A 122,530-nucleotide genomic window follows, 5' to 3' on the forward strand; every position below is an offset into this window, starting at 1 on the left:
CTTTGAAGAATTTTTTTTTAAAAACAATTGTAAAGAACGCGGGAATCCCTGGTTAAGGAGGGGGAATATTCCGGATACATAACAATCCACTGTTATTATTATTATTTATAAAAAAATCCCGTAAGTGTTGAGGATCTTACCTCACATCCATTAAGAATAACTTCTAAGCTAATAAGAAAAATTTAAAGTAATACTTATATCTTAAGTTAGCGTTATGATATTAGAGTCAAACTTATACACAAGTGGGTGCATAATATTTTTTCAAGTGTCGAGGATAATATCTTATATAGATTGAGAGTAGTTACTGGACTAATAAATATAAACTTAAGGCAATAAATTAAATTTTGAGTATAAGTTAAACTCATAGGCTTTTAAACAATAAAATTTTACTTAGGCTGAAAAAAGCAGCTCTTGTAACTTGCACTCCATTTAAAAACATGCAAAAAAAAAGAAGGGAAAATGACATTCAACCCCCCAACGTTTAGGAAAATGGACAAAAAACTCATCAACGTTTCAAAAAAGACTTATAACCCCCTTTCCGTTAACAAACACCGTTTGTTTTAACAGTAAATTTATTTTTAATTTTTAATTACTATTATACCCTTATAATAAAAAAATTAATATATTAATTTGAGATATATGACAATTAATAATTTTTAAAAGCTTAAAATTGAGATACAATTATTTTTTTGCCAAAATTATTTACTATAAATTATACCTTTCTAACAATAATAATATCGTTTTGATTCCTCAAAGAAAAAGGGTTTAATCAAATTTCGTTTTATTAATAATAATCACATATGAAAGGTTTGATCATTAGAAAGGTATAATTTATAGCAAATAATTTGGGCAAAAATGTAATTGTAACTCAATTTTTAGTTTAAAAAAAATTATTAATTGTGACATGTCTCAAATCAATATATTAATTTATATTTATTATAAGGGTATAATAGTAATTAAAAATTAAAAATAAATTTACTATTAAAACAAACGGTGTTTATTAACGGAAATGGAGTTATAAGTCCTTTTTGAAACGTTGAGGGGTTTTTTGTCCCTTTTCCTAAACGTTGGGGGATTGAATGTCCTTTTTCTAAAAAAAAATAACAGGCAGTGGGGCCTATATGATTTTTGTATGGGGTGTAAGTTACAGCGGCTGTAACTTAACAAGACCTGTAGAAAAAATATGTTACATGTCAAATAATATTTTAAAGACCAATATTTTGTTTGCTGCGGAGATATAGTCTTTCTCTCTGGTGGGAAATTTGGCTTTTTATTTTTATTTTTCTCTTTTTTTTTTCTTTTTTGTTGAGTGAAGCTAGATTCTTTCTTAATGGGAATTTAATTTCGACCCATAAAAATCTTTCTCCGGTTCGTAAAGTTGTATAGACAAGCTGAAAATTGAAAATAAATAATTATAGAAACGCGACACGTGATTATCCATTGCATGGTTGCACTATGGGCCAGCGTTTCTGCAAAGCAATAGAACTTCAATGATTATTATTTTTCACTCGAAGCGTGACACTAAAAAAAAAAATAACTGTTAAGAAAAAGTGTATATAAGTTGTTTTATCAGAAAATAATTGAATCTAAAACGAATCGGCCAGCGTATGATGAATCCAAGTCTAGCTACATAGGCAATTTCGTGATTGATCAGTGATTTACAGCCCATCATGTTTTTCTTTCTTACATATATAACAGAGATTCTTACAATAATGTTACAATAATGAAGGCTTAATTATGACACATGATTAATATTTTTTTCTAGGGAGCCATGTGGACAACATAATCCGACCAAGTTGAGTACATTATACGTGGATCGTGAGTTCGCTTTTTGATGTTTTTGTATTGTTGATGTTGTCGATGATAACTCTTGCTGATCATCAGACTTAAAAAAACTTTTCTTTTATACCCAGAAGCAGCCAAGCAGGTCTTTATGTGAGCAAGCTTGAGAACGTGGTGAGGGCTGGGTTACGTTGGCTCATGATTCATCATACTGTAATATTAACTAACGACAATTGTCTATTAAATGATGGAGGAATTAATTTCAACTTTTATTCATAATGAATCTAACCATAAGTGCGTCTCGACTTGACTCGATTTGACTGAGTTATTTTAAAAAAGAATTTTTCAATTAGCCATTTGAATACAAATTTTAGGAAAGGTAGAGGTTAAACACATTTAGAAAATAAACACAAAATAACCCTGAAAAAGCATCATGAAATTTTTACTCTTCCTCGAAGTCATGAAAGCCTTCTCTCTATTAGAGACAAAATTCTGCTAAGAGGCAAACTCAAAAGGCTCAACGTTAATATTCTTTCATAACCGGGCCAGATAACAAACAGGAATCACCCAGAAATTCAAGCCCATGCATTAAGCCAAGGCCCATCATTACATGTTTCAAATCGGATAACGAAGATCCAGTTAAAACATTATTTATTATAATTTAGAAATTAATAGAATCATGATAAACATATATATTTCGTTTGTATATGTGTTATGATTATATTGGTTTGTTGTACATATATATACCTCAAATGTACGTAAGAATTTATAATTGTTTATAAATAAGATTGAAAACTCTCCAATCTTCTTGAAGATGATCTCGACAATAATCCAATTATGGTGTGTTTTCGTATTGGGAATGGGAATGAAAATTAAGGAATGAGAATGAATGATGTGTTTACTTGCTTAAATGAGAGGTGGAATGAGAATCAAAGTGGTAGGCCCCACCTAAAATTGAAAATGATTATTAGAGTTTCCATTCCTACGAAGGAGGTGAGAATGAGAATCTTATTCCCTACTAAAGCAACCATATTACCCCTACTTAAATTATGAAATTATTATTATTGTGAAAATTTTATTGTTAATAACAACAACAACAACTATTATTATTATTATTATTATTTATAATCATAATATAATGATTATAAATAATAATAATAATACTTATAATAATTATTAATCCCAATTTCTAAGTGATCTTATTACCCGCACTTAAATTTTGAAATTCTCATTTTATCCTTCCTTATATTATTATTATTATTATTATTATTATTATTATAAAATAATGACAATAATCAACTAAGGTCCGTTTAGTAACTTGTAGTAATTTATTTCGATTCCAAAATAAAGTAAACACATTAATGGTGTGTTTATTTATTGGAATAAGGAATGTGAATGGAGAAATGAGAATCAAAGGTATGTCTACTTAACAAAGGAATTTGAGAATGTCTCTAAAATTATGTCGATCCCCACACAATATGGGAATAAAGAATGGAAATCCCATTCCCATGGGGGGGTTGGGAATGGAAATGAAATATAAATTTACTTTTCTATCATTCTAATTTTTTCATATTTCCTAAATTACCTTTGTTCAAATCACAAATAATAATAATATTATTATTATTAAATTTTATTAACTTTATTATTTTAGTTATTATTAATTATTTTATTTTTATTTTTATTAATATTATCATTATTAACAATAAAAATAATGATTAAAATAATAATTAATAAAAATAATTAATTTATCATTATTAACAATATTACCATTATTATTATTGTTGTTGTTATTATTATTATATTTGCATTGGACTGATGGTGGAATTGATAAATGTGAGATTAATAAAGAAATTAATGAGTATGTGTGTTATTTAAAAAATTAAATTAAAATTATTATTTACGGGCTTGATTTTAGTTTTAAAAGCCCAGTTATTTTAATTTGTAGTTAAAATTCTTGAGGGTGAGAATTTAAGTGTAAATATATATTGGGGGCTGGAATATAATTTACTGGGGGCATGATGACAATGTATTGAAGACTTTTGGAAAAACACAATTAAATATTAAAGAAATTTTTTCATTTCAGTAGGGACTTGAGTCCACTCGTCCTTTAACAAATCAGCCCTATAAAGTTTAAAAACCCAAGTTTGCCCTTGTTATTATATTGAGTATACATTTATGAATGAAGATATAAATTTGTAGATATAAATGAAGATATAACATTTATTAATTATTTTCAAGAATTGGCCTCGTAGATTGTTGACTCGTTACATATTGATAAAAATTGAGTAACTCCATTAAGGTCGCATTTGATATTGAGATTGGACACTCTAACAGTTATAACCTGAAAGTCAAATTAATTTAATCAACTAATTTTATAATAAAAAAATTATAATATTTTATTTTTTTATCAAAATTATATTTACCATACACTGTTAATTTTTATTTAATAATTATAGATTTTTTTCCACGTACTGGCGCAAGCGCAGAGTCACCTTAACGGGTAGCGGTCGTACACCATTATTGACGACAATTGCCAATTGCCATGTTTGAGAAAGTCGAAAAAAAAAATAATATTCAAGTAAACAAATTATATTTTCTTAATTCATGGCTTTCAAAATTGGTGGCTGGCTTTTTAGTTCCTTCGTTGTCTATGGGCATGCAACATAATGAATGCATGAACTGCGGAGTCCGGTGATGACTTCTGTTCTTGAGTTGAAAGTAGACAAGAGTTTTCTAAACACCTGACGAACTCTTAAATTGTTGAGACTAGAATTAATGCGAGAGGACAGTCAAGTTATTTTGTATATGCTCCGCATTAACTGCAGATAATTAAGAATATAGAGTATTTGAGTAATGCTTTTGATAGGGATCCCTCAAGTCCGTCTAGTCTGAATTTGAATTTCATTGATGTAGTATAATTTTTCAAATCCACATTTACCCATAAAAAGTTGATGAAATGTTATTTTCAAAACAAAAAGAAAAAACTAAAAGGGTGGGACTCATTTTGAAAGGAAAACCCAGTCCCAGCCAGAGCTAATCCCTATTAAATTAATTCATCCTGATCCGTTTGGGTTTCGGAGATTCACTCTGGACAGTGGATGAGGATGATGAACGAGAAGCAGAAGAAGAAGAAGGAGGAGGAGGAGGAGAAGGAGAAGAAGGCTCCAGATGCCGACGCTTATTATTAGAGCCAATAAGATGAGGAAAATTAAGCTTGGCTTTGGTTCCATGAATCTTGAAAGCGGCTCTGTCATAAGCCAACGCAGCATCCTCAGGCGTGTTATGTGTCCCAAGCCAAATTCAAGCGCCATTCTTCTTACGATCCCTTATCTCCGCTGCAAACTTTCCCCACGGCCTCTTCCTCACACCTCGGTAATTATTTGTCTCCAGTGTCTGAGTTGGCGTAACTAGTACTGTTGCTTTTACATCTGTACTAATTTCATTAATCAAAGCCTTTGCCGTGTCATTGATATTAGGATTAGGTTTAGAGTTACCCTCTTGTGAATGAGAGTCATTCGAGACACAACAAAAGCTCGCATTAGTTGGGAAATAATATAAATTTTCATTAATATTGATGGTTGTTTCTGAAGGATAGTCGAATTCATCGCCGAGAAGATACTGGCGGATTGATTCTAAGAGAGCAAATTCTGAATCGGAGATATTTTCTCTGGACATTTTTTTTTTTTTTTTTTTTGGGTTCAAAGTAGAAGGGGAAATGGAAGATTTTAAAACGGTTTCTTGGATTCGTCAGTGATTTTGCGTTTGAAGATAGGAGAGCATCTCCATACAATTTATAAACCTACTGCAAGTGTTTATGCTTGGAGCTGCATACGCAAGATGGGGTTTACACTACTGTGCTAGTACCTCTTTTTCTATTCGTTTCTTAACACATGTATGCTTTATTTAATTAATTTTGAAAATATACATACACATGTGGCAACGATGACCAGATAAAGAGAAAGTATTTAAGAGAACCAAAGGCCTTCTCATTAATTATACTATATTATATATTAATTTATCAACATTTTTATTTTGATAAAAAAATGGGTTAAAAAGTTTCGGTGGAAGTTATAAGAAGAATTTATAAACAACTTACTTTTTATTAAAATATCTTAGTATTTTCATACTTTCTGTACAAATTTTATAATCTAATTTTTTAAAATAATATTTTCCTTTATGAAAATATCTATCGTTAATAAAAAAAAAACATGAAAGGTCAAATTTTATGCCCTGAGTAATGTTAAAGATTTAATTTTTTGAAGTAACATTTTCTTTTATCAAAATATCTATCGTTAATAACAAGAAAAATATGGAAGGTCGAATTCTATGCCTTTAGTAATTTTAAAAATCTCAACAATCAAGTCTCAGATAAAATAGTATTCACGCATTGGATGAAAGAATATTCATTTTAAAAATTAAAAAATTCACCATGCATACCTAAACAATACATAATAATTAAGATTTAAGTTATTAGTTAATAATTAGAAACCCTAATATTATTATATCTGATTAAGAATGACATTCAATTTGATACAGACGCTGTTGCCCATTTCTCGGAGAAACAATTGATCTGCTACGTAACATAACGTAACGCACAAAGACGGCTCTCAATCCGCGTGCTATAGGCGGCTCATCCTTAGCGTACTTTTGCGGTAGCCTAGGACCCACCGGCCCCCGCTAGGTCCTAATGTCTTATTACAGCTTAGTACCATGAAAAGTAATAAAAATTAGTCCAAATTAGTCCCCGGCTCCTCACTGACTCGTTGCAATTCCCAATTAGTCTTTATGTTTATAAAATTATCTAAAACATCTTTGTTGCATATTTGTTTTTAATAATTTGTGGTTTTTGTTCTGGGCTTCATTTATATTAATGATTTAATTTTTTTTTGTCTGATTGTAGTGACAATTCTTTCGCTTAAGTTCTGTTATCTTGTTGCTGTTGTTGTTAGTTTTCTTTTCTCTTTTTTATTGGGGTGTAAGGTGTATGCACGCATTGCACTTTATTTTATTTTTTAGACTTTTGATTATTTGAGAGGTACAGTTTCTTATGCTATCAGTTTGGTATTTTGGTACAGTTGCAACATTTAAAATAATTACTGTCAACTATACTGTAGAAATAACTTGTAAAGTATTGTGAATTTTATATATAATTATATGTTTAATAAATCTTATTGTTAAACTATTGTAAGAAATAATAATTAAATTAGACATAATGTTAAACAAATTTTATTTACACGTTTATAAAAATATATATATAGTTATTTTTTATTGTTTATATATGATAATTGACAAATAAATAAATAGTTATATCATTAATTTTTTTATTTTTTATCTCAAAATAATTGACAATAATAATAATAATAATCTCCTTAAATTTAATAAATTTATTTCTTACTTATTAAGGATAATTTTATATTTTATAATACATATGAGGATATATACGAAATTATATTAAGTATAACACTGAATTTTTAAACCAAATTATGTCTTCCTTGCCTTTAAAATTTATTATAGGATGGGATGATTTTTCAAAAATGATTTCTTAAAAACAGATAACTAGACAGCAAAATTAAATTTTAACTTTTTAAAACCACTTTTGAGCCTTTAAAAAACTATCCTAAATGGGCCCTAAATGAACCATTTGCTCCTGAATTAATAAAATACCCTCATAACCACTGATGTTTGAAAAAAAAAATTAATTGTTAGTTTTCATTTTCATTATTTTATTAATAAACCTCAAAGAGACAAATTTCAGGGAGCTATCTGATAATTGACGTGTAAAGCAAACAAAAATCCAATTGTTATAGTTAATTAGCTAAGCCCAGAAATTTTAGTACATAACCTGATTTCTGGGCTCAATTTACGCATCTCGTTTTATTTCAATTCGTTGTTAATTTCTCTAAGATTTGCTTCTTGGTTTAGCTTGACATTTCCTCTGTAATATTTGATGTTTTACCAAGTGTTTTCATCGATAGAAGTGTGCTTATTTTCCTTTAAAATCTGGTGTGATGTGAGTGCTTCAGTTTTGTTACAGTTGCTTATTATGTTTGTTTCATGAATTGATCTCAATCTTGGGTTCAAGATTAGGGCCGGTTTCATTGATATTTGAGGTCCTTGATATCTCTACATATATAAATGATATGATTAGGTATGGTTACCTTTTCTTTAATCAATTAAACACAAACTAACTCCATAAAATAATTTATTGTACCCAAACTTGTCTGATTTTCAAAATTGATCTCTTAAATTTTTTAAAGACTAATTACTTTAAAAGAAACTTTCAAAGATAATAAAATAAAGTCAAATTAAGTGGTCGAGAAATAACATGGAGGCGAATCTTAATTTTAAATTATAAGAAACACATGTTGTGCTACTCTGGTATGTATAAGAGGTAGTTGATAAGTAACATCTAATATACTTTACAGCAACCCAAAAGTAGTTATCCAATACGAAAAATGATAGTACGTGAAACAAGTGAAAGGTTATGGGGAACTATTTTTGAGTTTGATGTAAGTTACTTATGATGTAACTTAGCAAGACCCTATGTAAGAATGTATTTTAACTAAAGACATGACTTGTTTATTCGTATTTATATGTTCAAAGAATGTGCAAATAATTTAAGGATAAACTTTAACTTACCCTACTTTGAATAACAATCTTCAGTATATTTTAAAAGTGTAAAAATATCAATTTACCTTCATTTATTGCCAAGAAGATGATGATAACAACAACAATCAATGCGCCCTCCACTCACCTTCAACTTCTAAACGAAAATAAAGCTAAATTAAAGTTGCCACAATTTTAAAAATAAATTAAAAATTTTCCTCTTACCTGAGTTATGAATTAAAGTTTATCTTAATTTAATTTATCATTTCGGACAATTTTTATAGTTATAAAATGCTATCACCCACTACATCCATCAAATTGTGAAATCCAAATCCTAAAACCCCAAAATCAAATCTAATCCATGTGAAAAGGAATATATAAATGAAACAATTTGCATGCTAAACCTTGTGTCACCCATGCACACCATAGATTTGAAAAAAGAAAAAATCCTTTATAAAGAGAGGTTGGATACTTGGAGTTAGAGATGGCCAATGGTGGAGCGGCACAGTACGAGTACGTTTTGTTATGGCACACAATATGGTACACGTAGGCTAGATTTTAAGTTTTAGGCACACCAGCCTTAAAAGCAAGGGATAAAGCATGGTACGTGAAAAAATCTATAAAAAACACAATTCAAATTTTATAGCTAAATTTTATTTAGATTATAATGTTTCCTATTATTTAAAAAATAAAATTGAATTGAACAACATTAAATCTAATAGTTTTTTATTTAATTTAATTGAATTTTTATTATTAATTAATGTTGTATTATTTGAAGTTATAAATTAATTTTAAGTCATTAATTAAATTTGAATTGAATTTTTATTATCATTTAGTGTGGGTAACATTGTTTTATTAAGTTTTTTTTTATTATTGTTGGTTTATGTTAAGCAAATCTAATAAATTTTTTAACATATATATAATCAATTATTTTATGCAATTCTAAGAAAATTTACTGGAGATATAATTTATCTAATTAGTATTTTTTTTAAAGTAAAAGCAAAATAATTTTGAAAAACAAAAATGCGAGCCAGCACGGCTCGACGCAATCTATGTTCAGCTTAGGCTAACCTTTGAAACTTTGGGCAAGACAAAGGTACGATCAGCTAAACTCAGGGTGTCATTTCGTGCTGGCCCACATGTCCTTGTGAGCCTAGCCGCCACGGTCTTCTAGTAATCTCCAGTTGCAGTGAGACAAGGGCATAAGCGTAACTATGTTAAAACGCATTAGGTGTGAGAATATTTATGAAAAATTAGAGTTTTTACTGAAATTTATTCCTTTTATGTATTTTTTTCTTCTTCTTTTTTCTGTATTACAACCTTTGCCAAACCAAAATTTGGGTTTTGCGCTTTATCTAAGGAAAGTCAATCCCTTAACCGATTACTTTAATTAAATTAATTGAAGAAAACCAAACGAGTACTTAAAACTGTGTGTGTATAATTTTTCTTTAATAAGAACATCTTTATTTTCAAGTAAGGATGTTATTAAAATATAAAGAAATATAAATTTTAATAAAATTAGATATTATATTTTTTATTTGTTAGTGTAATAATTTTTTTTTTATTTCTAGTAACATCCTCATTTTATTAAAATAAAAAAATTTATTAGAGAATTATTATGTACATATATATATATATAAATCATGAGTTCGATATTAACTAGTACGACTTCGTTAATTTGCAGGAGAATAATTGTTTCTAAAACTGAAAAATGCAGAAATGTCCAGAAGACTTGCAAATAGGCTTCAAAAAGAAATAACACCTAATAAAAAATATTTTCATGGCTATTTTGGCCTTTGTACTAATATGCGCGCATGGTAAAATTTAGTTATTAAAAAGGAAATACCACCTAAGTTTTGACTTTTCATTCTTTCTTTTTTTGTGTTTCAAGGATAAAAGTAAAACCTCAACAACTTGTTATCTCTTAGATTTACTTTATCTTTTTCAAATAATTTTTCTTGGGCGGCGGTGATTGTTAGAAATAATAATTATAATAAACAACCTTACGATTATCACTTTTTTAAATTATTCTCACCTGCCCCATTTATGTTTGATGTAACATTTCTCGGCCTTATCAGTGTCATGGTCATTCTTTACAATAATATGGAAGCAAAATCAAAAGTTTTTTTTTTTGATATGAAACCGAATCTTTCATTTCTCAAAATCAGTGATTACAGACAAAATATTTTTTGGAATGTTTTCCAGCCATGAGAATACAGAATCTTGCTTTAAGGATAATTTGGCTAATGAGTGGGCTGCACTGTTACCACTTCTCAGAACATGCTGCAATTTGCTCTGCTGCATTCTCAATAAAATGGCTTGAATCTCGGAGATTAACCAAAATATCTCTTTCCGAGTGCCCTTTCTATTTAAAACCAAATCCACATCTCTTTCCAAAATTTTTTTATAATAAAATGAGAAAGGCAAGATATAATCATATAACTAATAAACAATGAAAGATAATCATGCCCCATTTTTTTTAACTAATAGATTTACACAGTTCCTTACACCTATTATTGAGCTTCAATAATCGAGGTTATTTGAACTTATTTAATTCTTTAAGTAATTCATTTAGGTTAATTTGATAATATTATAACTTTTAAAATAATTATTATTAGTTGTATTGTAAAAATAATCTGTTGTGAAGAGAATTAGTCAACTGTTTTAATAAAAAAAATTTAAAAGTGTTGTGATCTTTAAAAACAGTCGTATGTGTTTAGTAGATGCGACTCTTGAAATGATAAAAAAAATATAAATGATTGAATTAGAAATAATGTTGAATAAAATTATATTTATAAACATGTACTTAAAATATTTTTATTGTAAAGATATAATAATTGATAATTAAAAAATATTTTTATATTAATAATTATTATTTATTTTATTATCTCAATATATTTGGTAATGATAATAATCTCTTCAAATTTAATGATTTTCTTTTCTAACTAATAAGAATAATTTTTTATTTTTATACTATATATGAGAATATATAGAATTATATTAAGTATAAAACTGATTCTCTAAGCCAATTTTAAAAAGTTGCTCCTTCCCTTATTTTTCAAAATTTATCGGATGAGATAATTTTATCAAAAATAATTTCTTACAATAATCTAAGAAAAATTGAAACTAACTTTTAATTTTTCAAAAACACTTTTAAGCTTCCAAAAAATAATCTTAAACGGGCCCAATGCGCGTGTTATAAAAAATTAAAATCTGAACTTTTTATTTTATGAACCGACCAGAATCCTTATATTAACTTTTATACATATTAAATTTCTTTTCTTTTCTATCCTTCGATCCCCATCTTCCTCGCAACCATAAGACGTTTACTGCAGAAACCAAACTAAATCCTTCTCTTCTCTTTCATTATGCTTTTTACTTTTGTTAGTTCTTTTTGTAAATTCCATCTCTAATAAAATATTCAAGAACTTAAATATATTTAGTTGAGATGAGGAAACAGTGAAGATCCAGAACACCGATAGAAGAGATGAGGAGTGATTGTGGATGCAGAAAAAAAATTGCAGTGAAGGGATAAATAAATTATGACAAGGCTACAAATATTTAGCTGAGGTCATTTTGGATTATAGGGGATGTACAGGGTAAAAGTCAAAATTTTAAATTTTAACAAATAGGTATATTAGGGAAGTTAGTGTTTAGAGTTGGCGAAACGAGTCATTGTGTCGTGTTCGTATCGTATCAAATTTAGATTTATTAAAATACGATTTATTTAATAATTATATCAAAATATTGAGACCCCAACCCAACATAAAAAATAAATGCGTTACTTAATAATCTGCTTAATATCTATATATTTTATAAAATTTACATTAAACATTTATACTATTTAAGTTTTAATTTTATATATAATATTGATTTTATAAAATATACATGTCTACCAATATTTTACGCATTTATATTATTGAAGTTTTGAATCTAAATAAAATTTTATAAATGAAACATTGTGTATATGTTCCTCTTTACAAAAAAATAAATAAATAAAAAGAGAAAATCATGTCCAATATTTGAGTTTTGATGATAACAAATAAATTTAAAATAGAAAATATAATTGTGTCATTAATTGGGTAAATGAGTTAAGAACTTTAACTAGGGATGACAAATATCCAATTATGGATGGATATTATCCATCCAAATATAAATCCATAATTATCCTTAATGGATATATCCATATCCATATCCAATATTTAATATTGGACATGGATATAGATTTTATCCATATAGATATGGAGATCCATAGATATTATTATTTTTATTATATAAAAATAATAATATAAAATAGTTAAAATTCCAATATCAAATTTGGCTATTAAGCTATTTATATTAGTAATATATATATATATATAATAAAATGGCGGTCCGGTGACCGGTGGCGGAGGTCCGGAACTTTCCGGTGAAGTCGACGGTGGTCCAGCGGTGGTCCGGCGACTTTCCAATGGAGGTCCATTTATAATATTAAATCAATAAAATAAAATCATAATTATTAATGGCATTAAATAAGTTAAAAAATTGAAGGGTAATTTTGAAAATTTTAGTTTTTAATATAAGAGAAATTTAAATTCTTCACTAGTTAATATAAGAGGAAATTAAATTTTGTTGTTTTTTTTTTCATTTTAGTTTAACAATATAATTTTTTTTTAACTTTAAAAGGATAAATTAATTGGATTTTGGATATCCATTAAATATCCATACCCATCCAATATTTAATTGGATATTTTTAAAAATATCAATATCCATATCCAAGAAGATTTTGAATGGATATTATCCAATCCAATTAGATTGGATATATGTATATCCAATTTGGATGGACCAATTTGCCATCCTTAACTTTAACCCTAACATGATACAAAAAAAATCGTGTAAATCCGGACCCCGATCCATTTAACCATCATGTCAAATGTGACAGCTCATATCTATTTATTCCTATCATGTTCGTATTGGATAATCAGATTGTGTAAATTTTTGCCAGCTTTATTAGTGTTAAAAGAAAAAAATGCGGTATTAAAGAATAATTATGTTTTTACAAAGTTGGAATGTAAATAATCTGAGATGTCGTTCGGTTTTGTAATATATATACATATATATAAAAGAAATTCCGATAGTTTGACATAACATTTGTTCGAAAATGGAGTGCTACCAAAGACTGTTTTTGTTATTATTATTTAAATTTTATTATTATTACTGTTAAATAAGGAGAAAGGAATATATTAATTCTGTTGAGTATTTAACTAAATTTGTTGGCCTTAAGGTCCAGCAATCACTCTTAAGACCACAAGGAAGCGAAGTAAAATAATTTAATGTCTATTCTCTTATCATAAATTGGTTTGGTTCAACTTTTACTCTAAAATTCCTTACTATCACCAATTGGTTTTCATTTGAATAATATGATAACTTTTACTTCAAACTCCATAGTTAAGCATGTTAAACTCAGAGCATTCCAGTAATAGGTGACCTGTTGAAAAATTACGACAGACATTTTAATCCAATAAACCTAATCACATCACAATAACCACCTTGAATCCAACAAGAACGTTACAGTCATGGGTTTTAATATTGCTTGCCATTTACGACTACATGTAGTAATTTCAAGATTTTTTAGTACTGTCTACCAAATAGTCAAACACAGCAATATAATAATTCTGTGTCCTTTGAACGAAATATATCTAATTTTCACGCAAATCGTGCCAAGTTCATTCATAATCACGTCGCGTGATATGCAGCCTTCTTTGAAACATTTTTGCCTCGATTGCAAGAATATTTGCACTACGTAGGATTTTGGCATCTGGATTAATTTCTGATGATAAATAAATGAGCCAACGTTAGTTATTAGATTGCAATAATGTAGATTCGAGATCGCACTGCCGGCCTTGGTAAGAATTAAACGGAAACAAAAAAATAAACCATGTGGATGTTGTATGTATGTTTATTATTGAGTAAGAAAGATTGATTAATTTAATCTTTGTTAATTAATTATTATTCTTAAATTATATTATTTGTATTATTTTCTTTTCATATTTCGAATATTTGTATATTTCTCTTAAAAAAATTTTATATTTCAAATTTTTGTATCCTTTGTACTCATGATTAATTAGAGTGAAATTTACCTTCTTTATATACTGCTCTTCAAAAAGATTTAGGCCTAATACCAACATATTATTAATGTGTGTCGATTATCAATATCTTTTGTCTATTTTTTTAATAAAAATTCATATTAAAAATATGCCCATTTATTTTATTAAATTATTATAAAAGAAGGCATTTACAATTATTAGTTATATATGCGGAACATCTTTTTAAATCTAAATGAGAATTAGTCATTCGTTGAAATTGAAAATCTCGAATAAATTAAATTAGAAGCAATTATGAATACATGTTTGAAGATTCTGACTTCATGAAAGCACTCTACCTTTACCCTGTTTTAGCTTTGAAATTGTTCATATTTTCAAATAGAAAGAAAGCCACGCCAAGTAATTTCTACAAAACCCAAATTTGGCAGTGTTTATACATTAAGAAAACTAATATTCTAAATGCATTTAACTAATTCAAGACAAACTTTTTTTCTTTTTTTTTTTGTTGTCTCATATAATTTTGTGCTAATTTGTTATACTCTCTTCTGCACAAACATCATTATTCGATATTGAGGATTAAAAAAAAACAGTCTAAAAATGAAAATCTTTCTTTTCAACTTCTCTGTGATGCTTAAGTACGTGCTACTTGGAATTGTTTGATTTGTAATGTTCACATGTGAGTTGAGTAAATATGATATCAGAAGCAACAATTTTTTAATTTTTTTTAATGGGACTTGTTGAGTTCGTTTCATGTGTATTCCCTTTTGTTCGTATCTAATCTTTGGAAAACTCGTTACTATCATGAAAATATTATCACAATAAGAGCTGCAAAAGAAGTGGTTTTTTACTTTTTAACAGAACCAGTATTAATTAAGGGATTCCTTATTCTCAGAAAAAAAAAATTGTCTTTATGCAAGCTTTTACATATACCGCACCACGCCATTTATATTGTGGTTCCAGTGATCACGTCAATCTTAAAATATATCACGCGACAAATAAATAAGTGAAACAAATTGTTTATAAATTTTAGAAATAAAGAGAAAGACACTCTGCATGATCACTTATGGTGCGTTTACTAATCAGTAATTATAATGGGCTGAAATCGAAATGAGGAATGAGAATCAGAATAAGTTATTTACTTGAGTTGTAGTCGGAATCGGAATGAGATTCATTCTCATTGATATGTTTACCTTATCTTGGAATCAGAATGAAATATCATAATTGACTAAAATACCCTTTGTTAATAATATCAATTGGTGGTAGTAGTAGTAACAAAAAATAAAAATAAAAATAAAATTATAGTAGTAGTCGTAGTAGTAGTAGTAGTAGTAGTAGTAGTAATAATAATAATAATAATAAATTGTATTATAATAATATTTTAATAAATAATAATAATGACGTTAATATTAAATATAATTTATAATTATTACTATTTATTACTTTCATTATTTTATTATATTATTATTTATGAAAATATTATTGTAATTAAATTTTATAATAATAATAAGTTATTATTATTTATTAAAATATTTTTATAGTTATAATTTATTAATTTTATTATTGTTATTATTAATTTCATTATTTTTAATTTTTAATTATTATTTAGATTAAGGATAAAATGAGTATTAGAAAGTTTAGTTGGGGGTAAAAAGTCATTTTCGAGAATGAAGTTATGATTCCCAAGCCCTCTTGTGCATAAGAACTCTGGTAATATTTTCCAAATTTATGGGCCCAACACTATTTCAGTTTCGATTTAATTTTGTAAGTAAATACGTTATTTATTCTGATTCTAGAATTTTCATTCTCACAGCCAGTAAGTAAACGCACCATTAATTCATTAGAAAATCAGACAGCAAGTGTTGATCTCTGGACATGACCATCACAATTTTAAAATTAAACGATCAATTTAATCCCTAGAATGAATGAACGAGATACGAGATTAGATCACGATGGATCTAATCTGCAAGGATCTATAAGTAGCAACTATCTTTACTATCGTTTTTCAATAGAAATATTTGATAGCCAAATTCTCATATAATTCATTCTCTAACTTCATTCAGTTCTTTCTTTAGTTCCTTCTTTCAACCTATAACTTGATTGTCAGAATACATTGCAAGTACTTCACCAACGCTTACTTGAATTGTTCCGGAGTTGAAGAGCGTAATTGGAAAGGATTCAATTATCAGTTTACAGTGAGTGGAAATGAAAATTAAAAAGTAAAGTTAAAAAGTAGTATTATGTTTATGTGTCCATCCATCCACCATTTAACTAAATGGATCCAATAAATAAAAATTAAGTCACCTTTTTAAATCAAAATTTTAAGTTAAAAGAAACCTTCCGTCATTTAAATTTCTGTTTATTTGGGTTAAGGAAGCTCACGTTTGCAGCGTTGACAGCAAAGCAGAGGATAGTGGCAGCTGTAGCATATAGTTAAGAGTTGATGACATGGCATGCCAGCTGGCACCCGGTGTTTATGTAATCGCTTGTGCATGTGATGATCAGCTGAAGTTATTATAGTTAGTTATAATTAGCAGTAATTATTTGTGTACATATTTATTAAGATTCGGATGTAAATAAGAAAGAACGAGCTAGAAGTTTCTATCTCTCAAATTTTCTCTCAACTTTCTTATCTTCCAAACAGTTTAGATTCATTCTTAACTATGAAATGGAAAAGAGATGCGACTCCAGTTCCTTCGGAAATGGTAAGATCTTTGGCGCAAGAAAGAGGGGTTGATCCGTATTATTTTAAAAGTTTTTAACGCCTTAAATCAGCACACCAAGTAAAACAAAGAAAAGAGAAGCCCATGTCAGCTAAGCAATAATGCATAAAAATAATTACATAATTATGGGAACCGAAAAAATGCAAAGAAGACAATTATGTTATTTATTAAGAATTAATGGACTTTATATATATAGATAAAATTATGGTGTAATTGTAGTACTGTGTCACAGTTGTACCCAATCGTTAAATTTTTACTTATTTAAATGAACCCCACTTATTTAAATAGATCCAATTACTGATGTAACTGTGACACGGTATCACAATTATACTGTAGTCTGACCCTCTATATATATATATATATATATATATATATATATATATATTGAAGTTTGAAGTTGGAGCTATTCAAGATTGTGAGCGCCGCCGTAATAGAATCACTTTCGAGCCAGAGCAGAGAGAAGAAAATCCATCCCATTCTCAGAAGTCACTTCGATAGCCTAGCCGACATAATTGACTTTTGAAACGAAGGGAGTGGAGAGCCATGAATGATGCATGTGCATGTGTCTATACCTGCGCCAACGACTATTTGCTCCGAATAATTTCAGATAAGGGAGAACGATCGATGAATGAATCATTTTCGTCGTTACTGATTAGTCAAATTATACCTCACTCAATAGTAAAAATTAGTGGACAATAAAAAAAAGATAAAAAATAAGAAAAGGCTTAAAACAAACAAAAATCCAAGCATATAAAACGCGAAATTGAGAAATTTAAAATCTAGCGCGGTAACCCCACATGGAAATGCAGCAATGAAACTTCTTGGAAATGCATGCTAAGAGAAATAATTATATAGTAAAACGTTTATAAAATCTTCAGGCGCTGCAATTAATTGAAACATACACAGTACAGATCACTCTCAAATCCAAGAAAACACAGCAAAATCATAACATCATATTCCCCGGCAAATTAAATTCAAGCTTAACTTTTCGTTTACAGATTAAAGTTTCAGCTTCAGTGATACACATAAACTCTTGAACTCAAGCCCTAACTCTGATTCAATCCATTGAAATATGGAGGATTGCGAAGCTTTACACGACACTGTTAAGGAGGGGTGGATTTCGTTTGATCAGCTTGATGGAAAGTCGACGCCTCATGCTCCGCCTCAGGCTCAGGCTAGTGGATTTCGTTTACAGAAGGCAGCCACGATGACACGTGAGATTCACGTGCGTGTAAATTATCGAGGTGTGAGGAAGAGGCCGTGGGGAAAGTTTGCTGCGGAGATAAGGGATCGTAAAAAGAATGGCTCACGACTTTGGCTGGGGACCTATGATACGCCTGAGGGTGCTGCGTTGGCTTATGATAGAGCCGCTTTCAAGATGCGCGGCTCAAAAGCCAAGCTTAATTTTCCAAGCCTCATTGCCTCAAACGTTGAGCCTCAGCCTCACGGAATTACGAAAAAGAATATGGCTTCTTCTTCGTCATCCTCATCCATCACTGCAGATTAAATCTCCGAATTTGGGTTTAATTAGCTGAGAAATAATATTTCTACTTATTTTTGAAGTAATTGACATTAATTCGCCTTTTATTAATATTAATGTTGTGTGTATATATATGTATGTATGTATGATGTATCTGCCCTGCTTCATGTATCGTTTGGGTGATTTGATGATCCGTAATTGTAACAACCGGTGCAATTCATAACTTGACCCCAGTCCATCGATCAATGTACGTAACGATTTTCTTATGTTCTGTCAATTATTTGTGGCCACCAAGTACAACTTTCGTAAAGCATGGAAAATTTTTCTAATCAAAGATCTTTCGGATAGACAAGTCATTAAAACATGCTACTGCGAAGATAACATATATGTTTTTATTTTAACTTTGTTTTCTTCTAAACTATTCTTTCTTTTTTTCCTCAATTTTTTCTTCTTTTTCTTTGAAGAGCTTCTTCTACACCATTCTAGTGGCTGCGTTGGAGCTTCAATCAATATAGACGATTTCTTTTCTTTTCTAAAAATTGATTTTTGGTTCTACTGTAAGATACTTCCGTAGTATTATTTGATTTATTAATTTTGAATGAAATATTATTTTATTGACAGTAATTTTTCTATATAATAATTTTCTCTTGATTTATTGTTTTTAGTCGTAACATTTGATTACTTTGAGCTTCAGTTTTCTTTTTATTTTTTTGAAGTTGTCGGGAAAGAATCAAAGTTGTTAAAGAACACAACACGATTTCCGTAAGGCATTAGAAAATATTAAAATCAAACATTTATAAATTACTCGCACACGGTTCTGTATAATACATATAAATATGTAAATCTTTATAAACAAAAATCAAGATTCGCCGCCACGATTTTTGGGCAACAAATATATTGTTAACTGACCTCTCTCGCTATTTTGTCAACTTGATTATGGAGCATTATTCGATTATTTTATTGCCCTCATATAAAGTTCAATTAAACTACAATAATTAGTTTTCAAACAAAATCTTAAGAGATCAAGTTTGGAATCAAACAAGATCTTTGGTTTGAACTCCCATCAGCTGAGAATCTGTGGAGGAAAAAAATAATCCAGGATCCCACTTGCCAAGTCTGTAAAATGGGAACAGAAAATGTCTTTCATGCTCTAGTAGCCTGCAAATCGGCTGAGAAGGTGTGGAAGCTAATCCATTTTGATGATGACATTCGTGCAGCTCACAGTCAAGATATTCTAAGCATACTGCATGCTATGAAAAGGATGAGAAACAGAGATGACCTGGAGCTGTTGGTAACAATTTTCTGGGTTAAATGGAATGCTAGAAATCAGATGATCTTCAAAGGGAAAAGGGAAACCCCCCAGATCATGGTAGCTAAAGCTGAAGCTTTGATTGCTGCTTATAAGAGGGTGCATTCTCCAGATGAGGCCTGCAGTGGAACAGAGCAGAAAGCCCCCCCCCCCCCCCCCAGAAATGGAATCCCCCTCAAGCTGGTTTTGTAAAAGTAAACACTGATGCAGCCATTTGCTTTGAAAAGAACATTGTAGGGCTGGGGGCAGTAATCAGAAATGTTTTGGGGCATGTTACAGCAGCTGCTATCAAGGTTGCTAAGTTTCATGGAGATGTTTCTTATGCAGAAGCAGAAGCCATGGAATGGGGTATGTTAGTGGCGAGAGAGGCCAACATGAAAGCTGTCATCATGGAATCAGATTCTCAAGGTGTGGTCAATTTAGTTAACAACAAGCAGGGCAGCATATCAGAGATCTATTGGGTTGTGTCAGAAATTCAGAATCTAATGGAAAGCTTCGAACGTGTTAGCTTTAAATACACGACTAGATCTTGTAATGTTATTGCCCACTCTTTAGCTAAACTAGCTTTAGAGAAGTGCGAGAATGTTGTGTGGAAAGGGTCATACCCTTCACAAGTGATGTATCTCTTTTCTTCTTTAGTTTAATGGAAATCTCTTTTCAAAAAAAAAAAAAAAAAACAAGATCTTTGGTTTGGGTTCGACAAATAATTTTTCAGAGTGCTTCGGAACTTTTGTCCCCATTTTCTATTTAATACGAGAGTAGCGACCGATTTTAAACACATTTAGGTAACCTAACTATGTAAAGCATTCTTTTTTTTGGGGGGGGGGTGAGGAAAAATAAAAAACAAGAAAAAATGTGTAGAGCATCGGCATAACTTCTAAAGATCCCTAAGGTAAATGAGTGATTTAAGTACCTAGTCCAATCATACTTATAAGTAGGTACTCTAGTTTAGTTACCAGCTAAATGTATAAAAATCCAACAACTGCACACTGAATATATGAAAATCAAGGGTCTATCACTCCCTATACAATTGGAGATGGGAAAATTCTGATTCGGATATGAATATAGATATATTCCTTATATGCAGAATTATTAACAAGATATGCGCGTTCGAATATGAGTGATACCCAAATGAATTTTTCAGATATTCGGATCCAGAAACTATTGATTGACTTGCTCCTCCTCAACCATGTTGCAATAGAACAATTGATCCCAAAACCTAAACCAGTAAATAACAGACAAAACTTATCAAATCAGTAGCACAAGTTGCTTTTGACAAAATCAAAGCTTACAAGCATTGCACCATAATCGCCATAAATACAAAGAAAATAATCTCATCACACTCGACGAAACATTTTATAAGATTGAAGAAGCTGTGAGGAATGCTGCGGCAAGAACAATGGTGTGGCCTGAAGAATTAGTTGGGAATTTCATTCTTTTGTGTGTGTTTCTCTCTCTCTCTCTCTCTATATATATAGTCTGATAATTTTCAATTACCTTAATTTGTGCTTACTAATTGAGAAGGAGAATGAAAATGAGGGAATGAAATTTGTTAACTTCCAATATAAGGAGAGAGGATGAGAACAAAATTTGAGTAGGTCCCACAGATGTGAGAATGTGGAATGAGAATCACATTTCCTCAGAGAGGTGAGAATGAGAATAGGGAATGAGAAATGAGAAGTAATTGATATTTTTACCTCTAGTAAAAATTAAAAATTCATTTTTACGCCATTTAATTCTAATAATAATAATAATAATAATAATAATAATAATAGCAGCAGCAATAGTATTTATTATTATCAAAATAATTATTAATATAATAATAATATTAATAATAACAATAATTAATAATGGCAATAATCAACTAAGATCAACATATTAACTTGTAACAATTTACTTCAGTTTCAAGATAAAGTAAACAAGTGTAATGCAGCTAATTCTGATTCTAATTCTTATAGATAAAGTAAATAATTTATTTTAATTCTCATTTCACATTCGCATTTTACCACATTATGATTATCGATCGGTAAATGTACCATTAAAATTTGGTAGGCAATGACATAAAATCGACAAAAGGACAAAAAGTAAGGACCATAAGAAAGAAATCATTGACTAAAGTAGGTTATAATATAAAAACTAAGCGTTGGGGGTCAACATTAAATGTGCATATAAGGGAAAAAGAGCGAAACCCTCTTTTGTTTAGTTACTAAACTAATTAAAACTTCCATGATATTTTAAAACAAATCCAAATTCTCTGAATTGTAATCATTTTTGCTAATCTTGTCATTTCACTCTCGTTGGTTGTTTGATTTGGGAATATGAATACTTTTAATTATTTAATTGATTGAATAATTTTTAATCATAATTAATTAAAAACATAAATGCAAGAGTATTGGAAAAAGTAAGAGATTTTTCATAATTTTCCAATTAATTTTAAAAAATTCAGATTAATAAAAAAAATGTAAAATAAACATAAATATATTATTTTTTTTGGAGAAAAATGATTTGAGGGTATCTGAAATAATAAAAATTATATATATTGTTTCAAATTTTTTATAGTAAAAAAAAAGTATGTATGTATACACACACATATTTAGTTTCTAATAAATTCTGAAAAAAAAATTCAGAATTAATTAAAAATTATGACGATTCACTTGATTTTTCTCATATTTTAAATTTAATTTTTAAATTAATTATGATTAAAATACTTTAAGTAATTAAGTTATTAAAGATATTCATATTCTCAATATCAAACAACCATCAATGATAAAATGGCAAGATCAATAAAAAAATTCCACACTTAGAGAATCTAGATGTCTTTTGAAATAACAGGGGAGTTTTGATCAATTTAGTCAAACAATAGGGAGATCTCACTCTTTTTTATTTGATAAAATTTCAACTCAATCAGCTTTTATATATATATATATAGTTTAAATCCGTGTGACATGATACTTAGCTTCGCCCCTGGTCATGCAGCCAACTTTTTTGTTTGAAAGAACAGTTTTTCTAATTTTTTTCCCAAAAGAAATATATTATGACACATAGAGAGAATAATATTTCTATATCTTTAAAGAAATATAAGTTGTCATCAATTTTTAAATTACTTTTAATTCAATTTGTTGGAACTAAAATGATCTCCAATCCCGCATCATGCATGCTAGGATATTCACTAAATAATCCCTCAATATGTGGCTAGAGAGTGATGGTCAATTTTTAGCCACCAAAACACATTGCACTAGCCTCAAGCGAACACAGTAATTACTATTCCTGTGGATTCTTGCGATCGAGGCAATGAAAGTAATTAAAATAATAATTATTATTATATGTACTTCATGTGATTCTAAAATTCAAAGAGATCATCGCAGAGGTATAGAAAAATGTAAAAGGCATGCATTGGATTTTGAGGCACCGTTCTATAGGTGATATCACATGATCATGCATGTGCTTACCAGAGACAAACAGATTTTCCTATTCGAAAATCTTTTCATAATCTGAAGTGATGATCATCTACATTTTTAAACTATTAAAAAAATTAATAATTATTAACATGTGTAATCTATACCTGCATCTATTATTTTCGTATTTTTGTATGTCAACTACCATTTATAAATGTCCTGGTAAAAATAATTTTAATCTCGTTTATTTATCTTTCAATGAAGACTTTTGACGTATTTCTCTCAAGCACTTCGGAAATGAGACAAATAGCCCTTCAAGTTTGAAAGAGTTACAAAAGAAAAGAATGATAGTGATGAAGTACATTTCAAATTGTAAATTTATTACACTACATACGTACATACATACATATATATATGTATGTATGTACGTATGTAGTGCAATAAATTCAGTTAAAACCTGATAGAACAAATCATAGAAAATTTTTTAGTGCTCTTAAAGCATTATTTTTTTTTCCCCATCCGTTCCTTATTAATTACCACTTTTACGCTTCTCAAAAGTAATCACACGATATCGTCATTAATTATTTAAGGGTCGCCATTAATTATCAATTTAATGGGGAAAAAAATATGACGCTAAGGTAATGCAAAAATCTTATTAATATCTGTGAAGTCATCATACGGAAACATGCATGTTAGATTACAGATGGCCGCAAATATTCTGAATAAGCAAGGACAGCAATGTATGAATCATGCGATTTAGTGATTACTAATCAATCAAATTAATTAGAACTCACCCAAGATTAAAGAAAAATTTGAAAGAAACAAACAAACAAAAAGAGTGAAAATAAGCAAAAGTCTATCCACACAAAACATGCAATTGATTTGAACCAGTAGCCCTAAACGCACCTGCATGGATGCCAGTGCAGATACAATAGACAGCAGCGAATTTTCACAGAAACTTGCGTTAAGAGAAATAATTAAATAACATATTGGGGTGTCTGTAAATAAATTAGCCAAGGACCTCTCGATTAAATTGTCCACGGCCATTCAATTCGTTGAATTATATATAATACTTACAAAACACTCACTAATCCAGCAAGGAATCATTCTCAAAACTTAACTTTCACACACGAACACTCACATACAAAAAAAAAAAAATGTACACAGAAAATAGTGTCTCCGACTCAGAATTTGCTATATTGGAGTCCATCCGCCAGTATCTTCTCAACGATGATTTTGACAATGTTCCTTCCGAAACAAGCATCAGTGTAAATGATGACCCTTTAATCAACTCCCCTACTAATTCGAGCTTCAGTAATTTCTCTAACGAGATGGAGCTGAAAGCTTACGAAGCTCTAAACGATGCCGTTAACGGGGAGTGGATTTCCTTTGGTCAACGGCGCCAACTTGATGATGAAAGTGAAGGAACAAGAGGGGCGACGACACATGAGAGTCATGTGCGAGTGTTTTACCGAGGTGTTAGGAGGAGGCCGTGGGGTAAGTTTACGGCGGAGATAAGGGACCCGAATAAGAAGAATGGCGCTCGCGTTTGGCTGGGCACCTATGATACCCCCGAGGGTGATGCTTTGGCTTATGACAGAGCCGCCTTCAATATGCGGGGCTCAAAAGCCAAGCTTAATTTTCCTCACCTCATCGGCTCCAATGTTGCTCCGCCACTCAGAGTTACCAAAAAGCGTGGATCTTCTTCTTCATCGAATTATACATTGCACTTGCAGAGTGAATCTCCCAATTCTAAGCGGAGAAAAGATATTGACAGTAGCTCGGCGGCCAATAATGAAGCCGGCTCTCTTTGTTTCGCATCTGACGACGACGATTTTTGTATATGCTTCTATCAATAACCATTTATTTTTCACCAAAGTCCATAAACTTAAAAAATCGGATACCTTCCTCTAGTACGATGTAAGACTTTTTTTGTTCTTAGGATTTAATTGTTTTAGAACTTTTTGATATTTTTTATTTTAATTTGTGTCTTATTAAGTACACGTTTTAATTTTTAATTTTTAATTTAATTTAGTTTCTTTGTTTGAGTTAACTTAGCGAAATAAGTTTATCATATTATAAGTAAGGAAATCTTGTATTGTTTTAATATATATTTTTTTATTAATAAAAATCTTTCTTTTATAATTTCATTTGTGAATAGCTATAAAAATCTCTTTAAGTCTTTTGAGTTAGAATATTGTCTAATCACACCATATGATATTTCAATATACTCTGCGCCATTCCTAAAATAATATCTAATTTCATAACCACCAAATCAAATTTAGACCCTTGATTTGCGTCTTTATGCTAAGTGAGTGGACTTTATTTTGCAGTTATTTTACTTTCACTACCGTACTGCATCAGTTGGTATTAGAGAGGGTTCTATGTCAATTGCCTACCTTTCCTAACTACCCACCCCATCCCTGTCGAATCCACTACTTCAAAAAAAAAAAGAGAGAAAGTATCAAAACCCCAAAATTGTACAACCCTAGCCACTGCAACCGCAATTGCTGCCACCGCCTTCACCACTATAAAATAAAAACCATTAGCACTAGAGGCAACCGCCACCATTAGCCGGGCACCGAAACCCTGCATCATACCCCAATTTCTGCAACCAAAATTGCCATAAAAACAACCCAAACTTGCAAACTCTACCACTCCACCCACCGCCGTTCAACAACCTTTATCGTCGACCGACACCGCTATCAAACTCCACTCTAGTTGCGCATCAAATCCTAACCATCACCATCACCAATCATCACAGTAATCTCTACTGCAAAACGCCACCTCACAAGTAATCGCTACTCTTAAGTTAGTCTTTTGACAAAACCACCATGATTCTGATAAATGTATGATCCTTACCACTCTATTGTTAGCGACATAAACCTTGAAACTTAGGTTATCTATAGTTTTGCCATTAGCTGTACTTTAAGTTGAGAAAAAAAAAATAAAGATAGAGTATCATGGATTATATTATCTACTTGAGTTTGAAGGTATCCCATATTTTGATGATAATCTTGATGATATTTGTTATTGGATTTGCATGTTAGTTGATTTTTTTCAAATTGCTTCATCAAAAGTTGTTGTGCCTTCAAGCCATTCTTTTATTTTTTATGAGATTTACAACAATCAAGGATTCATTTTATTTATTGTGATGATGTTGAACCATCTTGGTTCATTCCCCTGAAAGCAGAAGCTAATGATTATGATGAGAATATTAATTTGTTTGAGATTTTTAAAGAAGAGATATAACCTCTTTGTGATTTCAGTATTGAGTCTAATAGTATGATCAAGTTTGTGCAGCAAAATGAAGTTGAAGATATCACAGCAATGATTGATATGATTATGCCTATCCACGTTGAAGACGATAAGGTTGTTCTTTAAGAAGATCTGACTCCAAAGATAAAGTTGATTAGTGAGAAAATTAAGCGAGATTTGGCAAAAAACTTGAGAGGCTTGGAAGTCATTTATTCGTACAAGATTTCATCTTCTCCGAGAGTTACTCATAAGTACTAGAAAAGGATGAAACATATAGAATTTCGAATTTCAAGAAAGATTGATGACAAAGGCTACAAGTTCAAAATAAAAAGATGCATTGCTTCTCCACTTCAAGTTTCATCCTCGAGATAAACTCGAGAAGAAGTTATTTTTTGAAAGGGGGAGAATGATGTTATTTTTTTAGAAGGGGAGAATGATGTTGGACCTTTTTAGGAAATTTTGAGATTTAATTGTTTTAGAACATTTTGATATTTTTCTATTTTAATTCATGTCTCATTAGACATATGTTTTAGTCTTTTATTTTTCGTTTAATTTAGTTTTTCTATTTAAGCTAACTTGGGAAAGTACGGGTACCCTATTTTAAATAGGGAAATTTTGTCATTATTTTATTATAAGATATTTTGATTAATAAAAATCCGTCTTTTATAATTTTTTAAAATTATGTATCAAAATTTCTTTTATAGAGTCATTTGAGTTAGAGCGTCTCTAATCGTATTGTCTTTCAATATGTCATTGATCAGTCCTAAAGCGATATCTAATTTCACGAGCTACGCATCAAACTTAGACCCGTCAATTCACATCTTTGTATCGGGTGAGTGAAATTTATTTTACAATTATTTCACTTCTGTTTCCCCATTGCGTCTTGGTAATTCTTGGATAGCATCAATGAGTAGAACTATCCAGTATGCGTCAACTATAGCTTCCATAAAGCATGTGCATATCTTTCATGTTACTGTGTGTGTGTGTGTGTATCCTTTTCTTCAAAAACATACGAGTGGCATTTACTTTTTAGAGCTTGATTAAAAAAAATGATGATTGTTTTCTTCTTGTAAGAAATAGAGTTGTGGGTTCATTTTCATTAATAAGTTTGTTCTACAAATATTATTTGATTTCTGTAAATTTCACAATAAATCTGACTTTAATCTATTTGATTTATTGTAGCTTCCCATTCTTTCATTGCAATACTTTTTTCTTGGATTGTCGTGGTTGTTGAAAAATAATAATAAAACCTTTTGATTATCGGTAAACAATCACAAATTTATTATTGTTAATTAAGTGTCAACAATGACAAATTTAGAGGTGAACATCTCCCGATGTTCTAATCTTTTCATAGATGTTGTTGGTGGGAATAAAATTTCTCTTAATTAATTAGAAAGTAGGCATTATAAAATAATAATAACTATTTTAAATTAGACATGTAACTTGCATTCAGGTCATGTCTGAAACCCGTACACAAAAGTTAGACAATACATTTATGAAGTGATTCGAATCTGATTAAGACAATAGAGCGAGAAGAAGTAATTAGTAAGTTGCCAATAATTTAACCCAATAATAATTGAAGCTAGGACGAGGGTTCCAATCCCTCCAAAAGAATTATGGGTGGTCGGGATTAAAATTCGAACTCAACCAAATCTAGACTCATCAAAGTAAAACCGTTGATTGTGTAAAAAGTTTACACTTAAAGAAATATTTGTAACAGTAAAGGTTTTTCAGGGTAAAACTTAATTTGGATCTATATTGACATAATAGTAATGTTGGAGATAAAAAAATTTTGTACAAACTTATATGGTATAACACAATATTTTAGATGAAAACATCACATGATTTTATAATTTCATTTATTAATTATTTTTATTTTCTTTCATTAAATATTGTTACACTACATCATCTTGTACAATGAATTTGTGTAAGTAGCATTACTCTTCACATAAATAATAACTAGCCAATCAATAATGCTAAAACTACAATCTTCGTAAAAGTTAAGGTTGAATAACAGTATTGGTTGGATGAAAATATTATTTTCAGTACTCTATGTTTTCGCGTAACCAATGATAGAAGATCACATCAATTTGTATAAAAAGTCTGTAGCTCTAGCAAACTCAAATATAAGAACATTTTTTTGTTATATATATATATAGAGAGAGAGAGAGAATAATTTGAATGTCTAGGCTAAAAAAAAATCAGGAAGGTCAACATGCTTTCCTTTTAATCTGCAAGGTCCTTTTATGTGAATATGAATCTGGTGTTAATCTTTTGCCGTGTGTGCATATATAAAAGTATAAAGACTTAATTACATATTATTATTTTATCCAATAACTATGGATCATAATATTACAAATAATGTTAGATATACCAAAATTTTATCCCAAAATTTCATCTTAAATAGCATTGCATTCATTAGGTGGATGGTGAGATTATGTAATTAATTCTCTTGGAACTTGTGAAAAATCATTAATCAATTTTCGAATGGTGCATCTCATGCCACATTATTTAAGATAAAATTTATCACAAAATTTTGAAATAGCTATCATTACACTAATATTATAAAAAGCTCAAGAAAAATTAAGTTCATTAGCATAACGCTAAATCCAGATTCCTTTTATTTAGTCAGGGATTCAACCAACAACCGCTTGATTGGATTGATCGATACCTTCTTCTCTTAACTCCTGAATGAAAGTTTCAAATCTCTGCAATGGTTATGGGAATGACTTGTTTTGCTGAGCTTCAATTGTATACTTCAGGTTTGGACTTTCAATGTTGGACTTTGATGGTACGTTTATAAATAATATTAAAAAAAATCAATGGCTCACAAGAATGCAAGATACCTGGGCTCTTAGGGCGAAATCACCAACTTGACCTTGGCCACATTGTTGAATTCAATGAAATAGAAATTGCTGAGGCTAGATCATTGTCACATGGCACATGCGAAATATAATTTCGTTTTAATGTAAAAAATATATTTGTTTCGGTAAAGCAATCAATCATCACATGGGCCCCAAACTTTAGGTATATATTAATTTTTTCCATTAAAAAAAGCTTGATTGTAACAACAAATTAATTGACTTAAAATATTAATTAATCAACCATGCATATGGAATAATGGAAACGATAAAAATAGTTAGAAACAATCAAGTAAAATAGAACCCACACACCCACACACACACAATCAATTGCCAACTTTGTACAACTATGCAGTGCGAGGAAACTATTACTCATCTTTTTTTCAATTGCCATTTTGCTAAACAACTTTGGGATTAGCTTTTATTATTATTTAACACATGCTTCCCACCACATGGTAATGTTTGCGATATCAGATGTGGTTGATATCTTCCTTTGTGATTTTGTACCATATTTAAAAGGCTAGAAATAAGTTAAAATTGAGAATATTTGATCTTCAATTACACATATTAAGCATCAGTGTTTGGGTTATATATCTCTTTCTTGAGTAAGTTATGTCTAAATTTTATAATATTAAGCATCAATAGTTGGGTTATATATCTCTCTCTTGAGTAAGTTATGTCTAGACTTTATAATTTTTATTGACCATTTTCGTATTTAAAACCTCTTTATGGCATTCTTCGATCATTTCTTGGGTTAAGTTAATATTGACAATCTCTCTAAAGGAAATTCAAGTCTATCTTCTTGTAGTGCTATTTATAGAGGTCCTCGTGGAACTTTTTTGGGGTGCTTTGCTATGCTAATTGAGAATCAAACTTCCATTTATTTAGAACTTTATGCTACCATTTGTGCTATTCAATTTGCCTGCTATTCATTGTGGTTAGAATGTGATTTGACAACTGCTTATTCTTACCTAAAAATTTACATTCTTTCTCCTCCTTGGCAACTCTGCATTAAATTACTCAATTGCCTAATTACGATAAAGTCTATGAGATTTCATTATTCTCATATCTACCGAGAAGGTAACGGTGTTGCAGACACTTAGCTAATATTAGTTTGAGTTTTTCCCACTTGACATGGTGAGATTTTCCTCCATCAAAAACTAAAAAGTCTCTAATTGATAACTCTTGGGGAATGCCTAAGTAACAATTTTCTTAATCCCATTATTGTTAGTCCATTAGGATTTGATTTGGTTTAATCATTTTTAACTGAACTCCTGAATCTTTTTTTCTTCATTTAATATATTATACCTCGCTCAAGGTTTATTTTAAAAGATAAATAAATAAAGGAGAAAAAAATTACATATCCCACGCATACGAAACACGTGATTAAGTTGAGATAAATGAAATTTCAGGGAAGCACCGAGAGAAATAATAAAATAAAACCCTAATGGCATGTGCACTATAAATAACAAGAACCAATTCTCCAATCTCCACAACAATTTTGGTGATCAATAGAAATTAAACAAGAAGCGCTTCTAAAATCTTCCCAGCTTGAACTGAAAAAAAATGTACAAAAAAAATATTTCTCCATCTGAGTTAGCTCTCTTGGAGTCAATCAGCCAGTATCTTCTCGATGATGATGCTACGTCTTTTCAAATTCCCATTTCGTCTCCTTCAGAAACAACCATTAATAGCAATGAAACTTTATCGTTTACAGAAAATTCAGATGTCTCCAATGACATGGAAACTTACAGAGCTTTACACGATGCCATTAACGTGGGGTGGATTTCGTTTGATCAAATTGATGATGAAACCGATGGCACTAGCACCAGCACCACCAAGAGTACTCCTGATCGGACGGAGGTGGCACGAGACACTCTCGTGGGAGCGCGTTACCGGGGTGTAAGGAGAAGGCCTTGGGGAAAATTTGTTGCTGAGATAAGGGATCCAAAGAAGAATGGGACTCGAATTTGGCTGGGGACTTACAATACGCCTGAGGATGCTGCATTGGCTTATGATAGAGCCGCTTTCAATATGCGCGGCTCAAAAGCCAAGCTTAATTTTCCTCACCTCATTGGCTCTAATGTTGAGCCTGTGCCGCTCGGCAGAGTTACGAAGAAGCGTGCATCTCCGGAGCCCTCTTCTCCTTCTTCTTCTTCTTCTTCTTCGTCGTCGTCGTCGTCGTTCACAGTGCTCAGTTACGATTCTCCCAAGCCTAAGCGGAGAAATTATGGGATAAGTTTCTGTACATCTGATGTGAACTGGGAAAATGTTCAATAATGTCCGTGTTATTTTGCAAAATGTCACTTCTAGAAGCAGGTTTCTTGGATTCATCACTTTATGTCCTTGATAAATGATATATGACAATTACTAATGTATCCCTTATATTTATCTAAAACTTCTTAACCAGCGTCGCAATCAGAATATGTCCAGTGAGAACCATATAACTTTAACGTTTTCTTGTATGGTCGTAATTTTTTTGAAAATAATAATAATTAAACCCAATGATTAGAATTTCTCCTTAATAAACTCACTATTCTCATCACCTGCCACATTGTGGGTAGATTCTCTGTAGTCAAACATCGAACTGGCAAATTTATCATCATCATTATTATTGTTTATTTAATTAATTAATTTATTTATTTATGCCACGAGAAAGCTCGATTTTAACAACATTTTCGTCGTCATTTGAAAGTGTCGGCAAACTTTTTAGGATTAGAAAATTCTGTCCTTGCAACTTGGAACATGGCTTTGTCTGACACCCGTGCACAAAAATTAGACAGTGAGCATATCAAAGTGATTCGGATCTATTAAATAAAAGAGATGGAGAGAGAGAGAGAGAAGAGGCAATGAGTCAAGTTGTCAATAAAATTTAAGTAATTAATTTACTTAATATTTATAAAAAATTATCAAACACTTTACATATCATATTATTTAACATAAAATTTAAGATAATTATCATTGTTCAATAATAATAGACCAAATATTTTACTTAAAGAAATTACTTCTAATAACACCAATAATATATCAGATATACAAAAAAATATTGAATTTATATGAACAAGTTCAAGTATTTTCATCGTTTTATAAAATTAAGATGATGTTTTAAAGTGAAGGTGATTCATTTTTTTATTTAAAAGGTTTAACCAAAAAAGGTCTAAAAATTTATGAGCACTGGGAATGCGTTTTTAGGGACTTATATCAAACAGACTCCCTTGCTCTACTTAAAGACAAAAAAGTCAAATCATCGGGGGTTTAATTGACGTTTTATTAAGGGCTCAAATGATATTTTACAGGGACTCTAAGGACAATTTCCTTGCCACCGGGGACTGCCCTTAGGTCAGTTAATGTTACTTGATGATTATTCGAAACTCTGGAGGGCTCCTTTAAAGATTTTTTTCTTTTTTTTTTCAAATAAAGGAGGTATCAAATAATTTATCGAGTTAAACTATTGGCACCCTTTAAAACTATTATGAAACCCCTCACACTCACATTTACAATTTTAACCTTAATCGAACGAAGAGACATTAATTTCAATTTTTTATTTATTTATTGTTAATATCTTGATATGAGGCTTTCATTTACAGATAAACATTAAGATTAACGTACGTGGGACTAATTCCACAAAAGAACCATTTGAATGAAATAAAAAAGGCTAATATGATACAACTTGTTCTTGGCGAATAAATAAAAGGTATTCGTCATTATTTTGTGCATGGGTTATTCAAACTGGGTTTGGATATTAAATGAAAATTGATTGTGGAAGAAGATGGATTTTTCAGTTTTTTTTTTTTGCTTATGTACTTTTTTTTGTTTTTATTCTTATGAGCTATTTATGTATTGTGATTGCAAGATAATCTCTCTCTCTCTCTTAAAAAATACCAATGATCTACTTATTAATAAAATAATGATAAACTGACGTGTTTATTTATTTGAGTTATTTTTAATAACAAGAAAAATTCTAATGCTACTTAGAAATTGAAAGAATAATTTTAAATTAAACGTCAAAAGTTCAGTAGATGAAGAGAGATGATCAAAATCTTACTGTGGCTTATTGAGAGAGATGAGAGCAAGGTCATTTGCGGAATTAGAATAAGTGCTTTTAGAATGAAAAATTGTTTAAACTATTTTTAGTGGGGTTCCTTAGAATCGGGGTTTTACGAACATATTTGAGGGGTGTCAATATCACCACTCTAATTTATCTAGACCAAAGGTGGTTTTGAAAATATTAATAATGGGATTACATCAGTTTATTTGACCAATTTATATCACTTGAGATTATATGAGATTTGTTTATTTAGATAAGTTATAAAATATTATATAGTCGTAATGCATAGTGTGTATCGTCAATCATTATTTAGATAAGTTATATAACATCATACTAATGCGTTAATCTCAAGACACGTCAAATTGCAACATTATTACATAGACTTCTTGTTCTCTTATTAATACTGTTATGAACACCGTTTCATTTTATATTGATAATAAAATTAAAAAACATGTTGAACGCATTAGATAGTGTCAGAATTTATTCAATTACTACTTTATAATTTAATTACATGTGTTGATTGATCATTAATTGTCTTCATGTTTAATCAGCGTCACATTAGATTGATAAGTGATGAATATAAATATACATACATACATACATAGTTGTCACACCCATGTGCCTCCTCATTCAAACAGAAAAAATTAAAGGGATATTATCATTCATATACCTTATAGATATTCTATTATCAAAAATACTACAATACTTTGAGGGTGTATCAATTGTCCACCCTAAATTGACAAAAGCTATTTGCCGACCACCAAACCGTTAGCTGCCGTTTGAAAGTTAACGGAATAATAGTGAATTGACGATTTTACCCTTAAAAATTATCACTTGTATACCCTTAAATTATTACTTGTATCATATGAAAAGACCAAATTACCCCTCTGACGTTATCCTATTTAAACGGCAAGTAACAGTTTGGTGGACGACAGATACATTTTGTCAATTTAAGATGGACGATTGATACACCATCAAAGTGTTGTAGTATTTTTGATAACAGAGCATGTGTAGGTTATATGAATGATAATTTCCCAAAATTAAATAACGCGATAATAGTACAGCTACTGAATAAAGAAACAAAAATAATATTCACAAATGATAAAATAAACACGTGAAAAGTATGCAAAGTTGAAGTAATTAATCATAGAAATGACGAAACTGCATAATCGAAGTTACAATTATATGATAATAATAAATAATTAAGGTGTTCATTGAGAGAAGCTGCATTTTTCTAAACCTAGCTAGCTACATAAACAATCAGAGTTACGAATGCAGCGAAAAACGAACAAACTCAGGTCGAGCAATCAATACACCAATATCTATCTATTACGAAGATAGGAGGTTATTAGAGAAAGATTTGTCATTTGGGTCTTATAGAGTCGATTTGCCAGAATCTTTTTTCACATGATTTTGATTCATCAGTAATTGATTTCAGCATTAATAAATATAATCATGCATCTTCATCATCACCATATCTATACTATAATGACACCTTTTCAAGAGGCTTATTGAGTGATTTTCATGTTCACGATCAACAGATACAGATCAGGGATCAAGAAAAGGAGAATGTGGGGGAAGAGTGATGCAGTGGAAGTTTAATGTTCAAAATATTCTGTTGATTATAGAGAATACTGGAATAAAAAGAAACAAACTAAATTCATATTGATTCAAAAGAATACCAAGAATTTAAAGAATTTAACACTCGTCGATTCCGTAGAATACCAAGAGTTAGCTAAAATCAAATACTCACACAGGGATTTGAAATCTGAAAATATTACTGAACTCGAATCTCGAGTTTATTCCAAGAAATAATCAATAACAAGAGAGAAGTTTCAAGGTCAATGGGTTCTTAATGTGGTTGAACCTTTCGTATGTGTTCAAACAAATAATACCACACGTAAAGTAATTAGTATCGGTATTGTAAATGTTAAGATGTTTGATGCGGTAGTTAAAGAACTAACTCAAGTTAAGCATGTTTCTAATTTCAAGAGGAACTTGATTTCTTTAGGAATCCTATATCAAATAGTGTTTGCGGTTAAGGGTGAAAAAGGGACATTAAAGATCATTAAAAGTTTGATGGTGATTATGGAAAGTAGTAAGAATAATGGCTAGCATTTCTTACACGATAATACGTTGTTAGTGAAGTAAGAGTCATTAATCTTAAAGAAAGTAGGAATAAGTTAAGGCACTTAAGACTAGGTCATATGAGTGAAGGAGATTTAAAAGAACTACTAAAGCAGGGGGTGTTTGGTAATGAAAAGATAATGTCTTTGGAATTATGTGAGAATGTACCCTAAGTAAGGCTTTTAGGATAAAGTTTGAAATGTAGTTCAAACTACCAAAGATAACTAGATTACTTACATTCTCAAAAAAAAAAAAAAAAAAACTAGATTACTTACACTCAAATCTGTGCTAGTATGCACAAAAGAATTCTCTAGGTGGTGTTAAATACTTTATGTCTTTTGTTAATGATTTTTCTAGAATGGTTTAGGTTTATGTGAAAGCAAAGATAAAGTGTTTAAGTTTAAAAACTAGAAAACTCTCTTTGAAACTTAGACTAATAGAAATATCAAAGTGCTTAGAACTAATAATGGACTTGAGTATTGTAATAAGTTGTTTAAGGATTTCTGTGCAAAAAAATGGCATTGTGAAGCACAAGACTACTACATACACATCTCAACAAAGATGAACAATACATTAATGGACAAAGTTAGGTGTATGTTGATATGTATAAAACTGCCAAACAAACTTTGAGTTGAAATTTTAAACATTATATGTTATTTGGTCGACAAAAGTCCTTCAACTACCTTAAACTATAAAACTCAAATGGAGTTGTGGACAGGAAGATTGTTGATTACTAAAAACTCAAAATTTTTGGTTGTCTAGTCTATTCTCATGTGAAACAAGGAAAACTTGATCCTATAGCTCAAAGAAGTAATTTCTAGGCTACTCTGATGGTGTTAAAGGTTATTGTTTATTGTTACAGATGTCAATGTGCAAGTGTACACAACAAGTAATATATTGATGAGTATATAGATCGTCTCCATAGGAATTGATGTTATAGGATTTGGTACAACAATCTTAATAGTGCATTTCAATCTAAATTAAAATAAAATAATTAATTAAACTAATGAGCTAGCTAAATTAAAAAAAGCAAATAAAAAAATGCAACAAGAAAAATCTCTTACTTTAATAAAGTATGAGATTAGAAAATATAAAAAATACATACTCCAATGTAGTTTATTTTCTGTTATAGTGTATTGAAATTTGTGTTTTCTACCATTTAACTTACCGGTTACTTTATAAAGTAAGGAATTCCCTTACTAGAGGGACTACGTCACTAGTATTAGAAAGTCACACAATGATATAATGACAATTAAAAATATTTTCATAATTTTACTGTTTATTTATTTCACAATCATACTTATTATTTTTCTTTCATTAAATCAAATTGTTCAAATATATCGCATTCTCTATCGCTAAAATAAAGAATAATTTCATATTGTACAATTTTAATAATTTATATTATAAACTTATTTATTCTCATTCTTTTATTAAATACATGTATTTTTACTAAGCGATTTAATGCATCGTTGCTCTGTGTGTGTGTGTTTGCACGCGTGTGTGTTGTTTACTCTTTTATATGAACTGTCATTCACACAAATATTTTATATTTATCATAAATTCATAAACTAATCTAAGATAACATTAACAACCTGATTTATGTTTAAATTTTAATTGCTTATATTCTTTTTAAATCAATTATCTTTTTTAGATTATTCGATTAATGTCCCCGTGCTTCGATGTATAAGACATTAAAATTAGTTGCGATCACTTGGAGTGAAGGCAGAGGCGGCACATGGTCCAGGTCATCACTCACATAAAATAACACAATCCGATAGAAGTAAATGTTAACGTTATGCTTAGCTTGATAGATAGATAAACAAATAGTAAACGAGATCGACAAACACGTGAATAATAAATAACACCATTATTAATTAATTAGTGAACTATTTGGATACCCAGTGGTTGCGACGAAGCAGCTTCTCTCGAGCTAGCTGTATAAAAATGAAGAGAAAAGAAAATTAACCCTGATCAGGTAGTTGAATCATTAATTGCTGTATTATACTTTATCCATCATCTGCCTACCAAAAATGCAGAACAAAATTATTCCAGAGGCGAGTGGGAGTGGGCAGCAGATTCATACTCAGTCGGACGATGGTTATGAAAAAACAATGCTCTGCTTTATAAAGGAAGCTGGGCATCGCGAAGGTACGGCGTCGCAAGATCAAAACGTGGTGGAGGCGCCTGATACCCAACCGCCGCCGGCGAAGAAGGACAGGCATTACAGGGGCGTGAGGAGGAGACAGTGGGGAACGTATGCGGCAGAGATAAGAGACTCTAATCCTAAGAAAAAGGGCGCAAGAGTTTGGCTTGGGACATACAAGACCCCTGAGGGTGCAGCGTTGGCTTATGATAGGGCCGCTTTCAAAATGCGCGGCTCAAAAGCTAAGCTTAATTTTCCCCACCTCCTTGAATCTGTGTGTAATGATGAGTCTTCTTCTTCGACAGAACGGTCCCGAGACCAAGCGGAGAAAGAGCTACAACGACACGTACTGAACACGGATGCTCTCATCTGATCTAGTTCTAGCTTGCGAGATTAATCAGTCATATACCATTTATGAACGATGGACCCTCTTTTTGTCTTATTCTTCTTAATGCGAGGGAAAAAAATAATAAAGAAATAAATAAATGAAAATGAAGTAGAAGAACCCAGATTCCAAATGAACAAATTGAAACTTGAAAAGGATCTTTCTTATTCTCGAAAAATAAGGGGCAATTTTAATTTTGTTTTATTTGAATATTATAAGTATGAATTTTAGTCCATATTACTACTCTTCAGAAGAAAAGAGGCAATCCCATTTTTTTTAAAAAAAAAAAATTACCGAGTAGTCCCAGTCGGGAACAAATTACGTAAGTTGATGTCACTTGAAAATTTTGTAAATAATACGTACTGTTCACAGATTATAATTTTATACGTATGCTTAAGAGAATCAAATCAGAAATCGCGTTGGAGACTGGAGATCCAATAAATAAATGGAAATTGCTTTCTGAACCACATATAATTATAAATACAAATAACCAACGATTAGGGCTCACTACATCTCATCTTATTGATAAGAGGTAATTGATTTCCTCATTTATGATGTTAAATAAAGAGATTTTGTTTTTTTTTTTTTTTCATGTTACAAAATCAAAAACCTTGCTAAGTTCATCATATAACCATATGAATTATTAGTCTTTTTCAATTTGTTAATATCTACAAACTGCTGTATAAAATTTTTTGTACAGTCCAAAGTGGTGACTTACCTAATATTTAAGCATTGGTTTACGTGTAATATATTAAATATTAGTTAATAAGTGAAAGCAGTTAATGAAAATAATTATGTAAATTCTTTGATGCTCTAACCAACCAATCCATTGATGATATGTAAGCTCAAATTGTTAAAAAAAAAAAAAAAGGTCGTACGATAATTTGTAATATATCTTATTGTTCACTAAGAAATAGATGGTTACATATTTAATTTGTTCAATATGAAATCAACCGTTACATATTTAATTCCTTTTAGTTCAATAACTTACTCTTGTCTGTTGAATCTTCCCATGTTTCAGAATCATAAATCGATAAAACTCAACAGCCACTTAATTAAAAAGCAACACATTATTATGCTTTCATAATTTGGGTTTAGGCCATCTATTTATCTTTTTATTTGAGGGGGTGGGATGGGAGTATGCTTCGATGGATTTTAAGAAATAAAAGTTAAATAATAAAAATAAGAAATAATGCTTATACCGTGCACGGTCGAAGCATGTGCGGTATAATAATAAAAAGGAAAATGATCAATCACTAACCCTAAGTTTTCTCAATGCTCGATGAAATTCTTAAAACTTTGAATTTTTTCACGCAGTCCCAGTTGAGGCACAGTTGCAGCAATTTCTCAAGGACATAATGAGTCAAGAGGAGTAATTGCAAAAATCTAGTTTAAGCAAACAAGAATAAATAAAGACAACCAATTGCAAATCAATTTAAATTCGGAATAGAACATGCTGAGAAAAATGAGATGCATTAATGCCTATAATGTTATAAAAACCATTCTCATCACAGCATCCACATCGACCACTTTAATAAAGAAAATTACAAAGTCGAGTACCTAAATCTACTAATGAAAATTTTTTTAGCCGCATGACAATATCGGTTCTTACTCTTGCTAACTCAATAGAAATAAAAATGGGTTCTAGAAAGGTCATCGACTCTCAGATATCAGCGTCAACAATGAAATTCACTATCAAAGAGGATAGCCTTGTCCCAAGAGCATAAACCATCTAGTTGTTGGATTTTGCCATGAGCAAAAATGTAGCAAGTCACCTAATACAATAAGTCCCACATTCTACATTTGTCTTCAGGATAACGGATGTCGCCTCCTGCATCTTCCCATTTGACAAGTCAAAAGCAACTTAAAAGGCAATAATTGATGTCCAAATGACTAACTACTAACAAGCCCAACTCCGTAACCATATAATATTGACCTCCAAGTTCCAACTTTTTGAGTTGGAAGCTCTCGATAAAACATAATTCTTAGAGACAAATTTGTAAAGCAAAGGCACATTAAATTACCTCTTGGGCCGGCCACGATCTTCCTCATAATCCATCACTCCACCAGGTTCAGAGTAGATCTCCTCGTGCCCTCGGCAGTCAACGTCGGCCTGCTTACAGTGTGTAACTTCTGCCACAATGTAAGTAAGACACATCGACCAACAGATCTCGGCATTTGAATAGTTCTAAGCCCAAATTTGTGAGTAAAATGTTCAAAATAAAAAGCTCTCCATCTCCTCCTCTCATTTGACCGGCACACAGGAAAGAGCACCTAACTGCCCTTCCCCCAACCACCACCCACTAACCCCCCACCCCCCCCCCCCCCGCGGCCGCCCCCAAAAATTAAAAAAAAATTCGAGAGGCTGAGAAGAGGAAAATAAAAGTTACAGTTGCAAAAGTATCATTCAGTATGCATAAAGTTCCCATCTGGTTCTTTACAAAAGCATTCAAAGAGGATAACCCATTGGTAAAGAGAAGCAACATACTATGTGTAATAAATCCTTGGCATAATATAGAAAAATAACTAGTGAATCCATCACCCCAACCTTTGAAAAATGAAAACAAAAACAAAAAAAAATTCCCTCCAACTCTCATCGCCAGGCAACGAGTCCTTTCTCAGAATCAACATTCACAATGACCCCACATTGCATCAAAGAACTAAAAATTGCACAATATGGAATTCTGCTACTAAAAGCTCATGTAGGATTGACAGACAAAATATAAATAAATAAATTATGACATATTTTGTTTCTGTCTAGCCAATCAATTTATATATATGTTATCACTGTTCAATAAACTGAATTCAACAGACCTTGTGCGAGAGGGACTTCTTTGCTTCTTCCACCTTTTCCTCAAGATCCTTCCGGTGTTTCTTGTCCATTTCATTCATACTATCTGCCCATTTTATCTTTTCTTGGATTGATATTAGAAGATTGTCAGATGTAGTCAGCCTAGATTTACATTATACAGAGATGTTAGATACAAAGATCCATCAGATTGTTCAAAAAGATACTGTATGATAACATTTTTTACATTTTGCAGAAGGAAAGCTGAATAAAAGTTATGCCTCAAAATCAAATGGAACATCACTTGAGTTCAACTTGCCAGTCAAATTAAGCAAATACTAAGCAGTTGCCTCAGAAATCATTAAAAAAATAATCATCAACAGAAATAAATTAAAAGCAATATGATACAAAATTATAGCATTATCTTTACATGCTAATAATATCAAGGTCAGAGGTGTAACAGGATTTTCTGTAATTGTTCACATGGTAAAATTCTTGGATGCAAATCAATAGTCATTTTTTAACAAAATAAAGCCAAGAACACAGAATTATTTTAAAGGCATTTGAATCAGAAACTTTACCAATTTGATAGGGTTTGAATCATACTCCCAAGCTGTCCAGGCCTCAGATCTCTTCCAGCTGCAAATTGGACCTACATCCAACAACAAGCAGTAGAGACTAGTCGAATCTGATACCAATTAGAAGAAGTCAAAGCCTAACGAGGACAGTGCATACCTCAAAGCATCTTCGCAACTGATCCAGCTTTCCTCTCACTATGCCCTAGCAGAAAGAAAGAAAATAAAAACTGGTCAGACCATCAGACCATCTGCCCATTCCTCATTTCTTCCATATTTCCAGCAATAGTAACCCGACTTTCCTCCCCCTCAAGACAGAAAAGCAGTGTATATATTTCCAGAATGAAGAACTTACTGAAAACAAAGAGCTCTAAATAACCATAATGTGGTTGAAGTCATTAATTAAATTACTCAGGAAAAAAAAAAAAGATTTCAAAGAAAATGATACATGAAATTTGAAACACCATTTGGATCATGCATCAAACATAACAAAAAATAGGACAATTCTTCCACATGTAAACAGAATACAAATGGCAAACCCTCTTTTCGATCAATGAAGATGCTTTTAACAAAATGAAAAATATGCTAAGACAAAGCTAATTGGGGCACAAATGCTCACAACAGAAGAATACTTACTGTATACATGCACTCATTAATAAGAAAATCTTCAAGTTCTCGTACATTTGTAACATCTAACTCTTCCATCAATTCATCATAGGGTAGCACCTAAAAGAGGAAATCCCCACCCCAAAAAAAAGGCATGTCAGTTAAGATATAAGAAAGAATAACTGCAAAAGAGAGATCAATATAGAAGTTAAAAAAATATACAAAATAGGTCAGGATGTGCTCAAAAGAGATATCAATATTATGATTGTAAGATAGGAATACGGTTAAAATCAGATAAGGTTTGACCTTCAAGTAAACAACATTGCGTATGCATATACATAAAAGTCTAAAATAACAGGAATGTTAACTTTCAAACCTTTGTGAATAAATACAATACAAGGGCTTAGAAGTATGAGCCATAAAATTCCTTAACGTCATAACTCCAACTCTATGCCATATAAAATATCCAGTATATCAACATAATGCAAATAAAATGATCCAGTCACATCCAATTTTCATTTTCACTCCAACTAGGACAGGAATCTGTAAAAATTATCAGGCGACTCAAAGAGACACAATATTGATTGTCATTTTGACAGCAAATACTAGAAAAAGACAATCTAAGACAGCCCAGAAATTGACAGCTCAAGTCGTGCTCAAGTGCGGATGCCCACATTAATTTTCATGCGGACTCGGGAATCTACAATGTTGTAAAAGATTTTTTACTTGTGACCGTATCAATTTAGGAAAGTAGGCTTAAGCTTGAGAGCTTGACCATATCAATTTACTTGGAGGAACAGTACCTTGTTCGTCTCAGCCAGTGTAAGCACAGTAAGCTGCTTCAGCTTGAGGACTTGATCAGGAACCAATTGTGGAAGATGGCCAGCATTATCTATAAATCAAACAGATTCAACTGTCAAAATCTCACCATAAAATGCCTTACAGAGCATAAAGGAAAAACATAAAAGTAAGACCAAGGATGCGACGACAAAAGTAACCCCTAAATTTATTTTCTCAAAAAAGTTAGTTAGAAACAAATTCTTAAGTCCTGTTGACTCTCCACGTCACATCTGATAAACGAATAAGCATTATGAACATATAACCGAATAACTGAAAAGTGTTAAGTAACAAAGAGAAATATAGATTGAACGAATGAAAATTAGAACGCTTACTTTTGTAATCACTCCAAGTCCCATGTGCAAACAATCGAAGCATGTCAAGGTATTTAGAGTTTTCAGTTCCCTCAAACTGCACAAGTTATGTAGTCAAAACCATAAAAAAAAAAACACTAAAATCATATTGTAATTAGTACCGAGTATAAACCATATAACGAATATTAATTTCATTTCCTAATCATTTCCTCTACTTTCTCAAAGACCAAAACAGAAGGTAAACTTCTTATAAAACCACATAATTTAATCTCTAACTCAATCAACACAAAGTTTATGTATGTGTGCGTGTAACATAATAAAGAAATTAATGAATCTATAAAACCCTAAAAGAGTTGCACATTTCATTTACTTCGGCAATATTGGGAACGGCGAGAATCTCAGAGAAAGCAAAGAGCGAGGGTTGTGAAGTGGCTTCGACGATAACGGAGCCGAGAGCCGCGCCCTTCTGATTCGAAGCTTGCTTTACAAAGTGATCGATTAGCTCTGCTTGTCTTTGTTCGATGTCCATCTTAAAATATGATTAAATCTACAGCGAGAATGAGTTTTTAGGTCATAAAGAAAACGCAAAAAAGGAGAGTTAGGGTTTCGAGTTTCTTCTTTATTAAACTGAACGGATCTTTAAGGTTTCGAATCTGTTTGTTTGCAAAAGTGAGATTAGATGAGAGATGGATGATGCCTGTGGAAAAAGTTTAATTCTGGTTGGCACCATCGTTTGTAGAGGCTTTTTACAGGGTATCAAGGTGTCAGTGCTACCAAGCGCGGTAACAAATGATGTGGCAAGATCTCACATCATCACCATCGATACCGCTTTTTTAAAACAATCAAACTATTGCAATTAATTAAAAACAAAATACATATTTGAAAATTGTCTTTATTATTGACTAAAAAATCGTTTACATTCATTGAACAAATCAAAGAACAACTCATTTTAGCGGTTGAATTTAAAATAAAAAGAATTCAGAATTCTCAAATACAGCCACTATGTGTCTAAACTTTTACCACTACTAATTATTGCAATTAATTAAAAACAAAGCACATATTTGAAAATTGTTTTTATTATTGACTAAAAATCCGTTTAAATTCATTGAACAAATCAAAGAACAACTCATTTTAGCGGTTGAATTTAAAATAAAAAGAATTCAGAATTCTCAAATACAACAACTATGTGTCTAAACTTTTACTACTAGTAATTTGTCTCGCTCAGTTTGAGAAATGGACTCTAGGAACTGGGCAAGTTTTGCTGATTATGGGCCTAATACTGGAGCGACGCGAGCGCCTTTCGACCCAAATTTATAGGCGCCAGCGTGCTTGTGACTCACGTTACCTGAGCTAAAATTCACCAACAGAAATGTGCCACGTCGACAACACTGCCTATGAGTGGTTGCTTTTGTATACGAGCATGTTGGTGCAAATACCACTTAGACTCCGTTTGGTACAACTTATTAAATAGAACTTATAACAATAGAGTTTATAGAAGTAGAGCTTATATTAATATTACTTTTGGACAAAAAGTCATTAGGTGTTTGGCTGTCAATTAAAAAGCTTTTTTTAACCATAAAACTGTTTGATTGTGTAAAACTAAAAGCGTTTTTGTGTAATTAAATTACCAAAAAAGATATGTATTCATAATTATATAACATGTAACAAAATGCATTATCCAAGCTATCAATTAATAAGAAAAAATCAGTTCAATCATTTCTATAATTTTCAAAATTAAAAATTGCATCATTGATGTATTCTCCCAAATAAATAAAATTATCAAAATTACATGGCATACTCCTCACCAAAAACGTTGGCTATGACTATGATTGCTCTCTCAAGTGTTGGGTATGTGTAGGGATTGCAAAATTAAAGTGTTGCCTATTTTTTTTTTTTAAAGAGAGAAAAAGTGAAGTGGCGGCAATAATTTTCGTTGGGTATGTGTTATACAAAATAGGGTACTATCTAATTAGTGAAATATGTCAAGGATATTTTAGATATTATATATTTTTTTGAAAAACTCTCTAACCTCTACTCTCAAAAACTCAAATTTTGGGTTTTTGTTAGTAGAGGTAAATTAGCTTATTTAAGTTTTAAAAAAAACTCTATTTAAAAAATAACCAAACACAATAAAAAATTTTAAAAAATGCGTATAAAATTAAATAAGCACTTATACCTCTTAAATAAGTCATACCAAACAAACACTTAGTGTCTCGCATAAATGACGACTTTTGGAGAGAGATCCTCTCCGTATTTGAGTTCTTATAAGTTTTTAAAGGTTATATATCATTCGTTTTTAGTTATAATGTATAAATAGAACCATAAATTATTTATAGTGATTGAAAATGGTATGCGGTTTGTTGATTTTTAAATAATAAATTAAAAAAGTAATATTTTAATAAAAATAATAATATAATATATTATAATACGATTGGATATTAAATTTAATATATTTTAATACAATACCATCATGTGTGACACTGATATCGTGCTTTACACGAAAAGCACTTAAAGTGAGCGAAATAATTGATTAAAATTCTCTAATATTATATTGTGGAAAACTTCAATTGGTGATTAGTAGTTAATAAGTAAAGTATATCAAATTATTTATTTATCAATACAACTAGGGGATACGATATCCTCATCGTGATGGTTAGTTGCAATTCCACTGGTGGATTAGATCCAAAGATGATAATTCCAATTTAAAATGAAGAGAGTTTTGTGTGATACAAATCTAGACTCGAAACTCAAACGTTTTAGTCGTTAAAGTAATAAAGTAACATAGCATTTGTGTTTTTTTTTTAATCTAAAATTTGAATTTGGTTGGAATATGAATTTGTCTGAATGCATATATTTGAGTGACATGTTTATTTTTATTTTTTAACATCTGAATATAAGTGTTAAGTTATTTTTTTTCTAAAAAAGATAATTGTTTCCTAAAAAGATAATGTCTAAATATGATAATGTATACCTTAATAAATCATAAAAAAATATTTGACACATATATTTTTTTTGACATTAATATATGATACTTATACTATCATGTTTAGTATATTAGATTATATTTTCTTGCTAATTACATTAAAAAAATATTTTATCTTTTGAATCGAAATTAATGCATTAAATAAAATTCATAATCTATTATAAAAATTGTAATTACAAATACAAATAGATGAACATATTATAAAATACATTCACCTAAAGTCTTATTTTGTTTAAAATTCTCATTAACAAAAAAATAATAATAGTTAAACAGTAATTACAAAGGAAAGGGATAATTAAAAAAATGATAAAAAGATAATCTATATGATAAGAAATATATACCTTCAATAAAAGTATTAAAAAGAGAGAATATAAAAGTTTTATTCAAATATTTTCATTCAGATAAAAGTTAATGTTTAACGTTTTTATTTAGACTTAAAAATTTTATAACCAGATATAAGTTATAGAAAATAAATAAATTAAGAACTTTATATGTCTGAAAATATTTAAAATTTAGACTTAAGAAAAAAAAAACCTAAGAAAAGTTGAGAATTGAAAAGGCTGAAGGATTGTTTCTGTAAATTTCCCTAATAGTATAATATTGCGAGGTCGTTTGGCGCGGATGATGGTACTCAACAAGGGTCGAGACAAACACGCCCTAATAAAGCCAACGGCGCCGTTTCGCAGTCTTACGTTTGAGCCTCAAAAATTCGAAAGAAGAATTTTGATCGCTGTCCTCTGAACACCTCGAATCGCCTCTCGCAAACGGTTGTTTGAATATGGCCTATCCCGTTGCTGATTCACAAAGTAATAAAGCTGCCGTTCAAGCCACAAACGACGACGCTTCTGCAAGTAAACTGTGCGTGCTCCTCCTCTCCCTTTCTTTCTTTATTTTTCTTTTGTTCCTTAACTTATTTCTTGTTAAGTTTCTTTATCCGTTGTTTGCTTGTCAGTAAAAGATTAGAAATATAATCTTTCGTTCTTTCGTTATGGAGAAACGGTATTAGTTGTATACCGAGACTCAACAGACTCAATGAGTTGAATAAGCTTGGTTGCTTCGAGATTCAGTGCACAAGCATATTCAACCGATTCTATATTCGTTCATGTGAAAGAATGATTTGCAAACGATCTCTTCGTATTTCTTCTAGTTGTACGATATTAGTGCTATATATTTGGAGATATTACCTATTAATTTTGGCGTATTGTATGTTTTGAAGATCATGTGTGAAGAAGGGATATATGAAAGATGATTACATCCATTTATTTGTAAGAAGACCTGTGAGGAGATCTCCCATAATCAACCGAGGTATGAGTTAGTTACCTAGAAAAATATCAGAGTTGAACATTTCAGCTTGCAAGGTATTCTTGGATTTGATTGTTCTTTCCCATGTTTAAAGGTTACTTTGCTCGTTGGGCTGCTCTTAGAAGGCTTCTCTATCAGTTTCTTGATTGTGGAAGTGACGGTGATAAAAAATGTCATACAAAGAAGCAAATATTATCACTCGGAGCTGGCTTTGATACCACATATTTTCAATTGCAGGTGCTTGACCCCTACCTCCCTTCCATATTTGTGTGGTTCTTGTAACAGTTCTCTGAAATTCTGTGGGAAATATTTCTCCAGTCCATTTACTGACTTAAAAAAAAAAAAAAATTCTGATCTACAACTTTTATTTTGACAGGCTGAGGGAAAAGCGCCGCATTTATATGTAGAACTGGATTTCATAGAGGTGTGAGTTTGAATATTTAGAGACTTTATTTTGGGTTCAGTTGGAAATTTGCTTATGTTTATTGTATGGCTATGTGTTGTCTGTTGGGTCAAGTCTTAAAAGTTATAGAGTGGGACTGAAACTTCCAAGCATCACTAGCTATCCAACAGCAACTTTGTTTTGTCTGCATGATGGTGTTTCTTACTTTTATAGCACACAAGAAATTTAAGTAATGTGTTATTTTTATTATCATGTAACTAATATGAACAAATGTCTGCAGGTAACTAGTAAAAAGGCAGCACTTATTGAAACTCATGGCGAATTGAAGGACAAAGTTGGTGTTACAGCATCAATCTCGCAAGGTAATTACCCTCGTCAACTGATGTCATGACCCTGGGGGAGTACTCTTTAACATTCTGGTAATCACAGAGTATTTGCTTTGGTGCATCATATTGGATATAAGGGTTGCAAGCAGCTAATGTCTGCCATTTGCTGATAACTCGATGGAATACCTCCTTGGCAATGCTTTTCCAACTCATTTGTTTGAACAGTCAAGAACGTGATTATGATTGAAGTTCTAACTGTTCTGTTTGCACTATATCCTATCTGTGATTTTGCAGCTAAAGGAGAAGTGCTTGGTGATAATTACAAGCTACTCCCTGTGGATTTGAGGGACATACAAATGTTAAATGAAGTCATAAATTTGGCTAATATGGATCCAAGGTTAGTTAACAGAATTCTCTCAGAAGTTATGTAAATTTCCTTAGTGTGTTTTCTGTCACCTTTGCTTTTTAGTCAATTGATCCTGTAGGATTATTCAATTACTGAAAATATATGGTATTGATTAGGAGTTCCTTTTTGGATAATGATTAGGATGCTTTCCAGCTGTATTTAGTCAGTTCATCCATATGTACTTGTTAAGAGGATTCGAATTGGATCTGGAGTATTTAGGTTATATCATAGTTTATTTTCTGAGTAAAACTATAATACTTTGGACTTTACCAAATTCTGTTCCTTGCCAACTTGCGCAATTTGATTTGTGAGACTTGGAAACTTTTTGATTGAGAGATGTTATTTAATCTTTATTTGTTGTCATATTTGTTTATATTTATATACTAATTTGCATTTTCTATATGGGTTCTAGTCATTAGTTTTCCTTTAATCCTAATGGAGTGATTAAGCTGCTTCATTCTGATGTTTTATCAGCCTGCCGACATTTATAATTGCAGAATGTGTTTTAATATACTTGGATCCAGATTCAAGCCGTGCTATAGTTGGTTGGGCTTCAAAAACATTTTCAACAGCTGTATTTTTCTTATATGAGCAGGTTCTATGCCTTCTCAGTCCTAAGATTTTTATCTGTTCACTGCAATTTCAATGGTTGGTTAAAAGTTATTATTAATATTTTTTTAACAGATCCATCCAGATGATGCTTTTGGACAGCAAATGATCAGAAATTTGGAGGTTTATTTTTCTCAGTTATCTTCTTTTGTTTTCAGTGTGGCTTAAAATTATAGGTTTACTTAACTTTCTCTTGAATAATTTATTTGGTTATAAGTAAAATTTTAAAGATGATTTTGAAAACTGAGAATAATTGTGAGCAAATTGTAGAAGACCGGTAATAAGTAGGGCAATATTGCTTTGGGCGTTTCATCATTCTATTGTCTGCATAGCAAATTAAATCAGTGCTCACAATTCTCAGTGTTTATGTTGATATTTGTTTCTTTGAATTTGTTATTCTGTTTCACAAATCTTCTACAGTTTGTGTTCTGGGAAGTCATTTGTATCTGTGTATGTATACATATATATATAATACCTCTTATGCATTTCTGTTTCAGAGTCGTGGATGTGCACTCTTGGGTATTAACGCTACACCAACATTACTTGCAAAGGAAAAACTGTTTCTTGACCAGGGTTGGCAGGTATATCTTATATATTAATGGTCTTTTGTTATAATTGCTACTCTTTTGTTTTTTTATTATTTTTATTTTATTTTTCCACAGTAAAAGGAAGTGCATAGATTGTAGATGAATGATGCTTTACTCATTTTTAATGGAGAATGACCCAAATGATAGTAGAGGAGTCATCTAGGATGGCAGAAGACAGAAACTAGATATGCCAGGCTGACAGTTTAGCATTCTAATGGATTTATTTTTCAAAATTGCATTCTACTGGATTTATTTTTCAATCTTGATTATCTTAAGAACACTGTAGACGGTGGATTTGCCATCTAGTGTTTGGGCTGCTATTGAGATACTTTAAATTTCATGTATATAAGAAATTTGCATAGACAAAATTTTCTGATAGTTTGCTTCTCTTCTTTACTTTCTGTTATTAGTTTTTAATTTCTCATAGTCATCTTTGGTGATACTTGCTATTTGAGGTACCAGCAAGCTGTTGCCTGGGACATGCTGAGAGTTTATAGTACTTTTATCAACCCTCAAGAGAGACGCAGGTATCTACTTGAATTTATCTTTGAAAGTGTTTCAGACAATTTGATCCAGAAGTTTAGTATGCTTGATGGGCGTTATGAGTTAATCATTGATTGTTTGGCAGTACCATATGAATCCAAGCTTAAATCCATTTTTGTTTTGGATGTAATTGCAAACTTCCAAGAAAATGGTGTCCCTATATATTCTCTAAGTCTAGAATGTGTTTTCTTCTTTGGCTAGACTCGATACACAAGCTTAACACATTCAATAATAAAGTATATATTTGCATTTGAATGAACCTGTTTCCTGACGTTTTGCTTGCTTGATATCTAGTTCTGGAAATACAAGGGTTTCTATATTTTTTGTTTCATGGAAACTGGCACAAAAACAATTGAAAAGTTATTTGGATTTTTTTATTTATTTTCTAACTAATGTGATGGATTCATATAAACTTAAAAATAAAAATAAATTGCTTGAATGTTATTATCTTGAATTAGTTATATTATCGTAATTTACATATTGCACATCATGCTCTGGTGCTCCCTACTGTGGTTTTAATCTGGTAATATCACTTCTGAGCCTGCTGTTTTAATTATTATATATGCAAATCATGGGGATATTCTCTGAATAATGTAGAAGCACGTATGCAATTATACACTCAGAAGGTGCACGTGCTTGTCAGTTGTAGTCGTGCCAATGGATCACTTGTTATGAGTTCAGCCGTGCAAGGCAGGGTGGCTTCTTTTTTATAATTTGAGTCAAGTCTAAGATTTCACTACTTAGGTAAAGAGATGTAAGTAAAAATGAAAAACTAAAGTTTGGTATCTTTTCTTTTCCTTTTTGGCTGTACCTCTGTGTGTGTGTGTGTCTCTGCTGCCTTTGGAGATGCTTCCTTTGCTAGGGTGGAGAATCCCTGGTGGTGCCTTTAAGAAGTTTTCTTTTCACAATTCTACTTGAATCACTTGTAGGACGTAAAGTAAATGCCTTTCCTTGTTTCTGTCCATCTCTATGCCTCTTTCACATAAACTTTGCCTTAGGAAGCTTACCTTTTAAACTGTGATTTTCTGGTGATTAGGATTGAACGGCTGGAACTGTTTGATGAATTTGAAGAATGGCACATGATGCAGGCAAGTAACGCCCTAATCCCTGCCATGAAAGACAGCAAATTGTTGCTCTTAATTAATAAGATGATATGGTTCAGATCTGCACGCCTGTACCAAATAGTCATTTCCTCTCACACACACACAAATACAGTAACACTAGTGGTGTGAGGCCATTCTGATCCACTTGTGTGGGGCTGCTAGTAACTAAAGGTCCCAATGTCGGTAATTGGGAGGCTGACTTACTCCTCACATGGTCCTGTGAATTGTGATGGTTGCATAACTATCAGTTTGTGCTTAAGTAATTGCTATTGTCATCGCTATTCTGTGACTTACTATATCATTTCTGTTAGTATTAACTTTGTCTCAAACTGCTGATTTTCAGGAGCACTATTGTGTTGCTCATGCAATCAATGATGCCATGGTATGTCTATCACGAACCTCAATTCTAATCATCTTTGTTTATTCCTTCATGTGTGTATTTTTGATATTATGAAATTACATTTTTGAGTACTAGTGCACAAATAATTGAGTCTATTGGAGCTTGATTATTTGTATCAGAATGACTGGACTGTTTCACAGACTCATTAATCCCTGTTATGTTTTTCATGATTCAGGGGTTGTTTGGGGATTTTGGCTTTCCAAAAGACTAAGAGCGCCTCCTCAACTCCTCTCTCAGTTGGATCGCCATGAAAGCTCGAGGCCTACTGCAGTCAAGATCTTGGTTGCCAAGTTTGGTGAAACGATTAATAGTATAGAAGCACGTGTGAATGGCACGTGCCGTTTAGCAGGAACAGGTCAGGTTAAAAAGGGTCTCCCCACCCAGTAGCTGGTCTTTAGCTAAAAAGTCCCAGAACGATTGATGACTTTGTGTGGATTCGTCTCTCAGTTTATTTATTGTTGTTTGTTTGTTTGCTTGAATCTGGAAAACAGATTTTCTTTTTTCTCCCTTTTTTTTTTTTTAAATAATAATAATTATGATTATGATTATAATTTTTTTTCCTGCTTAGCTGTTTGGCATAGAAACGTGGTGGGACCTGACCGAAAACCAAAAGTGTCTTACATGATGCATACACTTAGCCTTTTTGTAGGGTCATTGTCATGTGAACGTAATATATTTGCACGGTTGGTTGCTTTTAATAAATTTCTTCCCTCTCAATTCTCATCCCCTCTTTCGTTAGCCTTTGTGTCTCTTTTCTCTTGATGGCCAAAATGCCCTCGCGAGATTATGAGTGCTGTCTAGCAAATTTAGTGGCCCCACACTACAACCATACCGTTCTAAAGGAAAGAATATCTTCTCATTGTTTTTTGGTGATTTTGCCACAGTATTTAGATCAGTGGACTGTGCCATAAAGAGGGAAAGGGAAAAAGATATCTGAGTGAAAGAAATACGATGGTTCATTGTTGCGTTGATAGAAGTAACCACTAACTAGAAGTTGAATTTGTCGTTTCGTATTTCTTTGCCAACGTACAGAAGTAACTCGTACCACCAGATGGTACTAATTTCCGCATTGAGGATTGTCTGAAATTTATATTGTTAAATTTGTACTTAAATTGCCCATTCATAATTCTTGGTTCATTTATATTTTAGGCCAACTTCTCAGACTCACAAGGTATTTGCAGAAATTAGAACTTTTCCCGCCACCTCCTAGGAGGAAGAAAAGAAGAGGGAAGGTGGTGGAGAGTGGCCTTGGGGTGGATGGGCGAGGGGGCAGTGGAGATAACCAATTTCTGGATGGGACCCACGTTGTTGACCTTTTTAGGAATTAAAACGGTTGCATCGTTTTCGTTTGATGACTTAATCATTTCTCCTCTTTATTTTATTTTATTTTATTTATTTTTCTATACTTTAAGCGTCTGCTTGGAATTGGATGCTTATAACAACAATCGGAGTCCGGACGAGAAAATTAATAATTTAATTTTGGCAACTCCTTTGTTTACAGTTGGGTCTGCTTCTTTGAACTGATTTTACGATTTCTGAATCTCGATTTGGTTAATTTAACACCTCTTTGTCCTTCTGTTCTTCTCTCCGGGAACAAGTAGTGGTACTATTGCCGCCGTTGTTTAATTTTCAGTCTCTGATATTTTATGACAGAACTGTTTTTAATTAAAATTTACTCCCAAATTATAGTTGGGCAATCTAAATCTGGCTGGCTATCTTCAACGGTATAGCAGAACTATAAACAAGTTTGAATCATTTCCACAAAAAAAAATGTCTTTAAGATATATCTCTTAATAATCTTACTAATAATTATTTTATAAAAAATTAAGACATACTAAAAGAAAAACAATTACATGAAATTTTATATTACTTTCTAAGGTTAATTTGACAAATTAATATTTCTAAAAATATTATAGTATGGGTATTATTATTATTATTAAAAAAAAGAATAAGAAGTGTAATATATTTAACAATAAGGTATTTGATGTTTTTTTTTTTTTTTAATATATGGATTAAGCACACATTTAATTAAAAATATAGGGACTAAAAAAAATATTTACCTATTTCCAAGAAAAGATTAAAATGATTTTTGTGCAATCGAGTATCCTCGGTTTATTACCTAAGATCAAGTTCCCAATCTCAGAACTGGACAACAGATTAAAGGCGAAGGTGAGGAATAATTTGATAGGAGCCCATACCCATTTGTATAATTCAAGAAGAATCAGATACCAAACGAACAAAAAATTGTGGGTACTACTACTAATAAGAAAGTTGTAAGCAAGAAAGTCTCTTTCACCTCGTTAATTTTAACGGCAAGGTGAAAAGGTCAAAACTTTCAAAGAAAAAGAAATGGGCATAGATAATTTACAAACAAAAGAGGAGAAAGGGCGGTGCATGTGGAGTAGATGCTTGGGTCCAGTGAGGATCAAATTTGAATGGAATAGAAAGTGAAGGAAAAAACTTCCTTTCACCGTTTTCAATCTTTGCCTTTCACCATCTCCCTTTTCTTTTCTTTTCTTTTCTTTTCTTTTTATTATTATTATTTTATTTCTTTAAAAGAAAATTTTGAAAAGAATCCATTCATTGTTTGTGGAATATCTAAGCGCCTCTAGCTTTCTATGCTACACTGACTTGGGCTCCTCGTGGAATAAGCCTTTCCAAAACCCGGAAAAAAAAATTTAAAAAAAAATGAAAATCGAGTCTAGCAAAAGAAAAATTAAAGGAGTGTGCATTTTTGCTAAATGAGTTGGTCACAAATATATGTTGGGGAAGAATGAGTGTGTCAGCGAGTGTGGGTGACGGATAATATTTTCGTTTTTTTTTTTTAATTTTATTTTTTTACTGTTTTATTATTAAATTACTGGTGGGTGTGGTCACAACAGAAATTTTATGATCATGTTTTTTTTTTTTTTTTTACTTGTATAAAACTTTAAATGCAGAAGCCTACAATAATAAGACTGCCGAGATCGGGAGTGTATCCATCGTCAAAGTTGCTTTCCTGCTTTCCAGATAAATTAGTAATAACATTTGCTTGGTTCAAGAGCAAAAATTCCAACTAACAAGAAAAACAAAATCCAAACAGTACATTTGCCTATGGCCCTACCTACCTATCACCTATGGGCCTTAAAGACTTTAAAATTAATTAATCAACATCTGATCCGGGACCACAATGCTTTTTCCCACTATACATTACGGTCATGCCCATTTCCTAACAAAAACAAAAGGCAGCCTTCTTCTGCATTATCCCCCCCCCCCCCCCCCGGTAACAAACAATATTCAATTATTAATCAACCAACCAACCTCCCTCATTCAATCTTAATCAAATCCTATACTTTTTAATTACCCACTAAACAAGCTACGAGTGCGCTGCCATCAGTGAGCCTTTTTTTTAAAAAAATAAATAAAAAATAAATAAAAAATTAAAGATGAAAATGAAAACTTATATAATATTATTTGAGAGAAGTAATATTAAAGCTCCAAATCCTGTCACTGCACTGATTGTTCACTTTCTATAAACACACACAGAGGTGAAATCCGGCGCGGCGCCGAGACACAATGGGTTGTACGGCATCGAAGCTGGACAACGAGGACACGGTCAGGCGGTGCAAAGAACGGCGTCGTTTAATGAAAGAAGCCGTCTACGCTCGTCACCACATGGCTGCAGCTCACGCCGATTACTCCCGAACCCTCCGCCTCACCGGCTCGGCTCTCTGCGACTTCGCAGCCGGCGAACATCTCTCCATCTCCGACCAAACCCCCGCCGTCTTCCTCCACCCACCAAACCCCTCACCAATAAAAGCACCAACGACCAATCACATACCTCCACGTGTCAAACCATCACCCGTTCCCAGCCCCGGTCCCGGCCGTGGCCCCAGCCCCAGCCCCAGCCCCAGCCCCAGTCTGCATCATACACCGGCGCCACCTTCTCGACCGTTTTCCCATACACCCAACGTGACAGCACCTCCCAAACGACGTCGCAAGCCAGCGCCGAAACTCCCTCACATTCTATCAGACTCAAGCTTGGCTTCGACTCCAAGAAGCCAGATGACAAATAACTTTTACCCAACAGCTTTCCAATCGAACTCCACTTACTCGAGCACGCCTTCACAAGCTTCCTCTGTTTGGAACTGGGAAAACTTTTACCCGCCCTCTCCTCCCGACTCCGAATTCTTCAATCAAAAAAGCCGGCAGCGTCCAGAGCCCGACCCGGAATCTGAGTCCGAGCCCGAAACAGAGGCCGAGAGATCCGAGTACGATTTTTTCCAGCCACACCAACAACAACAGAAAGAAAGAGAAAGCCGCCCCTTCCCAAACAATTTCAATTACAACGGCAGCGTTGCTGATGAGGAGACGGAGAGGGAAGAGGTTCAGTGCAGCGAGTGGGGGGATCATTACAGCACGACGACATCGTCTGACGACGAGGAAGAGGAAATGGACAAGGAGTCGAGATCCGAGATGGGTGCCCGGTCGGACTTCGGGTCTTCGGGGAAGCAGCAAGAGCCGATAAAAAAATTCGACGATGCGGCGTCGTCTTCGGCTAGTTTCAGGAACAGGGAGATCTCAGATATGAAGCTGGTTATCAGACACAAGGATTTGAAAGAGATCGTTGAAGCTCTTAAAGACTATTTCGATAAAGCTGCTTCTGCCGGCGACCAGCTTTTCGAGATATTAGAAATCGGCCGAGCTCAACTTGATCGTAGCTTTAAACAATTGAAGAGTGGGTCGTTAAAAAAAAAAATTTCAAAATCATTTAACAATTTTATCATTCAATTTTAGTTAAATCATTAAAAAGTTATTTTTGGATGCTGCAGAGACTGTGTATCATTCGAGTAGTTTGTTCAGTAACCTGAGCTCGAGCTGGACTTCAAAACCGCCGTTGGCAGTTAAGTACCGGCTCGACATTGATTCTCTCAACGAACCGGGCGGTCCGAAGAGTCTTTTTTCCATCTTAGACCGGCTCTTGGCGTGGGAGAAGAAGCTGTACGGGGAAGTCAAGGTAGAAAATTTTAAGCAATTATTTCCCCCGTTTTTGTTTCAATCCTTTCAAAAATTCATATATATGAACAGTTTTAAGTTAATTATTAATTAATATTTAATAGGAAAATGTGGCAGGTAAACATAAACTTACACATTATTAATTTGTGTAAAAAAAAATAATAATAAAAAACACTAGGCAAAAAGTGGAGAGAAAGTGATGACTAGGATTTCCATCGTTGTTGGTAGCGTAAGTCGACCGCAGTATTTGACTCGTGGTGGACGATGTTAATTTTAAGTAATTTACCGTCCTAGCTAGCTGTCTTTTCCTTACTAAAATGCCCCTGGAAATTGTAACCCCACGTGATCGACCACACTCACAACTTCTTTGCGGTGGGATTAGGCTGTAGGCTGCATCTTGGGGGTATTGTCGTGATTTGGGCGGCTGTCGTTTGTCAAACTTTTTACATCATTGCTTCTTTTCATAATCCGCATCTGTCGACGTGCTTGTGGCTGTTGTGGGTCTACTAGATATGCATGCATAAATAATTAATGCCCAATTATATCATTTTTCTTGATAACAAGCCCTATTAATATTAAATCTGAATATGGTCATCAAATTGAATGATGTAATGTAATGAACAAGTGATTTAATAAAATTGATTAAGAAGATGGGGTGTAGTTTTTATCGGTTTTGGTGCCAGATTTGTGGAATGCATTTGTGATGTAGCATTTGATTTACGATGAGTCGACAAAATGCTTTGAATTTAGGCTAGAGAAGGTGCAAAGATTGAGCATGACAGAAAGCTATCAGCTTTGCAAAGTCAAGAGTACAAGGGGGAGGATGATAGCAAGCTAGACAAGACCAAGGCTTCAATTCAAAAGCTACAGTCACTAATTGCTGTTGCATCTCAAGGTGTCGATACCACCTCATCTGCCATCATCAGTCTCAGAGACAGTGACCTTGTTCCACGGCTTGTTGATCTTTGCCATGGGTATGTCCCTTTCTTTTCAATCTTATTCATTCTCGATCAGAGCAATGGTTTATTAAACTCAAATTGAATGATTTCTTTTACCCCACGAAGAGTCATAACTTTTTTGGGTTGGCTCATGTTGTAGCAAAATTCAGAAGTGCCTGCTGGCCTTTTTTCCCTCTGTCCAAGTTTTTATTAGTAATGGATTAATATATTAGTGTGTTTTAGTCTTGATTTGGTACAAGTTGTTTTCTCTGTTGAAACATAATGCTGTGGATCTCTCACGTTTTGCTTGGTTGGTAAATCATTATGAGACACTGCTCTGCTTTTGCCACTTGCTTTGTTCTGTATGCCAGCACACTTGTTCTCAACTGGGCAACTGCTAGCTACCTCTTATGTAGTGGCCCAGCACCGCACCATGCCTAATTGCCTACATTTCATTTTCTCAGATTCCAAAGTATTTTGTGGCCAAAATCAAATCATAGAGTGGAGTTAGGTAGATCAAATTAACTGATATGGTCCACCACCATTATCTATTTCTTAGGGGGGAAAAAAATGTACTAAGCCCCACAAGAGGAAAATATTCAAGGACTGGTTGCAGAATGTGTCAATCTAAGTCATTTTGTTATTATATTGTGCCAGTCTTGAAGGCAAAGTTATGTTTCATTGTGTTCTCATCATTCAACCACAAATGACTTAATAGTCATGCATGATAAGCATTGCCTCACTAGAATATGATTATCATAATTTTAGCTAACTTTGTAGCTTAATTGTCATTTAATGTTGCTTGCTGGTTGCCAATGCTTTCTTCACAATTATATGCTTTTGGGAAATCAAACTTATGGCTCAAGAAGCCTTAAAAGCTGAAATTGTTCCTAGAAAGTGACTACACTGTATATACAAGATAGTGGTTGTCTATGGCAATAAATCTTGGACCTGACAATCACCATTTTTTATCTTGTAACTTGTTCAAAGAAGTGATTGTTGCGATACAGTGACTTCTTGTCTTTGTTACATGTTCAGTGGATTTATCATGCTGCTTAACTGATGTGAACTTAAACCATGTATTTTAATATCTGATATATTGAGTGCAGATTCATGTACATGTGGAAAGCAATGCATCAGTACCATGAAGTTCAAAACAACATTGTACAGCAAGTCCGTGGACTCGTTAACCAAGCAGCCAAGGGTGAATCAACTTCTGATATGCATCGACAGGCCACTCGTAACCTTGAGTCTGCTATTACTGCCTGGCACTCCAGCTTCTGTCGCTTAATAAAATTTCAACGTGATTTTGTCCGGTCCCTCCATGGCTGGTTCAAGCTCACCCTTATCCCTGTCAGCAATGACAACATGAGTGGTAAAAGGGAACCTTCTGAGGTGTATGGTTTCTTCGATGAGTGGAAGCTTGCTCTTGAGCGTGTTCCGGACACAGTTGCTTCCGAGGCCATCAAGAGCTTCATAAATGTTGTTCATGTGATATCTGTAAAACAAACTGAAGAGCTGAAGATTAAAAAGCGAACTGAAACTGCATCAAAGGAACTTGAGAAGAAGGCTTCATCTCTTCGTAACATAGAAAGGAAATTCTACCATTCATACTCCATGGTAGGTATTGGGCTTCCTGATCCTGGGCCTGATAATGGACATGTATTAGATGCTCGAGACCCACTTGCTGAGAAAAAATTGGAGCTTGCCGCCTGTCAAAGGCGGGTGGAAGATGAGTTGCTGAGGCATTCCAGGGCAGTAGAGGTGACCAGAGCAAATACACTGAACAATCTTCAGACAGGATTGCCAGGGGTTTTTCAGGCATTGACCAGCTTCTCTACCTTATTTACTGAAGCACTTGAGATGGTATGCACTCGTTCCTATGCTATCAAATAGATATACCATAATTTTTCCACTTGAATTTTTTAAAGTTGAATTTCATAAGAGTTGGAATTTTTGCCTGTAGGCTCCTATAATTATTGCAGTTTTTGTTCTCTTTTTGGTGGGAAAGGGGGAGTTGATATGTAAATATGTGGATTCTTTTTTTGTGGTTTTATGATATCCTGTTTTTGGTCAGTGGAAGAAAATGTCTTTGTACAGGAAATTGCTTGGATTGTTATTGGTCAATGGAAGAAAATATCCAGACAACCCATTTTTTTTTCTTTTTTCTTTGTTAATTTTTAATTTTAAAAATGGGGGAGGAGTTGTTTTTCGTTCAAAGAACACAAGACATTGTGACACAGCAGGAAAATGTATCTTAAATTCTTAATGCCATTTGCTCTTTTTATCAAATGCAAGTGCACCCTGTGATTAAAATAAATAGTCAAAGATTGGTTTTGTCTTTTACGGTTTTGCTAAAGTTAGGATCCATACCTACATTGCCTATTATGAACTGTCAGTGGTTGGCGATGTAATCATTTAATTAGGAAAGTATATGCTTATGAGTTTCACAATGTCCGCTTGTTCATTATGTTTGTGTTATCATCACATCTGATCTTGGTTGCAAAGCTTCTAACCAAATTTATAAATCAACAAAAAGGTTGTAAACAAAAGGATGCATTGATGTCATTTTCCGGGTCTCAACTCTGAAAGCAATCTGAGTTCTAACTTGTTCCCACATTCTGGTTTGAATTAATGGTACACAGAACTAAAATAGAGACAAAACAAATAGAGTAGTGACAGCAAACAGTTCTTCTCTTGGTTCAATAATTTTGTCTTTTATTCTCTTGCCCTCAATTTTGTGCATTGACATCTTTTTCGTCATTTACAATGTATATTTATCTATGTGTGTGTGTGTGTGTATGGCGCCTGTCATATGATCAGCCAATGGTGAATTCGTGATTACCTTCTAGAACCCGTTACGCTACAAAATAGAAATACAATAGAAAAGGGATGATGAGTGAGTGATTGTCAATTTGTCATGGCACGGCAATGAAGAATGCATGTGAAAGATACGGAGTCCACACTTCGAGAAAGCCAAACTGACACTGTTTTGAAAATTTAAAATGAAAATGAAAAAATTAAAAAAAAAAGGTCCAAACGGCGCCGTTCGGCTCATAGTCACTGTTTGAGCTAAGTATCAATCCTGTCACCTGTAATTTTCGGAGAGTGGAAGTGGGGACCACCGAGTAACTAAATGAAATACTTAAGTTAAAAATTAAAAATCAAAGTTGGTTGGCGTGAGTGGTTAAGTGTTCTCACTCTTTAAGAGAGGTCAGGATTCAAATTCCGTTCTCGTATGAAGTCACCACTTTGGCCAGTACTTTACTTTTTATGGACCGACTCAGTGCGAGCAGGAATTAGTCTGAATTGTGGTACAAACTTAAAGGTGCCTCATACAGTTGGGGTCCACTCAAGACTACCTCGTGGTTCAGACAAAAAAAAAGTTAAAAATTAAAAATAAATAAATAAGAGCAAAGAAATAATGGTTGGCCTCAGTAATCAACGCTTTACTTATACGTAGGAATAAGATAACAACGTAAAGGCTGTTAATTCATCGGACATATTTTTTTTTTTTTTGGTTGGTGGAATTTACATAACTACATAAAAAAAATTTGAATTCTTCAAATTTAGCCCTTCTAATTTTTTTCTGTCCTCTCTAGTTAAATATATAATTTTTAACCAAAAAAAAAATCCTCACTACTCTCAACAAATCATCAAATTAATATATCTTAATAAATTACCAAATTTCACCACTCTCAACAAATCTCTAAAATTCACAATTCTCAACAAATTGACATGGATGTTGTAAATTTTTTTTTTATAATATGGATATAAAATACTTAGTTTGAGTTAATAGGTTAAAAAAACCTCAAAATAAACAAATTTTGAATAAAAACGAAGTGGAAGACGAACAGCGTCCGTCGCGATAGGTGTTCATCGCATATGAGCTTGTCCAATAAATAGCTGTCGCACTTGGGTTTCCTGTCGCATCCCGGAGCTTTTGTATTTTAGTGCAACATCAAAGCAGTGCTTTTGGTAACAGGTGCCTATTGTACCAAAACACAAACACAAATGCCCAAATTTTTACATGCTTCTTCCCTTGTCGCATAAGTTGTAAAGCCAACTTGGTCTTTAGTTTGCGCGACGGGCCCCATCTGACAAAGGTCTTTGTAATTAGGCTTCAGTGGCACCAGCATCCGACCGTCACACATGCTCGCTATCTCCCATACGGTATGGTTTAGGAATATGACATGCCGTGAGTCATTTAATTTGGGCAGTGGCCGGTGATGGTGCTGCCGCCCAACCCTTGTGCGCTTTTTTTTTAAGCCATGACCATTCAAACACCTTAGTTGAAATTCATGTCATTGCTCCCTTTGCTCAAATATCCAACACAACATACACCCGTTAATTATTTCAGCACAAATTCATAGCTACCAATATTTAAGGTGTCAAAAATTCACCCCAAAAAAAAAAGTAAAAAAATGTGTAAGAAACATTTCATCAAACACGTAATGTGCCATCTTCGTAATTGATCGTTTTAAGAAAGAAAATTATTTATTTTTTCAGCTAATACAACCCTATGAACAGATACAATCATCTACAAGCAAAACCCATTCAAGATTAAGAAATCAACTCGCCAAGTTTTATAAATTTCTCTCGCTCTCTCTCTCTCTCGCGAACTCGCTAACTTTCTCCCACTCTTTTCTCCCGTGCAAAACCGCTATTTCTCTCTCTCTCACTTTTGCCGCCGTTACCATATGATGCATGTGAAAGAGATGATGAGAAATATGGCTGAGTGTGTGGTGAGTTGTTGGAGGGTAATGGAGTTCCGTAGATTTGGTAACTTGTTGAGAGTGGTGAGGGTATTGTGGTCTGAAAAGTGCGTGTTTGGTTAATTATGATATTAAAAGTTAGAGGTGTTTATTTTGAAAATTATAAAAATTTTATGGTTAATTTTGTAAATTTTTTTTTTGGGTTTTCCATTATTATTGCTCTGTTATAAAATTTATTATTATTATTATTATGATGGTAATAATATTCATAGTAAAAAATAAAAATATTTATTCTTTATTATGTTGATGAACAAATATATAATTTAGGACATTTTAATAACTTATAACAGTCCATTCTAGTTAAAGGACAAAATAAACACGTTAGTATTAATACAATTTATTTCAATAACAATTCTTGTAATTTAAATAAATAACTCATTTTGATTTTTATTTCTCATTTAGATTTTAATTCATTCAAATTACAGTTAGCTTAAAGTAGTTTTTCGACTCTGTAGTTATTTGACAAGTTACACTTGAGTCATAAAAAAATAAAAAATTAATTTTGGGTTGATATAAATTACATATGATATGATGTAACTTTTGTAACTTCCTTTTAAATTTTTTAATTGATTGGGTAGATATAAATTACATATTATTTTCTTTTACAAATTTTATGTCCGCTTGCTTTGACATCGGAAAGTTAATATGGTTCCGATAATTGGTTAATATACAGATGATCTTAGAGCCACTACGGCTCTGGCGCTCTGCTAGGGAAGAGCAGTTCAAGCCCATATGCAACTGTCAAGTGTCAAGTAGTATATGATTTATGAAAGAGAAGCACAAGGGTAATTTAGAAAATAAATTGAAAAGCAGGGGCTGGTTGAAATGAATAGAGGTTTTCAAATATCATTACTCTTTCACATTTAAATCTATAAGAGATTTCAAGGAAGTTGGGACGTTAATCCCATATTTAGTTTGAAGAAATTAGAGAAGATGAGAGGAATGAAAATGAGAGAGGAGAAGAGAAAATGATAGAACTACTGCTGGATCAATCTCAATTTCGTTATTGGATTTAATTTAGAAATCATCTCTTTTTCTCTTTTTCTTTTTTTTTTCCCCTCTCATCTCTGAATTTCATCTCCTTTTCTTTTAAAAATGAGAGGAGATAAGAGGAATGAAAATGAGAGAAAAAGAGAACCAACCTCAATTTCATTATTTGATTTAACCTAGAATTCATCTCGTTTTCTCTTATTCTTTCTCCTCTCCTTTCATTTATCTGAGCTGCTCTCGGCTTAGTTCGACGGTGTAGCTCAGTTTTAAAGCTACTGTTGGAATAGTCCTACTTGAAGGTGTAACTGGAGTGAGTGATCCTCAAATTAAACAAGTCAAAGCTGGGTTGATCAAAATTTCTCCTTCTGCATCCTGGGGATCTGATCTTCTTAGCATGTTCAAAGAAAAGAGTTTCTAAAAGTTGGGTTTAGTTGGAATTATTTTGCTATAATCAACACGATGAGCTTGTATAGCCCAAAAACATATTTACAACTTAATTGTTATCAACTAATAATGATTATGTGCCAATTTAATTTTAACTTTCATTTCCTAATTAGTTATTACTGTGATGGAATCTTTTGTCACATTCATTACAATTTACGATCAAGTATAAACAATTTAAGCCTGCAATATCCGCAAACTTTGGGCTGACAGGAAACTAAAGAAGCTATTAACTCAACTGAATCCGAATGATATTTAAGAATTAGATTTTGGGTTATACAATGTCTGTTTGTCATGTCCGACCCACCCAAGTGAGCAGGTGAAGCCCAACATGCTTCGTAAATAAGCTATTAATTTTCAGTAGCCGTGAATTTTTTTTTCCCTTTTTCCTCCAGGTGATAGTGAGCTTAACTAAATTGTCAGCAAAGGCACATTCATCGCAGGATTAACAATTGATGTTACACATTCAAAAGGGCACAGCAATCCTTTAGCTCCAACTAAAAGAACTCAAAGTCCAGATATTTACCTCCCGACTTCATGTCTGTCCCTACGATCTTTTTACTACTGCTACTGCTGACCCCAACCGGATCAACTGCCCCAAATTTTCCGGGAAGCTCAGCTTCCATTGGTCTGGGAACCTCTGGTGGTGTACTGCACCGGATTAGAGCCCAATTCACACCTTCAAAGAATGGGTGCTGCTTGATCTCGGTTGCTCCTCTCTTCACCCCTAGCCGGTGCTGTGGTTCCTTCACCAGCAAGCCTCTTATCAAATCACGACTAGCATAACTTGTTGCTGGTGAGTCTGGAAATCTCAGCTGCTGCCCAACTACATTGAACAATGTAGCACGATTTCCTGAACCTTTGAAAGGGGTTTTACCATACAGTAGTTCATGCAAGAAAATACCGAACGTCCACCAATCAACTGCACTACCGTGGCCCTCTCCCTTGATAATTTCAGGGGCTAGATACTCGTGGGTTCCAACAAAAGACATAGAACGGGCTGCAGTAGGCTCTGCAACAAGCTCTGGAAGTGTACTTGATGGTAACCCAAGCTCAGATCGAGGTTTTCGTGTTTTCTTCTTGTTCTTCTGAGGGAATATTCGAGGAATAAAGCAGGCGGGCTGTATGCATACAGATGAGGGCTCAATACAGGCAGGCTGAACACAGAAAGAACCCCCCGGTCCCCGTCTTGAAGGGTCAGAATCCAATGATGAGGTTTTTATCAAGGTTGGGGAAACTGCACATCTTAAAGAAAGGTCAAAATCTGAGAGCATTATGTGGCCATCGTCACGGACCAGAACATTTTCAGGTTTCAAGTCCCTGTAGACAACACCAAGCATGTGGAGGTACTCAAGTGCCAACAGTACCTCTGCAGCATAAAATCTGCATACAGAAAGACAACACAACTTAGACAACAGTTCACAACTTGTCTGATAAAAATTAATTCAGTTTGAGTATAAACTTGTTTCAGCACATTGAGATGATAACACAACAGTATTGAGCCAGAAACAATGAATTGAAGACAAAAATGGTATCTCAGAAATCACAAAAACCATTACACCTAGATAAGATAAATCCATGGGTTTCTTAATATATGTAGCTCCAAAAACACAAGGGAACCCCAACCTAGAATTCTGTACAGGATTCCAGAAGTACTGCCATACCATGAAGTGGGAAAACGCATATAACATGCCTATTGTTCAATAATTGAGAAACAACAAAATCAGGGAAGGAAGAGGATTTTACTTCACCGAGCCCAGTAAGGTGCTTGTACTTTTGTCCGTCTCCCATTGGCATTCCTAAATTGTATCCAAATGCACTATCATCCTAAATCAAGAGAGAAATAGAAAAGGAAATAACAGCTAGCACTGTTTAAACACTTGTCTTTATTTTCTCCTCAGAATTTCCTAATCACTAAATGCATGCTGGCATTTTAAAGTCAAACCATCGCATTAACATATAATAAAATCCAACAAGTTACCAAAGCTCCATAGCCTCTCTCATTTTTTTTACTAATTATTATAACGTGCCTAGTTCGTAATGTGGACCTTAGCGAGATTAAAACCCAACAAGGATTTTATACAGCAAATATATATATATATATATATATATATATATATATATATAAAAGAGAGAACACCGAAGATTCCAGTCCAGACATGGTTCTTTCTCAAGAAGAAGCATTGGTTAGTGGCAGTAGGAATACCGAAGGCAATCCTTTCTGGTTAATGAGAACAAAGATTTGTTATATGTACATATCCGAACACACACAATGAATGGGTATGAGAACTCTCACAGGAAAATAAATCATACCTTGCAGCATATTCGGAGAAATGTTTCCCAGGTTGCCTTTGCCTTAAGGTATGCAAATCACCCCCTGGGCAATATTCCATGACCAAACAGGAGAATCTATCAGTCTCAAAATGGGTGTACAGAGTTGGCAGAAATGGATGGTCCAACAGCTGCAAAATCTCCCTTTCTGTCTGAGCCCTAGTCAATTTCTTCCGACTTGCAAGGGACGCCTTGTCCATTACTTTCATTGCAAAATAACAACGAGTACTGCTCAGCTCTGAGAGATACACACTGCCAATGTCACCACAACCAAGTCGTTTGAGTAATCTAAAATGACTCATGCCCAAGATTCCATCCCGAGCTCGAATGGCTAGAATAGCCTTCCACCGAGGATCATTTCCTTTGTGAGGTTTATTAGCACTCCCAGTAATATTGCTCCAATTACTATCATCACTAAGGCCACTACTATCACTTGCTCTGCTGATACTAGTCTTTGCACTCTCTAGTGAATCTCCTCTAACACTTCCTTTTGTACTCTCACAATTCCTCTCCATACTAAGCATGCCATCACTTGTTATCACATCACTTCGATATGTACTGGCACAACTATTGACAATGCTCATAGCAGTGACAACACCAGTACTGTCAATGCTACTATGTGGGCTTACATTGCCACTTGGAGGCAGAGAAGCATCCCACACACACTCTTTCTCCTCAGAATCTGGTGGAAGAAGCGAATTCTCTGTATTTTGAGATGCCCGAGGAACTGAAAATGGAGAAGACAATGCACCTAATTCACTAGGTTCTTCAACCAAACTTTCCGCTGGTGAAAGAACAGCCGAGATTTGTTTCTTTGGAGGAACCCTGATTGAAAGGTCTTCAAGGAAAGGTCCCTTCATAGACAAGCTCTTCATTAGACAGGCAGCATCAGATTTGTTTTGACTGATTGGTACGTAAACAGTTTTCATTAGATCTGTATCAATAGGTTCTGCAGGATGACTAACCCCAGAGAAAGAACTAGGGCCAGCCTCCTCAAAAAAATCATCACTACCTTTTAATATCAAAGTATCAGCCACAATTTCCTCTCTTTCAGGCAGAGAATCTTTTCCCTTCCATGTCCTCACAGATGCAGGGGTGTTTGAGACTTTGAAGTCTCTTACATTGTTCAATCGAACCACTTCTTCTCTCACCAAACCTCCATGCATATTTGATACCTGACCTACCTCTATCACTGAGCTGGCACATAAATGAGATACCTGGACCGCAGCAGGCAATTTTCCAGAAAGTGCCTTCGATTCTGGAACCTTTTCCATGTGTGATGACCTCATAACTTACATGGAAAAATCAATCAGACAAAAGCCCTGCAGAAGGAAAAGAGATAAGAGTTTAATGACTACTTTAATTTTGCTGGTTAGATCTTAATGGTATTCTAACTAGAAGCCTTATAAACCAGTCATTTAGAGAAATCATTCAATGAAATTATCCTTCTCAATCATCAACAGAAAATCAGCATATGAATTTCCCTTGTTGTATCACTTAAAGCAGAAGCGTCATCAATCAAATCAGAAATGATCAATCAGGGAGAAAAGGAAATGATAATTGTAGAACATCATCAAAGTTCAGGCACTCACAAACCCAGAAACTGACAAGCCTGCTTCAACTGGCATATAAAAAAAAAAAAAAAAAAATCATCACTAACCCTTTGCTATAGCCTCTGAGAGCTTGCAAAAGCATTAGCAAGTAGAAAAGGCGCTAATCTGAGTCAATGCTTAGAAAGCTCAGCAGATCAAGCAAATGAGTTGTCAAATCCTTATCTTCACTAACAATCAAGTAATAAACAAGGAAAAAAAAATACTCTTATTAAATCGAAGCCCATATTTAAGAAAATTGATAAAAAGCGGCAAAAGACTTGAAGTTCAAAAAAAGCGAAAAATACGATCTTCCCTTTTTAATTGAAAGCACATTCTCTACATACGCACTTGAATTCTACGCAAATCTTCAACAAAAGAAGAATAAAACAAGAAGAATCCGACGAATTCAAAGTCGGTAAATGTACAGAGAATGATCTTGAAGCCACAAAAAAGCTACACACACACACACAGAGCCATTTCATTTCACCCTAGCAGTAGCAGAGATTAAAAAGAACAGAAAACAAAACGCACCGGTTTATCAGTAACAAGAATCTGTACGGGCAAGTTCAAGAATCAAGCAAGCATTTCATTTAGGGTTTGTCCTCAGCTGAAATTGAAAATGGGAACCTTCACGTCCTCTCTCTCCCTCTCTCTCTACAATTTTCTTTCTCTCACTGAAATCTTTGAAAATAAAATTAAAGTGAAAATTATAAAGTTGTAGAGCCCGAGCGTTTAGAGCTCGAGCTCCTACTTTCTCTCTCTTCTTTTCTTTCACTAGACCGTGAACAGACTCTGCTACTGCAGCTAAAGCTCTTGTTGAAGGTTACTGTAATGTAGCTTTTGCTTTTCTTCTCTTTTCTTTTCTTTCAATTTTTTTTTTTAATTTAGTTGTTGAGTGAGACGAGAATCGGACAGAGGATATGTGATTGTGGAGGAGTTGGTGGGGCCCGTGGAGTGGGGCCGATGGCCCACATGTGTTTCTTCTTTAAGCTACACTTATTTTCAGGAGTGGGGACGAGCGCTCCTCCTCCCTCCGTGTCACAACCGCGATTCCATTTCACAGTATTTCGGGTTTGGATTCAGTTTAATGATGAATTGAACTGCAATTAACATCCGCTTCAACGGCGCGTGTAAATCATGACCAGGCTGTGATACTGCTGCTGTGACGTCGTCCGTGTGATAAATTCTTCAATTCACCGCCACCCACCATAACCATTCCATCTACTGGTAGGCTTGGCTGCTAATTGATTGGATCCTTTAATCTACCATTAGACCTTTTATTGATTCGTTCATCGACATTATAATTCTGTCGTGGGTTAGGTTATCTTCTTAGTGTTATTCACATGTTGATTTTCACTTCGTTACCTGTGACTGTGAGGGAAAAATAAATCAAAAAATATCAAAAAGAGAAATAATAAATATACAAGCTTATAAAAATATACGACAGATGGTATTTTTTGGAATTGGACATTATTTTATAAGTAGTTATTTGTTCGAAATGATGAGATTTAGATTTAATTTTAACCCTCTTTTAGTTATAAAAGATCAAGATTTATTTGTTGATTTAACTAGTACATGTATCCTTTTGGGGAGGTACATTGTTTTTGTTTTGTTAACAATCTTTAACTCCATCATTTAGTTTAATTGTTTATTTTGTTTTGATAAAGAATATTTGAACTCTTTGGCAAATTCTTAATTTGGCAGCAATGTGTAGTTTACAGTAATTCAAAAATATCAACCAACTTTTTCTTAGAAAAAAAAAAGAAAAAGAATGGTGATGTCAAATGTACTATGAATTTGACATTGGTATCATTATCATTGGTGAGATTATTGAATTTCGTAACATTTAGTTTAATAATTTTTTTTCAAAACTATATAATTTGAATATTGCAATTTTCTAACATTTATTACTCAGTGAATTGTATATGTACTGTGCTGCAAACAGTTTAGACGAAACTAGTGATTACCCAAATGCTAAGGATGCAAGTGCTCCGGTCGGGTTCTGCCGAAACAACAAATATAAATTTGGCTCATACTCAAGAATGTGTCTACTACGATTTACGCAGCATAGAAAAAGCGTTAAAAGGGCGGCTCTCCGTTAGAATTGACTTGACCCTCAGTATATGAAACTACCAAATTAAGATTAACAGTGCTAGAAAAGAAAACCGTTTGTAATAATGGAAAAAAGGTTTTTGGCGTTTTAGGAGTATTATTATTTTTATTTATTTACTGTTTATTATATTTGTGTATACTGTTAAAATTAATTAGAACATACGCGTAAAACAAAAAAAAAAAAAAAGCATAAACAAAATTTTTATTGATAATTTGATATAATATAAAATCTGGTCCACCACAGTCGGTCCCAAACTTGAATGCGCCCCACCGCATGCATGTCCCCATCTAATACTATTTACCTTGCACCTTTGCCGCCACCGAATCGTAATTTTCTATTTTGCCACAAAAAAGAAAATCAGCTTGAGGAGAAATGTTTGACCAATCAAATCTTCAAAAACCCATTATTAGCATAAGCAATTGGTCGCTTAATTTATGGCTAATTTATTAATAAACCTTTATTATTCAAAGCGACATTTGTTCTGGTAATAATTAACTACGGTCGTCTCATTGTTTGTTTGCACAGGACCCCAGTTACGTTGCCACTCAGAAAGACGAAGGTCCAGTCCCAGTCCAAATGTCCAAATTATGAACAGCGTTGATGAGTTGGCGCTAAGGATTAAAAGCGACGTGGTGTTGGGAGTACACTAGCACTTGGATATACTGCAGGAATTTTGGCTGAAGTTGAAAGGGCGTGCGCGTGCATGGTCAATCGATGTCTTTGCTTGCAATTGCATGGCAGTGCCGGTCAACAATAGACAAAAGAAAAATGTTACGCCCTGTTTGTGTTTGGGATTTTTTAACCAATGAAAACGAGTGAGCATTTAGCCAGGACAGCGATATGTCAGCTTCCTTGTAGTCGCTTCGGACAATTTTCACTCACACATCTTAATCTTATTATTTTTAATCTTTTTTTCTTTTCTTTTAAATTTCTGTCATTGGAAAAAAAAAAAAATTGGAGGTGATGTGGCAAGATGGTGGGCGGATCATGATTGGGGGACTCTTTTTTTTTTTTTTTTTTTTAATATTGAGTTAATAATAATGGTCCCGATGAGTTGGTGAAGATGTCATGTGAGAGACTCAAATCCCATGAAAGGTATAGTTAGTGATTAAAATGATTGGATCAAATATTTTACCACTCGTATATGCTAAAAACTCATACCCACATTTCCGAAAAAGAAGTGTTTTGTAATCTTTAGTGGGCCTTGTAAGTCTTAGTTGTTCCCCTTGCTTTTTGAAAAGAGGAAATTAGAGGTTTGAAAGTGTGGGCTTTGAGTATTGGAATTAGAAAAAGGGAAGCAATTCAAAGGTGGCTTCTTTCATAGTTCCTTTCTCACTTCGAGTTTGGCCCGCCATAAGCTTTTTCAGTGGCTATTCTTAGTGATTACCTGTAAATCCTGCACCAAATGAGGATCATAGGTGTCACTTTATCGATTCTTCTTGATGTAAGAGACAAAACTATATATATATATATATATATATATAGTTAGTGTCACTAGTAATTTTTAATCATGCATTATTACATGTAATTCTACAGATTCTAGAAGCCTCTGAGTTTCGGGCTTTGCTAATTAATCATAGTATTTGGGATCCAGATTTCTCGAAATGCATGTCAAATTGTTTTCAAGATTTCAGTCTTAATAAACTGTAAAGGCGGAATATGATGCTAGACTTAAAAAAAAAAAACAATTTTTTTGGGTTAGGCAGAATGGGTTGGGCCTAAAACCCTCTGCTGACGAACATTTAACGTGTCCAGGGCTGTACAAAGATTTTCTTTTGTCACCAGCATGGTCGCATTGTAATTTGGGTCACTTTATTTGCACATAGATAAAGCAGCACTGTGCGAGTTTTAACCAAGACAAAACACTAGGCAAAATTGTGCCCTTCTAGTCACTTCCCCTAACGGTGCACATTTTAAGATTTTGTTCTAAATAATGAGGTATAAATATTTCTTAATATTTTTTTTACAAATTTTAAATAATAATACTCAATTGATGAATGTCTAGTAATATTCTAAACATTTGCTACCTCTAGGTTATCTTTATATATATAGTCTCTAATTCATTAACACAAAATCCTATTTACGCAATAATGGTGCGCGGGAGACGAATAATTACAGTCTGTAATATTAACTTCTATTCTTCTATTTCACTTCTTCTTTAATGTCTGCGTAAAATACTCGGTAAATTGTGGTGCCATTGCCCATAATGAAATCAAATTCAATCTCTTTATTGGAATCTTAGGTAGCGTTTACTTTTTGGATTGGAGTGGGAAGCATGAGGAGTGGGAATCTTAGGATTGGGAGTGTGAAGTGGGAGTGGGAGTAGGTTGTTTACTTACACTGGAATGGAAGCATGGAATGGAGATCAGAATCCAATTTATGTGTTTACTTTATCTTGGATTGGGAGTAAATAGTTTCAAATTATAATTTTATCCTTATTTAAATAATTATAGTTTTTAATCACAAAGTTAATAAAAATATATATTTAATGAATAAAAATTTATTTTATTATATTTGTAAAATTATAATAATTATTAATATTCTTAATTATGTACATCACAAATTTTTATTAATTTTAATTTTAATTATTTAAATTAAAAATTATTGATAAGGGCAATATAAATGAAACAGTTTTACTATTAATATAGTACGAAATTAATATTTTCTTAAAATAAACTATTTATTAGTATTAATTATTGATATTAAATAAATATATTACTATTATTTTTAAATAAATATAATAATATTATATTTTCAAATAAAGATGGTATATAGTAATCTTATTAATTCTCTATTAATATAATAATATTATTTTTAAGTAATTTAAACTTAGAATCAAACCAAATTATTATTTAGGTAAATATAATAATATTATTTAAATAAATATAATATTATTTAAATATTTATTAAATATAATTATAGTAAATTTAATAAAAGGAGGGTAAAAAAGAAGGGTAAATATAAAATGAAAAATTATTTTATTTAATATAATATTATTTAGTACAAAATTAATATTTTCTTAGAATAAATTATTTATTATTAATAATTATTAATAAATAAATATAATACTATTAATTTTCAAATGAAGATAGCATATAGTAATATTTATTAATTCTCTATTAATATAATAATATTATTTTTAAGTAATTTTAACTTAGAATCAATGCAAATTATTATTTAGTTAAATATAATAATATTATTCAAATAAATATAATATTATTTATTTTATTTTATTAAATATAGAATATTAAATTAAATAAGAAAAATGGTAGAAATGGGAGAGGTGGGAGAGATGGGAGTGGATTCCCACTCCCACTCCTCACTCCAAAAATGAGTGGGGACTACGGAGTGAGATTCCTAATCCTTCTCCAAATTGATGAAGTAAACACTGGAGTGGGAGGAATCCACACTCCTCACTCCCACTCCAGCAAGTAAATGCAGCCTTAAGTCATGCAGACACTTTCCATCTTCGCCAATTCATTTGCTTATTTACCTCCCACGTAGATGTGGTTACCATAGACACCAATTTTGTCTTCTGTAAATTCTCGTCAAACTAAGCAAAAAGGGTCTTAATTCTTGCTTTAGAAATTTTGCGTTACAATGATGTCATTATTTCTGACATAGTGGGGATTCAAATAAATTATTATAATTATTTTATATTTTTATTGATTCATATGTAACTCATTTCGAATACTAAAATGTAATTTTAATAGACTTATTTATTAAACACATGTTGTCATATAACTTTGATATAAAGATTGTTTACCAGTATATATACTTGAAGGTCAGTAGGAGCAAGCGTATTATTTTAATGCTTTATTATATGGATGATATATTCCTCACAGCTAATGATAGTGAATTCTTATTTTAGACAAAATACATGCTATCATATAACTTCAATATGAAGAATCTTGGTGAAACCCATTGCATATTATGAATTGAGATTCTTGGTGACAAATCTATAGGTATTTTAGGATTGTCTTTAGAAGGCCTATGATCGTGTTTTAAAAAGATTTAATTTTCAGTCTTGTGCTCTTCGAAAGCGCCAATTATGAAAGACAATAAAATTTCTAAGTCTCAATATCTAAATAATGATGTAGATAAAGTTAAAAAACAAACAGTCCCATATGCTTCAGTTATGGATAGCTTGATGTATGCTCAATTTTGTACATGCCTTATTGCTTTTTGAATGCGTAAGAGATACTTGAGCAATCCGAGTTTTGAATACCGAGAGACTGTAAAGAAAGTGCTTAGATATTTAGTTACTTTTTTATGATAGAAAGAGAAGTTATGTTATGGAGAAGTGCCAAGCATACAATTACAACTTCTTCAACAATAAAGGCAAAATGCATAGCATGTTTTGAAGCTAAACGTCAAGCATTAAAGATGAAAAATTTTATTGCGAGGCTGGACTTTGTGATGTTTGTACTAAGGTTACTGAATATATATTATGATATTTCTACGACAATTTCTTTGTCTCATAATATTAGGAGTTCCTCATGCTCCAAGCACATTGATATTACATATTTATTTATAGGAGAGAAAATTACTCAATCTTACGTATCAGTTTGATATATACCTACTGAACTCATATTGGATGATCCACTTATTAAAGCCTACTCTAAAAGTTTCTTAGGAACATGTGACTTATATGGGATTTTAGAGTCCTCTTTTATATGCTAAGTTAGTGGAGTTCTTGATTTTATTATAAGTTGCAACATAAATGAGATGATGTATTATTAATATTTTATTAATATGCATGCATATTGTTATATGATATTGGATAAAAGAGCAGCAAGTGCTATACGATTATATCTAGCAAAGAATGTTATAGTGAATGTATGAAAAATTTCGTCGGCAAAAGAACTTTGGGAGAGGCTAGAAATTTATATCAGACAAAGAACATCTCTAATTGTTTGTACCTTAAGGAGCAATTTCCCTTTTGAAATTTGATTTATTCAAGGAGAAATACATTTAATAGAAGAAAATAAATATTTCTCTTACAAGAAATAATCACTATATATAAGGAGGTTAGGTTCACTTATTTGTATAATACATCTATTATCTTTAAGTAGACAATTTCTAGTGTGAGAGAAACGGTAAGTTTATTGAGAGATTGCGTGTTATTGGAATTTTAGGTGAGAGAAAAAATAATGGAATGATTATAATGACTTTTATATAATGAATTTTCTCTTGTTGTCCTTGACAGCCGTGGTTTTTCTCTAGTATATGAGTTTTTCACTTAAATTCTTGTATTGTGTGATTAGTTTTATTTTCCATCTGTTTTTTATTTATTATTTATTTGATATTTTTACTTACAAGATATTGGGTTTTAAAATTTCTTGACAAGTGGTTCTTGATTTACAAGGATATTTTAGTTTATTTAAATTTAAATTTATCTTTTATATAATTTCAGTGATAATAAAATTATAATTAAGAAAAAAGGGTGTTATATGAATATTAAAGGAGTGTGAAAAGCATTATTCAGTGAACTAAACCATTAGAATAATAGTGATTAGCGGAAACGATGAAAAAAATAAATAAATACTTGCACAGGCCATGGTCCAAAAGAGGGAAGTATGACCGTCGCCGAGAATCTAAAGATTCAATTGAAAATCTTTGGAATAGTCCGAGGCGTTCATGAACATAACCCAAGATCGGCCCAAAGTCGGACCTTGTTAGGTTCTGGAAAATCTGGGCCGTCCGTTTGGGAAAACCGACTTGACTTCACAACCAGAGCCAGACTAAGGTTGGGTCCCACACTCACACCAACAAACGCAGCGCAATGCGAAGGAAATACGCAAAAGTGACCCGTCGACCGTTGATAGTTTTATCCGCTCAGCAAAAAGGCCACGTGTAAAAAAGTCAACATTTCAGTTCCTTGGCAATGAATTGACTGAAACTGGACTCAAACCGACGGTGCCTCTATTTTGTCCGTTGCCGAAACCAACCAGTTCGTTTGTTCACGGCGTGTTGCTTTCTTCGGAGATCCCTTCCTGTCTCTTTCAACAAATCGTCCAAAATTCTGTATTCGGAAAGAAAAAAAGAGGGTCTAGATCTTTTTTCTCTCTCTGTTAAATTGCCGCCATGGCACTGGTGTCTGCGAGCACAGAGAGGATCAACTTATGTGGACCTACGGACCCGTCTTCCTCACGATCAACCTCTGAAGCGACGTCGTCTGCCAATGTCTCGTGCGCTGCCGACCCACCCGATCGCAATGTCCAGTTCAGTACTTCTCCAATCCCTAACGGGGACGTTGAAGTTCAGGTATAGTTAGCTTTGTGATTTAATTTGTTTGAATTATATTCTGTGTTACCTGCTGATATTCAAGAAAATGAAATTATCAACTCAGTTAAACTAGATGGTAGATCTCTCTCTTTCTTGAACAAGCCCTCTTTATTATCCTGAAAGTATTTTGATTATTCACTGACATTATGCATATCTTATATGCTGTTTTATTTTACAGTCTTCGGTGACGCTAAGAAGTGAAGAGTATCGGCAACTGTTTCGTCTCCCATCTGAGGAAGTGAGTGATAGTTTTTCCTGTCAACAGAAAAACATGCTCTCCTTACAGTTTAATTTCCTAAAACATGTTTAAATTTTTAACTTCTTTTTTTAAAATTTAGGTGCTTGTTCAAGATTTTAATTGTGCATTCCAGGAGAGTATCCTTCTTCAGGTAATGTTGTTATTTAAAATAGCTTCTGCGTCTGAATTTTTTTACATTTCTTCATAGTTACTTTACAGTGCTGTGATTTTTTAGGTGGTCATGCCACCTTCCTCCTCTTGTACAGAGATGGCATTTGGAATTCTTTCCCATCATTTTTGGCCTGTCACACTCTTTCATTTTTTTTTTTTTTTTAACTTGGTTGTAATGTCTAATTGGCCATCTTTCCTGATTCTTACAAATTATTATCTTTTTGTAGGGCCATATGTACCTGTTTGTCCATTTTATTTGCTTTTATTCCAACATATTTGGATTTGAGACAAAGGTAACTTCAAAGTTTCAGTGTTATGTTGCTAGTTGCAATTCAACGTTGCAGTATCAATCGTGTTTTGCAATTTCTAATGAGTTTATGCTTCAGAAAATTATCCCATTCTATGAAGTTACAGCCGTACGAAGAGCGAAGACAGCTGGCATCTTCCCTAATGCAATAGAAATTTTTGCTGCAGGGAAGAAGGTACTCTTACCATTACCTTTTGTGCTATATTGATTTCTTTCGGAAATGTCTTATAAGTTTCTGTCCTCAATATTGCTTGCTTACCTCCAAATTTCGCTAACAGCTGCAAAATCTAAACCCACTTATTGATCTGGCAGTACTTCTTTGCATCATTTCTGTCCCGGGATGAAGCATTCAAGCTCATTACTGATGGATGGTTACAGCATGGCAGTGGTTCCCTAGCAAGTGCAGAACAGCAGGTAGTTGACGGAATATAATTGGCTGTGTGAGTTTTGAAATTATTGGAGGTGTTCTTTGAGAGAAATCCTACCCCACACCAGCCTGTTGGTGATTCATACCATTTCCTTTTGTTATTGCTATAGTTTTCTGGCTGTTTTATGGTACACAATATGATGATAGGCAGTGAATAATGTATGTCACATCTAAAATGACATGCTCTGTTAAGTAAATCTTAGTATAGAAATTATATTGTGCAACTATATTAATGATCTTTGAAAATTCTGAGTTTGTGTTGTAATAAAGGAATAAGTATATATTTAATGTACTTCATGATTGATTCCAGGCAATGGATACATTTTGCACAGCACTTTTTGTTATATCATGTGCTGTAGAACATTGAGAATCACTATTCACTAAGTTGAATTTTCTTTTCTTGGTGATCATATTTCAGGATTCATCATCTGAAACTAGCAGCCCACAGAATGGACCTGTTGTAATTGAAAAGGTCAATTGCTGCTCTGCAGATCCCATCGCCAAATCAGATTCCATTATAAGGTACTTTTATAAGCTGAAATAAAGTTATTTATTTTGGTTTTGATGATCCTGTTAAATCTCCTCCTTATTGTATTGGAATTCTGATACAGGGAAGAGGATCTCTCAAGTGACTCTAAGCTTCCTGCTAATGTTGAAATGACGCCTGTGGAAATGCAAGATGATAATGTGGAACAGGATTTTGAACCGGTTTTAGATACTGACTCTTTGCATCCAATAAAGACTTCGTCATGGAACATAGAGAATTCTGATGCGCCTAAGAGTTAGTCAACTAACACTGCTATATCTTGTTTTGGTACCTTTGTTTTATTTTTAATTTTCAAAGTTTGTTTGTTTTATTTTTAATTTTCGAAGTTTGTGTTGCACCATGGTGTTAGCCAACTCTAGATTAAGTGGTGCAGGGTGTTAATATTAGGTCTTTTGGGTGTTGAAGTTTTAGTTGTAGTGGCTTCTGGAAACTTGTTGATGTACGCTAGAATTGACAAACTAGATGATGGGTGCAGGGTCCATTTTGATGGTTGTTTGGTAATTGGGGGTAGGCTAAATTGTTGGGATTTTAAGATGATCTTTTCTGTGAGAGCCTGTGTATTATTTGATTCAAACCTTGTTCACTACTGTTTAGCAGCTAATGTAGGAGCTTTGTTAGAAGATGGGTCATGTGAAGATCTTCATCGCTTTTTAGTTCCTATGTGATTGCCTATTGACATTGGACCATTACTGATCAGTTATCCAGCCTGCTTTTGGTTGAAATTATGAGAACTTATGAACTTTTAAGTCTTTAGAATTTTGAGCAAGACTTTTTAAGGTTTGTAAACTGATCACCATTCAATGGACTAAAATTGAATTAATAGAAGTTGTTTAGTACTTGAGATGAATTGCGGGAATCTGTTGATGAAGAAACTAGTAATGGGTGGTTAAAGGTGACACCTACACATGGAGTTTTTGAGTCTTCATAGATGCCAAAGTGAGATGTTTGATAACCCTTTACCCAAAATGGAGAAAAAAGGGCTCTTTATCATGGTTTCTCTGTGTTATGATTGACATTCTAATGTAGGAAAGGATTGGACATTGAAGGTGGCATTAACAAATTTGTAAAGCATACTGAAGTAGTTTCTGTTATGGGCTTGGAAATAATTGTATATATCATGCCATATGGTATAGGGTTTGGGTCCTGTTGAGTGTACTCATTGTATTGTATTGAATTAGCCGTATTGCATTATATTGTATTAAGCTGTAATGCAATACTATGTTTGGTGTAATATGGATTGTATTATATATATTTTTATTTTAATATTTATATTAAACTAATACTTTAAGATATATTTGAGTTTTTAATATTATATATTTGTATTTATATTCATTATTTTAATTAAAGAAATTTTTTTTTAAAAAAAAAAGCAAATGTAAACAGTGCCTATTACACAAATCCCACTCCCTCCCCCGGGTTTATTTAATGCGGAACTATTCACACTATGGTGTATCTTAATACACCATAATGTGAACAGGAAAACATGGGACTGCATTGCTAATGCAATGTAGTCCCATGTAATATGATGTGCCAAACAAACCCTCAAACATGCCAGTTTTAGTTGTTTTATCTTTCTTGCATTTATCACTCTGCACAAATTGCTTTAAGATGGCAGGCACTTCTATTACATCTTATTAATCTGAACTGGCTCTGTTTGACATGCAGTACCAGAATGTTACACAAAGGTTGCAGAAACCAATTTTCAGGTAGTGTCATGTTTTCCTATTATCATGCATGTAGCCATGTACTAAGTTTTACAGTATCCTATAATTTTAAATTAATATTGGAAGGTGGAGACTTGATTTTCTTTTCTTGAATGGACTGCAGATGAAGGTAGAGGATTTTTACAGTTTGTTTTTCTCAGATGACACTGTTAATTTTATCGAATCGTTTCATAGAAAATGTGGAGATAAAGGTAATCTGCTCTGAATTATTAAATTATTATTTCCTAAGGGCATATTTTAGGTTCGATCTTCATTGAATTTTTATATTAATTAAGGTTAATTTTATACTTTGCAATTCTTTTGCTCGCCTGTTTTTATCTCAGAATTTAAGTGCACCTCGTGGCACCGACATTATGAATTTGGGTATTCCCGTGACTTGTCATTTCAACATCCAATAAAAGTATATTTTGGTATGGATTTATATTTTCTTTAATTTTATCTCTTTATATTTTTATTATGAATGAAGGATTGGTAGATGGTCTATAGAGGTTACACTCTTTTTGCTTCCAGTATTGATTAGTACAGAGTTTTTGTGTTTCAATAAGGTGCTAAATTTGGTAGCTGCAAGGAGACTCAGAAATTTCGAGTCTACAGAAACAGGTATATTCATATGTGTGTTCTGACATTATTTTGCCTCAGCTATTTAAAACAATATTAATAATAAACTTTATATACTTGAAAGACATCAATTTTATGTCATTTTTGTATATTCGTATAGGGTGATGTTGTTTTTTTCCCTGTAGAGTACACTGAGGACTTGTCTCTCTCTGTGAAAAGCTTTTTTTCATAGTTGTTATTGTTTTCTATTTCCACTGGGAATCGCAATGAGATTCAACTCCCTTCTTTTGGGACGTAGAATCTCTTCCTGGTGTTCCCAAAATTGAAGACATGTTTCCTCATTATTGTATTGTTATCTGAATAAAGATAAACATAAATTGCTTCAGGATTGAAGAAATTATAATACACGGTCTTTGAACTCTCTGAAGCCTTGCTAAGTTTAAAGCTAAAGTTTCATACTCTCTCTTTCTCTTTCCACCAATTTTTCTTTTTCTGATCTGTTTGTTATTGTTTGTTGTGACCCCCTAATTATCTCTGATTTTCTTAAAATTTTCAAGAATAATTGATCCTAGATACTTTTTGTCATATACGATGGTGATTTGTTACTGGTTTTTTATTCTTTTGACATTCTGACTTTTTTCCCCAGTCATTTGGTTATTGAGACATCTCAAGAAGTCCATGACGTACCTTATGGAGATTATTTTCGCGTAGAGGTAATGTCTCAAATGAAACTTCAATTATTTCCATCATGCTTAAAATACATCGCAAGAAATCAATGTCGCACCATATGGAGATTATTTTCTCATAGAGGCATATCTAAAATGAACTTTAATTATTTCCAGCATGCTTAGAATATAATTTTGATGTTTATTTTGTAGATTATAGAACCAATGTCTCAAGAAATCAAAAGTATATTTGGGACTGAACATATCCACTAAGTTGAAGTTTGGTGTCAAACATCCGTGCATTTTTTGTATTGTTAGACTTTTTTGAATAGTTATTTTTTGTATTCAATTAATATATAATTATGCAAATAAAAATTATATATGGATTTCAGGGAAAGAAAGCTTGTGCTTTTTCAAATGGTATGCAGCATAAACGATATTTTATGCAGCTTAAATTTCTGACTAGCATCGTCTTTGTGACTCTCTGAAAGTGCCATCGTGATTGTTTTGTTTTGAAAATTCTCCTTTCAAGTTTAAGATCTCTGAATTCGACTAGATTTTGTCAATGAATGTGGCCTCATCTTCCATGTATTAGGGTCTTTGGGACGTAATGAGAGATGATGGTGGATCTAAAGAAGGTTGCATTCTGCGGGTATATGTAAATGTGGCATTTTCTAAGAAAACTGTCTGGAAAGGTTTGCCACTGCTTATTCATTTGTTAATATCACCTACTTGTCGTGTTCTGTTGCACGTGTGATGCTGTGCTCATCTGAATTACGTTGGAATGTTATGCTTCCTCCTTTTCTCACAGTGCACTGTGATTTGACTTGCAACTCTTGACACAGTGTACTTCCATAGAATTGCTTCCGTCTGATGAGTTAGATTCATTACAAGAAAGGCAACAGCTACTTTCATATCTGAAAGTAATGATTGTGAAATAGTTATGTTGATTTGTTTATTTTTCTAATGTGTATGACATAGTGTAAATAATTGAGCAAATTATTTAATAACTTGTTGAGATTTGCAATCAGGGAAATGTACTTTAGATTTTTTTTTTTTTTTTTTTTTTTTGGGGCGCCGGGAGGTAGCTGTGGCTTGCTGAATATTGGTTTGCCTGCTTGCTAAAATAGATGGTTCAGTGCATTTCCTTGAAGCTTGAAACTAGGATTTACTTCTAGTTGGTATTTGTGGTTACAGGAAAAATAGTGCAGTCTACTCTGGAAGAATGTCGAGATGTTTATGCAATGTGGATAGGCATGGTATTACTATCTTCTTCTTCTTCTTTTTTTTTTTTTTTGAATTTGCAGTTCATCTTTACTTGGACATTGTTAAACAATATCAATATTACCTCTTCTTTCAGGCCCATGATGTGTTGAAGCAGAAGAACCTTGAAAAGCCGGAAGGTTGGATTGTGGTAGATAGTGGTATTTAGACACTTTTTTTTTTTTGGGCGAACGAAATTTGTTACATGGGTAGTGTAGCGTATTTGTATTAAGGACTTTAATTAATTGTATTTCCACTGGCTTGAAGCAGAGGGAGGTCCTGCTTATAGTACAGTTCAGAACGATGATGTCCATTCTGAAAGGGTAGTGAATACTGGGGAAACTTCAGAAAGGTTATGCAATGCAGATCACCGAATAAGGACATTACCAATTACAGATTCATTGGATGCCAGCCAAAGTGTTGGCAATCTCTTGCAAGGAAATTTGGTCGACAGTGCAGCCATAGCATCTTTGCTAAGAGAATCCATGACAAAATGCTGTTCATTTGTGAAACGCCAGAGCGGGGTTTCATTGATCCTAGTAATTGCTTTTGCCGTGATCTTCCTGATGCAGGTATGTAATTTTGAATAAGAAAATTCCAAAAATGTTAATTATGAAAAATGAAATGGCAGTGAGATGAATGATGTCAATGATTGGCTTCCTTTTGTCGTGTAAGGCAGGAATTATACAGTAGAATTTGTTGTTTATTTATTTTATTTTTCAGGTGAGCATACTTGTGCTATTAAATAGACCCCAACATGTTCACATGGCTTCTCCACCGGATTACATGGGTGCTGGGGTAGGAGTAGGACTAGGACAAAGATCGGCTGAATCCATTCCTTGGTTGGAGAGGCGGATGCATTACCTTAAAGATGAGATGCTTATGGTTGAAGCTCGGCTGGAGAGGATGTGGCATGAGCATGCAGTGTTGAGAGCTCAACTGAAAGACATAGAGCAACTTCATAAGCGTGAATAATCTTTCCCCCTTTTATCCTTTGTGTAGATTGTATACCGATATAGTTTCTGATTGTAAATCTCTCTCTCACATTCTTCGTTTCCTTCTGTTTAGGGGTGAAGCTGTGTTTCATTTAGTGATATGTAATTAAAAGTTTGACTGAAAAAAAAAGGAATGAACAATAATAATAGTGATAATTAGCCGCAAGGTTAATTTGGTTATCGGTAGTTTTATGAATAATTTTAATGGGGATCTCAACTTGACATTCGAGAATGGTTAGTTACATTGCTTTAATTTTGAGTGAGATGGGAGAGCTTCAATTTCTTCAATCCAATTTTCAAAAATGAAAGGTAAAATTTCAAAGCCAACGAGTCAAATGGGTGCAAAAATCTTATCCATAGGCACGAGAATCAGTGGGCTTGAGTGGCTTCACGTAACCCAAACTTTTATGCTTCATTTATTTGTTAGTAATTGGAATAAGTTGGAATGGAAAATAAGAAATGAGAATAAGAATAAGTGGTTTTCTTGACTTAAAGGAATCGAAATTGAAATGGATTGGAATTCCATTGGTGTATTTATTTTATTTTGGAATCAGAATCGAAATGCGTTAGATTATAACAAATTACTAAAAAGTAATTAATGAATTATTATCATAATTATTATTTTATATTTTAATTATAGTAAATATTTATTTAAAATTTATTATTATTATTAATTATTGTCAATAATATATTAATTGTTAAAATTTTAATTAATTAATTATAATATACTAATTAATTATATTATTTATTATTGTAAAAATATATTAATTATTGTGATTATTTATTCAAAAACTATAATTATTGATATATTTTTAACAAATATATTAATTAATAGTAATGATTATATTAATAGTTATTATAATAGTATATTAACTAATTAATTATAATAATAATATATGAATTAATTAAAATAATATATTAAATAAATGAGGACAATATGGGTATTTTAATTTTTATGGAGGGTAAAATAGTTATTTTAGAAATTCCTTATTCCTAAATTGTGGTGGACCTACAATTTTGATTCTGATTTCCGGTTCTATTTTGCGAAGTAAACATTGTCAATGATTTCGATTCTGGATTTCGATTTCTTAATCCAGAAAGTAAACGCAACATTACAGTTTTCCTTGAATAATTGGCAGAATCCCGGTGTCCTAACGGAAACGGCAATTCGATGCAGTGTGTGTTCTAAGACCTATCGGCTATCGTTTTGATCAATTTGGGCTTTAATGCAGCGGCATTTTTTGGCACTTTGAAATGATTCTGAAAATGATTGAAGCAAAGAAGTGATAGTGGGACGGAGGGTCGTTTAAAGGTGCATTGACGAATTCGTAACCACGTTCTTCAAAATTCAAACAGGAGAGGTTACAGACTCACCGTCGCAGGACCATGTTATTATTTATTGTTGCATGTTTCACATTGTTTTAAATTCTGCATACTAAGACTTTAAGAGCCGCCTTCCGGTTTGTACTTGTGGTCGTAGTGGGCTGCGTGATCCATCAAAAGTGCTCTTTCTGCTCAACCTTAAAGAAGATCACGCACGTGCCTACGCGCTCCGAGTCCGAGGTCCTAGCCACGCCGTATGTCAGTCAAACAATTCCCTCTGTTTCTGCCGACTTTTATTAGCAAACTGCTCCGCACTACAAAGTCAAAAATTGAAGTATCATATTTTTATTGGATTATTTTTTCGCCTGCCCCCATATATTTCAACTTTCAAGAAACTTTGGCCCCAATCTTAATGTTTCAACAACTATCACTGCATACCCTAATTAGTAAATTTTATTGTTAACTTTGACGGAATTATCAGTTATTTGAGTAAAAGATTTATTTGTCTTTATTTCAATGTTGTTACTGAAATATGAAGGTACAGCTGAGAAGTGTGTGTCTGTTACAAGTTTTTCTTCTTTACTTGCAGCAAGTGAAAAGAAATTTTATTGGATTATTTGATTGGATTGGCCGCGTGTCTTTTATCTTCCAAGCCTTATGCACCAAACTAATTGTCCAATTTTCCAAACGAAATAGCTAATCAAATTCACCAAATCATTTTATCCATTATGCTGGAATGCCCAAAAACTAGCAAATCAGCTAATCAATTTTAAAATTAATTTATATTTCGCCATCAATTCCAATTACAACATTGACCAAGTAAAATTATACTCAAATCAATCAATCGGCTTTGTGTTGTGGTTGTTGCATGAGCAACTAGCGGTGTGGTGATGCTTTATGGCATGGGGGCATAGATGTTAGTAGTTGTACTCGGCGGTCACGAACTGACGATGGTGATGGTGGATGAAACTGAAACAAAAATAAATTTGATGAGGCATGGAATATGAGTTTTGGTAGATCTGGTGAGGTGAGTGTACTTGTCTGCATTTTGATTTGGATGAGCATAAAATGATAGCATTTCGTTATAAAATTGAAATTCTATTGTGGGCTTCAGGTTTCAGTTAGGGATCATGTGAGCAAACCATCATTTTCATTTTTACCCTTGTTCTGTCAAATTTAACTGCGAACTTTGTTGATTAGGATGTGCGCTGATAGTTGTTGAAATATTAGGGTATGAGCAAAAATTTGTTGAAACATACGAGGACAGGCAAAATATAACCCTGTTTTTTTATATATGTGGACATGCTGTTAACCATTTAATTATATAGTCATTTTAATCAATTACTAAACCATATAGTTTAAGACAATGTCCACACGAAATAAATGAGGGTGCTCGCTTCATAATAGGTGAAGCCAGAGGTTCCTTCTCAGCAGCTGCGATGTAAAACATTCCACTTCTTTGTTCTCTTTTCCTTCCTTTGATTCATTCTCCAAATCCGTCCATTAAAACACTATTGTGTTCCGGCACAAAAAAGAAAATGTGTTATTTAGGAACCAGCAAAACAAATGGAGCTAGTCCAATCAACTCTCTCTCTCTCTCTCTCTCTCTCTCTCTCTCTCTATATATATATATATATATGAAATAATTCTATTTAAAATTATTGTGATTATTATTATTTTTTCTTTATCATCTTACTATCCTATAGTCAGTGGCGGAACTATCATTTTAGTTTTGGAACTGACAAAATACATCATAAATTAGAAGTTTTGGTTACTTTTTTTTTTGAAAGAAGAATTTTTTGTAACTTAAAATTTGAAGTTCAAGTAAAAAATTATGAACATTAGAAGAAAAGAAATACAACAATATACTCTGAAAAGTTCCCCAAAACTGAAATTCTACATTAGAATAGGGTTGTCAAAGCTTCAAAAAGTTCAATGTTCATTTGAAAACATTTTACTTTTTTTACCTTTCTTTTTAAAAAGTTACAAAGCATTGTTCCGTCCCTACACATAACGTACAATATGAGAAGAGTGTGAATGTCTCATTAAACATAATTTCGTATATAATATTCCCGTCCAAGGGATTGCCTGAAATTTTAATGCATCGTTTCCTAAACACGTGTTGTTGAAAGAATCGAGATCCCAAATGATGAAAAATTTTCCAGAAAAATTAATCATGTTGATTTTGAGGGCGTATTAATGGAGATGCTAAAGTAACTAAAAGCCATTACTCTGCGGACCAACAGCCACTGAATGTTATATTAACTTTGAATGAGCCTTGTGCTGAGCATGTAAGGACACAAAAGCCCCATTATAAATAGATAAAAGTGTTATTATTGTTTCACTGGTTTAAAAATTATAAAATATTAAATAGGTATAAGAAATATTGTTTTTTATTATTTTTCTATTATAACTTAGTAAAAAACTTCAATTTTATATTTTTTAGTTAAAACAGTTAGTTGACTAGTAAAATATTAATTTTATGATCCGAATTAATCTGAACTATTCATCCGATCGAATATGTTTGGATTGGATTCCGATTGGTTTTGAGTTTGGATTGCATTTGGATAACTTTTTTACTAATTCGAACAATTCGAAGTCCAATTGGATTGATCCGAATCTTATATGTATCTGAATTTGTTCATCCCTAATTTTACCCTTTATAGTAAAATACACAAATAGAGATGTCAATAATAGAAAAAATTTTATATTACGCCTTAGCACTGGGTAAAAAAACCGAGGTATAGGAAAAACCGAACCGAACTAGTGGTTCCGTTCGGGTTTGGACTAGTTTTAAATCTTATAAATATATGAATATCTAATTTATAAGAAAAAAAACCAAAATATCAGTTCGATTTTCGGTTCACTCAATTGAACCGAATAACCAAGCTGAATAATCGAGATGTTTTTGTAATTTTACTAAAACATGAAATGCATTATATGTTCATTGGTTATGCAAAATGATTACAATGGACATGCTCACACACGGTTGTTATTTTTATTTGTCTTTACAACTTTATGTTTATTTAGATGGAGCATTGGAGTCTACATTTGTATTCTTAAATTTTAATATTTCATATTTTGTTAGTAGTAGTTAGTAAGATAGTAGTAATAAATGTGTTTTGAATACTTTATGTTTATTGTTAGTACTTATAATGAAATTATGATAAACTAATTGCTAAGAAAAATTATTCAATTAATGGGCCCAATGAGCTAAAAATTTAAAAATTCAAAATAAGCTTAATATACCCAAAACAGGAAAAAAAGAACGGAATTGAACGGATCGGTTCATGTTTGGTTATTTATTGTATTTGGTTCTTATTCGATTCTTTCTATAAAATAACCGATTTTAATAGATTCTGCTCAATCTCTATCTGAATCGAATCGAATCAAATCGTGCCCATCCTTATTATGCCCTTAAATTGTTAAATAATAGTTTCAATCATAAATTTAAGAATAACCCTGAATTTATTGTAACTACAAAAGTAACGAATTACAAAAATACTCCTGATTATTTTGTTAAAAAAACACAATTTATTTATAAAAAAAATTAAAGTTCATCTATAAAATCATCATTATTTAAGAGCAGAATAATAATTTTTATTTCTATTATTTGATACTTCTATTTGTTTATTTTACCAATTAACTAACTAGTCAACCAACAATATTAACGAAAAAGTAATTAAATGAAAGATTTTACAAAGTTATAGTAGCAAAATGATGGCAGTTATTTGATATTTTATAATTCTTAAAGTAGTTAAATGATCATAATTAATATTTTTTTATTGTAAAATGTAAAGATTTAAATCATAGTTATTTTTATAAAGTATTTTTTTAATGAAATATAATAATGTAATTCTTTTATCAGTTATAATTTAATAAATAATTATTTAAATTTCTTATAAAATAATTTATTTTATTATACCATTTTATAATATATTTTCTAATTAATTATTGTTATTATTATCAAACCAATAAAAATTAATTATTTGAGTTATCGTAAATCATTTACCCCATGGCCCTTCATGTGATCATTTGTTCATTTACTTTGAGACTAAATGGTGAGTCTCATGTGAGAACCAGGCTCTTTCTGTTCCAATCTTAAAGTGATCAAAACATGGGAATGGACTGAAAATAATCCAATATTATGTATTTATCCAGCCACTAAGCACTCATTGTGGAGAAATTTTAGAATATATCATAAGTACCATGTTAGTTATACAATAAGTAAATAATATTATAATATGTGTATATTTATTTTAAAAAATCATCATACATGTGGTGGTTATATTAAATTCAACTACACATATCATACATACATCAATTGGTTGTATATATCGTAGGTGTTGTAGAATTTCTCTTCCTTGTGATATTTACAATCCCAAAAGAAAAATAAAAAGGAAAATTCAGATGCTGCCCAGCTTCCTTGCGGTGGCTTTAAACGGACAGGTGGAACTCACAAAACCTTTAACCAAGTGGAGATACGTACTGAGATCGTGACACGTGGCGACATTCACCTTGCTGAGGAACGGGGAATCTCTACTGCTAAGTCTCAGCTCTTTTCCAACGTCAGCATAGACCCAATGCGTGTTCTGCACGCGCTTTTGCAGCCAGCTTGGAAGAGCTGCCACGTTAACTGCCTGCTTGTTCGCCACGTCATAGTCGTCGATCACGAAGCCAGGTACCTTAGTGATGAGGTCATCTGAGTTTACTATACGTAGAATTTTGGTCCCACTTTTCTCCAGCTGGCATCTAAAGCTTCTGTTTCCTACACGTGGCCCACCGAAGGAAATGACAGTCACCATTGGTGCATTGTTAAAGGTTGAGTTAATATCGTAAGCTGTTAAGGTAGCGAGAGCAGCCCCGAGGCTGTGACCTGTGATCGTAATACTGAGTGGCTCATCACCGTACAAATCGAGAACTCTCTTGATCTCCTCTCTCACCATTTCTTGTAGACTAGGACACGTGTCGGTGCTGGAAGTGTAGAGGCTGAAGAACCCAGTCTGCACCATGGGAGTACTGGGACGAAGATGGACACTCGTAGCAACGTCATCGGGAGGCCAACAAGCTGTCAAGGTAGCACGTAAATTCTCAAGCCACTCAAGGCAAGTAGCAGTCCCCCTGTAAGCAATGACCACGTCACGTCTCCCGAGTCTTGCAATCTCTTTCTTGTCCTGACAGACAGCCACGTAACCAATCCAGCTAGACTGAGTCGACATCCAGCTTGGGGCCCTATCAAGCCAACGTGGCAGGTGAACCCCGCAAGTGGCACGCAAATGCTTGGTCATCCGGTAACCAGTTTCCGCTATACCCGACCTCGTTAGGAAAGAGTTTCTGGGGTATTTACACGTGGCATAAGTTGGAGAAGATGGATCAAAATCGAAACAACGATAAGTCGCTTCAACGAACTGACCGTAACGTAGAAGCTCACTTCGTAAGTTTTGATCAAGCGGATCAAGTAAACCTTCCCAGTTGTTACTTCCTTGAATTTCCATCCAATTATTGCCGAGTTTCGCAGCTGAGTCATATGCGAGCGAGTTCCACGACAACTTAGAGTTGAGCTTCACAGAAGCACTGGTGGTGGCACTGGCACGGTACATTTGAGTGACTACAATTTCATTTTGCTTTAAACGATCAGTAGGTGAAGTGCAGAACCTAGCAAGCTTCATATTGATTATTGGAGAGCTAATTAGTGTTTGATAGTTTTATTTATTATGTGTGTAGAGTATAAATAAATAAATAAATACTAGGGGGTTTTTCTTTTTTCACTTCACTCGAATGAGACTGACTGCGACAACTAGCTGTGTGCATATTATTTATTTTATAGAGGAAGAGTGGACGGCAGCTCATGCAAAAAGATTATACGGCGGGGCGGGGGTGGGGTGGGTAAATATAACTAATGATGTGATGAATGATGATAGATACGGGTGAAAGAATAGAGAAACGGCTAGCGGACCCACAATGATTTTCCTTTTATGTATGATGATTAAATGAGTCAAAGCAAAATGACACTCAAATCAAAACTAGGTTGAGGAAAATTTTGAAAACATTCATCTTGTGAAAATGACAAACTTGTCTTTCCGACCAAGCAGCAACGCGTTTCTAGCACGTGAATTTCATGAGTTGGGTGGTACTGATTTCTAGTACTTTTTCGCAATTCGATCGTGGCCCAAGCCAAAAAGTTCACTTTCGAGAGGAGTCTCCGCTGCAAAGCCCTACTTCTCTGTCAGGAACTCGAAAAACAAATTAAGATTTATATATACGTACAGAATAATTTTTCAATCAAGATCTTGGAACCACATTGAAGTGGGAGACTGTTAATTTTCATCATACTCAATAATTTTTTTGCCAAAAGTTATTAGATATTATAAAAACAATAAAGGGTAAGTGGTCTATGATAATTCAAATAGTGAGAAATTAACTATCAATTTTTCTATTAAAATCAAGGACAAGTTAAAAATAAAAGGACGTAAATTTTAATATAAAATTTACAATCTTTTAACTTGTGTCTAATTTTAATATGATTAAATATTGCTAATTGAAAGCTCGCTCTATATATTAGTAGTTTTCTAGTATGAGATCTTAAAGTGAGGGAAAAATTAGGAAAAATTTTAAAACTGTGGGGTTTTAAAGGTTTAAAACTTAAAGCGCTTAAACTTAAAACTTTTAATTTATAGTGTAATAGTTTTTCTGATCTGGGATCTTAAAAGGCGGAAAAAGTCCGAGAAAACTTTAAAACTGTGGGGTTTTAAAGGTTTAAAACTTAAAACGCTTAAACTTAAAGCTTTTAAATCTATATATTAGTAGTTTTCTAGTCTGAGATCTTAAAGTGCGGGAAAAGTTCGAAAAAACTTTAAAAATGTAGGGTTTTAAATGGTTTAAACTTAAAGCGCTTAAATCGCACGGTTTATGCGTTTTTTCGTACTTTAAAATTTGGAATTTATAAATGTTTATTGCCTGTCACAGTGTTAATGATTAAGAACATAACGGATTAAGAATATAACAAGATAAGAAAATAAGCTATCAAGATTACATTGTTAATGATTAATCTAGGCGGGCGCTCTCATCACTGTGTTTTGGCGTATTCTTTTTTTCTATTTTTTTTCCATTAACAGTTTACATATCACTGCCCCAAGTTTTTCCTTTATTGGTTAATCGTTTTGTGGATATGGAATGTTCTTTTAAAAAAAAAATCTGAAGTTCTTAACCTCTCGGTGTTTACTATCTTATATGCAGAACTTTCCAAGTGTTCTTGATTAGTCAATGACTTTTAAAATCTTCTCAAGGGAGAATCTTGTATTCATATTTTCATCACACTCAAAAGTGTGTGGCAGAAAGGATTGGAGAAAAAGGCGTTTAGATAAAGTGTTAATTAAGATAAGAATTAACTAAACGTAATATGCCAAAGTAGAGATAACAGCATAAAGTGGATTTTAGTAGAAAGTCATATCCTGTCAATCGAATCGGATAAAGAAGATTGTAATTATTTATTAGTACTCTCATTTCAAGGCTTTGATAAGGATCCTTTCTTACTCAATACCAAATTCACTTTGCATATTCCGCAGCCATAAACCCAAATAGTTGATAAATGATAAGGATAATGATTAATATTTTATATTCCACACCCAGATCATCTGATAGGATGGGATTTGAGGGAATATTACTCGTATATGGTGTTCTTCTTTGGCCGAGAATTAAAATAGAATATACAGTCCTATTTTGTGACTGAATACAATATTAATTGAAATTCTTTCTCTAGAAATATTATTATTTTGAAGTTTGATTTTGCTATACCTAAATTAAGTTAGTTAAAATGTGTCATAATTGAGCTTCCAATTACTAAGAATGATATTATTATTCTTAGTAATTACTATTTAATAAATTAGTGATACACTTATGAAAGTTTGTTTTTAATTAATATATCGAACAATTAGGTTTTACCGGTATCAGTCATGTTGATGATATCGAAATAAAATGATTATTTATTTTATTTATTTTTATCTATTTGAATGGGTTTGGACTTCATATCTCATATAATCTCAATTACTTCTTGAAAAAAGCAACTGCAAACAAGGCACAAATCACCAATTTTCTAATACAATATTTGAAGTTTTTTGTATTTGTACCTAGGGATTTGGCCTAGAGATTTTCCTTTTTCACCACCTTCTTTGGCCGACTATCCATTTTCAAATTTTGAGAGTAAATAGAAACTGAAAAAAAATTAAATTTTGAGCTCGACCCACCCCGTTTCTTTTAAAGAAAAAATAATAATAAAGCTTTTGTCTAAATAAAACATACCATGGAGCTATTGTTGGATAAAAGCACAAAAGAAAATAATAAATATCCGAGGTCATTAATTTTGTGCCCAACTTAGGGGCTGAGGCCTCAACATGTGAGAAACATGGATACCAATATAGCCCCCACAATTAATATCACAAGACTGTCTTTACATGGTTGTTTTTGTGCTTTTGAGAGCCAAATATGTCTAGAGGTATAAGTACAATGTCTCTAATTTGTGAGGCTCTGTAATGTGTGACATTTGCAATATAACCATAATTCACAAACATCATATGAATTTGTGAGCAAAACTTTTTCCTTTCTTTCTCTTTTGTTTTTCGTCTTTTTTTTTCCCATCCCAAGAGAAGTCTCAACAAGATATAAGAATTATAGTCAATACAGCGTATAATTTTTTATTTAATTTTACAGATGTTAATTTGCACTTGAAAAAATGCGGATTTGAGGAAAAACTACATCATATTGTTAAAATTAATTCATACATTTAAGCTGCGAATGTTCATAAATGATCAATTAGGTATCCATAGACTTAATGGGGACTTTTTTCAGCCAATATTTTGAAAAGTTTAGTTCCTGTTGTTTTTGGGGGTTTGTCATCTTGGAAACTACATGAAGGCTAGCTCGTCATTTACTTTTGCCTAAAATTTTCAAGTACGTAAAAAGTAACCAATAGTTTCAGCTTTTTTGTATAGGTTTTATCAACGTTGTAATCGGACCCATTATGACATGTATCATTATAAGCTTCAAGTCTAAAGAGCAATCAATTGATCTGATCGTAAAAAACGGTTGCTTTCAATGAGGTGGAGAAAAAAAAAACATGCAAATATTTAAGATTCCGCACCAAATAGTTATGAGAAATTTGTGAGATCTATAATTAATTTATTGTATAAATCTTTATGGGACCTTGCGAAAAACAATTCAATCATCAGCAACACATTCCAATTTCTTTTTTTCTCTTTTTTTTCGGTGGGGGATTCTGGAAATAAAAATTTTTGATCGGGTCCATATTGACATCCATGTGGATCAAAGATCACTTTTCTTGGAGAGCTAAATGAAAGAAATCATTACTAGGCCTAAAGCTTTTGACAAAAATACTTTTTATCCTATGACTATTTGTTGGAGTGGGAGTAGAGAGTGATAATTCCTCTCATTTTAATGTTTATTTGCTCATTTAAGGAGAGTAGTGAGAATACTACTTTACGAGTCTCATTTTTTATTGGAATGAAGAGAAAGATTCCCAATTCTATGAAAAAAAAAAAAAGAGTGGGAATCCACTCTTATCTCTTCGTTTTTTTATCATTTATTTATTAAATATAACATAATTATATTTATTAAAATTAAATAATATTACATTATTAAATAATAATAATATCATTTTTATTTTAATAATATTATTATATTATTTAATAATATTGTATTCATTAAAATAATAATATTAAACATACCTAAATATAATATAACTATATTCATAAAGAATTGGTAATATTACGATGTGCTATATAATATTATTATATTTATTTGAAAATATAATATTATTATATTTATTTAATAATAATAGATAATTTGTTCTAAGAAAATATTAATTCTATACTACATTATTAATAATAATGTTTCATTTGTATTGCTCTTATCAATAATTTTTACTTTACATAATTAAAATTAAAATTAATAGAAAAATTATGATTTACATAATTAAGAATATTAATAGTTATTATTAATTTATATAATTAAAATTAATAATAAGATAAATAGTTTATTTTACAAATATATTCTTTTATTCACTTTGTAATTAAAAACTAAGATTCTTTATATAAGGTTAAAACTGTAATTTAAAAAAAAATGACTCACAATCCAAGATAAAATAAACACACAAATGAGATTTTGGGTGTATTTAGAGATAAAGTAAACACAAAAATGAGATTTTGGGTGTGTTTGTGAGTGAGGTGTTGTAACTTTTAAGTTGTAGCTGCTGTGGAGTAAAAGCTATAGCTATGGGTAAAAGTTGGGAAAAAAAAAATTGCTAAGATGCCAAAGTCTAGCTACAAGTGTTACCAAACACCTTAGTAGCTAGGCTTTGACAGCCCAGTTACCTCACCACACTCATAAACGGGCTCTTTAATTCTTATTTCATACTCTTATTTTAGTGTAAATAAACAATCTACTCATACTTCACACTCTTAATCCCGAGATCCTTACTCTTCAGGATTCCCACACTAATTCTAAAAGGAAGCACTACCTTATTTGCTATTGTTAAGATGCAATGGGAACGAGTGATCTTTTTATTTATTAAGTTAAGAATAACATCAATATGGTTTATTTAGTTATTGTGTTATCAAGGAAGTTAGACTAATTGAAAGTTAAAATTATTATGATTTAATTATTTAATTAATATAATTAAGGTTAAAATAATTAAAGATTAAATTGGATCGCCTCCAGTATAGTTCCCAGCCCAAGTTAAGTACCCAAGTCTATAAGGACCCGTCAATTTTACTCGTCGCCATCCGCGTTACTTAAAAAGCGTTGCACAAAATTGGAATCTTCACTGATGAAGCTAGCCTGAAAATGAAAATGAAGTTGGCGAAATCGGAGACGAAGCAATGCTATATTGGTTTTATTTGAGATTGAGGTGTTAGTAATTTTTTAAGATATAACTGTTATAAAAAAATTATAATTATATAATAAAAGTTAAAAATGTGTAGTAAATATGACTTTTAAATAATAATTTTAATAAAATAATAAAAATATTATAAGTTATTTCATCATACAAGTAATGGATCAAGTCAACTTTGATTAAAAGCAACAGTAAGTGTGTTTACCGAATACTCTAGTGTTGTAATTTTTAAGGTAATTCTTCATTAATGTCCGTCTTGTTTCGTCTTAATTTTCTCGTAATTCTTCATTGATGTCCCACCTGATCTATAAAGGGAATTAAATCTAATCTTTCTTGTTGAAGTACATTTTCATGATTTCATCATCAGAGAGAAGCAAATTATAATGATAAAAATGCACACGACTCTGTCATGTGCATATTATTCTAATTTTTACTTGAGAAATTAGTTAGAGTTTACTGAAAATTATACATGTATAAGTAAAGTTTGAGATGGGAAGATTAGGTCTTACAGCAACTGTGAACGCAGAAAGCCTGATTTCGTTCGGCTGGTCCTTTCAATTATATTTTTGTGCAATATTTAATCAATTTCTGCTTCTGACTTCTGTAGTGTTATCTAGTATTAGATTAGATTTGACTTAACCCCACAAGCCTCCAACTTCGCAGTCAAAATGAAGTTTGGTAACGATTCTAAAGATCGATTCAAAAGATCAAACAGAGATTTCAGAAGAACACCGCCATGACTAGGAATTCCCTCAATGTCTTTTCTCCGAGATTTCTTGAAGTTTTGCTTCATATTTAAGCGTAATCAGGGGCCACGAAGACAATCACAAGCATGCGTTAAATTTTCTCGTGATTGATGACTTTGATGGTGCTATTAGCGACTGATGAGTGGAAAAGCTGTTCACATATTACAACTGTTTAATCAAGTCAATTATTCCAAAAGTTTGCTTATAAAAACTTTTGACGAACAACTAAATAAGTAGTGCAAGTTCATGGTAAAGTAGCTAGAAAGGGAAAAAAAAAGCAAAATTAATTTAAAGAGCAATGAATCAATCTTTTCATCTTTGCCTTTGAAATTTTCTCACATTTTCTTATATAGTTGTAATAATTGCGCTATAAGTTGTTAGTTGATCTATTTAATAATGCAAACGAGGAAAAAAAGCGTGTGAGATTATTTTAATTAACATTATTATCTTATGTATACTCAAGATTTATGATTTAAATAAATTTTGTAATTATTACCAATTACCAATTTGAGTTTATTCGAGATGAAATATATTTCCATATCCTAACTGTAAATCATACATGGAATTGAACATGACTCAAAGCAAATCTATCTATGTTCACACACGCATGAAAGAAACTGAAAGGGGGATTGGAAAAATGAACTCCCATGCATTAATGTCTCTTTGACTAACAATCTAGATGATGAACTATTTTGTGATGCTTAAGAGAAGAAAAGAAGTGTAAAGAGTCATCCTGAGCTTCAAAATACAACGACCTATAATTTACCGCCGTCTTTGTGTCAGCTGCACATGTATGCCGATTGTCTTTTGTTCCATGTTGCGAGCTAGATAATACTCTTCCGTGTTCAATTTTTCATACATTTGTTAAACGTTTGTCTGGGACTATTATTTGAGCACACTTTATTTTCTCTATGTGATTTGCAGATGCATGAATCTCTGTTGGGATATATTTAGCTTACTCTAACCATTTCCAGAGAAGGCAAAGAAACAAACTACGCTTGAATTTATTTAAACTTTTTCTTCTGATATCTTGTGCTTTAGTGAGCTAAAGTTTTTCTAATATTAAATTAGTCTTCTAATTTTTTTATTCAATTCTCAATAATTCAGAAGGAAGATGAAGTGGCGTTCATTCTGTGTATTTATACCAAAGGAGAGATCATCTCATTGTAATGCAGTATCCTTACTCAACGGTCAACATCTAGGCCATTTGCTTGGTGGCAGCAGATCACACTTTCCTCCATCTTGGAAGGCAAGAGTTTGAATTCTCCTCGAGACTCATTCTTAATTTGTACATATTATTAGATGCGGGTTGGTCTTTCCTTTATTTTGCGAAGATTTTTTCCTAAGTAAACCCCTGGATTAAGCTATAATTTTACGGATTTAGACTACTAATAAATTTCTGTTTAAAGTATCTAGTGTAATATTAATGACTACATATCACTAATTAATAAATTGTCACATAATGTGCTGTTCATTAAAGAAACTCTTAATTTTGTTATCCTAATTTTTATTGCACTATTCTAGCTAGCTCTTACATGGTAAGCGTCGCTTCATTTAATGTGTAGCATATGGGATAATTTTCTTGACATGTGTACCTGCAGCTAGCACTACTCTTAATTCTAGTACTCGTTGAAAAGCACATCCGCAATATAATAAACATATGAACAATGAGTAACACCCTCGGCAAATTGTGTACGCCCAGCTTGGTGTTGCAAGATAGTAAACACATGGGGCTTTCTCCTGGTTTATTCTGTAGCATCAAGTTCAAGTCAAATTAATATGCATGCTTTTGTTTCTCCTACTAATCTTGCATATTTTTGGCTTTATTGCAGTTGGATTATATAGACAATTATATGAAAAGAACAATAAACTAAATAATTACAAATAATGAAGAACACTACTAAATAGGTATTATGTTCAAATTGTGTCATTCTTTTATATATCAACGAGTGTTTTTCAATTCAATGAATATTAACAAGTGAAATATAAAGGTATTTTTAGGAGACTGTTGATATGCCCTTATCTATATATAAGAAATTGTTAAGTTACATTTAATTTAAGGGCTCCCAAATATATATATATATATATATTGACATTTTAATAGGTCATGCTTAAAATTGACTTATTGTGAAATTACTGTTTTGTGAGTTATAATAATTCCATCAGAAGCTGTGAGAGAGTTTTAGGAAGTCTCGGCGTATCACACTCTTATCACTAGAATTTTATTATATGTTTCGTTTGTTGTGATTTAAAAATTATGGGATTGGAATGCAAAATGTTGTTACATGAAAAAAAAAAAAAAAAAAGGCCCGGGGTCCGGGGAGAATTAGGCAGCAGTGTGAACGCGGGAACGCCTCCGATTTGATGTCTCTTTTAATGGAGCCATCACCATCTCCTTGTCTACTTTCAGCTTTGATACTTACTTAACCCAATAAGACTTCAGGCTCCAGCTTAAGGTCCAAGTTTGGTAAATGATTAATTTTGAAGATTTAGACAGTAACCTGATATCTTTGAGGCCGCAATGTTTTCTTCCAGGAGGCAGATTTGGCTGCAAATAAAAAATATTAGCTTAGCCATCTGGTGGTCTGTGGATCCACCATAAGGAGCTGGGTAGATAGCAAAATTTTCACCTTCACACTATACCTCTGCGGATCCGATTTCCGCTTCGTATTTTATTGTACAATTATATACGAGACGATTTCACAATTAATTAAATTGGTGCTCAAATTTGACCCTTTTGTGCATTTTGCATTTTAAATGTAACAATGTAATCATAAATCACCATTGGTGTCAAGAACATTAGCAACACAAATTAAATAATTCTCTCACTTATTTTTGGTAGGATAGAGTTTCCTTATTATCTCAAGTAGGGATAGTAAATATATTGTTGTGCATGGATATTATCCATTTATAAATCTATAATTATTCAGGATGGATATGTATATATTTATATCCAAATTCTAAAAAGTTTTAGATGGATATTTTGTAGTTTAATTAGACTAGATGTATGAATATCCAACTTAAATAAATTAATTTACTATCCATATTTAGGCGTGGGAGCATATTAATTTTAAATATTAGATGAGATTGTATATTGCCTATTTTAATTGGGTAAATGTTTACTTCCCAAGGACAAAGATTTGGGTTTCTGTGTATGTAGTTAACCAACCCACTTGGTTTGTCTTCTAGACTGCTTTAAAAAAATATGTCCTAATGTTTCATTGTGAACGCAAGAGCGCCGGTTATTTGATGTCTTTTTCAATTGTGCCATCACTATCCTCCTATTGGATTAATGAAATTTGAATTAATCTTCATGGTCCACGTTTGGTGATGATTAAATTATGTGAAGATTTTGAAAATTACTTGATATCTTTGAAGCCGCAACTCACGTATGTTTTGGTCCAGGAGGCAGATTTAGCAGCATATCAAGCCTTAGCGATGTCGTGGAATGTGGCTTCTCCAAATGTAGCTTCCTAATTTGCGATATTTTCGCCCACGCGCTAGATCAGGTCAGTGCAAATGAACCTGTACAATTTTTCTAGCTATTTCAAAAGCTTTTGAATATATGTTACTATTACTTATTTAACGATAATAAATGCTTATATAATTCTATAATTTTTCAAAAAATCTTTTTGTTATTGTTTGTTATTTTTTTAATAAAATTTTTAAAAATTAAATGAGTTATTTTGTCTCAACTAATAAAAACTTAAAATTTGAGATTTTGAGAGGAGAGATTGAATTTTTTTTTAAAAAAATTAAAATATCTAAAATATTGTTTACTTATTTGACAATGTTATTTCATTGTTTCATAACATAATTTTAAAAAAATTTATAATTTTAAATAAAACCTCTCATTAATAACCAAATAACTAAGATTTTTTTTAATAGAAGCTTCATTTATAAAAATTCTAATAATAAAAAAAGCTAACTCTATTTAAGAAGTTATGCCAAAAATAAAAAAATAAAAAATCTTAAAGTTAGTCTAAGAAGCTTTTAGATGAACATTTGACCCAAATAGTTTTACAAATTTCAGCTATAATTCTGTTTGAATTTCATTGTCACACCGTCTTCTTTAGGCTTATGACTTTCATCAAGTTTTAAGAGGACCAAAGTCTGTTTAATTTCTGTTTAAGTGTCCACCGACTTAGGACCATTAGGATTAAGGACATGTATGACGACCAATTGAACACGTCGTAGAAGTAGAACAACACAACAAGTTACTGTCACCGTCATTGCCATAAACAAGATACCCGCAAAAGGCCGCCGCCGTACGTGGCCTCCTCTCGAATTATGTTGACAGTAGTAATGCAATTATGGAGCAGATCCCCAATTTAAGATGATTTATTATTATTATTATTATTATTATTTATATGTTATCAGTGTTCTTGGCCGTTGAGTCAAATTGAATAATAGTAAGGAGGGCGAATTTACGAATTCTATGATGTTGGTAATAATTATTTTTTTATTGTCAATTTACAATTATTTTTAAGAGGCTCAAAAGTAATTTTAAAAATTTTAAAAACTAACTTTTGGTGCTTGGCAAAAAATTTTTTAGAAATTATTTTTAACAAAATTATTCTATCTTACAATAAATTTTGAAAAGTAGAAAGAAGTAACTTTTTAAAATCTAATTTTGAAAATCAATTATGTTCAAATATATTATAAAAATCTAAATTTATCCTTATTAGTTAGGAAACAAAATCATTAACTTTAAGGAGATTATTATTTTTTTATTACTAAGTATATTAAGATAAAAATAAAAATATTTATTTTTTATAAATTATTATGAATACACAATAAAAAATATTTAACAAAATTATGTATAAATAAATTTTATTCAATATTACATCTAATTTATTATTTATATTCTTACAACAATTTAATAGTAAGATTTAGCAAACATATATGACTGTTTTTAAAATTCACAATATTTTTAGAAATAAATTTTACTAAACGTCTAACTAATTTTTCTCACAGCTGATTATTTCTACCACACGGCTAATAACAATTATTTTAAAAGTTACAATATTACCAAACTGGCACTTAGTACAATTTAGATCGGTGTTGTTTTGTTAGTGCTTAGTTGGAGTATGACCATTCACATATTGAGTTTTTCTAAGTTATATGTAATGAAACTTACAATTAAGTCTCCATTTAAAATACGTAACAATAAATGAATAGCAGCAGGTTTTAGGTACATTATCTTAAAATATGTAACAATAAATAAATAGCAGTAGGTTTTAGGTACATTAACTATAAATTAGTAAGATCCTGTGTATTTATTTTTAAAGGAAGACATTTTAGTTTCCTGTTACTCACTTCCACATTTTTCAGTGCATGATCGTCATTTGTCCGTACAATTTACCCAAAAAAGATCTCTACATTTAACAAAAATCACGCCAGTTTACAAGAAGCTAAATGCTCCTTTTGTGATGGTGGCGCCCTATAAAATGGAAGCCCCTGAATGTCGAGTGAATGCATAGAAATGTTTGGTGATAATATTTTTTAAAGAGCGATGATACAACCATAAATTTTTTTATAAATCTATTTTGCATAAATTAATTTGGCATCAATTCATTAGTTGAATGAAAATACATAATAATGAAAATAAATCGTGTGGGTTAAGAGATATTTAATTTAATCAATTTTATCATGGCACATCAGTTTGTACAAAATTTTGTGGCTGTATCATTACTTATTTTTTAAATTATTGGGTGGAGTAACTCTGTAAAGCCTTGCAAGAAGGAGGTGATGGATATCGAGGGATTGTAATTTGTGATTTTTTTTTGTCAAAAAAAATTATCGGGTGAAAATAACTTTGTTTTCAAAACAAAGCTGGGAGCGCGGCTTTACTTTTGATGCAATGGTGTCGGACAGCAATAACAAGCATAGCAATGCACATCTACTTTTCAGCATCACCGAGAGTGAGCAGAACATATTGACTAAAAATTCCCTTTTGCATGAAGTCAGCAGTTACGGCTAAGAATCGCAGAAGAATTTGATGAATAATCGTGATTATAATATATGCAATCTAAATAAATCATGTATAGTAGTAATTCTTATGTTATATTTTGGGTGCTGCAGTCGCCAGAATTTGAAAAAATATATATATATATATATATATATATATATATATATATAAAATTCAATTTAATTCATTGATAATCCGTCACCATTCAATACTACCTGTAATTAGATTATTAATTTGTCAACGGGTTTGTTCTTAAAACATGGAAAAAAAATAGTCATTCTCGTTCATCAGCTGCCTAGCTCATTTGTATGATGCATACGTTCTTCTTATCTCTTGGAGAGAAAAACCAATTGACATGTCTAGACACCATGAGATGAATCGCGTATTCTCGATCCTCAATTAGTAATTAAGTAGCTTTTCTCTTCTCATCATCCCAATGATCAGGGCAAACACACAGATAAAAAAAAAAAAAACAAATGTTGAGATTGACAAAAATAGAGAAATAATTTTTTTTGAAAAGTCTGAAATTTATTAGTAAGTCTGTCTAAGTAATAAAATTAGGATTTTGAGATTTTTTTAATGCTAATTTTAGATAATTAAAGCAAATTTACCAAAATAGATAAACTTGAATTATTATTATACAGAAAATTTCTACCAAGTGAAAGTAGAAAAAAAATAGGAAGAATAAATTAAAACATGTAAAATGAGATTCAAAGAAATGGAATTTTTATCAAAACCACGAGTCAATACGACATATTTTACTAGTTTATATTCGTCTCTTCATAAGTTTCGAACTTAAGTTATGAATCCATAAGTTTCGTACATATCCTGCTCATTCTACTTACGCACCCATTCTACATCACAAGTTTGTATGCATCTTGTACTACTTGCATACATATATTATCAAGTATTTGCAATTACAATGTGATAGTCCAACGAACAATAGAAAAAAAAAAGGTCATAAATAGTTTACTTCAAGATAAAAGGCAAAGAATTGGGTAGAAAATAAGAACTCGACGAAGAATACAAATTAATAGACAAACTCTGGCTTACGCGTGAAAACTGAAAAAGCTTGGTCAGAGAAAACATATTGCGGCACTTTTTGGCCTATACGCTTCTTGAAAAATGAAGAGGCAGCTGGGGTGCAGGGAGATGGTAGCTTTACCAATTTGTACCGTACTAATTAACGTGTCTCAAATTGACCCAAGAAATCGAAGTTCAGTACAACTAAAGACAGTGTGATATCTTCAGCATCCATATCAACAAGCAGATAGTCTTTGTTTGGTGTGGACGGCGCTTGATTAGTTAGGCATCATCATCAATCAGTGCACACAAAAGAGTTTCATTTCCCCAGTCGGTGCCACAACGCGTGCGATGGCACAATTGGCGAAGGTGCGGTCGGTACAGAGGGTGCTTTAGTATTTTTAACCCCCATGTCAAGTGATAGCGTTGATCCCCATACGTCCACATAAAACAATTCTGGCCTTTTTGAAGTATTTATTTATTATAATTTATTATATTACGAAAGTTGCCAAGTAATGGGTATGTACAGTTAACGTTAACACAGCTTCTGCCACAAAAGCAAACTAATATAATATATTCGGGTTTCGATTGCGGCGCATGATAGCGTCTGGTTAAAAAATTCAATGTGAATCGAATTTTTTCTTCCTCTCTTTCTAATTTGGTTACAAGTTAGTTTCAAAACTTGCTCCACTACACCACTTACTATTTATATGACAGGATTATAAGTTATATAATCATTCATTATTTATATAAAAAAATTATAAATTATATGAATGTAACTTAGCATTAGCTTTTATATATATATATATATATATATATATATATATAATTTACAAGGTTGATTAATTTTATCTTTTTCTGTGGTTTGGAAATTTTATGTCTTTTTAGCGTACTTTGTCTCTTTCTCTCTCTCTCTGGGTAGTTTCATTTTTAAGGACTCTCCTAGTCCTAGCAGAGGCAGTAGCTTTAAACGGGCATGTGGAGCTCACAAATCCTTCAACCAAGTGGAGATACGTCTTCAGGTCGTGACAGGTGGCCACGTTGGTACTGCTAAGGTGAGGGGAGTCCTTTGAGCTAAGTCTTAGCTCTCTCCCAACCTCAGCGTAAGCCCATTGTGCATCTTCAACGCACTTTTGGATCCACCCGGGCAAGCGATGAGCTGCCAAGTGGGCATCTGCCACGTCGTTGCCTTGATCCATCACGAAACCGGGCACTTTGGTTATAAGATCATCTGAGTTGACGATACGTAACACTTTTGTTCCTTGTACTTCCAGTTGTTGTCGGAAGCACTTGTTGCCTACACGTGGACCCCCGAAGGAGAAAACAGTCGCCATTGGGGAGCCGTTGAAGTGGGTTTTGATATCGTAAGCTGCGAGCGTAGCCAGAGCAGCGCCAAGGCTGTGTCCCGTGATCGTTAAACTGAGAGGCTCGTCGCCGTAAGTTTGGAGTAATCGTTTGATTTCTTCACGAAGCATTTCTTGTAAGCTCGGGCACGAAGCAGTCTTAGAAGTGTACAAGCTCAAAAACCCACTTTCAACCATGGGTCCAAACACTGACCCATCAGTTCCAGGTCCAGGAAGTCGAGTCAGTGTGGCACGGAGATTCTCGAGCCACTCGAGACACGTGGCCGTGCCTCTTAAAGCGATCACGACGTCTCGTCTTCCCAGCCGTGAGATCACTTCTTGATCTTGACAGACTGCCACGTAACCAATCCAGCTGGACTGTGTTGCGACCCAACTTGGTGCCTTTTCAATCCACCAGCGTGGAAGATTGGTACCTGACGTGGCACGTAAATTCTTCGTCAAACGGTAACCGGTTTGAGGAAGACCGGACCGGTCAAGCAATGTGTTTTTGGGGAAGCGGCATGTCGCGTATGAAGGAGACGAAGGGTCAAAGTCAAATGACTTATAAGCAGCTTCTACGAAATCACCATATCGAAGAATCTCGCCGCGCAAATTATCATCCAATGGATCAAGAAGCCCTTCCCAGTTTTGCATGCCCTGATACTCCATCCATCGGTCACCGAGTTTAACTGGCACTCTACTGCTAAACCGGAAGCAGTCCGAGTAGTTATAGTTAACTGGGTCAAGCAAGCGTTCCAAATCCCAGCAGTTCTTCATTACTGCAGGTTGGTTCTGCGTTAAGGGTTGGGTGATGGTGCAGCAACGAAAACGAAACGTTGCGCGCTTTGAAGGTGTAAGTGGAGATGAGAGTGTGCATGGGAGCACAGATTTCAAAGAGAGCTTCATTTTAATTTTGTGTTAGAGGAAATGCTGCTGCTGAAGCTGAAGCTACTGAATGAATGATGCTAGCTTTATAGATCGATGGGAATTGGCTGGACAGGGGGCTTTTTTTAATTTAGTACCACTAAAAAAAAAAATGAAAAAGGTGGGACGGAGAGAAAAGGTGATCAATGGATGTTGATGAAAAGAGCCGAAAAAATATAAATATTTTTATTAATATTATGCATTTTTTTGTGACTCTAGATTTGAAATAATTAATTATGTGTGTGTGTGAGAAACTGGAAAAGGTGGTGGTGGTATACGAATCGAGTTAGTAGAGAGTAGAGAGAGGGAGTGAAGATGAAAAAGAGAAAGGTGGGTACATACGGTTGGTGGGGAGAAGGATCGGGTTATATAACTGGAAAAACCGCAAAATGGGAATCCACCAATTTACTGATTGAGGATCAGATGATGAGAGAGAGAAGCAAATGGGATTTGTAGGGTAAAAGTCACATCGAACAGTCCACATTCAATCAAGCTGGATGCTTTGACTCTTGCCAAAATTTTCAAACAAAAAAAATAATGGCAAATTTTTTCACTTTCGGGAAGTATCGGGCATTATAGCATGCTAACTGTAGAGCCTTGAGACGGATTTCTCGATCGGCTTAGCTGGCAGACACACACACACACACAGAGACTAAAGTGTTAATTTTAATGCACACATATATATGCGAACTAGCTAGTTTGAGATTGAGAGAGTTTAGGTTATGTTTGCGGTTAAGTGGTTGTAGATTCAGTCTTATTGTAACCACATGTCTTGTTAGGACAAACGAGGTAGCCAGCAATAATACACGTTCTCTTATATGATCTTGTTTGTTAATTTACGTGATGAGGCATCGAGACTTCACAGTTTTACATGTTAATCTCACGTTTCAATTTTTGCATGTGCCTAGCTACAGCTCGATCTATCACGTTTGAATAATTTCCCCAAGTTTCTTTTCTTTTAAGAGTTAATTCGGCAGTAAGCTTCCTTTGTGAATGTGTTTTCATTCCCTTCTTTTGGTTGTTTCAATTCATACACATCTTTATCCATTTTGTCACATTGTGTTTTCATATTTCTTTTTACCTGTTTTTTCCCTCTTTTTCTTATCCTTTTTTTAATCTATGTAATCGATAAATGTCGTGTATTCGTTATTTCCGTATACGTTTAAGTATTTCCGCTCAACTCAGAAGCTCAAAATGATGTGGAATTTTCCTTACAAGAAGATTTCTTGGTAGCTTGCCAATAAATTGATGCATCAGTTTGTATGGTATAATTTAGAAGATGGTTTAACTTATACGTGTTGAGACCAAACACTTTGCATATTATATGCTTAGAAGTTGACACCATGTCAAAACTTCCCAATTTCTTATGGTCATAAAACTGCGATCTTGGAAGGAGCAAAATGAAAATAAATTTGTGCGAAATAATCTTGGCTTGTTTAACTAGTTTAGAATTTCTATAAGACATTTTAACTTGTCTGAGTCTCTTTGTTTCAATCTCTTTATTAGAGTCAAATAAGACCAAGCTAGCAGATCCCGATCTGCTTATAGATTCTATAATACTAATCTGTCATATAAGTGCTTAGATCTTCGCGCGAACATCTACGATTTGGATTTCAAGCTAGCAGCATCATAATGACTCAGGTCTCTTGTTTATTTGCAAACTTTATGACTTAATTAATTAGTTAGCTGCTACAAGATTTTTCTTGCATAAATTTTGATTAATACTTCATTCAAAAAAATTGGAAAGATCATATTATTTATTTCTTCCATGCATTCTGTCAACTTATTACATATATAGTGAATATATACTATTTCTCAAAATCTGATGTGATGTCATATAAATTAAAATATTGAAATAAGAATTGGAGAAATTAATTTTTCTTCAAAATTTTCTTGGCTGCAATGAAAGGGAAAAGGAGCCACAAGTTTATAAGATTGTGAGAGTGAAGGAGTCCACACACATACATGCAAGAAAACCTATTAATGGTTTGTCAAATATTTCCTTTTCGAATGCAATTTTTATGTTAATTTTTTGTTCTTGGAGAGAATTAAGCTATATTTAGGTACAAATATCTCCTGCGAAATTGATGAAGAAAGTTCACAAGAAGGCCCGTTATTTCTTACTCTTGGTTTGGTAGCATCAGAAACCGTTAAGGCTTGTGATTATTGAACTGTTACTATATAAAAATGTAGGTCATGTACTATAAATAAATTGTTTCTATTCTCAGGAGCAGATCCAAATTCCTATTTTCATGTCCCCTAAGAATAGCAAATAGCAATTGGCGAAGGGACGATGTAGTTACGGGATAGGTGAATTCAATAATTACAAGATGGGCAAAGTGGACCAATTCATGCTATAAATATTGGTTTGTGTTAAGCAATAATTTCATGGCCATGGAAGTAATGGAAAATTAATTAACTACATGAGACTTCAGAATATCTCCTAATATTTGTATGAGCATCCTCGATCTCTTAACTAATCCGAAGTCTCTACTTCTTAGCTTTTAGTTAAGGATCTTAATCTTCCTTAATAGAAAAATAAACTGAATTAAGAGCCTGGTGATGAGTAATATGAAGAATTTGAAAAAGGGATAAATGTGAAAGTTGTAAAGCACATTGGTAGAGATCGGCAGTGCCAGCTGGTCGCAAGAGTAATAACTGCTCAAGTTGATACTTCAAATTAAATATGTAGTTAGCAGGTCTTATTGTACCCTTATACTGTATTTATTGCACTGAGAAGTCCTATGTATAGTTTTTTTAGTGAGAATATTTACTTCGTTAAAATATGGAGCCACCAAAATATAATATATATATATATAAATATAATGGAGACTGTATTTTTTGTATGTTCATATATTGAAATTTGTGTTTTTTTAAATTTGTTAGTAACATCTTCACTTTGTTAAAATGAAAATGTTTTCTTTAAAAAATTATTAATTAAGCTATATGGTTTAATATAGTCGGTGCAGATAAACTATTAAATCATATGTCTTTATAACGTATCCATCAAAATTCTTTAGACCATTCTAATCTAAATAATTTGCAAAGGAAAAAAAAATTGAACTGTTGCAATTATTATTTACTTTCTTGTGCCTACCATACTACACAACTGCTTTATCCTGTTTTAGTTTCAGGGGTAAGGTTTATTACTTCCTCTCTCCTACTAAATGAACTTCTTTTTAGGGTTATTATATTTAATTACTTCAGAAATTAAAAAATTATAAATGGTTGAAATAAGTATTGGTGATATACTTTACTATTATGTCTTTATAGAATCATACATTCTATTATGTTTTTGTTACCACCATTAGTTGACTTGTTATACGCAAAAAAGTTTTTCTTTTTATAAATCAATTTATAATGGGTTAAAAACAATAATAGATTAATATTTGAAGTTAAAAAGAAGTTTTCTTGTTCAAATTCATCTTGTATTATAAGTTTTGATATATTTGAAAGTAAAGTCATTTTTTCCTTTGTGACGTCAGTATGACATCATAATTTCAATAACGATATTAAATAAAATATAACATTTTATATGTTACGCTTCAATATTTCTTGCGCCAGTTAATTGTTTTACGAATCTTGAAATAATCAAATAATTACAACTCTTATTTTTATATGATTCCAGCCTTTTTTTTTTTTTTTCCCTCCCTCTATCGTCAGTGCACTGTCAAAAAAAGATACGGAATATACAAAGTCCGAACAGTGCAAGAAGTCTTATTGGCAATTCCATGCACCCCTCGCTAGGTAACATTCCAAAGCCAATTCGTCTCCATTGTCTAATAGCCTCCACAATTTTAGCAAATATCAATAACAATAGAACATCAAGCCAACAATACATACCAAGCTAAGATTTTTTCATATTTACCTTATAAATCTTTTTATACATGCATTAATTAAAGATTAAAAGAGCAATTGTACATGTGAAGCGCTTGCTTACCAAGCTAAGATTTTTATATTTGCCATATAAATCTTTATATATATATGCATTAAAGATCAGATGAGTAACTGAATATATGATGCTATCTTGAAATACTTTGTGAATACAATCACTCATGAAATCATTATCTTATATATAGAAATTCTTAATTATTTTACTCTACTCTTTAGCTATTATTCCTTCTTTATACATAATAAGCTACCGAATAAATTCTCCTTTAGTTGATAAGGTTATGGCTATTCATATGTTTTTGCTTGATGATCTTCAATTATCACTTAATAGAATCAATATATTATAAGTTAGCTGTAATACATGTTGCCGCTTATAAGTTATAACGAAGGGAAACCATATTGCACAAACAACGCATACTCGTGAAAATCGTGGGGGAAAAGAGGAAAAAAAAAGAAAGAAAGAAAGAAAGAAAAGGAATTTATTAAAAGCGCATATGCATCTCATGCAACTTCTAATTCGGGCAGTCATTCAATATCCACTCTTGTCACTGCTTTTTGTGCCCTACAATTTTAGACCTTTTTCTCACGTTTTATTAGGTATGTGTGTGTGTGTGTGTGTGTGTAATTATTTGCGCTAACATATTTGCCAACCCATCTTTCTTTTAAACAAATATGGCATAATTAATGGGACCCAAAGTATTAACCATTAGATAGCAGGGGACTCACGTTGAATAATTTGAAGTAAATCCCGTTTGATTATTTATTCTAGCAAAAAAAAATTCTTTTGAAAAGGTCCAGACATACACAAGTGTGGGTGTGTGTATGTTCATATCTCACGAGGACGTAAAAATATAGATTTCATGTAGATTTGTTATTTTATTATATAAATAATAATATTTTCATTCATTTAATTATTATAGGCACAAAATCCACATTTAAACATCTCCACTGAATAAAAGTAAAAAAAAAAATAATTAATAATTAGAGACTGTACATGCGCGTACGCTCATATGCCTCATTCTTTTTCATTTTTAACCTAACAGATAGTTTAAATCTTTATTTATAGATGACCATATGTTATGATATATATTTACAATATATCATCACGAGGCATAAAAAATAATATGCATAAAAAGTTAGTAGACGAAAAATGCATGAGATGCCGTGACTTGCACATTATGCCAATATTCTTGGTACTTATAAAATTTGTGTATTTCTAAGATTTAATTATAAATTTATACATTCTTATCCATAAAATATGATTTTGTATTTTGCTCCGCGAAAAGTACCGTCGTCATGGAATCGAATTTCGCTCTACATGCATACATATATCATCTTCATCATCTCATAATTACCTTATAAATATACATATTTTTTTTCCATTTTCAGAATAAAACAATTCTTCTGGCTGCGGATGCATATTTTAAAATATAAATTTGAAGTTATATTACAACTAAATAATAAATTATTGTGATCTCCGCAAGTTGGTTTGTAGCCCTCAAAAAGTGTTACAAATTTGCAATGAATCACTACAATTCTTCGTCAAGTAATTTAGAAAGAATCTTAATAGATCATTCAATTATACAAACCTTTTAATAGATTAAAGAACATGAAATAATCAACTAATATCCTTGCTATGTAAATGAAAATGGATTGGTTGATACGACAAGGTAAAGGAAAGGCAGGTTAGCTAGATTTGTTATTTTGAAACTTTTACTTAGCCTTAATTTTGTTCCAATTTCTAAACAAGTTAATTATCTACAAGAAGTTTGTTAATTAGTGGAACAATCACTCGTCTATCAACTATATAATCCAATCGATCGGGGACCCAGAGGCCACGATTGAGACATATGATCAAAATTCATAAATCATGGCTTGACATGTGTACATATGATTGACTGGCGATTAAAAATTTAAAAGAAACTAATCTTGAAAGCCTTTAACACTGTTTTAGTAAAAGATATGCAATGTGCTGGCTTCTATTTTGCTCTTCCTGCGGACGGATCAGGTAATTTTTCTTGAGAGAAAATAATATTAGCTTCCTATTAAATACATGGAAACAACTTTCTTTTGAGCATTTTGGATGAAGTAGCTATCAAAGTATCAGTTAGAATGGAAGTAGCTATCAGCAAAATGGAATTTTCATTTGTGATAAAACAATTAGGCATCAGCCATTAGGTTTCATCTAAGGGTCATTTTAACATATAAATTAGTGGACCTGAAGAGATAAATTAATTAGGGTTAAATATCACCATCGCCCAAGATTTTTGTACTCATCAAATCCCTCATTAAACCCATTTACTCTCTACACCCACTAACGAAAATAATATTTTCACTTTTTACTCCTTTTATTTTCATAAATACTACGCTTAACCAAATTATCAAATGAAATCTCATAGGAATTTTAGAAAGAATTGTTTTCATGAATAAAAGTCCTACAATTGTGAAATTGATTCTTTATTTTTTGAATTTTAGTAAATCTAAAAGAACCACTTCTCCCACTAATTTCTTGCTTGGGTTCATCGGCACTTCCTTCCCTGAGCTATAGAATGGGATGGTTCAATTCTGCCAATGCCGAACTTAAATGGACTTCAATTTGTTAGTTTAAGTTGGGTATGTTGAACTTTGATTGGCTTTGGTCATATTGAATATAACATTAAAAAAAAAAAACTAGTTTTACTTTCTAGATATGTCTCTAAGAATTTATAAATATAAGGATTTTTTAAAAAATTTATGAGCACGGTTGATTTGGTTTTTAGATTTTTCAATTTTCCAGAAATATCCCAAGAATATTTTAATTTTCTCTTTCAAGTATGGATGATTCCATCTAGAGCTATAATAGAATATAGAAGAAACTGATTTTCAAGAGTATAGTCTTCAAACATGTATTGTATTTGATATTGCTTAAATTCCAAAGTTTTAGTTTGAATGAGCCACTAATTTTATTTAGATTTAAATATTTTCGATAATAAATAGATGGGAAAATTATCATTGCACCACCTCTGTTTTATCATATATTCATCCAACCACCACAAAATTCTAATACGTTCTCTGCACCACTTTTTTTTAAAATTTGTATTAATTAGCCACTTTTACATTAACACTATTAAATAATTTAAACGAAATAATAATTTTACCCCTAAATAAATTAAAAGACCATTTTATTTTATAAAAATTTAAAAAATAAAAAATTATAATTATAAAAATACCCCTAAATTTAATAAAAAATAAATCCCAAAATTAGAATTTTTATTTTTTTAATAAAAATTATTTTAATAAAAAATTATAATTATAAAAATAATTACAAAATTTTGGGATTTATTTTTTTAATAAGTAAATTTAGTTATTTTAATAGATTTTGCCAAATTATAGTTTTTAATAAATAAATTCAGTTATTTTTATTAGAATTTTACAAAATTACAAATTTTTAATTTAAAAAATTATTAAAATTTTACAAATCTAAATTTAATAAAAATAAGTTGAACACCTCTATTCGGGATTTTTTAAAATTAAATTTAGGGGTATTTTCATAATTATAATTTTCTTATTTTTCAAAATTTTTATAAGATAAAATGATCTTTTAATTTATTTAGGGGTAACATTATCATTTCATTTAAATTATTTAACGGTATTATTGCAAAAGTGACTAATTGATACAAATTTACAAAGAAATGTGGTGTAGAAAACATATTAGAATATTTTAGGGTTTGATGAATATAATGCAAAATAGAAGTAGTGCAATGATAATTTCCCTAAATAGATGTAAAAGACATGCCTTTTATATTAGAGTCGAACTATTAGCACCTCTCCAAAATCCTATTGAAACCCTTTTTTCAATTGTATTTCATTTAATGCCAAAAATATCTTCTTCTTTTTTCCAATGAATACTCTTTTTATTTTTGAATTTTTTAGTTTCTAATATTTTTCTCACTCTTTCAACCTTACTATTTGTATTCATCTCTTCAAACTTTCTTTATTAATTAATTTTTAAAGAAAAATTAAAAAATAAGAAAAACATTATACTTAGAAAATAATAAATATTTTATGGGTTTAATACAATTTTATCCTGCCTATAATATTTTTGGTTAGCAATTAATTTGAGAATTCTTAAAAAATTATTTGCAATAGGATAAAATTTTATTTCACTGATTTTTCCACTGTATTATATCTTAATTAAATTGTTATGTTTATTACAAGAATTTTGTTTTAGCTTAGACGATTACTTCTTAAATTCATATTATTTTATTGATAATAAAATATATTTATATTGTGCAAGTATAATAAAATTGAAGAGAACAAGAAAATATAAATGAGTTAATTCTATTTATATTTATCCTTAAATATAATTATAATATAATAGGAGTTTTATAAGATTAATAAAGGGGTGCCAATAGTCCAACTCTTAATAGTAATCTAATCAAAGGGTATCGTTGTAACATAAATTTTTATTAAAATAAGTGTTTAAGAGTATTTTACCCTTTAATTTATTGTGGGGCTATTTGAATCCACCAAATTTCTCTCTGCACCCATTTTAAAAAGTAAATTTATTATTAAAAATTAAAAATCTCAAAATCTCAAAATTACCTTTCACCAAACACTCAATTGTGTATTCTATCACTCTACTCTCAAATTCTGCAAGATATATGAATATTATAGCATTATAGTATTCTATCACTCTACTCTCATAATCTGGAAAAATTTTATTAAAGGGTTATATTGAGATAAAAGATTTTATTAAGGGGTCAAATATTACCATTCTCGATGCTAACAGGTGAGATACAAGACCTTAAGAAACCCCGGTTTTTATTCTTTATATCTCTTTCCTCTATGAAATTACAAAAAGGGAAATAAAATAAAATTATAATTTTTATCTTTACTATCATTTAGAATAAATAAATTAAATTCTAACCATACTATTATTTGGTAATTTATTTCTTCATTATTTTGATTTTATCAGAAAAAATAAGTTTTCATATATTAGAAATAAGAAATAGTTGGAGGCTTATGATTTATCCAGAAACTTTAGTTTAATTAAATTTATATTTGTCATTTTATGTAATTTTCACTGACAGTAAAATTATGGTTATAAAAAAATGGAGTGTTCGGAGGATATTAACAGGGTGTGAAAAGCATTACTAGAGACACAAACACTGCATGGATAGGCCCAGCTCACTCGTATAGCAATACCTGGGCTCTCAATAAATCTTACGGGGGCCCATCTCTTCCGGATCAAAATCATCCCCCATGCGAGATTCAAGTGCAAGATAAAATATAAAGAATACTCGATGCAAGTTACGATCACTTTCGGTCTTTGAAACTGACTCACCAAATCATGGTAAAAAATTTTGGATTTCAAGACTTCTATTTCAAGCTGATAATACATTTACACATTTCTTTTTGTTTGTCTTTGTCCTCTTTATGAATGTTTGATGACATGTAGCAATAGATTTTGATCTCCAAGAACTCAAAATGACAAAATCAGAGTATGAGAACTTAATTTACACTACTATCATCTTTTCTGATCCATTGTCTTTGGTTTCTGAGATTTCTTCCTCTTCGCTTTCTCATTCCCGAATTCCAGTGCTTACTACCACTGGCCCTATTTGAGGAACCGGTGGCATTTATCTCTGCAGGGGCAGACTGCTCTCCTTGTTCCTGCTCAGTGGTTTCTTTGGTTGATGTTGGGGTAGGCAATGTCGCTGGTTGTGGGAGAAACATACCAGGCAAAACAACTAAGTCCCTTTTGGGTTCAATAAGACCACTATTTTCTTCCTGTAATTTCAGTATGGCCTCAAATTTCTGTCTTCTTATGTTCTCCGAATCAGAATGAAGGTACTTATCATCATCATCAACTTCATTTCCATTGGAACTCTGAAATTCAAGAAATAAAATAATTTACTTCACCAGATTCATACAAGGAGGAAAAAGATTACAATGATGAAATTTTGAACAGAAGATCTGAGAGAGTATAATTTACAAGTCAAACATTGCTACTGCTGAGCAACAAATGCATTAAGATTGAAGGTAAAGGGAACAATAAGCTAAAATGTGATGACAAATTTTATTATACAATGAGATAGACGATATACCAGATGACTGGATTGACTGCCAACCAAGTTGAGCACATGTTCAAGATCCTTGACATGAAAAACCTTGCGGCAAACTGGACAGGTTCCCATGTTTCCATCAATTGGTCCAAGCATGTCTAACGATAACAGTTACATATGAGATATAAACATCATAAAAGAAAATTAAAATAAACAAGATCTTAAATATCTTCACTTTTAGAAAAATAAAAACTGCAAGATGGTACCTCATGAAACAATGTTTTACTTGTCAAGAAATGTAATTCATAACACAAGTGCACCTTAATAAACAAGAGTGCAAAAACAAACTGTGAAAGCCCACCACAAATAGAACAAACTTCTTATCCATGAAGTAGAAAATTTTTATTCATGAGAAAAGGATAGAAATAACTGGTTATCAGTTGTATCAATCTTTAGAATCAATTCTAGTATCACATTTCAGAAGCATACTATGCAGAACTCACTCAACTGAACAATTAATACACCTAGACTCTTAATAAAAAGACACAAACTCCCTCGTCAATTTAGATTAAAGTCAAACCTTTTTGGTTCCGCATGTCTGTATTAGGATGCACAGTTGCACAAGAATCGGTTTCTATCCCATTCTGCAGCCAATTCCACCACCTAACAATGCACTCACTGCCATACTAAACAAATTTAGAAACCAAAACGAGTGCCTGATACCAAGTAAAATAATTCAGTGCCAGAACTCTTACCTATGAAAGCAATGGAAGCAAGACATCAACTTCATAAATGGCAAGACTTCAACATTCTTGTCTTTTCGGAACAAAGGATACAAACATAATGGACAGTCACCATCAGGGTGATTCATAGCAGAAAGCTTTGCCACTGCTTCCTAAATATAAATATCATAATCAATGTTTACAAAAAGAAAAAAAAAAAAAAAACTCCAATATGGAATAACTGCACAAACCACCAACCCAAAGTAATTCATCAACTAATAATGCTACAAAAGTAAATGATTCATATGTATAAATATGAGTAAACGAATAGTATCACCAGAAGGGGAGCAACAATTACCTCACAAAGTGCTACAAGCATTAAACAAGAGGTGAGCTCATGAGCTTTGTCTTGTATACAACTTATCAAATGTTTTTGCCTTTGATCATCAAGACCCTTGGATTCGATAAGATCAATGCGAGGTGGATGCTCAGGATACTACGAAAACAAGTAGATTTTTTTTTTTTTTGCTTTAAGTTAGCACATAAACTAATAATGCTATAAAATGAACTTTCACATTTCAAATAAACATAGAAAATAATATTTCAAATTAACATACCTTAGGACTTGCTCTTATGCCAATAACTGCTTCCACAAACTACAAGAGAAAATAGTACAATAATGTTTTTAAAATATTAATAATAATCAAGAGCAGAATAGTTTAATTTGTTTACAACAATAATCATGGAGAAATAAAAGCCTACGCTATTACTTACACAATAATGAGTTAAAGTAGTTAACTACTGATAATTTAACGTTTAAAAAAAAATCACTGGATTTATTTTCTATTATGCTTAAATGTAAAATTAGAGAGAGAGAGAGAGAGATGGACCTGCTGAGAGGAGACGTCGGCTGTTCGAGGTTTGATGCGAAGATGAAGATGTGGAGGATATGAATCGAGAACGACACACTCGTCGCCGTATACGGCTTGTACGGCTTCCAATTCCATAGCCACTTCTTCCTCCGCCATATTGCGTGCTCTCGCCGACTCGGCCTTCTAGATTTGTAATCTCCGAGTTTTGTTGTTAAGGCTAGTGGTAATAGTTTCCTAATAAAATATGGAATTTAAGACATTCATTTCTTGCGCGTATTGCCGTTCAAGCCCCAAGGGGACAAATTCCTCCGTAATCGGGGGTAGATTTTTGAGTTATTGTTCTGTAACTTTGGTATATGTATATCTGCTTTTCTATTAGATTCCAGATTAAATATTTTTGTAGATGTAATAATTCCCCCCCCCCCCCCTCCAAAAAAAAAAAGAAAAAGAAAAGAAGACTTTTAGTTTGCAATTTACCGGTTAACTTATTTATTTATCATTTTCTTTAACTTGTTTATTTCTTTCGTTTGTATGGTAATCTCTTATATACTATTAACAAAAAATCAATTGGTTATAAAACAATTTAGTTTTTATTGTAATCTCTAGTATAATATTTTTTAAAAATCAACTAGGTATTAAGATAATGTTAAAGGTTTGTTTGTAATTATTGTACTTGATAAAATAAGTTATTTTTAGCATGCTAATGAAATGAAGATAAAAGCGAATTAATAAATTATATTGTTGAAATTATTGTGGATATGGGGTAAAAAAAGAATTGGCAAATAATACTATTGAAATCATTGTGAATTTGAAAAATATAATACGTATGTTTGATCAATTTTATTCTTAAAATGTTGTTTTAAAAAGAAAAAAAATAAGTTGTCAAGACATATCCCTACTTTTAAAAATAAAATTTTTACATTTAACCGATATATATGGAGAGAGAATCATGTTACTTTAGCTTAAATGTTATAATATAAGTTTTTAGTATGTTACCAATCACTGTTGTTGAGAAAAATTTTATAGCTTGTTTATTTTATAAATTTACAAAACCCTTTTTTATTATTAAATAAGCTTTTTTTTTTTGGTGTTCTAACCATATTTACAAAATTAGGTTAAAAATTTTAAGTTGCAGTTCTAGGCAAGAAAGTTATTGCTTACTCTTCTGAACATTAATTGAAGCTAATTAGTAATTACTGTTCGTAAAAATGGTAAAACCCTAAATTAAAAAAAAGAAGGAAAATGGTAAAACTCTAAATAAAAAAAAAAATAAAAAAAGGGAAAATGGTACTCGTACAGTTTACGATTACGATATCATGCTGCCATTACCGAAGGGGATGGTAAAACTTACGGCCTAGAAGCAGGAGTACAAAGTAATTTCCAACTGTAAAGAACATTTCACTAGGAGTCTCCCTCATATGACTGCTACTGGCTAAACGCTAAGGCTCATTTGAAGCCTCTGAAATACTGCGAGCAAAAGAGCCAGCCATGGCAATTCTGGCATTACCGTTAGCCATTTCAATTCTCAAACCCCGCGCTTCACATCTCTCTTTCTTCTGCGCTGGCAATCCAAGCCCTAGCTGGTTCTGCCTGTCGCCACTATGTCGCCGTCAGTTCCACAGAACTTCGGTCTGCGCAATCACCACTTCAGCAATTCAAGAGCCGCCGTCGACTGAACCGAATAACGAGCGGCAAAAAGCTTCGGTTCCTACTTTTCAACAGGCTATTCAAAGGCTCCAGGTCAGTTTACTTTCCATTCGCACTTTCTTGGACATTTTTCCTGCGCCTTCTTTTCTTTTAATTTTTTTCGGTTCTTTTTACTTTGTTCTTTTGTAAACTTTTTGGTAAATATATATAGGAATATTGGGCTTCGGTTGGATGTTCCGTAATGCAATGCAGCAATACAGAGGTAATGTTTACTAATTTTAATTTTTATTTGCATTAGAAAATTAGTTTTTTTTTTTAAATTTAATTTTATACTCTTACTGTGTTGACCAGGTTGGAGCGGGAACTATGAATCCGCTGACGTTTTTGAGGGTTCTTGGTCCAGAACCATGGAATGTCGCGTAAGTATGCTTTGGAATGTAAGTTTGTCAAATATTCACGCCATTGTGATAGTAATTGTACTAATATTTTGGTGTGAAGAAAAGCTGATGTGGCATTTCGGTTTAAAGGTATGTGGAGCCTAGTATTCGTCCAGATGATAGTCGTTATGGAGAAAACCCTAACAGGCTCCAACGCCACACTCAATTTCAGGTTTAGTTTAATTTTGGTTTTGCTCTTGTGCATGTGTGTGGGTGTTCTTTTTTCAACTCTTATGTCATATTTTCCTTTTCCTTTGATTGTTAGGTTATATTGAAGCCTGATCCTGGAAACTCACAGGACCTTTTCATTCGCAGCCTATCTGCTTTGGGTACTGAGCAATTTTCTTTTCTTTTCTTTTTTTTTCAAGAAATTTCAAGTCAATTCATTGTATTCTGGTGAAAACTAATCATGTCTGTGGGTACCATCTTGAAGGTATTTTTTTCATCTGTATTTCTTTTGAGTATTTGTTTATTGTTTTGATGCTTATGTGCTTGGCAGGCATTGATGTAACTGAACATGATATACGATTTGTGGAGGACAACTGGGAGAGCCCAGTAATATATCATCTTTTGCTGCTGGATTTGCAAACATTTGGTTCAATTTTCTTGCATGTGTTTAGTTATGAGCATATCAAATCTATCGTACTGTTTATTTGAAAGATTTTATAGAGCTAATTGGTGGAATGATGCTTACAGGTACTTGGTGCATGGGGATTGGGCTGGGAAATCTGGATGGATGGGATGGAGATCACACAATTCACGTACTTCCAGCAGGTGTTTTTTGTTGTTTTAGAAGTTTCAACTTATGTGTTAACATTTTATTGTTCAGGATGATTATTTTCTTTGGTTGATAAGTTCTATTTTGCTACTCTCTCTAGGCTGGAAGTCTTCAATTGTCACCGGTTTCTGTGGAAATTACATATGGTCTCGAGCGTATACTCATGTTGCTTCAGGTCCATTGATATTACTAGAATTCTTTTGCTTCTCTTTTGTCAGCTTTATAAAGTTTGCCTGAAGTTTTCATTCGAAAATTTTGCAGGGAGTTGACCATTTTAAGAAAATTCAGTATGCTGATGGAATCACATATGGGGAACTGTTTTTGGAAAATGAGTAAAGAGACACTTAAATTACTAGTTATGGATTATAATTGTTGTCTTTTTTGTAATCTTTTTCTTTATAGTAATCCAACTTTTGCACTATTGATATTGTTAAGCTTGGGTAGTGAATAATTTTCTTCTGGTAGAACTTCAATTCATCACATAGGATGGAGCTACTTTTGTTGGAAACTTTATTGGTGACATGCCTTCTGCTAGCAGTTTGAAACTTACTGTTCCTAGAAATATGAAATTAGTTCTGTTTATTTTTGTGATAACTTCAAACTTCTAGATAGTTTCATTATGGACTATATATTTTGCTTATACTCTTGACAGTTATCCATGCTCCATCGTTTATCTTTTCTCTTCTGTGAACTGTGATGTCTGCGGATAACTTGTATGTGCTATGTTTACTCTGATTATTTAGTGTAGATGTAACACGATTATGCATCTCTATTTCAGGAAGGAAATGAGCGCATATTATTTAGAGCATGCCAATGTTCATCATCTTCAGAAACAATTTGACTTTTTTGAGGAAGAATCACGTTCCTTACTTGCTTCGGGACTTGCAATTCCTGCGTATGTTTAGGAACCTTCGATGTATTTTCCTTGTGCAGAGTAAAATATCTTGATTCTACTGTTTTCCTGCCTTAAAGCTAACATTTGCTCAAAACATGCTAGGTATGATCAGCTGTTGAAAACATCCCATGCTTTTAATATTCTCGACTCCAGAGGTTTTGTTGGAGTAACTGAGCGTGCCCGCTATTTTGGTCGAATGCGTAGGTGAGGTTACTATCTCCTGGCATATGTAGAAAGAAATTATCTCATTTGATCAGGACACACCATATAAACTGATGAAATTGGTGTCGGAAAATTTTTCGCTGCGTCAGATTCAAGTCTGAGTCTGTAGGGCACTCTTAATTTTAGTGCTACTCTGAACATAGTGGTTTTTTTTTTTTTATAACTCTGATATTACAATTAGACTACAACTGGTAATACATCATACTTTTACTAATATTTATAATTAGAGAACTACTGGAACTACTTTACATTTTTGAAAGCACTACACCCTCACTAATATTTGAGGGACGTCTACTCCACTTACATTTTGTAAGGGAGAAGGCTGTCTCTACTCAATTGAGAGGGGATTTAAGTCCCCAAATTGCAATATGGGAACTCGAACTCATGCTCTTACATTTGTGGCTGGTATTTTTTTTTTTTTTTTTTTTTATATGTTGAGATCAAGGCAAAAAAGTTTTCTATCTTGAATTTCTGTTGATCCATTAATATTTTCTGCTGTACCAGGGGGGAATTATGTAAGATCTGCCATACTGTCATTTAGGGCATATTACTTGTGAGTAACAATATAGAGGAGTCTTCTTATGTTAAGCTAAACCAGGGGAATATGGACCATCACAATATAAAATGAACAAAAGCGTAATTGTTCCCTAAAAGCTCAAGAAAAGGGAGAAGAAAAAACACTCAACTTGCTGCTTGTTTTTAAGAAACTCTTTTTAAAATAGAAATTGATTATATTTTACTTTACTCTCTGTCTTTTTCCTTGAGTCCAGAGTGAGCAGTTTTCTCCATTTCTCGATCTTTAATCATAGTTGTGAATCTGGATGAAGATGGAAAAATTATGATACAAACAAGAGCCAGTACTTTGGTGCTTTTATGTCTTTTGGACTTTTAGTTTGTTTCAGGTCTGAAGAGGTATCATAACAATCACACAGAGGGACTAAATGCAGGGTTGCTAGCTGGAAACTTATTATCAATGGAGGAAAAGATAACTTGGCAGTTGAATGAAATTAAGCTGCACAGATCTAATCCTTGAATGAAAATAGATTGCTTGATATGCAAAATAAATTTTTTTATTATTCCTTCCCCAAATAATTTATTCTGTGTTTATTTTTACAATTTATCAGTTTAGCTCGCCAATGTGCCCAACTTTGGTTGAAGACCAGGAAGTCCCTTGGGCATCCACTTGGTATCGTTTCTGAACCTGTTGATCTTCCATGTCCTAAAGAGTTGCTGGAGGCTGCAGTAAAGAAGGTTAGACTGCATGGGTAGATGGCAATTTCTTTCAATAGCTATTTAGATACAGATTAAAGTTCTCTTGTGATGTTTTTCAACTTTGCTTTTTTTTTTTTTGTTGGGGGGGGGGGGGAGTTGACATAATTCTGTCATTTGTAGCTAATTGGTTATAAATGGGTTGGCAGCAAAATGCTTTTTTTCCCTAATAAATGC

General features: G+C 32.3%; 13 protein-coding genes across 25 annotated transcripts in view; 8 read left to right on the forward strand and 5 right to left on the reverse strand.

Moving 5' to 3' along the window:
* Positions 1-17,989: 17,989 nt before the first annotated feature.
* LOC18047942 (ethylene-responsive transcription factor 13) lies at positions 17,990-18,937 on the forward strand. Its single transcript, XM_006445353.2, has one exon. It carries the CDS (start codon positions 18,264-18,266, stop codon positions 18,696-18,698), a length of 435 nt encoding a protein of 144 aa, XP_006445416.1. The 5' UTR covers positions 17,990-18,263; the 3' UTR covers positions 18,699-18,937.
* A 5,595-nt stretch (positions 18,938-24,532) lies between these two features.
* On the forward strand, positions 24,533-25,234 carry LOC18047943 (pathogenesis-related genes transcriptional activator PTI5). The gene has a single exon (XM_006445354.1). The coding sequence runs from the start codon at positions 24,533-24,535 to the stop codon at positions 25,232-25,234; it is 702 nt and encodes a 233-aa protein (XP_006445417.1).
* A 5,720-nt stretch (positions 25,235-30,954) lies between these two features.
* LOC18047944 (ethylene-responsive transcription factor 13) lies at positions 30,955-31,835 on the forward strand. The gene has a single exon (XM_006445355.2). The coding sequence runs from the start codon at positions 31,061-31,063 to the stop codon at positions 31,772-31,774; it is 714 nt and encodes a 237-aa protein (XP_006445418.1). The 5' UTR covers positions 30,955-31,060; the 3' UTR covers positions 31,775-31,835.
* A 5,713-nt stretch (positions 31,836-37,548) lies between these two features.
* Positions 37,549-38,377, forward strand: LOC18047945 (ethylene-responsive transcription factor 13). The gene has a single exon (XM_006445356.2). It carries the CDS (start codon positions 37,700-37,702, stop codon positions 38,183-38,185), a length of 486 nt encoding a protein of 161 aa, XP_006445419.2. The 5' UTR covers positions 37,549-37,699; the 3' UTR covers positions 38,186-38,377.
* A 1,277-nt stretch (positions 38,378-39,654) lies between these two features.
* LOC18047946 (COP9 signalosome complex subunit 7) lies at positions 39,655-44,254 on the reverse strand. Of its 5 annotated transcripts, none has more exons than XM_024188910.1 (9): positions 43,688-44,254; positions 43,339-43,414; positions 42,970-43,058; positions 42,197-42,286; positions 41,721-41,765; positions 41,567-41,637; positions 41,012-41,150; positions 40,222-40,310; positions 39,655-40,034 (listed from the first exon to the last, which is right to left on the reverse strand). In XM_024188910.1, the coding sequence occupies exons 1-9, from the start codon at positions 43,844-43,846 to the stop codon at positions 40,007-40,009; spliced, it is 786 nt and encodes a 261-aa protein (XP_024044678.1). In that variant the 5' UTR covers positions 43,847-44,254; the 3' UTR covers positions 39,655-40,006. The 5 variants fall into 5 exon arrangements, with proteins under 5 accessions (XP_024044678.1, XP_024044679.1, XP_024044680.1 ...); XM_024188911.1 differs by having other exon boundaries at positions 39,655-40,028; positions 43,688-44,252; XM_024188912.1 differs by having other exon boundaries at positions 39,655-40,028; positions 40,222-40,327; positions 43,688-44,251.
* A 2,617-nt stretch (positions 44,255-46,871) lies between these two features.
* LOC18047947 (tRNA wybutosine-synthesizing protein 4) lies at positions 46,872-52,514 on the forward strand. 6 transcript variants are annotated; one of them, XM_006445366.2, is made up of 13 exons: positions 46,874-47,158; positions 47,517-47,605; positions 47,697-47,839; positions 47,979-48,026; positions 48,286-48,367; positions 48,626-48,728; positions 49,212-49,332; positions 49,422-49,469; positions 49,844-49,927; positions 50,396-50,460; positions 51,513-51,564; positions 51,923-51,961; positions 52,155-52,514. In XM_006445366.2, exons 1-13 carry the CDS (start codon positions 47,079-47,081, stop codon positions 52,188-52,190), a joined length of 990 nt encoding a protein of 329 aa, XP_006445429.1. In that variant the 5' UTR covers positions 46,874-47,078; the 3' UTR covers positions 52,191-52,514. The 6 variants fall into 6 exon arrangements, 5 of the variants coding, with proteins under 5 accessions (XP_024044783.1, XP_024044785.1, XP_024044784.1 ...); XR_002906543.1 differs by lacking the exon at positions 51,513-51,564 and having other exon boundaries at positions 46,872-47,158; positions 50,389-50,460; positions 52,155-52,167; XM_024189014.1 differs by lacking the exon at positions 51,513-51,564.
* A 2,928-nt stretch (positions 52,515-55,442) lies between these two features.
* LOC18048881 (nitrate regulatory gene2 protein) lies at positions 55,443-60,016 on the forward strand. Its single transcript, XM_006445367.2, has 4 exons — positions 55,443-56,696; positions 56,791-56,975; positions 57,725-57,948; positions 59,022-60,016. Exons 1-4 carry the CDS (start codon positions 55,535-55,537, stop codon positions 59,806-59,808), a joined length of 2,358 nt encoding a protein of 785 aa, XP_006445430.1. The 5' UTR covers positions 55,443-55,534; the 3' UTR covers positions 59,809-60,016.
* A 4,331-nt stretch (positions 60,017-64,347) lies between these two features.
* LOC18048882 (serine/threonine-protein kinase D6PK) lies at positions 64,348-68,902 on the reverse strand. 2 transcript variants are annotated; one of them, XM_024189253.1, is made up of 4 exons: positions 68,573-68,902; positions 68,110-68,224; positions 66,432-67,771; positions 64,348-65,501 (listed from the first exon to the last, which is right to left on the reverse strand). In XM_024189253.1, the coding sequence occupies exons 3-4, from the start codon at positions 67,736-67,738 to the stop codon at positions 64,616-64,618; spliced, it is 2,193 nt and encodes a 730-aa protein (XP_024045021.1). In that variant the 5' UTR covers positions 67,739-67,771; positions 68,110-68,224; positions 68,573-68,902; the 3' UTR covers positions 64,348-64,615. The 2 variants fall into 2 exon arrangements, with proteins under 2 accessions (XP_024045021.1, XP_006445431.1); XM_006445368.2 differs by lacking the exon at positions 68,110-68,224.
* Positions 68,903-75,950: 7,048 nt separating this feature from the next.
* On the forward strand, positions 75,951-83,517 carry LOC18048883 (protein VASCULAR ASSOCIATED DEATH 1, chloroplastic). 3 transcript variants are annotated; one of them, XM_024188459.1, is made up of 18 exons: positions 75,951-76,421; positions 76,621-76,680; positions 76,781-76,831; positions 77,079-77,144; positions 77,238-77,333; positions 77,471-77,572; positions 78,004-78,107; positions 78,197-78,366; positions 79,798-79,838; positions 79,960-80,047; positions 80,180-80,266; positions 80,402-80,456; positions 81,061-81,127; positions 81,675-81,774; positions 82,277-82,338; positions 82,440-82,503; positions 82,610-82,914; positions 83,066-83,517. In XM_024188459.1, the coding sequence occupies exons 1-18, from the start codon at positions 76,242-76,244 to the stop codon at positions 83,315-83,317; spliced, it is 1,950 nt and encodes a 649-aa protein (XP_024044227.1). In that variant the 5' UTR covers positions 75,951-76,241; the 3' UTR covers positions 83,318-83,517. The 3 variants fall into 3 exon arrangements, with proteins under 3 accessions (XP_024044227.1, XP_024044228.1, XP_006445432.1); XM_024188460.1 differs by having other exon boundaries at positions 75,952-76,421; positions 82,613-82,914; XM_006445369.2 differs by having other exon boundaries at positions 75,952-76,421; positions 82,440-82,482; positions 82,613-82,914.
* A 5,430-nt stretch (positions 83,518-88,947) lies between these two features.
* Positions 88,948-90,446, reverse strand: LOC18048884 (phospholipase A(1) DAD1, chloroplastic). Its single transcript, XM_024189288.1, has one exon. The coding sequence runs from the start codon at positions 90,327-90,329 to the stop codon at positions 89,067-89,069; it is 1,263 nt and encodes a 420-aa protein (XP_024045056.1). The 5' UTR covers positions 90,330-90,446; the 3' UTR covers positions 88,948-89,066.
* Positions 90,447-104,190: 13,744 nt separating this feature from the next.
* On the reverse strand, positions 104,191-105,675 carry LOC18048885 (phospholipase A(1) DAD1, chloroplastic). The gene has a single exon (XM_006445371.2). It carries the CDS (start codon positions 105,553-105,555, stop codon positions 104,191-104,193), a length of 1,365 nt encoding a protein of 454 aa, XP_006445434.2. The 5' UTR covers positions 105,556-105,675.
* Positions 105,676-114,797: 9,122 nt separating this feature from the next.
* On the reverse strand, positions 114,798-117,515 carry LOC18048886. The gene is made up of 7 exons (XM_006445373.2): positions 117,124-117,515; positions 116,851-116,889; positions 116,592-116,729; positions 116,267-116,406; positions 116,092-116,189; positions 115,554-115,669; positions 114,798-115,335 (listed from the first exon to the last, which is right to left on the reverse strand). The coding sequence occupies exons 1-7, from the start codon at positions 117,259-117,261 to the stop codon at positions 114,958-114,960; spliced, it is 1,047 nt and encodes a 348-aa protein (XP_006445436.1). The 5' UTR covers positions 117,262-117,515; the 3' UTR covers positions 114,798-114,957.
* A 952-nt stretch (positions 117,516-118,467) lies between these two features.
* The window catches only part of LOC18048345 (glycine--tRNA ligase, chloroplastic/mitochondrial 2), a 13,788-nt gene continuing 9,725 nt past the window's right edge, over positions 118,468-122,530 (forward strand). Inside the window, exons 1-12 of the mRNA XM_006445375.2 lie at positions 118,468-118,845; positions 118,964-119,014; positions 119,104-119,171; positions 119,280-119,361; positions 119,455-119,518; positions 119,689-119,744; positions 119,886-119,963; positions 120,068-120,142; positions 120,229-120,299; positions 120,746-120,862; positions 120,965-121,066; positions 122,209-122,335. Of these exons, the coding sequence (XP_006445438.2) occupies positions 118,594-118,845; positions 118,964-119,014; positions 119,104-119,171; positions 119,280-119,361; positions 119,455-119,518; positions 119,689-119,744; positions 119,886-119,963; positions 120,068-120,142; positions 120,229-120,299; positions 120,746-120,862; positions 120,965-121,066; positions 122,209-122,335 (1,143 nt within the window). The 5' untranslated portion in view covers positions 118,468-118,593. The remainder of the gene's footprint in view (positions 118,846-118,963; positions 119,015-119,103; positions 119,172-119,279; positions 119,362-119,454; positions 119,519-119,688; positions 119,745-119,885; positions 119,964-120,067; positions 120,143-120,228; positions 120,300-120,745; positions 120,863-120,964; positions 121,067-122,208; positions 122,336-122,530) is intronic.

The sequence above is a fragment of the Citrus clementina genome, unplaced genomic scaffold (assembly GCF_000493195.1).
Source record: "Citrus clementina cultivar Clemenules unplaced genomic scaffold, Citrus_clementina_v1.0 scaffold_3, whole genome shotgun sequence".
NCBI classification, from domain to species: domain Eukaryota; kingdom Viridiplantae; phylum Streptophyta; class Magnoliopsida; order Sapindales; family Rutaceae; genus Citrus; species Citrus x clementina.

Coding starts and splice junctions, on each gene's coding strand:
- LOC18048883 (XM_024188459.1), top strand. CDS start 76,242: ATGGCACTGGTGTCTGCGAGCACAGAGAGGATCAACTTATGTGGACCT. Junction 77,145..77,237: donor TATTTGGATTTGAGACAAAG/GTAACTTCAAAG, acceptor TTTATGCTTCAG/AAAATTATCCCATTCTATGA. Junction 82,915..83,065: donor CCGTGATCTTCCTGATGCAG/GTATGTAATTTT, acceptor TTTATTTTTCAG/GTGAGCATACTTGTGCTATT.
- LOC18048881 (XM_006445367.2), top strand. CDS start 55,535: ATGGGTTGTACGGCATCGAAGCTGGACAACGAGGACACGGTCAGGCGG. Junction 56,697..56,790: donor TAGCTTTAAACAATTGAAGA/GTGGGTCGTTAA, acceptor TGGATGCTGCAG/AGACTGTGTATCATTCGAGT. Junction 57,949..59,021: donor CTTGTTGATCTTTGCCATGG/GTATGTCCCTTT, acceptor TATTGAGTGCAG/ATTCATGTACATGTGGAAAG.
- LOC18047943 (XM_006445354.1), top strand. CDS start 24,533: ATGTACACAGAAAATAGTGTCTCCGACTCAGAATTTGCTATATTGGAG.
- LOC18048885 (XM_006445371.2), bottom strand. CDS start 105,555: ATGAAGCTCTCTTTGAAATCTGTGCTCCCATGCACACTCTCATCTCCA.
- LOC18048886 (XM_006445373.2), bottom strand. CDS start 117,261: ATGGCGGAGGAAGAAGTGGCTATGGAATTGGAAGCCGTACAAGCCGTA. Junction 116,407..116,591: donor TGCTTGTAGCACTTTGTGAG/GTAATTGTTGCT, acceptor ATTTATATTTAG/GAAGCAGTGGCAAAGCTTTC. Junction 115,670..116,091: donor AGACATGCGGAACCAAAAAG/GTTTGACTTTAA, acceptor TGTTATCGTTAG/ACATGCTTGGACCAATTGAT.
- LOC18048882 (XM_006445368.2), bottom strand. CDS start 67,738: ATGAGGTCATCACACATGGAAAAGGTTCCAGAATCGAAGGCACTTTCT. Junction 65,502..66,431: donor TTCTCCGAATATGCTGCAAG/GTATGATTTATT, acceptor TTCTGTATGCAG/ATTTTATGCTGCAGAGGTAC.
- LOC18047942 (XM_006445353.2), top strand. CDS start 18,264: ATGGAGGATTGCGAAGCTTTACACGACACTGTTAAGGAGGGGTGGATT.
- LOC18047946 (XM_024188910.1), bottom strand. CDS start 43,846: ATGGACATCGAACAAAGACAAGCAGAGCTAATCGATCACTTTGTAAAG. Junction 42,287..42,969: donor CACTGGCTGAGACGAACAAG/GTACTGTTCCTC, acceptor TTCCTCTTTTAG/GTGCTACCCTATGATGAATT. Junction 41,638..41,720: donor AGTTGCGAAGATGCTTTGAG/GTATGCACTGTC, acceptor TGTTGGATGTAG/GTCCAATTTGCAGCTGGAAG.
- LOC18047945 (XM_006445356.2), top strand. CDS start 37,700: ATGCAGAACAAAATTATTCCAGAGGCGAGTGGGAGTGGGCAGCAGATT.
- LOC18047944 (XM_006445355.2), top strand. CDS start 31,061: ATGTACAAAAAAAATATTTCTCCATCTGAGTTAGCTCTCTTGGAGTCA.
- LOC18047947 (XM_006445366.2), top strand. CDS start 47,079: ATGGCCTATCCCGTTGCTGATTCACAAAGTAATAAAGCTGCCGTTCAA. Junction 48,729..49,211: donor TTGGCTAATATGGATCCAAG/GTTAGTTAACAG, acceptor ATGTTTTATCAG/CCTGCCGACATTTATAATTG. Junction 49,928..50,395: donor TTCTTGACCAGGGTTGGCAG/GTATATCTTATA, acceptor TTGAGGTACCAG/CAAGCTGTTGCCTGGGACAT.
- LOC18048884 (XM_024189288.1), bottom strand. CDS start 90,329: ATGAAGCTTGCTAGGTTCTGCACTTCACCTACTGATCGTTTAAAGCAA.